Consider the following 144,179-nt stretch of genomic DNA (forward strand, 5'->3'; position numbering starts at 1 on the left):
AAAAGACAAAGCAGCCAGCAGTTCTCCAGCTAGCTTTTTTCCAATTACATCTGTGTGTGTTCATCATGCACGGTTTGATTTAATAAAACACTTAATAGAAAAATGTGACAGACTGAAAATGATCTGTTTTAGGCTTCAAATCATTTGGATGATATCCTTGGAAAGGAAAAAAATCTACGATATAAAAGCCTTACATTGCACAGACTAACAAGCCATAAAATTAAATAAGGTCTGAGATTGGCAATGATTGGTTTCTAATTAAGCAATTGGGTTGGAATGAAAACCTGTAGCCACTGCGGCTCACCAGGACCGACATTGCCTACCCCTGGTCTAGGACAATGTCCGATTTCATCACTATAATTGCGTAAGAGATTGGCTTGATAACCATCCAAGGTGTCACCATATTCACCCTTCCTCAACCCAACTGAGGTGTTTTCTTCAGCATGGAGCTGGAGGGTCTATCAGCAATGACATCTGGTCATGCAGTCAGTACTAGAACAACAACAACAATTTTTATTTATATAGATTTTCATACAATGTAGCTCAAAATGCTTTATAAGATGTAAAAAAAGTAAGCTAACATATAAAACATAAAAAACAAGATTAGGCAATAATATTACACAGTATGTAACAAAGAAAAAGGTAAGGTTGGATGGTCAGGAGGATGTAAAAAAACAAAAAAATAAAACTCCAGTTAGGCTGGAGTAAAAAACAAAATCTGCAGCCCCCACTGGGCATTCTGTCTAACACAGATGGTCTAAATCAGTCTTCATGGTTTAAAGGCTTCACATGGAAGAATTTGATGATGATGATCATGTGGATATCTGGGGCGTCCACCATTCAATCCATAAATGCGATGTGATGATGCAGATCGTCACCACAGAAAAACAGGAAAAGACAACAGAGAATAGTACAGAATTTCAGAACCTAGAGGAAAATGATAATTCAATGCCAATTCAATGTCAATATAGACTAATACGGATACAACTAAAATGTAGCTACGAAAAAGAGATTCTGATTAATATGTGATTTAATATTTAGCTCATAGTCAATAGTTACCCCTAAATTCTTTGCCTCCGATTTGACTTTTAAGCCTAAGGGTTCAAATTTATTTCTAATACCCTCACTATGTCCAGTTTTGCCAATAACTATGGTTTCCGATTTCTCCTTATTTAGTTTGAGAAAGTTACTGCTCATCTGTAAGACACAGTATCAGAGAGCCAAAAGCGTCAGGATCATCAGGCACTATTGATAAATACAGCTGTTTGTCATCTGTATAACTGTGGTAGATCACATTGTGCTTTGAGATAATCTGACCTAATGGAAGCATTATGATCGAAAAGAGCAGTGGACCCAGAATAGATACTTGTGGTACACCACTTAAAAATATCATGGGCCCTACAAAGACCTCAGGCAGAAGGTGGCATGGTTCTACCTAATTTTCAGTTTTATTACTGGGCAGCAAACATACAAGTCATAAAAACCTGGACACAAATAAATGAACATACACAGGCCTGGTCCGCAATAGAAATAAAATATTGTAGTACTTCTTTATACTCCCTGCTCTGCTCTCCAATAAATGCAAGTTATCGCAAATATACTAATAACCCAATTGTGCTTTACTCACTTAGAATATGGAACCAAATTAGAAAGCATTTTAAGATGGAAAATCTTTTATCGGTGGCACCTCTGCAAGAAAACCACCTCTTTCAACCCTCGCAAACATATCCAGTTTTTAATACCTGGAAAGGTTTTGGGATTAAAATGCTCAGAGATCTTTATATAGACAACATATTTGCATCTTTTGAACAATTACGTTCAAAATTCAACCTCCCAGCTACACATTTCTTTCACTATCTTCAAATTAGAAATTTTGTTAAACAGAAATTGCCCGATTTTCCCCACCTCGCACCCTCCACAATGCTGGAAAAAATACTGCTCAATACCGAGGAATTAAACACTATTTCCGCATTATATAAAATCCTATTAGAGTCCCTACCTTTCAAAGATCCAAGAGGACATTGGGAAGAAGATTTCTTAATCAATATATCAGAAAAGGAGTGGAAGGTAGCAAAGCAGAGAATTCACTCGAGCTCCATATGCGCAAAGCATAGAATTATTCAACTAAAAATTATGTATCGAGCTCATCTGTCTCGCTTAAAACTGTCCAAAATGTTTCCAGGGCAAGATCCAACCTGCGAACGCTGCAACCAAGCTCCTGCCTCACTGGGTCACATGTTCTGGGTCTGCACCAAATTAACATCATTTTGGACAAATATTTTTAAGTGCCTTTCAGACAGCCCTGGGGTCACAATCCCTCCTAACCCATTAACAGCTGTGTTTGGTGTTCTTCCAGATGGACTTGAAGTGGAAAAGGACAAGCAAACGGTGATTGCATTTACTACACTTTTGGCACGGAGACTTATTCTGTTAAATTGGAAGAATCCTAATTCTCCTCTTATAAGTCAGTGGGAAACTGATGTTTTATATTATTTGAAATTGGAAAAAATCAAATTCTCAGTTAGAGGATCTGTACAAACTTTTTTCAAAACCTGGCAGGATCTGATCAATATTATTTTAGAATAAGAGAAATAACTATTACCACATTTAATTCCCTTCTCCATCTCTTATTTACATATATATTTATTTCTCCCTTTCCTTTGCTTATTGTTGTCTTATTAAAAAGCCCTAAGCAATTCTCCTTTAGCTAAGCTCTCCTTCTCAGGGGTGGGGTTTGATTTGTCTTTAATTTGTTTGGTTATAAATTGATCTATTTGTATGGAATGATTACAATAAAAATTAATAAAAAAAAAAAACCCAACTATATCATGGGTCTCCAAAGTATAATCACCACAAGTAACAAAGAGTTTTCTACCTGTTAAGTAAGACTGAAACTAATTTAATCTGTTGCCAGAGAGGCCCACCTATTGACTAATGCAATTTATCTGAATACTGTTGTCAATGGTGTCAAATGATGCACTCAAGTTAAAGAGAACAAGAACAGGTATACGGCCTCTGTCTGCATTTACCCACAAGTCATTTACTATTTTAACCTACACAGTTTCTGTACTGTGATTTGTTCTAAAACCTGACTGAAATTTGTCAAGAACAGAATGTTTATTCAAGTAATCATTTAGCTGCATAATGGCTGCCTTTTCTAGAATTTTACTTAAAAAAGGTGGGTTAGATAGATAGTTGTCTAAAACTGTCAAAAACAGAGGAGTCGAGATTATTTTTCTAGAGCAGGGGTTTGACAACTTCAGTTTTAGAACAGGGAAGACCCCCATATCTAAAGATGAGTTTACTATGTCAAGTATGCTATTATTCAGCACAACAAAGACTTCTTTGAAAAACTCTGTTGGAATTGGGTCATGGGCGCAGGTTGAGGGTTTCAGTTGAGAAATTATTCTATGTAGTTCGGGTAGATCTATTCTGGTGAAATAATTTAACTTGCTTAAATTGGAGTACTGGAATTCAATCGGATTAACTTCGGGGGATGAACTATATTATTTCTAATTTTGTGTTTCAAAAATATAGCGAAAGCCTCTCAACTTTCACTAGTAGTTTTTAGGAGGCATCCCATTGAGTGAGCTGGGTTTAGAAGCAAAGAGTGCCTGCTGTGAGGACATAACACCTGATGCTTGTCGTGGGTGGGTACGGCTTGCAAAAAGATTTTTCTCCCTGTGCACAGAAAGAAAAAAGATAAGCTGTGATGTCAATCCACATATAAGGCTTGAAGCAGATGAGAGAATGGATGCTCCCTGAGGTGGTCCACTCATACTGTTTTACAGTATTACGTACTACAGGCTGCTGTCTGTGGAGTAGTAATTTGATTTTATCTGTTACATTAATGTGCCATACAATTTCAGTTGTGTTCTGTAATACATGTAATGTTATTTTTCAGTATTGAGCAATATTTGGGTTGTGATTATGTTTATTTCCTGTATTGAGTTCATGTTTTTTTTTAATTTGGTCAATAAATGTAAGTATACACAATAAATATGTTCTCATGTGTCATAATATTTTATTGCTTTCACCTTTGTTACAAATACTACTATTATTGTTTTAATGAACAGAAAGAGTGTAATGTGGTAGAAGTGTCTGAAAATGATGAAAGGAATCTTACCATTTGGTGAGGGTGTTGAAATGATGGATCAAATTTGTGCATTTTAATGCATTTTCATGAATGTAGTAAATGTTTGTTTTTGGGCCTACTGCAAAGTTGTGCTTCTGTTTTGATTAATGCATTAACTGTTTTGTGAAATGCTTTAACAGTTGTGAGACTGACGTTTCTAATGTTGTAATGGGTCAAATCGATTGTGAAAAACTGTAAACAGTTGTGATTAAAACAGAGTGCCTGCTTAGGTGAACAGTTCACTCAAAACTTGTCTTATCATTTCAAGCATAATGCTGTACTTGTTCTACTAGAAGCACATTATACATACAACAAGATGAGGACTATAAATGATGGACAAAGAAAACAAATCCAGGCTAAGAACTATAGTTCCACTGGCACGAAATGGGTGCTTTCCATTGTCATACCGCTTCAAAGGAGAAAAAAAAGGCAACTCCATTGGCGCTCATTTTAAATGTTTCACAGCAGGGTGTCATTCCCTTCGGTCTTTGCTCTAAGCTGTGGTTTGGTGCTACAGTTGACGTCCTTGCAGGAAGCAGAGGTAGATAGCACAGTGATATTGCCACAAGTGGAAAAGGCTAGAATTTTAACAATTGGTGAAGGACATTGCAAGTAATTGGTTAGATGTGATTTTTCAAGCATGATTTCAGAGCCTGTTTAATGGCTGAAGACAGGTAATGTTTGCAGAATCTGAGATTTAACAAGTTTTTCAATTAAACCAGAGAGCTCACAAACAGTTAATTTTTGGTAACTTGCATGTGATTGCTAATAAATAATGAAAGCTAAAATTACATTCAGCTGCACTATATCAATAATATAATTTAGCTTATAGAGAGATCTATCAAGCACTTTTAAGCTACTGTGCTAGTTTTGAAATCAAATACGCTATGATTTTCAGAAAAGAAAAAATTACAGTTATAAAAAAACATTTTTGTTTCTAAGGTATAGTTTATTGATAGGTATAAGAATACATAACGTGACACATAACATTTCCTTAGAGATTAAGGATTGTAATTAAAAAAAGAAATAAAAAGCCAGCAATTCAAATATCCACCATAACACAAAACAGCCAATTACATTTTTACAATTTTTATATAAATATTTAATGTATTATATGGCTCTGCTAGAGTTAGTCTTTTTCTCCATCTTTATTTAAAGTCAACACCATCAGAGAAGAATGTTTTTCAGATCAATTCACTAACTAGTGTAAAAATCTTAAAACATTTTATACTTAAGCACTATATTTAAAAATAGAATGTATAGACATTTTTTTAATGTAATTAGATTGGTGTGTCATCTGAACCAATTATTCATTGTCAGTATATTTCTATGAAGAGTAAGCTTTCCTTTACCATATTATATCCTTCAACAAGATTATCTACAGTATTATATAATTGGTCACAGTGAAACAAACGCCAATCTTCAATTTAAAAGCTTTCAGTATATGGTCACCCAAGGATGTTAACAATAGAGCTGCCAAGGAAGAGGAAAAGAGGAAGGCCTAAGAGAAGGTTTATGGTTGTGATTAGAGAGGACATGCAGGTGATGGGTGTAACAGAACAAGATGCAGAGGACAGAAAAATATGGAAGAAGATGATCTGCTGTGGCAACTCCTAACGGAAGTAGCTGAAAGAAGAAGAAGTAGTTTTCTTGGATTTAATAATGTGGGAATCCAGATACCCCATATTCAGTAGTGGAAACCCACCACTGCTTTCAAGTTCAACTTCAGTCCCTTACTTGAGACTATGGTAACTGTTTCACAACACCACGAACAGACAACAAATACAAAGTTAGATTATATATTTACTGTATATAAGAAACATGCATCTGGTAGACACCTGCAATTGTTAGTATGAGTAACTGTTGAGTAGACTTATGACCTGTGGTTAAACACCTTCCCTGAATCTACTGCTGCAAGTGCTAATGGTCTTGTGCAGGTTTCTAAAAAAAAGAAATTTGGCATTAATGTTGTTGCCATTGAGCAGAAAGGGTGAGGATTTATATTCTCTTGTCACCAAAATGTACATTAAAGGTAGATTATCATTGGTAGGTCCACGGTGTTTAGCATGTGCACTTCTCAGAATTACAAAGGTAATAGTAGTGTAGTGTTGCAAGGTCCATGGTTTTCTCGTTCCAAGTACATTATATATGTAAAACACACAGTTTTTAGTTTCTACTTGAAAAGAATTTATCTGTTGCCATATAAAATATAGATCTAAGACATTAATAATTTGATGCAACATGATTAATGCCTTACAAAGTGATTGCATTTTGAGGTGTAAGTTATTAACTATGATTTCTAAAAGTGACATACCTTTCTTTTGTGGTTTTTGTCCAGTATCACAGCTAATTGCTGTAGGAATTCATGCATAATCAATTGATCAATGCCATATGTACAAAATAATCAGCAAGGTCTTTTATTTTTAACACGACACTATTTTAATTTGGCATAATTTTACTAAAATTTAGTAGAATTATAAGTATTTCAGTCTAGTAAAATTATACAATAATAAGGAATATAGTCGATCTTCCAAATTTGCAAATTTAACATTTGTGGTCTTGGTTATTCACAAGTTAGTCATGAACACTTAAATGAGAATATTTTTGGAGCTTGCCGAAAGATTTCTGAAACTTGCAGATGACATATTGTCCAAAAATATATAAACAATTCTGAAAATAATTTGTATAAAATCATATAATATACTGTCTTTAAATGTTCTACCCTCTGCCACAAGTGCCCTGCCTGAGTTGACAGTCAGATAAACTCCTTTTCAATGACCATACAGACAAGAGTTTCCAATTTGCTTTCTTTACTGAAGCCAATTGTAATAGGGTAAAAATACAACTAAATTGTAAACACAATAATGTGAGAAATCCTTACATACAAACTCATACAATAAACTTAATGGCAGAATTACTTATTCTTTACAAATGTATAAAAAATAAATAACATTCAAATGAATGGCAAACATTATCTGTGCATACTCTGGCAAAGCTGGTAAGAATGTCTGTAAAAGGTACTTTTTTAATGCAGTGAAAACTCCGATAACAACGGTAAGTTTCTAGAACTTTTTACCATAAAAATACTTCACTAAAGTCAAGTCAAAGTCAAAGCAAACTTTATTGTCATCTCAACCATATACAAGAATACAGACAGACGAAATTGCGAAGCTCATGGTCCACTGTGTAACCACATGAAGTGCAAATAAAAAATTTTAATTAAGTTACAATTACAATTAAAATTTAAATTTAAAATTTAAATTAAGATTTTAAATTAAAATAGAAACAAAACAAGACATTATGCAAAGACAACAAAGAAGTAGCAGCAATATTGACATGTAGTAAGCAATATGAACATTGATGCAATGTATGGTATTATGCAATCTAGATAAATAAATATAGTCAATAAATATGTAATATAATAAATAAATAATAAATATAGATAATACAGAAAGTATCAGTGTATGATAATAGTTGTTTAAGATGTGTAAACAATGACAAGTCAGAATGCTTCACAGCTGAAGGATATCAAAGCATGTCAAAGTGCAGTGTGCAAAATACTTAAAGGTCAGTATGAGATTTTCAGTTTTTTCAATTCTTTTCTACTGATAACTTTAAATACTTAACAGACTCATAAATATGCATTAATACAAAGAAATAAACATCTATAAAAACATTTCTACGAACTGACAAGTGAGAAAAACGTGCTTTCCATTTGTTTCTACTCCCTGAGGCTCAGCTTGATGACATCAATGCTCTAAGACAGGCTGTTTCCCTAAGTAGAAAAAATGTTGAACTTCACCACTAGATGGTGCTAATCTTAAATTTTTCTTATTTCAAATCTTAACCAGGACAGCACAATAATTGGTTTTAATAAGTTTTAAATATGAACACATAACTCCAGTTCTTAAATCCTTACACTGGCTCCCGGTTAAGCTTAGGGCAGATTTCAAAATCCTCCTTTTAACGTACTGTATAAAGCATTAAATGGCCAAGGTCCGGCTTACTTGTCTGAACTTATCATGACTTACAAACCAGAGTGCACATTAAGATCTCAAGATGCCGGTCTGCTTACGATTCCAAGGATTAATAAAATAACAGTGGGAGGTCGAGCTTTTAGCTACAGGGCCCCTAAACTGTGGAATGGTCTGCCTGCTACTATAAGAGATGCCCCTTCGGTCTCAGCTTTTAAATCCCAGCTGAAGACTCACTACTTCAGTTTAGCATATCCTGACTAGAGCTGCTGATTAACTGTACAGACTGCATCTCTGTTCTTAGTCATTAGCACTAAAACATAAGTAACATGGTCATTATAATTTGTTACTAACCCTCATCTATTCTGTTTTTCTTCTCTGTACTCAAATGTGGCACTTGGTGCCACGGCCCACGTGCCAAGTTGTTTTGCCTGTCTAAGGTAAAGTCATCCCTGATGGAGGATTGCAAGAATCGTGGGGTAGAGGGGTCCTTTCATCGGATTGGCTGGCCCAGTGCTGTTTCAGTTGTGGAATGGCCAAATGGGGGAGGCAGCTTGATGGCATCTTGTTCTCCAGGACTCTAAACAAATCCAAATCATATTATATGGTATCATCTACTGTTAAATTCTGCTCTGTACTTGTAAAATTTTTATTTTTATACTGTATTGAGGATTTGTTCTGTTATGTGTATTGTATTGTATTGACCCCCTTCTTTTTGATACCCACTGCTTGCCCAATTTACCTGGAAAGGGGTCTCTTTTTGAACTGCCTTTCCCAATGTTTCTTCCATATTTTCCCTACAAGGGTTTTTTTGGGAGTTTTTCCTTGTCTTCTTAGATAGTTAAGGCTGGGGGGGCTATCAAGAGGCAGGGCCTGTTAAAGCCCATTGTGGCACTCCTTGTGTGATTTTGGGCTATACAAAAAAAATTGTATTGTATTGTATAATAAATATTAGTGTTTTCTAATATTTGTTAGTGTAAGTGCATACTATATTAAGTTATTTTGTTGAAAAAGAACTGGGATTTACACTATCTTCCACTTTTAATGCTTGCTTACTTATTTAGCAGTTCCAGACAGCTCCTCCCAGCTGGTTCACATGCTGCACTCTCACTTGCATTCTTTCTTGCTGGCTCTTTATCTCACTCACCTTTACCAGAAACCTGCATAGCCATCCTTCTTGCCTTTTGCTTTTCTTGTGCTCACTTACTTCTCTATTTCCTTTCTTTTGATTTCTTTTTTACCTTCCTCTTTCCTTTTTATCCATGTGGCCTACCCAAGCTTATGTTTAATTAATAAATTAAAGCACAAAAATATCCCACTATGAGACACGTCACCACAGTTAGGGGGACCCAAATCTAATTTGTGAATTTTCACATTCGGGGGGGTCTTCCACCCTTAACTCTCACGAAAGTAAATGTGTGACTGTACAATAAGTGACAAAAACAAACAAAGACTGTGCACTCATTTCACCAGTGATTGCTACGTTAGTAGTGGCAAGAGACATTCCAGAGTATCTGGAGACAGTTTTGGTATTAAACAGGCAAGAATGAGAAAAGACTATGCAAAGCTGCTGTCATTCAATTTCAATTCAATTAATTTTGTAAAGTGCTCTTCACTGTGTGCAGGTGCAGATCGCTGTGACAAGTTATCAGGAACAATGCAAGTATTGATTTAACAAATTACTAAGTATCAAATTAGTACACATAAAAACAAAGATTTGTTAAAACACACAGAAAACAAAGTAGAAACTATGTCATGATATGGCTTTACTTTTGAAATTTTTTATAGTTTTCTCTTGGCCTCTAAATAATATTTGAGACTAGCTATTATGTTTATTTTTTGAACAAGTATAATATAATGCTTTTGTGGTGCTGTTTTATTTTTGTTGTGGGTGCTGGCATTTTATTATCTTTGCTGTCTTTTTTGCCAGGCAGTTGCTGGGTATTGTCAACCAGAAGTGTGTGTCACATGACATCTTGGGGTCAAAGACATAAATTAAAGATCAGGGTCAGAGACTTCCTAGTTTGTCCAAGTGTGTGGATATTCAAAGAAATCTCATCATTCTACTTTTGTGATTAATTAAAAAGCTCTTTGGTTACAAGTGCTGTTCTGTCCCTGATGATGATTTATGTCTTTTGTTTTGGCTTCTGTTACATGTACTTATTTGACATTGGAACCGTTCTGTTACTTTGATTCCTGTTACACATCCTAGGCTTTGATATCTAGATTACTGACTACCTGATGTAACACACGTATGCATGGGAAGCAGTCTAAGGGTTTAGGTGGGATTAAGACGCAGAGTCTGGGGTTGATTGATTTCACTAATGCCTCTTCTCCCTCTTCCACAGACCTCCATATGAAAAGCCCGCCTAAAACTTCTCCCACTTCCGGCAGCAGTTCACACCCCCCCTACTGAGCCCATTTCCACCTGAGGACCCATCTCTTCCTGCCCTCCAGCTATAAAACCCAATCATTCCTCTCCTTTAGTCAGTCTTTGTTAAGACTCAGTCTTGGATGATCACTTGTTTGATTTTCTTTTTGCTTGAAACCTACAGTATACGGAGTGGAATCCCCAAATCTTTTTCTTGCTTTTGTCTCTCATTTACACTGGTTTATATCTTAAATTGCTTTTCAACTGCATTCTGAAGCCATCTTGTACAGCCGAGACAGAGAATGAACTGAGCTATTAAATACCTTGAGCACGTTAATCCCGGCCAATACCCCCAGGCTGCCAGATGGAGCCCTCCCTGCAACATGGAGGTGCCCCGAATTCAAGCAGGGTCTCATGGACATTGGAGTTTTAATGCACAGCCCTGCTGGATACCATGGGGGCTGCCAGGAGTCGCTGCAGGGAGGCCCAGGGATTTATATTTTCCGTATAGCCCGGAAGTATTTCCAAGTCACGGGAATGGAAGAAATGATATACTTCTGGGCTGAAGAAAGAGAAGTTTTTACCTGACCCAGAAGTGCTGGATAATCACAAGGACTGAGGGCTCAGAAGCACTTCTGGGTCGAGGACTATAAAGGACTGTGGGAAATCCCAGACGTCGAGCTGAGATGGGAGGCAGGGTGGCTAAGCGTCTGGGAGTGGAGGATTGTGATTTGATTATAGAGAATTGTATTGTTTATTGAGTATTGTGGAGTGGAGGGTGCTTTGTGCACATTATTATTATTACTAAAGTCATTCTGGACTTTTATCTGATGTCTGGTCCGAGGGTTCAAGGGAGCGAGAGCACCCCTATCTGTTACACTTGTAAGGTGCAAAAATGTCAAAAGAACATATATAGGGTTCCATGCCGATTAAGTATTTTTCAGTGTGAAATAATCTCATCAATTTGAAAAGGAAACTGCATTGAGCAAGCTAAGTTCTATTATTTCTGCACCCTCCTATTAGCTTGCATTGACTATAGAGTTTGAAGTCTTCATCTCCAAAATGCTAAACAGATATAATGAATAAACTTAACACAACTAAAATATTCCCATGCACTTATGAACATTATGACTACTCAATAGAAACTGAGTTGACAGCTCATCAATAAACTAAAATAAAAAAGTATTAAATCACCACTATTATGGAGAAGTTCAAAAACTTTTCCTATGAAGACCACAGCCAGACACCTTATTGCATATGTGGCCTCACAAGTGTACAGGAAAAACTAATTTGAATAAGGAATTTCAGGAAATTGATAAAGTAGGTGGATAAATTTTATAGATGTAATCTCTTTATATACATCCTCCCATCTATCTTTATCTTTGTTTTTATACCTGGTGGTGAATGATAATGAGTTCACTAGATCTCTCAAGCATTTGTATTTTTTACACATTCTAGCTGTAAATTCTCCATTGTGTAATTATGCCTAATTTTCTTCTTTGTCCCTGCATGTAAAATTTTACTTTTAATTTACATTAATCTTCTTTGCCCGATTAAGAGTTTTGTCACATCCTTGAATTGATTTCCCTATCTGCAGGGCATTTGTCAAGCTGCCTTCGCCATAGGTCTGTGTACAATATCTGGCAACCTTAGCAGTTTTATTTTTAATCTTCCAAACACTAAAGGGTGGCTGTGTCTGTCCTTCCTGAATTTCAGTTGTCTGTCATCTCCTAATGCATGGTAATTCATGCAATACGTAACATACAAGGCTTTAGAAAGAGAAAGAACAATAAATTAAAAATTTACAATAGTACAAAGATTAGCTTCTTATTGTAATCTATCTATCTGAATTAGTTATTTAAATTTGTTTATATTCTGATTTAATTATGATATGATTGTTGACTCTTTTATGTACGAATTGAATATAAATTTATTTTTTTGGGTATCTAATTTTTAAAATGGATACATAAAAGGGCAAATGCTTGGCTACATTTTTGACTTTTATATAATGGAAATCAACTTATTCATGAGTTAAACTTGCACGTACCAGAACCTAATTAACAGTATGACCACTCTGTCATTTCAACCACATTAATACTCCAGATCAAAATAATGTACTGAGAGTCCCTGGTCTTCAATTCACTTTACTCTGAACAATTTTATAAAAGTTAATATTTTGCCCTACATCAAGGTAAAACAATATTGGATATCATAATCTTAATTGCAAACAGACTGTTACTCTTCACTGTCATTAAATGCCTTTGATGTTATCACACACCTTAATTAGTTGAGTGTTTACACTTCCAAGAGATAGTGGGAAGCAAATTAAGAAAGCGTGCTGAGAGTTAATCAAGGAGGGGTACATGTTCGATTTAACTGACATGATTTCTAGGGCATGCTGGTCCCATCTCACCTATGGAAACTGTAAACAGAAATAAAAAGCCAATATTTAAAAACTAAAAAAAAGTAATGTTAAGAGTTTAGTTTTAATTCTGACTTAGTATATGTTCAGTGCAGACATTCCTGTGAATATTACAGTATGAAATGTTTTATGAAAGTTTTGTCTGTACACTTTTGTCTGGTTTATACAATACATTGCCTACTGTGTAGTGCAGTGTTGGGGTATGTCAATCAGTGGTCAGCCATATCATTTCCTTGTCTTCTTCGTCACCTCAGAGTCATTTTAAAAGGGGTTATTTTTTTGGTTTGTAAAGTAACTTGTTGCATACTGTATCTCTTTTTCTGATTGTCTGCTAGTGATCTGTACTTTCTTGTTGAATGCTAACCATTTTGATATATTGAGCTGCTTTACTTTATTTTATAATATCTAGTTGAAAATAACCCCCAAATGCCATTGACTTCATCTATGTTAGCGATTTTACAAAAAAATAACCTTTTAGGTAACCAGGCATACATATTAGTGGCTGTGTTCTGTAAACACTGTGTGACCGACTATTGATACTATTCTATATACAGTATTATCTGGTTTTACTTTAATTGCAAAAACTCTGGGTGGGCAAGAAGACAATGTTAACTGTATGAAGACTGGTTAGCTATCATGTGCTGCACCAGACCATAGACTTTGCCATTCCCCTCATCACACATCACATACATTTACATTTTTTTTTGCTTGGACCATTTTACATTTCATCTCTTGGATCTGACCAAGTCGTATTTGGTTTGTTCGGTCACATGCTCCATGCTTGTAATCTGTCTATAAAAACATCTATTACTTTTCATTATTTTTTTGTTAGATTCTTGATTTAGCCTTTGCATCTTTAGCTGGGTTGCTAGTCACATATTTTCCCCCTTATGTTTTTCAAATTCTCCTATATGCAACAATGCTAGCAGCTCTTGTCTCCTAGAATATACTGTAAGTTAGGAGACATTCATCAACCACAAGAGGAGGTGAAAGCCAAGTCGAGATTTAGTAGCATGGCATACAGTCTGATGCCATATCTTTAGATGTGCTTCATTCCATGTCTTTCACCAGTTCTCCTGTATGCAGTATTATTATGGTCTTGTCTCCTGCCTTCACTCTGCCCAAGGCTCACCTCTTACTTAAGCTACCTGATAAGAGCAGATACTGTGCCATCATATGAGTATGTTTTTAAACTGCCATTGAGCGACACTTCACATTGCTGGTGGTTATGTGGAGAACAGTTTTACAGAGTACAGACTATTTACAGATATAGTATTTTGTTCATGCCGAAAAATTCAGTTATATTGGAAATGTTTTCATGCAGCCATTTACCATTTAATCTAATTTAATATACCGTTTGAATTTTTTTCTTTGAGCCTAACAGATTTCAATATTCATTGCACAAACATTTATTTGTCAATTTTTAAACTGCTAGTAAAAAAGCAATAACACAAAAAGGAGTCTCCAATATTTGAACAATGGATTGGAACAAACAGATTTACACAATGGAAAAAATTACTTTTTTCATTTAGGTTGCGGTCAGGAAGGTTTTAACAAATGGGTTAAATATAGTTCTTTATCAAGATAAATTTTACTGGGAGAATTAATATGCTTTGATACTAATTACTTGTATGCGCAAATGTTTGTCTTTCATTGTGTATTGTAAAATAATTGTTTGTTTACCTATAATCTTTCATATAATGGCATAATGTAAATACTTGGGTGGAGTGGTGGCTCTGAGGCTAAGGATCTGCGCTGGTATCCCAAGGGTTGCCGGTTCGAATCCCCGTCCCTGCCAAAAGAGATCCTACTCTGCTGGGCCCTTGAGCAAGGTCCTTAACCTTCAATTGCTCCAGAGGCGCTGTACAATGGCTGACCCTGTGCTCTGACCCCAAGGGGTATGTGAAAACTAACAAATTCCTAATACAAGAAATTGTATAAGGCGAAATAAAGAACCAATAGTCTTCTCCACTGCTAGTAACCACAGAAACTTAGACGAAATGTTGGGGTGCCAACAGGGTCACCCATTTACTTATTTTATACACAAAATAATAAAGGCAATGGCGCAAAACAGAACAGAAATCAATAAAACCATCAGCTATTTGTATGTTTCCTACTTGTCACACTTGCCAACGAACTTCCTTCCAGTAGGTGGGTGTCTTCCTAGTCTTCCAAGCCACCATGTTCTGGGAGTGCACTCTTTTAATATCTCCTGGACCGGAAGGGTTGGGGTCAATGGGCAGCTTCTCTGGGTCGTGGGTAAAAAAGGAGCAAAAGTGGTTAGCGATCGTGCCACCTAGAGTTCAAATAGTAGTGCTCTTCTTTGATGAGCCGGGAAGTGACCCTCTGACACACATGTGTGACAATATATGTGAAAATTACAATGCTTATACAACTGTGTGGTGTTTTTGAAATATTGCAGAATGTCTGCAAAGTTAGGCATTATTAAATACAAAGTGAAAAAACAGCTGTTGAACAATTGAAGTTAAGTATTTTTATTTACTAATATAATTTATACTTTTTGCCATTTAAAGAAATACTCCACCCAAAAATAATGTTATTTTTAATCTGCCACATAACCCATGATGTTTGTAGTGATGGCTGAGGAAAATCTTTAATCTCATGGTTTCATAACAAATGGAGAAATAAAACTTTATATGATATAATAGAAGATGGTAGTGACTACTGCTGTACAGTGGCAAATGATATGAGAAACTGTCCATGTTAAAAAAAAACCTTACTTCATTCATGTTGTATAATTCATATGGCAAATATCCAGTCATGTACTCAAAATGTGCTAAACGCTTGCATTTTTGCTAACATATCACTAAACAGATACCTCCGGAAAAATCACCACACATCATAAATATGTAACTAAAGCCACATGGGATTGACTTTTGGATTGAAGACTGGACCCTTGAGCATCAAATAAGGGAGGGAGGTGGACCTTCAATTCAAAAAGGCTTGTATTACAGTATAACATACTGTATATTTTTTCTCTCTATTCTATTTGAAAACAAGATTGTTTTACTACAAACTACAAACTATATTCCTTTAATGTTATTGATTTTTTATCTTGCTTTTGACTACATCCCTGCCAAATGGGCAGTTTTCTGTTTAACATCTATGGATTTATACCTTTTGCCTTTTTTACTGATAACATTCTCACTTGCACATCCTAAATATGAAGATTTTTTGAGATCTGTCATCTGCTCCTATTTTTCACCATGACCGCTCATTCAGTGCCTACTAGAGTCACCAAGATAATTCAACGATAAACTTTGCTATCATATAAAGGAGGTGATCTACAGTTTATAAGTGGGTACAGTATGTAGCAACTGCATCGTAGTGAGCCTCATAAAATTACATGACCAGTGTACATACCAACTACATAAATATACATCACTGTAAATATGGTACTGCACTTGGGAAAAGAACTAAGGAACTGTATTCAATAAGTAATATAAAAACATCCATCTGTGCATATTCCTGTCTTTTTTCAGCTCATAAACTCAAACTTGGAAGCAATAAAAGCAATAATAATTCAAATCAGAATGTGCAAGTTCACACACACCTAAGCACATTTAGCCCTGTCCAATGGAGACCAATATTATTTACCCGAAAGGATGTATTTGTATTGTGGAAGAAAGCTGAACTCAGCTGAACAGAAGTATTCTGCTACAGAAGTAACAAAAGGATGGTTAAATACAATGTCTTATAATTACTGGAAGTCACAGAACTAAGATATAATCTGTTTAGAGATTTCATTGTAACCGTAAAGTTAAGTAATACATTTTAACTAACATTATTATTTAAATTGTTATATTAATGAGTGTTATTTAATATTTAAAACAATAATTAAAGAAAATATTAACAACTAAAAATGATGATCTTGGCAGCAGATGTTAGCTACCAAGTATATACTATACATAGTGGTTTTCTTAGAATAACTCTTAAAATGTTATGCATACTCAGAAAAACATGAAATACCTAATGAACAGCTCATGATAAGATTAAACCATTCCTCATGGAAGAGTGCCTTTTCCACCTATTTGCTAATTAATACTTATAGTTTTTCCCATATGAGATCTTTGATTTAATTGCTTTTAGAATAGTCTTCTCAATAGCTATTAACAACCCTATGTTACCTGTTATTTTTAAATATTTTTAGTTTAATATGTCAGAGTTGTACAGATCATGAAGAATGCTTAATTTTCAGTAATGTGGCCCAATATGCTTCCATCAAGTTTGTTTTATGATAAACATTAATTGCTGTACTGTGAACAAAAAATGACCAACTAGTCTCTGGAGTCACACTTCTTCAACACATTATCACTTGCTTCCAATCTATTATCACTTTCACAGTGAGGAATTTAAGTTTAATTGCACCTCAGTCTGCAAGTACACTTGTGTAACCAAGTAATACATTTATATTTGTTATAACTTACATATGTTAATATTTAGTCTAAGGGAGGATATGGTCTTCAGCTGTATTGAACTCTCCTAATCTAAACGGTTCCACTTTAATACTGATATCATGTTTATTTAGATTAGCATAATTTGTTTAACTTTTATCTCTTTTAAAGTTTTTTGTCCTGGATCTTTAAAAAGTATTTCAGGTTTAGGACTACAGTGGAAAAGTAGGGTCTGTAGTTAGAGGTACAGGAAGATGGCCTCAGGAATGTCAGAGAACATTACTTACACTGGATGTAGTTTTGGAGATTACTCTTATTATTGTACTTAGCCACAATTAGAAACTCCTTCAATAAGATCTCAAGCCAGAGATGTAGGCAGATGGCCCCAGGAATAACGGAAAGCATTCCTTATGCTGGATGTAGTTTTGAAGATAACCACTATTGTTGTATTTAATCAGGATTAGAAGCTCCTTCCATCCAGTCTATCATTGGACCAAAAAGTCACGTGATGGTGACAATGGTTCAACTGGAAGGAGGAAGATAAGACAAACTAAGAAGGTGAAAAGGTGTATATGGTGATGAAGGAGGGCTTAATGTATTTAAGATTTGGACAAGTGCATTAGTTACCCTGTCAGATAGACAGAGATGCAAAGAATATGTTTAGCTAAGCCACTAGAATAGTCAGGGTTTGGTTTAGGATGTTTATTTGTTATTTTTCCCCTCTTTGTATTTACTACCTCCTGTGTTGTTATGTGTATTGTATTAATTAAAAATCATTTTTATAATTCCTTGTTGCTTTTTCTAGGTTTGGGAAAGTTTAAAAAGTACCCTATGAGGGCCACTAGATAGATCCTATAGCTAGGGTGCATTGTTCATTATAACTGCAATTCAACGAAGTATGAGACACAGTTTCTCATTTTAAATACTTACTGATCATAGTCATAGAGAGTGGCAGCATGTTCCATGTCGGTAAGAATTTCACTGTACTGTCCACACGAAACAGTAAATTTAATCTTGAACTTGAATTGGAATGTAAACAAAATTATTGGCTGCAGAGTACGCGTGCCTATACTCTGTCCATTGTTTTTTTTTGTACTTGCCTTATAAGAAAGTCGTGACACAAAGCCATATTCTTTATATTAGAAAGAGAGAACCCTGCTTTTTTCGTCTGTTTCATTTATGAAGCTAATGTTTAGTTGATGGATGTAATGTATGAAATAGGGAATGTTTGTCAGATGGAATTTCTCATTGTTACACTTGACCTTAGCAGCTGAAACATTGCAATAAAGAGATGGACTGCTGAGGAACCTTAACTCTGTCTCCTTTAAATCTTAGCAAAAATCTTGACTTCAGTATATATTTAACTTGCTACAAAGGAGAGAAGCTTGTGTAAATATTGGTATCCTTCATTGCAGTTGGATGATTGTGGTTAGGTTGTTAATGAGGAGTGATCTGAAATACAATGTGCTCCTTAGACACAGGGTCATGTCATGACAGCTGGTGAACTTGGTATTAAATATAGATTAAGTCAATGCTCTGATTTGAAGAAAAAATAAATTAATACTTTGGACTTAACTCGAGGTACGAGTTAAGTCATATCTTATTGAGCCTGTCAAAGGGAGAAATATGAGAGAACTCATTTTTGAGTATGTTACCATTATAGACACAGCCAGCTTGCTAGCAAGCTTTGCTGTTGCATCTCATATAACTACTATAGTGCTGTCATCTAGTGAATAGCAATAGAATTTTATATTTTTTGGTGAGATTCATGTGCAGAAGATAGTGCTGTAATTAGTCTGTAGTTGTGTCATCACAAAAAACATATAAAGCTACTGATGTTTTGAAACTAGATTTGTTGCACGATGAATATTTTGATGAAACTGACTGTGATCAAGATAGTGACAATCAATTGGATGATGTGGAATCTGTAGGCACATGGTATGCCCCAAATCATCACAAGGCATCCGACTTGTCACGACCGTCCACACAGCACTACATGGACATTCTGTTGCACATTGAGCAAAAAACATTACCAACCACCAAATATGTTGGGAGTAAAAAACATGGAAAGCGCAAAGAAATGCATTATACTTAAAGTACATGTTCTTCTAAGCCTGCACACTGTGAGGTGCCATGCTTCTTGGACTTTCATTCAAATGGAGAATTTTAGTCATGTTACTAGTGAAAATAATGTAATTAACAGTTTCTTTACATTTTGGACATGTGACGGATAGCCGGGGCCCATGTCTGGCCGGGACGCCCCTTCACCACATCTACCAGGGAGACAAGGGTGGGAAGCCCATTATCTCCCCCTGGACGCTAGATGGTAGCCTCCCTGGGTTGCAGCAGTGCCTTGGACTCCCCCAGGGCTTCATGGGGGTTGGAGTTCTGTGCAGCTCTGTGGGGTTCCGCAGGCACTGCCAGGGGGTGCTGTAACAGGAGCAGCTGGCCCCTTTTGGGCACTGGTTTTGCCTTACCCAGAAGTGCAGCTGGATGTCGATAATCAACCACCTGGAGCACTTCTGGGTACCCAGTAAAAGGGAGCCAGCGACCACCACTTGGCGGCCAGAGTCGGGAGGAGGAGGACTAAGCTTGTGGAGGAGTGGTGGTGGAAGAGAGAGAAATGTGCTTTTGTGTGTTACTTGTGCTTGGGACTGTGTTGTGTCTGTGGGTACGAGGAAGGCGTAGCCCACAGATGAAGAAAATAAAAAGTATTTGTTTTATTTTACACGTGCCTCCCGTGTCTAATCTGTGTTGGGTCAGGCGCTATATAGCGTCATTCTTACAGACAATTAATTTTGAAAATAAATTATTGCTTTGTAATACATTTTTTTACACTTTTTATACGAGTTTTTATAGTGTTCATTATTTAATATATACAGCATGCATAGGCCTGTACTGCAGCATCCTCATAATAAATGGTCCAGCAGTCAATGGAGTGCATTGGCTTTAGACATAGAAAGAGGACATGAAAGAAGCTTAGGCTATCTAAAATAAGATAAATAGCACATCTAATAGAATATCTAATGTAATGTTCTTTCCACTTTTAAGTTAGCCAAGTTATGGAATTTATTTTTCAAGGTTAACCTTATTATTGTCTTAACCTACCTCAGGTAAAGTATATAAGAAACAAAAAATAGTTTATAGCACATAAAAAGAGGGTCCAGAACAGCTATTACACAAGTTTGAAAAGCAAAGGAATGATTTGTTATTCCAGAATAAGAAGGAAAGAGTCATTAGTGCCAGGTAAAATCTCCATAGTATTTCTTACTGTGCCTTATGGCATGGAGTCATACAGGTGCCAGATATTTTGAAGCACACCCAAACAGTATGGTGTAGTTGCTCCTTTTAAAAAAACAGTTTGATCTGTCTTGGCATATCTCCTACATGCCTTGTCATAAACATGGCAGGGTGTTGATATCATGCTGGCGTTCCTTGTGCATGGCTCAGTTGTATGGTTGGGCATTGGCCCTTTGAAATGTGTCTTCAAGCAGACCTTTCAAGAGTCTTCAAAATGTTTATTGATGAGTGACCACACTTCCACAGCGTATTGTTGTGTAATAACATTCATGTTCCAGGTTGCACTGTAGTCATTACTTATTTATTGTGTAAATCTGATATGTGTGAATTTCCTCTTGGGATTAATAAAGTATCTATCTATCTATCTATCTATCTATCTATCTATCTATCTATCTATCTATCTATCTATCTATCTATCTATCTATCTATCTATCTATCTCATAGTCATCAGTCCCTAGGGAGAAGTAGAACTCATAATGAAAGATGACCTAAGACCAATCCAAGCTATGGTAAGAGCTTAAAGGCAAACACTGCAATAGAAGCCATGAAGGTAGTTACATCCATATAATTAATATAAGATGTAATTTTATGAACTGACCACTTGGCATCACAGACACTGATGACACCTATGACTCGTTGATTTGTTTTAATAGGTCATCCAAACATTCTTGCTGTTCAGTTGTGAACTGAGGTCATCACAATTATCTCACTTTTGTGGAGAGCCCAATGTATGGATCCTTTAGTGGCAGTCATAGGATAATTGACACACAAACTTTATTATTTATATATCTAGATTTGCTACTCTCCTATTGCTGTTTGCATATTTATTTAGTCTATGGTAATGACACTTTTTGTCATAAATGTTAAAACATTGTTTCAAATTTATTTAGCAGCATTCATAATATATAAATATTTCCCACTTGATTTCTCTTTTTTCTTTCAAAATATTAACTATGCAGTCTGGTTCTTGATCCAACTAATTAATTAAAAAGTCTTCTTCTTCTTCTTGCTGGCATTTAGGGGTCACCACAGCAGGTCACCCATTTCCACCTATCCTGGTCTTTTACATCATTTTCTTTCACACGACTGGCTTCATGTCCTCCCTTATTACACCCATAAACGTCCTCTTTGGACTTTCGCTTCTCCTCTTGCCTGGCGGTTCCATCCTCAACATTCTTTTCTCTCCTCGGCACTTGCCCAAACCATCTCAATCTAACCTCTCTCATTTGGTCACCAAACTGTCGTACCTGTGTTGTCCCTCTTAAAAATTTCTAATCCTGTTTGCCCTAGTGAAAATCGTAGCATCTTTTACTCTGCCACTTCCATCTCTGCCTCCTGTCTTTTTGTCAGTGCCACCATCTCCAAACCATGCAACATAGCTGTTCTCACTACCATATTATAGAACTTCCCTTTCACTCTTGCAGTCTATCACAAATCACTCCTGTCACTCTTCTCAACCCAGTTCACACTGCCTGCACTCTCTTCTTTACCTCTCTGCCACACTCTCTATTGCTTTAGACCAAGGCTTCCCAAACTTTTTTCAGCCGCAGACCCCTTTACCAAAAACTTTTAAAACCGTCGACCCCCTAATTACATGTAATGGTTTTTCATATCCGCACTTGCTTTGATATGTTCGATAAGACAATGAACAGACATGTTTGTGCTACATGTATTTTCATGCATTCTTACGTGTGACTCTTTTAATGACACATTTTACCTTTTCGTTCGCAAATTTGGTATGTAATGTGCTTTTTTTAAATGATTTTACTTCTTAATTAGGTACCTATTGGAATAGATATTTTGAAGTAACAAACAAATAGCAGTAGTAAGGGGGTCTATTTTTGCTGTCGTTGACCCCCAAATTTTTTCATTGAAACTATCGACCCCTAGAAAGTTCAAATCGACCCCAGGGGGTCAATATCGACCACTTTGGGAACCCTTGCTTTAGACTGTTGACCCGAGGTATTTAAATTTGTCTACTTTCACAACCTCTGATTTTTTAACCAAATATTCCATAAGATTTTGTGACAAAAAAAGTTACTGCCAGGTTGGATAATATCCCATTAAACACCCATTAAAATTTGGAGTAATTCATTTTTTCCTGATTCATTCATTGTTACAAGAAAAAAAGAATCAAGGTATAAATCAATGGAAAACACTACCTCATTATTGTTATAGCTTTACACCCCAAGTATCTGCAATCCCTTAATATAGCAAATTACATTAGTGGCAAAAAGGCAACAAATTATCAATAGTAAAGATTTCACGGTTTCCACTAAATAATGTACCGCCTGGGAAAGCAATTTGTATTGTAATTGTGTTTCTACCTAGCAATTCACTGGACTTCGGCCCTTCCAGTTCTAAAAGTACAGCATAACCCTCATTACGATGATCCATCTCAGTCGGGGAATTAATACATGCCAATGGGCAAAGACAGGGGTGATTTGTCTCCTCAGTTACATGCGTTAACACTCATTGGAATCATGTGCATCCCTAGATTTCAGCTGGATTTGAGCCTATAAATGAGAAGAGGCAGGGAAAGAGAGAGAAATTAGTGAGGCATGACAGACTTTTCTCTATTAACTCCCCTACCATGTTTTTGCACTTCTACTTTAACATTTAAACAGGTGAATGTAACTGTTGAGTAAATCTACCTGACATGGAATATAAGATATGATTTAACCCATCTGCATTCATCTACTGATTAACACACTATTTGTAGAGTAGTATGGTTGAAGAAATTCACAGCTTCAAATGCACAATCTATATGCATACTGCCATCTTCTGGTGAAGTGTGTAGGTATCATTTAGGGTGTAGAATAAGCGATCAATTTGAGCACAGTATATAGGTAGCAGTATGTGTGTGTGTCTGTATGCATGAGGATATAGAGTAGAACAGTTAGATAGATGCTTTGTGAGAATACTGTTATAAAATGCAAGACATCAATATGAATTATCAGTAAAGAAATTTAAAAATTACCAATCAATAACCGAAGTATTTTTAGTAGTACAACAAAATGCTTTAATTTAACTTCATTCAGCTGTAACCTATTGTATATCTTTGTTTTCACACCATGGAAAAATTTCTGCAAATGCATTTGTCTAGGTATCTCAACGGAATTAACCATTCTTATCCTTGAAAGTGATGCATGAAAAAACAGATTCAACCCTTTAACCCAGTCCATCTATAAAGACAACTCTCCGATGCAGTTTGATGCAGCTAAGTGAAACACATTAAACCTGAATGTCTTTGCTGCCCTCTAGTGTATCACAATTTAATACACAATTTTAAAATCCCCAACAAGCTTTGTTACTATTCAGACCTTTATAACAGTCTAGCAATTTTTTTTCTCTTTGTTTTAAAAATACAAATTGTTTCTGTATGAGAGACAGCCCCAATGGAACAATTTATTTGTGCAGTAATTTTGCTAGAAAGGACAATTTTAGTTGAATTATGTATACATGACATATATCATGTCAATCCAAGTAACATTTTAAAGTATTGCCTTTACTTAAAGTAGGTGTGCACAGTGAGTTAAAGTTATGAGGTGAGAAATTCTTCACTACAAGAAAAGATCAGCTATGCAGGGTTGCTGGATATGGACATGCTGTATACAATTTGTCAAAGGTCCACAGACTCAGGAAAAATCGAAAAAACAAAAAAGATTCATTGCAAATAAAACGATTAACTAGTTTCACTGATAAAATAATTTTACACATTTCTTTAAGTAAGATTATATACAAGGTACACCAATCCTAAAAAATATTATACTTTGACTCCTTGCATACCTAAAATATAGAAAGTCGTGTGAGTTATCACCATGGGCGAAGAAACTTTCAGACTTGCACCTAAAAGGCAAAACACCCATACAAGGCATTCAGTGACAAAGTGTGCCATGCTGGTGTTATGATTTGAATATATTTTCTTTGTTATGTTAATACGCCCCCTGCTCGCTTCGGTCGCCTACCCCCGGCGTTGGGTATCCTGAAACACATTAGTCAAGCTCGTTCGTCTTGGAGCTGTGCCCGCTTTGCTTGCGGCATTTCAGACGCGCGTTGTAGGCGCCTGCGTACATTGATTTTATCCAGCCGGGCTCGTGTTTGTATATCCGTCAGTTGAGCTCGTTCGTTTTGAATCCGTGTCTGCTGTGCTTCTGCAGTTTCAGACACGCGTTGTAGGCGCCTGCGTTCATTGATCTTATCCAGGTGAGCTCGTGTTTGTATCGTTGAGCTGTATTGTGTTTGAATTTGGTGTAAAGCGTTCAGCGGTTTGTACAATCCCAAGCAGCACATTACTCCTAACTTCACTCCGCAGTAGTGCCACGCACAATATGGCGGTGACGCCTGCACCTTCTGTAGTAGTGCCACTCACAATATGGCGGTGACGCCTGCGCCTTTCGTACTATCTTTGTGGACCTGTGGGGCCGCCGTAGCCTCTTCCGTTTGAATCCGGGCTGCAGCGCAGAATCCTATTTTTGGCGTGGCTGTGTCGGTAGTCGTTAGCTATGGGCGCCTTGTTGCTTCATTTCTCATTCACGTCAGTTGAGCTGTTTCGTTTTTGGGCCGTGAGTCCTTCGTTCGCGGTGGATATGGCTTCGATTGCGGTTTATGAGACGTGCGCTGTACGCGCCTGCGCAGTACGTCTCATGGTCCCATCGCCGTGTACCTGCGTCCATGCCATCCGGTTTAGTTAGTAAACCTGCGTCCATGCCATCCGGTTTACCATTCTCGGTTAGTAATATGGATAGCAAATTTAATTCTGTTTTTCTTTTTATTACACTGTTTTGTGTCACAAAATTCATTTTTCTTATTACTTCTCCTGAATTGTTTCCTTTTATTGTAGCTAAAATTATTTTACATTTGCTCAATTCTTGCATGTTGGTATTTTATGCATATGCTACGGAGTGACAATTGGGGTCACACTAAGCATTTTGTCAAAGGTTAAGGGACATAAAGTTCAGTCCATTGGACTTCTGCATTATCCGAGTTTGCGTATATGAAAGAAATAATAAGCATGTACGATTAAAGTTTGAGTTTAAGATTTGTGCTTTTGTTTTCCAACTACAAGTTAGGATTTTACTTTTGGTGTTGACGCTAGGCTTTTAGATCTTTCAGGTTACAGTCTCCTTTTCAACTTCCATCTTCTCTGGGTCTATTTTCTTTTTGCCCTTGTGCCATACTGTTTTCATTTTAGGTGCAACAGGTGGCAACTTAAGGCGTTTGGCACAACTAATTTGTGAAGTTCCAGGTGGAGACAGGGGTCAGCAAACTCTGTTTGTGTGGAGATTAAAAGTCTTGCAGGCCCGTAGAAGTCACATGGTTCGTGTTATGAAGGTATGTGCTCTCACTTTAAAAAAGCAGACAGTAGGGGTTCAGCCTGGGAGTCCCAGCTCCATAAGAGCAAAGGAAGGTCCTGGAGTACTGAGAAAACAGGGATCATTTCTAGCTTGGTGTCCCTGGAGCAAAAAAAGTTGACCCATCTTCAACCTTGTAAGTTATTCTAGGGATTGAGTAGAAATGATCTTGGGACAGAATTTAAAGACAATCTCAGTTTGAAACTGGGGGAAGACTTTGGGGCAACAGCTTCAATGTGAAAGATGCAAGAGAGACCAGTGCCTGTATTTATCAAAAGTCTCAGAGCAGGAAACTGGTCCCAACTGGCTAAAAAATCTCAAAGTGACACAATAGCATTTTACCAATTTTCTTAATTTAGGAAACTACTTCTAACTTCACTAGGTTTAGGAGAGTTCATGAGCTCTCAGAGATTGGCACTCACATTGTGGAAAAGGTGGAGTGTTTTGAAAAAGCTGGACAGCAGTGAACTGGTAAGAGGATATTGATTTGATAGAGGTGGAATAAAATACATAACAAATCTTGTATGTCACGTGGTTATCTATACACAGAAGTCATGTATTGTCAGCCAAAATTGAAGTTTTGATAATGTTATGTTTTCTGGCTACACAGAATATGCACATTTGTTTTAGCAGTGACATAGATATGTCACAACCAACCATTTCTCAAATTTTGCACCAAACTTTTAATGCCCTTAAAACGTGTGAGGTAATACACAGAATACATTTCCCCACCACTCCACATGAGGTACTGATATAGCAAACTGCATTCATGCAAATCTCTGTTTTTTATGGAGTTGTTGGAGTGATTGGCAGCATGCAAATAAAGATCATTGCCCCAAGTGTGGATGAGCATGCATATGTGAATTGCAAGCAGTATCACAGTATTGACACACAGGTGGCCATGAATGCAAACTATATTGTAGTAGCCATGATATTACCCTGAAGATAACTGGGAATGGATGGGTGAAGGACACAAAGCAAATTATCACACAAGTAATCTGAGCTATGCATCCCACAAACCCATGGAACATTTGCATTACACTTTACAAGCTAGGGAATGTTCAATAAGGTAGATGGAGACTCCTAGCGCACTGGCTAAATAAAGCCAAACAGAAGATAAGGGGGGATTCACAGAGAGAGGCAAAAGATTGAGAACACTGGAATTATGAAAGTGCCTTCAGAAACAGCGTTAGAATAGTCAGTTTCAGTAAGTGTTAATTTGCGAGATGTTTCCCATGGCCATAACGGCGATTCTTATGAAAGTACGGACATGAATGATTTATTTCTAAATAAACATGCCTGTTATTGAGTGTTACTCTCACTCAACCTTTGTGTTTTTGTCTTTCCATCTTCGTGCCAGTTCCAGTATTTTTCTTGATGTTGATGGGGATTAGTAACAATTACATACATCTTAATGTAATATCCTACCTTATTATGTTTTCTTCTTCTCCTATTACTTTGAATATTATTATTTATTATTATTATTATTACTCCCCCCAGCCTTTCTAATGGTATGGTATGCATTGTTATTATTATTACCTTTGTGGTAAAGCCTTAGCATTATTAGCAGAAAACTACAAAACATTTTGTGGCTCAAGGTGCCATAAAATTATGACATTGCTCATTCTGAAATGTGAACTTCATTAACTGCTCCTCATGGTGTACTTTGGAGTAGGACATATTCATACCCTAGTCAGACTTCTAGTTTAATCCACAGGAGTAATCCTTGGACACTTGAAAACTATGAGCACTGGCCTTGGAGAGTCAAGGGTTACACAGGGATCAAGATTTAAAGGGGCAGCAGGTTATAACCTAGAAAATTCTAACATTATAAAATTAACTTAAAGCAACTGAGAATCAAAGCTAGCAATGAGATAGCAAGCACTCTTGCTTAGATGAAGTGCAAAAATCTAAAGAAAAAACTATCCATCCATCCATCCTCTTCCGCTTATCCGAGGTCAGGTCGCGGGGGCAGTAGCTTTAGCAGAGATGCCCAGACTTCCCTCTCCCTGGCCACTTCTTCTAGCTCTTTCAGGGGAATCCCAAAGGCGTTCCCAGGCCAGCCGAGAGACATAGTCCTTCCAGCGTGTCCTGGGTCTTCCCCTGGGCCTCCTCCCGGTTAGACGTGCCCGGAACACCTCACCAGGGAGGCGTCCAGGAGGCATCCTGATCAGATGCCCGAGCCACCTCATCTGACTCCTCTCGATGCAGAAAAAAAAAAAAAAAACACTTTTGCAAATTAAGATGTTGGTATTCATCATTAGATATACCTAACAATCTGCTTTACTTATCCTAAATTTAATAATACACCAACCTCTGTTGTGTTTTAAGACTTAACAATGAAAGAAAAACAATACTTGAATGAGAAAACACTACCTCAAACATGAGAAAGATGATCCAGAAAGCAGTATGTGATTAATAAATATATATTCACATAATGGCTATAATAAATGGGGCAGATATAATGCAAAGTATGTGGGAAATTGTTCTTAGACATTTTAAAAGAGAAAATAAAAAAAGACAAACGAAAAAAAATTGACATTAGCCCTGCCTCAGCAAAACATCTAATGAACCCAGTAAAGGCTAAACTAAGACTGCATAAATATCACCAACTGCTGGTCTAAAAACACTTCATTTTTACCTCATAGGAAACAGGTGGGATCATTATACTCATTGAGCCCATTAGGAGCAACTGTGTTAAATGTAAAGATCCAATAAGAGTCACACTGGAGAAGCAATTTGTTAATGTTACCACCACGGGCCGCTAATTGCACAATTTGAAGGACAGAAAATCAGAGTGAAGAGATACAATGTACAACTTTTCTAAAATAATTAGCAGTCGGAGACACCGCGGACTGAATTTAAAAAAAGAGAGTAAGGGCAACTGACAATGTGAACCACATTTTAGTATTGAATTCAAATAAATAATTTTTATAATGTCAACAAAATAGGCAAGTACGTATTAAAAAAACTTTGCTAGCAAATCTACCAGTTCCAAACCAATGATGTGACTTGGACTTCAATCATTACTTTATCTACCTGGATGAACAACTTTGTCTTTAATGTATCATCCTCATGAGAAAATGAGCAAGGGGCATTAAGAAAAAGCTACAAGGATGAACAATATATGTAAACACTTCAAAATAAATTTGCAGTGTGCAGTATTTCCTGAAAGGCAATAATAATTAATCACAATTTTAAAAATGCTGTCTAGTAACCATGTTTAACAAGTCTTGAGTGATATGTATGTATCAATACGCCTCCTCTTCATTCCAGCTGCCTAGCAAGAGAACTTGTTTCTGCTAAGAACATATGTGCTGAAGCTGAAAAATAATAGGCAAATAATAAATCTGCAATTAAATTCTTAGACTGAAATCTTGTGTAAAATAATGAGCTTCTCTCAGTGGACTCACAAATTAAAAGTATAAAATACAATTCTATGTGTACTTGAACATTAATATCAAGAAATGGTAACAACTGTGAGATATAAGTCTCAAATTGGGGTCTGGAGAATTCAGCTGTGAAAACTGTAATTGTTACCTGTTATGTACTTTGGGATTTCTTCAACCAAGTAAACTATTCTTACATCTATACAGTTTTATATACAGGTTGAGCATCCCTAACCCGAAATTCCAAAATACTAAATTTTTTGAGCATTTCCACACCATGGGCCTTTTTTTCATAAAATGTTACTTGGATTCAAGCGTTGAAAATATTCGTACACTAAAAAGTGGATGTGAATAACATATTTGCAGATTCAAAATAGATTTATTCTTTTAGAGCCGGATTAGAGGGAGTGGAGTCCCCCATGAAGCTTAGAGCGTCACAAAACCACTACACATGATCGATGATCCTGAACACTGTGAGGAATCAACACTCAGTCAACAATTATGGGGTTTCAAGTGGGGAGTGGGGTGGTAGCCACTGAAAACATCGAGTGTTGCAAAGCAACGAAACACAGCCAATGAGAATTATTCACCATAAAACAAAATAACACCTATGCAGAAGGACAAAAATGCCACATAGAACCATTAAAATTGCTTATGGTTAATAACGGTAGCTGCAGGTTCTCTAGGTGTCCTTATTGCAACATGAGTTTAGTAAAAATTACTTTTGCTCAGATTATGATAGGAAAACCAGACACTGCAGCAAATTGCATTTTTTATGTTGGCAAAAAGCATGCTATGTTTTATGTATGTACACCTACACCATAAAAAAAACTTAATGTTGTGCCCTGTTAGTTGGTTAATTACTTCCGGCACAGTGGGCACGATGGAACAAAGTTTGACTGAGATCTTCCTGACCTGTTGGCCAGTTCCCTGAGAACTGACCACACAGGCGAGAAAACAAAAAATTCTTCAGTGCAAATGCAAAGCATTCTTCTTCTTCTTCTTTCGGCTGCTCCTGTTAGGGGTTGCCACAGTGGATCATCTTCTTCCATATCTTTCTGTCCTCTGCATCTTGCTCTGTTACACCCATCACCTGCATGTCCTCTCTCACCACATCCATAAACCTTCCCTTAGGCCTTCCTTTGTTCCTGTTCCCTGGCAGCTCTATCCTTAACATCCTTCTCCCAATATACTCAGCATCTCTCCTCTGCACATGTCCAAACCAACACAATCTCGCCTCTCTGACTTTGTCTCCCAACCGTCCAACTTGAGCTGACACTCTAATGTACTCATTTTCCATCCTCATCACACCCAGTGCAAATTTTAGCATCTTTAACTCTGCTACCTCCAGCTCTGTCTCCTGCTTTCTAGTCAGTGCCACCATCTCCAACCCATATAGCTGGTCTAATTACCATCCTTTAGACCTTCCCTTTCACTCTTGCTGATACCCGTCTGTCACAAATTACTCCTGACACTCTTCTCCACCCATTCCACCCTGCCTGCACTCTCTTTTTCACCTCTCTTCCACAATCCCCATTACTCTGTACTGTTGATCCCAAGTATTTAAACTCATCCACCTTCGCCAACTCTACTCATTTCATCCTCACCATTCCACTGACCTCCCTCTCATTTACACCCATGTATTCTGTCTTGTTCCTATTGACCTTCATTCCTCTCCTCTCTAGAGCATATCTCCACCTCTCCAGGGTCTCCTCAACCTGCTCCCTACTATCGCTACAGATCACAATGTCATCAGCAAACATCATAGTCCACAGAGACTCCTGTCTAATCTCGTCTGTCAACCTGTCCATCACCATTGTAAATAACAAAGGGCTCAGAGCCGATCTCTGATGTAATCACACCTCCACCTTGAATGCATCTGTCACTCCTACCACAGACCTCACCACGGTCACACTTCCCTTGTACATATCCTGTACAACTCTTACGTACTTCTCTGCCACTCCTGACTTCCTCATCCAATACCACAACTCCTCTCGAGGCACCCTGTCATATGCTTTCTCAAATACAAAGCATTAGCTATCGTAATATCTGTGCTTTTTCAAATGCAAAGCATTAGCTATCTTAAAAGTCACCTAAAATAAAGTGTACATCATATTCATCACTTTTGAGGTTTAATATGTTTGTCACATAAATGCACATTATGTTAACATTATTTAAAACAAACACACAGATTTCCTCCTCATTCCTACTGCCTCTCTCTTGCTGTCCTCTCCCATTACACCTACTTCCCAGAAGCAGGCTTTTTATCTAAGCACAAAATACAACAAAACTGATTTTTTAAAAGACATTAAACCAGGTGTGACTGCACCATGCTGCCCCTCTTGTTTCACATACATCTCCTAAAAAGATCACTGATAAACATGTGTTAATGAAGTGTACAAAACAGTTTTAGTTTAAAGATACATCCAAGGATGCATCAGTGATGTGTCCTGAGGTCATCTGGTGTTTCAGGTCTTGCAAAACATCAGACACCCTCGCTCAGGTGACCCAGCCGGGGTTGATCAGGCCCAGGCTTGTGTCCCAGGAGCAAAAGCCCATGATTTAGACCTCCTGATCCAAAGCCACATGCAGCTCCTGTGATGCCAAACAGGGCATATACCTTGCATAAAGAGCAGCCAGGAAAGCCTCTACACCCCACCTCAATGGGCTCACAAGTATTCCAGCCACTCTTTTGGCACTGCTCCAGCAGCGCATGGTACTTGGACTGCTTTCGTTCGTTAGCCTCTTCAATGCGGTCTTCCCAAGGGACTGTCAACTCCACTATAAACACCTGCTTTGAAAAGACAGATGTTCACACCATGTCTGCCCTCGAAGAGGTTGGTGTAACATGATCTGGGAACTTGAACTGTCTGCCTAAGGCTACTCGTAGTTCCCAGTCCAACGCTGAGGTGAGCTGGCCGGCTGCTACTGAAGACTGAGGCTGAGGATGCTATCCTACCCAGACAAAGGTGATGCCCCTCTGGCTGAGGATGATTCTGTTGTTAGTAACGGCTCTAAAAATGGCCTCTGCCACTAACTCGAGCATCTGGTCGTGTTGCCAGGTGTAGCGGCCCTCACTGAGGGCCACTATGCAGTGACTGAGGATGTGCTCCAATGAGCCCTTTCCAGTGCAGAGAAGACATATCAGAGACTCAGTCTTGCCCCAGGTATGTAGATTTGCTGAGCTGGGGAGGACATCATACATGGCTTGAACCGTGAACTTGATGCACTGTGATTCGGCCTGCCACATGTCACACCAAGATAATTTCCTCCCACCTTGTCCATGCTCCCTGCTGCCGCATGCCCACCGTCCTGCTGGTTCGCTCCTCCTCCAGGACTACATAGAGCCTGTCCTTGCCATGAGCCTGGTCATACCGAGATTATAGGATCACTCCCACTCGCCCACCCTGTTGCCAAAACACCCACCAGAGGCTTGTGTTTCAGCCGAGACTCCGCTAGCTACAGACTATCCTCAGCTCTCTACATCCTACCTGTGTGTACCAAGATGTCTATTGATGCCACTCTAGAGTCCCTGGAGTCCCGATAGAGCAGTGCCTCTATTGTGCGCAACACTTTAAACTTCTTCAAGGCAGCTTATCGGGAGCTGGAGCTTATCATTTTTCCCACAGTGTGCTGCACTGCTTAATAGCATTCCCAAAGCCTACGAAATTTTTTGTTCTTCCCGACAAGCCTACTTTCCCAAAACAGACATGAGAAAAATTGTAGGTCCTTATCAATTCAACAACTGCCCACTGATCACCGCCCTTGTTTTGCAAATGTGTCAAATAGCAACACCGAACCTGCACTCACCCGTCCCCCATTCATCCAGCATAATGGCCTTCCTGACACCGTAACCCTCCGCATCACAGCCATAATTCTCTCACTTACAACTCAAGTATGCATTGAATATACAGTATGTATGAATTTTATAGCAAAAAGTTGTAAGGAATTATTTGAAATAGAGTACATACATTTCAAGGTTCACCGACAAAAGCACGATAGACATATGAGTGCCGACAAAACCGCGACGGACAAATGAGTGCCGACAAAATCGCTAACTGGTTTTCGACAAATACGCGCCGACAAAATCGCCACGACAAAATCGCGAGAGAGGCCAAGAGAGTGGGACGCGTACGTGCGCATTATGTACACATTATGTGCTAGGTTATAATGCAGTCAGAAGAAATCAATTGAATAATACTATCAAGACGTCTTGCTGCAATTCTTCCTACATATGCAGGGCGTGATCTTAAGGACTATCTGCGTGCCATGTCTCATAATATTGACTTCTAAAATAAACATTTTTATATATGCTTTAAACTAGTAATTCATGAACAAACCATCAGTCGTATACAAAGCGGAATTACCAGCAGTCAGGCAGCTAGCAAGTCTAAATACGCTCAACTATCAAGACGTCTTGCTGCATTTCTTCCTACATATCCAGGGCGTGATCTTAAGGACTATCTGCGTACCATGTATCATAATATTGACTTCTAAAATAAACATTATTATATATGCTTTAAACTAGTCATCGCGATTTTGTCGGCGCGATTTTGACGCCGCATTTTAATCGGCGCTATTTTGTCACCGCTCATATGTCTATCGCGCGAATGTCGGGTCACTCCGGCACTACATTTCAATTGTGTTCTGTTTCTGCAACAGTCAGTGTAAATGAAACAGACGCAGACTATTACTTATATGAAATTTATTTATCATATCAAATATAACTGCTGGAATTTGAATCACATATTTGACAATGGTATTTAATAAAGTAATAATAATACAGGGTGGCGCAGTGGGTAGCGCTGCTGCCTCGCAGTAAGGAGACCCGGGTTCGCTTCTTGCATCCTCCCTGTGTGGAGTTTGCATGTTCTCCCTGTGTCTGCGTGGGTTTCCTCCCACAGTGCAAATACATGCAGGTTGGGTGCATTGGCGATTTTAAATTGTCCCTAGTTTGTGCTTGGTGTGTGCTGTTCGTGCGTGAGTGCGTGCCCTGTTGTGGGCTGGTGCCCTGCCCGGGGTTTGTTTCCTGCCTTGCACCCTGTGTTGGCTGGGTTTGGCTCCAGCAGACCCCTGTGACCCTGTAGTTAGGATGTAGCGGGTTGGATAATGGATGAATGGATAATAATACATTTTATTTATCACCTCTCCCATGTGGACTTCACAGTCTGAAACCTTTCACAGCAATGTCATTTGAACGATTTTTTTTTAATTCAATTTTTTTTCTTGAGTAAAAGCACACTTACTTCATTATACCTTGTGTGAAAGTGTTCATTTTATATTCCAGGACATGCTTCTTGTAGGAAGTGATGATAAAGTTCCTTCGCAATGGGAGTCACGAACACTCGCTTTTTCTCTGTGTAACCCATGCGTGCTTTGTACAGTATGTATGTGTTCACTGTCACCAAGTCAAGTGAAATTGCTGTGAAGGGGTTCAGGCTGTGACTTTTTATGAAAGTCTTTATTTCTGATAGCAATTCAAGTGATACAAATGTAATGCAGCTGGCCAATTACGTAAAGCTTACGAGTTTGCATCCTAGGTCATCCTGGTGCGGAGTGCTTTAAGTAATTCATTTTTATTATTTCATAATTGTTGTTACTACATAATAAAAATACATTTTATTTGAGTCTGCTTATTTTTTTAGTACTAATATGACACTAATATGTCCAAAAAAAACCCACACCGGGCACAACAGAAAATAATCCTGTTGAATGTATGAGATGCTCTCAGATGCTGGTTGCCGTGTTCTACATGTCCTGGTGGAGTGTGGCATTGGCATCACCTGAAGGTGTTGCTGCGTTACAATGCCCAACCCAAAATTATTTCTACACATTGTGTAAAGTATTAATTTCAGATTGTATAAAATTGAAGACTTGTGTGTGTATGTGTATGTGTGTGTGTCTGTGTGTATGTGCGAGAGAGGCACAGACAGATTTGATGTAATTCAAGTGGTTACTGGAATATTAAATAAACATCTTCCCCTCCACACTACGAAGTGAGATGGATCTGAACTGCTTCAGCTTAGCTGAAATATCTTCCTTGGGTATCTAGACTCCTTCCGCCTTCCTCCACTGTTCTGCTACCATCCTCCTTCACCAAATCATTCGCAGCATCTTTCAGAAGATTCTGTGGAGGTTTGGGCAGTGCTTGTACACCTTATAGGGTACTCCACTGGGTCCTGGAGCAGGTGAGTTAGGTAGTGTTGAACTTGACCATTGGGTGTCAATGTTGTGCAGAAAAAGATCTAATTTTTTCTTGCAGCAAGCAAGACAACCACTGCGTTGCTGCCCTAAGCAGCTGCTTTGTGAAGCCAAAGTGGTCTGCTAAGAAAGCAGTTTGCTTCCTGGCTCTCTCTATCCTCTGTCTCCTGTGTCATTCTGCTCTACACAGGGTTTGAACTGTCTAGTCAGCATCTGAAGCTCTTGCCTTAGTTGATTGATTCTGGCTACATCCTCGTACATTCCTATGTTGCTGAACAACACATTAAATATGTTTAAAAAAAAACTTAATCTGTTGCAAGGGAAAGACCATTTGTTAAAACCAGATTATACTTTCAAAGATGTAATTGGGTTATTAGTAAAAGTGAAATATGCACTACTACAAGCTGTAAGTGGTGTCTGTTGTTTGCAGTTAATGATGAAGCAGTCAGAGTTAACGTGAGGTTGAAAGTATTGCCAGCCATGTTAAGAACTATAAACAGTGTGACATCACGCCCAGTATAAAGCAGGTGAACAGAACTCCCATTGAGTGAGTTGATAATGAAGATCTATAAGGAAAAGGAATGGGAATGATGTAAAAGGATGAAGAAATTATTGATGAAACGAAGAAGTGGCTGAGAGTGCAGAATTCAGACTGGTGGAAGAAGAGGATACATGCTGTTTGTTCCTGCCTGGTGCAAGGCTGTTGAAGTTGACTGAAATAACGCAGAATTAAAAGTGTAGAAAATCCATCTGGTTATGCAATGAACATGTTTAAACAGTCCTATAGTATATAATTAGCAAAACATTCTGGGCATTGAATGTTGAACATTGCAAACAGATAAACAGGAACCTCTTTATCCTGGTGTTGAAACTTGTGAATTTTGAGGTTTCACTGAAGTTTAAAAGCTGCAGCCCGAAGCATTCTTTTAAGTAATATTCCAAATTCAGTAAAATCTGAGCCACATCTATGTCTAATTATCGCCATCTGCTGGAAGATGTGAATGTCCCATCATAGCTTTCTTTTAATGACTTCTAAACACACTGTGTGAATGTGCCATACAGGCATTTGGTAAAAAAAAATCCAGATATTTCTCGTATTACCTACATATTTGCGTGTCATTTTCCCCAGGCTTTTTTTTTACAATTAGTTGAAACATGTTCTGACACTGTTCAGGCACATGACAGTATGTTTTTTCTTGTTGAAAGTACCTGAAACAGGTTTGTACTGTAGTCAAGATCACATCAACCTCTGGCCTTAAAGTGACTTATTTCTTTTCTGACTAGCTGAAGCCAGATTAATGGTAAAATCATTAATATAAAATGTATGTATGCAATAATTTTAAACACCACCAGTAAAATGTATTAGAATTATGACAGGTTAAAAGATTTTTTATTTGTATTAAATGCTCACAATAAACAGATGTATAGTGTTGCTTTTGGGTGGGAAACCACATTGTGACAAATTAGTATCCATTACTGCCTTGCTGCATGACAAAGGGCAAAAATTATGATGTCTTATAATGTAAAGTACATGTAAAAACAATTTAGAGCACTATTCACCATGACAAATACTGAACAAAATTAGAAATAGCTTATTAATTGTCATTTCTCATATTTGAATCCTACCTTAATCATATACAAACTATACATATATAAATATTATTAACCATTCAAGGACCTGATATATATTGTCACACATGTGCACATGGGGGACAGTTTAAGTTGATGCTCTACTCTAAATCTTTCTCCTTTTATTCCTCTGTAGACCAACAGAAAACTCCGCCTGTTAGAGATATCAGTTCTGTTTCTGTCCCTCTGAACATACTTCTTCCTGTCACCTGACTGTACATTGGCCGTTTTCCCTTTTGTACCTCAGTTTTGTTTTAGACTCTGTCTGTAAAGATATATTGCATTACTCCATCCTGATTGGCAAGTATACGAGGTAGCTACCCCAAACCTTTTTAATTTTTGCCATTGCCTGAAGGTTTGCTGTGTCTCCCAGCGCAGTCTTAAGGGCATGGAGGAAATTCCAGGAGACAGTTACTCTAGGAGAACTGGACAGGGCTATAGAAGGTCCTTAACCCATTAACAGGACCAGTATCTGCTCCTTTGGGCAAGGAGGAACAGGATGAGCACTGGAAGATCCATATAAAATGACCTCCAGCAGGCCACTGGTGTGAATGTCTCTGACAGACTTCATAAGGGTGGCCTGAGGGCCTGACATCCTCTAGTGGGCCTTGTGCTCACTGCCTGGCACCGTGGAGCTCGATTGGCATTTGCCATAGAATATCAGAATTGGCAGGTCCACCATTGGTGCCCTGTGCTTTTCACGATCAGAGCAGATTCACCCTGAGCACATGTGACAGACGTGAAAGGGTCTGGAGAAGCCATGGAGAACATTATGCTGCCTGTAACATCGTTCAGCGTGACCGGATTGGTGGCGGGTCAGTGATGGTCTGGGGAGGTATATCCATGGAGGGACACACAGACCTCTTCAGGCTAGACAACGGCACCTTGACTGCCATTAGGTATTGGGATGAAATCCTTGGACCCTTTGTCAGACCCTATGCTGGTATAGTGGGTCCTGGGTTCCTCCTGGTGTACGACAATGCCCGGCCTCATGTGGTGAGAGTATGCAGGTAGTTTCTGGAGGATGAAGGAATTGATACTATTGACTGGCCCCCACTCTCGCCTGGCCTAAATCCAATAGAACACCCCTGGGACATTATGTTTTGGTCCATCCGATGCCACCAGATTGCACCTCAGACTGTCCAGGAGTTCAGTGATGTCCTGGTCCAGATCTGGGAGGAGATCCCCCAGGACACCATCCGTCGTCTCATTAGGAGCATACCCCGACGTTGTCAGACATGTATACAAGCATGTGAGGGCCATACAAACTACTGAAGTACGATTTTGAGTTGCTGCAACTCATTTCCTTTAATATATGCATTTCCTTTAAAAATGTGGACATAAATTGTCATACCTGTGATGGAATGGCACCCTGGGTTTGTTTCTTGTCAGCAACAACTGAAAGAAGCTACAGTGGTGTTTTTTTTCTCTAATTTAATATTTTAAGTATACAAGTAGAGCTAGATTCAATCAGCAGACTGCTCTAGTAATCCATCAAAATGAACTGATTAAAGACACCTGATGAAATCTCTCTAAGTATCAATATAAACTGCCCAGAGAGATCTCCAGAATATTATCATTATTTAGTAGATTCATTTAACTATGTGAATAAATAATTATAAACTTAGAAAGACTTCATCTACCTATGAAAATGGTGACAATAGAGGTATGGTAAGGTGTGAAGTTAGGACAAATCTAAAAAATGTGGACAAGAGTTGGGATATAAGCTGGGGGAAGATTTAAAAAAAACAGACTTTGAAGAGTCATACACAGTTTATTATTTTAAGATTACTAATCTTAAAATTCTTAAGACGATGAATATATTACACTCGACAATACATTTTTTCAAAAGTATTGCTTCCTTACAAAATGTTTGATTATGGTAGACAGCTTCATGATCAACTTACATACTGTATAACAGCATCACTTAAGAAAGAAGAAGAAACATTAAATTAAAGGGATACTCTACCCATATTGTGAACATAGAATTGGATGATTTGACATGTGGTGGATGTGACATGATGTTTGCTGTTGTTCAATATTGGTCACCATGGGCTTCTCTTCTATCATAAACATTTTTATGTCCATTCTCCATGAAAATATGAGATAAAAATATTCTCTCAGCCATCACTTCAAACTACATAAGTAACATAAAAAAAAAACATTATTTTTTGGCAGAGTATTCCTTTAACTTTTATTGAATTTAATGTGTGTAATCTCTTAATGATGCCGACACTTTCATTAGTTCAATAGAGCTGGAAATGTTTAGCTGCTGATTTTCATTGGTACTCAGCATCTGATGCTTCTTGTTTTACTGCCCAACAATAATTGGACAGTGTTGATGGATTCCACTTGCCCTGATACCCCTTTCTATCATTGCAGAATCCTGGTGAAACCTTCTACCATGCTCCTCACTGAGTGCACTAAGTGTGAACACAATAAATAAATCTTTAGCAAAATGTTGCACTTCATGGTTTTGTATACTTGAGGCATGCTGTCAACCAGCTGGACATAGTTTGGCGTTTTGTAGTTACCAAGAAAATTTTTGGCAGCACCCTTGAATGCCTTCCATGCGAGTTCTTAAAGCCCAATTAGCAAATCTTCAAACTGCTTGTTAATGATGATATGTCCAATTTGGGGACCAAAAAAATGTCCTTCTTAATCATTGTATCAGTTATTTGTGGAAATGTTTATCTCCAAATACTAACTCCTTGTTTATCACATTCACATAAGTTTTCATCAGTTTAAGTTTTATATGAACAGGAGGTAAAAATATCTTTGTTGGGCTGATAAATGGTTTATATTCCACATTTCTGCACGAAACCATATGTTTATGGAGCAGCCAGGTCTTTTAATTAGACTCTTTAGCACGGCTGTCCCATTCTTAACTGAAGCAACCATACTTGTTATATCCTAGCGGCATTCCTGGTAGCAGTGCCACTACTTTTAGATCTCTACAGATGTTCCAGTTGTAGTTGTTGTACTGTATATGTATACTGATATAAGTGATATGTATATGTTCATTTTCAGCCCGTACTTGGAAAGGAGACCATTTAGGAAAATGTTTGGGTTGCTGCTGGGAGAGGAGTTGGTGAGGCCAGCATGGTGCACTTACCCTGTGGTCTGAATATGGATCACAATACCTCAGTACAGTGATGGGGACACTGTGTTGTAAAAATGACGCAGTCTTTTGGATGAGACATAAAACCAAGGTCTTGACTCTCTATGGTCATAAAAGATTCCTGGGCATCCTTCGTAAAGAGTAGGGTGTATCCTGATGTCCAGGCTAAATTGCCCTCCATGGCCTAGTCATTCTGGCTCCCTAATCATCCCCTGTTTCTAATTGGCTATCTTTCTCTCTCCACTTCACCACCTAATAGTTAATGTGTGGTCAGCATATTGGCACAAAAATGTCTGGTGGTTAAAGTGGCTTCCCTCTCATTATGAGAGGTTCTTTGAGTAGTGATAAAAGTGCTATACAAATGTAAATGACAAAAACACAAAAGTATTATGGCTCACCACTGAAAGAAAAGTCAGTCATTCCAACCTTTCGTAATAACACAAATTAGCCACAGCAAAACGTATAACTTTTAGCAAAATTAAATTTATCTGCTTTGGGTGGCTCAGGAGCTCCTTCCTCTCTTGGGTATAAGAATGAGATGTGGTGCTTCGGGCAAGGACAGGCACTGTGAATGATTAGTGACAGCACCTCCTATTTGTCTGTGATGGAATCTCTTACCTTAGCCAAGCCCTGAAGATGATCCCCATGCGCAAGGGCATAACAACTTATAATATGAGAAATCACAACAATAGGACATTGCCATAATATGGCATTTGATAGGGAAATTTAAAGCAGATATCTGAAAGTAGCAGGCCAGGACTTATAATATACACCCAAAAGTGTTCAGGAAGCATAATCTTCATTGTTCAGTATTAATTGAAGTACAGTTTTCCATTCACGATCTGTGATTGAAATTTCACTAATGTCTTTTTAAAAGGTGCTCCTGGAAAAAGGATGACCCTCAACTAATGGAACCTGTCAGAAACCAGTTACCCCATTTGTACCATTTTAAGCTCCAACATCAGCCCTGTACAAGCCTAAATTGGGGGCTGGCAGTTATGCGACAACTAAGAGGATTTTAACTAATTTGAGCTCACAGAACACAATGGTTCTATGCTCTACCGGATTACATTTAAAAATACACACCTGATTAAATTTCACTTGGTATTTAGCAAAACTGCACTGTGCTATAAAACCATATCATTGTCTGGATCTTTTATCTATCAGGAAGAAAACAAACAAGTTAAAAATGAGGAAAAAACCAGTCTGATCAGTTTAGCGCAAGTAAATGACGAATACAAGTGTACAAATAAGCCCTACCCAGTAGGTACTTAACTGCGTAATGCTGTGTATGAAAGACCATCAATATGTTAAAAAAACTGTTATGTCATCATGGCAGTTTACTGATGAGTGGCCAAAGGTTATCTTTCATAAGAAAAAGTAAGAAAATATTCTCTCTTTATAATGTGCTCTTTATAAGAAATACTATTAAGCTGATTGTTTCTATTTATTTTTAAAACTAAATTATTTTAAAAAATGTTATTCTGTTCTAATCACTAAAACAGAATGATCTCATGAATGAGGCTGGAACCTCCCTAGAACATTGTGGTATTGAGGAACAGTGAATGATAGGACAGATAAAATAATAGGCTATGGATTGGGATTATAATCAAGGATTTTAAGACCCACTAGGTCCAGGTAGAACCACAAAAGATAATGGATTCACCAGACCCTGGTTTTGAAAACAATGGGATCCTTCTTGCTATCCTATGGATATATGCATACCTGAGGTTTCAGAGCTTAGGGTGCTAACAGTTTATTTAGAGGGCTCATACAGCATTCCGTGGGCAAGTCCCTCTTATTATTATTCAATATAATGAGAAGTACTGGTGTATTGCAAGTTAAGAGAGGAAGGCATGCAATTCAATATATTCTACAATTGTTGTTACCTATTTAAACAAAAGGAAAATGAAAATCCAGCTGTGCAGACTGGCAGAAACAGCCTTACCTACCTTTATTTACTCGTTGCAGACTCCTCGTTTGAGGCTAGTGCGACTTTTGTGTCAATAAGGCCCTTGCATATCAGCCAAGATGATTTTTTTGTGTCTGCGCTGCTATAAAGAAAAAGCAGATTAAATAGGGCTTTTTGTCATTTTTCTGAATTACAGTGTGGCATTTGATGACTGGGCGTCTATCCATTTTCAGACTACTGGTGAAATTGTGGGCCATGAAGGGAGTTCCACTGCAGGCATGTTAAAGCGGTAAAGCTCCAGGGCTAAGCTGAAGGATTGCTAGTGTCGCTAGACCAACATCCATATGGTATAATGTGTTCCAATATAATGGAGAGAACCCCGGAGTTAATGATTCCTTGTATGTAAATGTAGATGAAAGACAGTGGAGGAAGACGGGAAATACAGTAGTCATCTCTCAAGTATTGCCTGTTAGCCTATATATATATATATATATATATATATATATATATATATATATATATATATATATATATATATATATATATACAGTAAATATACATATATATATATATATACAGTAAATATATATATATATATATATATATATATATTGTGGACGGTAGAGGCGCTGTTGCCCCATTAAACCCACCAGACAGACGTCCAGGACACACGTTAAAAGCACTAAGAAGATTCATTAATAATAATTCTTCAATAAGGTGCACAAAGCACCGCACACTCCACAATTCTTCCAATAATAATACACAATAATCAATAATCACAATCCTCCTCTCCACCCAGCAGCTCCGTCACTCTACCACCCAACTCCGACTCTCCTTGCTGGGATTCCCAAAGTCCTTTTGTAGTGCATGACCCGAAAGTGTTCCTTGTCCCGGTCAAACGCCACATCATCCTTGTCAAGTGTCCTGGAAGTACTGCTGGCTTCCATCCTCTTGACTCTGAATTTAGTTAGTGTAACAAGAATAGTCCTCAGGTTCTTGATTAGCTCCCCCTGGTGGCACCTATGGCATCCAACAGGGCTGAAGAAACGGACTCCATGTCCCATGTTGCCCTGAGGGAATCCGGGAAACCATTTCCGTCCAGGGGAGCTGCCATCTAGCGTCCTGGGAGATGTAGTGTCCTGAAAAGGCTACTTTTCTTTCTTTTCTCTGTTGAGGGACGTCCCGGCCAGGCTGAAATGCCTGCCATCCATCCTGCTCCCTTTATAATGAACAGGTCACCTATGTTGTAAGAGGATGGCCCCAGATAATATCTAGACATACCAGACTGGGCTTTCCCCTGAAGAAAGCAGCCATTAAAACATTGAGCATGTATTCTCAAATAGAAATGGGAAGAAGAGAAGCGAGTGGAAGGAAAAAAGGCAGAAGGAGCAAGTCAGATGAGTCAAAATAAGATAATGTTCAGCTGGCAAAGGGATCAGACACCCTACCTAACAAACAGGACTCAAACTCTTGTTTAGGTAGGACCAAAAGAGGTATATAAATTTGTTTATGTTTCCCCATTTGTTTTGTTGTCTCCCCCACTCCACACTCTTATCTATTATTGTTATTATTTTGATATTAGTATTATTTTAATAGTAATAATATCACAATCATAAAAAAAAAATTAATTTTGAATTTTTTGTTTTGCATTCATGAACAAAATGAAAAAATATGTTTTCATCATATCACATTTTAATACAAAATTGAAAATAAAAGCAATGTTAATAAATTAGAGTTTATTAATGTATCCAATCCAATATTGTTCTATATCATGTTAACATGAAAATATTTAGTCAATCTAATTTTTAAACATTTACTGTATGTATATAAATCAGCAATACATATTCATTGATGTCCATATAACTTCTATGTTTTTATCATTTCTTATTTTTTTTATATCCAAAAATTTTTTTTGGTTCCGCCGATGTGTTTGTATTTTTTTTGGTGCATCCCTACGAATTATTTAGCAGTAGCCCACCGTCATACTAATATCCCAATGTCCCTGGTACCTTCTCACCAGGTCCTGTATAAACTGATGGAATCTTTCAACTTGGTCTTCACTCACTGCTCCAAGATTTTCAGAGAAAAATTCGAAATGGAATTCCAAAAAGTGAACTTTGAGACTCACTTTGCAGCCTTAAACTTAACTAATACATTTTTCACATTTTTTTTATAATTTGAATCATTATTGTTACTGTAAAACGTAGAAATTACATGTATTTCTTTCAATGATTCCCAAGCCTCTTGTTTCAGGTTGTCCATTGCAACATCTAATTTAATTAACAGACATAAAGGAAGAGCCCTCCTCAACCTAAGGGCATAAGTGCATCCATAAGCCACTCAAGCAGAAACTGAAACTTGCCAACTAAAAAACAGTTTGCCTTAGGTGCATGAGAGGACATATACGTTATACCACACTGTCTTGTAAATGCAAACAGTAACATTGAAGACCTTAGCCATCCTGATCAGTCGCTTTTTTCCCCTCCATTTTGGCAAACTAATGCTGCTCCCCAGCCACTCATACTGACAGCTGCATGAGTCTTCTTTATATTAATCTTCTGATATTACATTTAATGACAGATTTGCATTCACTATATTTGTATTCATTGTTTGTGTTACTGTATATACTATTGTCACTAGTGTATGGGAGAAATGCCAAGTAAGAATTTTGTTGTACTGTATACCCATAACAATAAATTAGAACTTAAAGTAGAATTTAGATCTACGAATATTTTATAGTGATTAATGTGATGAAGGGGATTTTTACTAATGAGAATGTCAGAAAGTCATAAACAGTGCATTGCACTAACCCTGCAACAGAATCTCAAAGCTCCAGTCAATCATCTCAATGAAGACATCTTAACTGGGTTTCTTAATAAATAGGGTCTCTGGAGCAGTTGAAAATACCAAAAATGGAATTGATGGCAAGGGCGAAGGGAAAGGAGAGTGGTGTTTGAGGAAGAGTAAAATTAAGGGAAGAGATGTATACTGTATGTTGCCTTATATGAAAAAGAGTATATAAAGTAGCAAAGGAGTATATGTGAAAAAGTATAGTAAAATGAGATCTTACATTTTCTTCAAAATTAATGAAATAAAATTAAAAACATGGAGAAGAGTAAATGAGGCTAAAGAGAATTGCTGTATTTTTGATGTAATCTTTAATTAATCTGAATAAGAATTAACACAGTCAACATGCTGATGGTGTTCAAAATAAATAATATTCATATTACCGGGCAATGTGTGACACCAACTAAGATAAGTAGAACAAGTGAAGTAACATTGGTTAATAAAGGATGGGTTACATGTTGCAAGTAAGGGACTTCTAAATTAAACTATTAGAATAGAGACTAAAATAACTGAAATAACTACCCATCCATCCAGCCCAAACACTCAGTCTCTCGAGAGCCCTGATCAGAGCCTCCATTGACTCCGTGAAGATCACAGCATCATCAGCAAAGTCAAGATCCATGAATCTTTCTTCACCCACAGATGCCCCACAGCTGCTGGACACCATGACCTTGCCCAACACCCAGTCCATACAAGCATTGAACAGAGTAGAATCAAGAACACACCCATGATGAACCCCAGAATCAACATGGAAAAACACAGAGGTTCTACCTCCACTGTGCACAGCACTCACAGTACCAGTGTACAGGCCCGCTCATGATATCCAGCAACCTTGAGGGTATCCCGCGAACTCTCAGGATGTCTCATATGGGAGCTCAATCAATTGAGTCGAACGCTTTACGGAAATCGACAAAGGCTGCAAAGAAACTCTACCAATATTTGTGTTTGCGCTCCATGAGAACCCTCAGTGCCAGGATGCGGTCGATGGTAGACTTCTTAGGCGTAAGACCACACTGTTCTGGTCGCTGGTAGGTGAGCAAGCGATCATGGATCCTATTCAGGACGACCCTAGCAAGGACCTTACTCAGCACCGAGAGCAGTTTTCAGAATTCTTGCAGCATAGATATGCAGGTCCTGTTGGGTTGGAATTAAAACAAACATTTCTGTAAAGTACCTATATTTTATTGTTATATAAATGTACAGTGCCCTAAAAAAGTATGTGCCCCCTTGGAAGCTTTCACCTTCTGTTGTTACACAACATTGAAACACTTAATTTGGCTTTTTTGACATTGATCAATAAAAAAAGACTCTTTAATGTCAAAGTGAACACAGATCTCTGCAAAGTGGCCTAAATTAATGACAGATATACAACACAAAATACTTGATCACAGTATTCCTCACCTTCAAGTCAGTATTTAGTAGATGACCCCTTGCCCGCTATTCCAGCCTTCAGTCTTTGTGCACAGGTCTCTATCAGCTTTGCATATCTGCCATTTTTCCCAGTTCTCACTTGCAAACTACCTAAGATTTGTCAGGCTACATGGAGCTCATGATTGAAAAGTCCAGCTACATATTCTCAACTGCACTGAGACCTGGACTGACTTGCCTACTCCAAGACATTGACATTGTTGGTTCTAAGCTTTGTATTGTTGTTTTGAACTTCAGCAGGTTAAAGAAATTTCACTATTGCCCAAACAAATCTCAGTACGGTGTGTTGTTCATCAATGGTGCCATCCTGCAGAGGAGCACCAGTTGTTCATTTGACCTTAGTTTCAACTAGACTAACGGCAGAGCACAGCACTGTGCTTGCTCGAACTACCCATAAGCCATCGCAATTGCATTGTATTTTGTCAGTGTCAGTTCATTGCGATTACTGTGTAATTTTCAAAATTAATTTTACTTTTTGATGTACCCTCATATAAGTGTATATTTTTCAGTTGTTTGGCTTTAATGCATCCAGATTCTGAATCTGTCATTTATTTTATGTTTTTTTTGTAATAAAAAAGGTCATTTTTATTACAATCTTGTTTACCCATATTTATGTGACACTGTCAACTGTGATCACATGACCACCTTTTTTGACTCATATGACTTCATGAGGTTTTTCAGTAAATAGGGTGGCACTTGGTCCTTGGTAATCCCTCAGTGAATAAAAAAATACTTTTATCCTCTTTAATGCTAGTTAGTTAGTTTCTAATTCAAGTATAAAAAGTGCTCAGATTGTTTCTTTGGTTTTGTCAGTTTCTGACTCTGTTTTGCCTCTTGATTCTGGTTGTCTAATCTCAGCTTGTCTCTGGTATTTTCCTGTTATTACTATTATTATTATTATTTGCCTTTTGCTTTGCACCATGATTTCTTGCTTTCATTTCATATCCTGGTCAACTCTCTCTTGCCCTAATAGTAAGAAAGTTGGTTGAATTCCTTCAGTGAAATAACACTAGGACCAATTTGAGAACAAAAGCAGGGGAGTCAGTTAAAGTTAAAAAAAGTGGCCTTGCATTGTCAGCAAAAAAGTCTATGATTTTAACTTTCAGAAAATATCAGACCAACTGTGATAGGATGAAGATGTGTTTTTAATTATTTAATGATTTTCGTGCCTGTTTTTTTAACTTTAACATGAAAGCAGGCAGCATCCAGCCTAGTGAAATGATTACAGTGCAGCGCACCAGCTAGCAGATACCAGCTACAGCACGCTGTAACATAAAGGGGAACATGTTAGTGCATTGTTTGAAGAAAAATACGCAGTGCGGGCAATCACAGGTGGGCGATGTAATGGGTTGATGAAAAAGGCAGCATCGGTCTGGTTGGCTATATTTTACAGAGCTTGAATGAATGCCCAGAGAATTGGTAATGCTCACGTCAGCTGAGCAGGGTAGCTGATGGAAGGGAGAGAGAGAGCGAGAGCAGAGAGCTAGATGGATGAAGGCAGTATTAGATGGGCAAGGCAACTTGGAAACTGAGAGGACACCGTTATGGCAAGGATTCGGACATGTGACAGGCTGTGTCGGGGAATGAGGCTGACACAGCAGTAACATCAGCAGATGGATAGGACACCTTACGGAAACCCAGGAGTCTGTGTATAGTGCATTTCTGATCTGATTTTTAGGTAAAGGATGTGAACGGCCGCAATTTTAATGCAGAACGTTGTCCTGACATTGACAGATCAAGTGCAAAAAAGGACGTAATGGTTTTACCTTTTTGTTTTGGACTTTTTAACTTTATTTGGAATCTTTATTTGCCATGCAAGACAAATGACATTAGATTTTATTGGCACAGATTTAATGAATTTATTTATTGATCAATTTATGGGGTTATTTTTTGAGCTGTTATTGCGCACTTGTTTTACTTTAATTCTCTGTTATTAATAAACTGCTTTGATTCTGATTTTAAAATATTCTTTGTCTGCCTCACTTGTCATTGGTTCATGGTTCATCCTAGTTATGACTCTTGATGTCCTATGCAGGAAGACACCAGGCTGTGGGTTCCTTGGGCATCTCACTAACCAGCTGAGAGCTTTTACAAAAGGCTAAACTAAAAATGATGGTGATGCACCATTTTTTGGAATAATATAGACATGGCAACTGAAAGGAAACACAGACAATTATCCTTTTATTAAGGCGGATATATAAGTAGCATTAAATTTTAATGTAAAATACATTTGTAAGGTATACTGAAACCATTCAGGTCGATGTGTAAAAATGTTTGAAATAAGAACCAACACCTACAACTCTAGTTCTCATCTGGCAAATTAGTCACTTTCTTCCTGCAAGAGACAGATGGGAGGGAACAGTTTCTTCATGTGACAGGGTACCCTATGGTCTTGTGCTGAAATGATGGTAGAGGGGAATTTGAGAATGACCAATAGAGTAGCATCAATGCAGGTGATATACAAGGTGTTGATTGCGAATGGAAGCTAAGATCTTAGCTGAAGATCTTCAATTCCACATCACCATCCTTGCCATCATTGTTGACAATTATGTTCCATGAAGTTCAAGTGGTCCAAATGAGCCTCTTCCAAGAGATTTGTTGTGCTATTTGTTTTTATAAACAGAGTAAATCAACAATTCCTGAAGGGCCATCAAATGTCCCAATGCTACTCTAGCGTTTTAAAAAGCGTGGGCATGTATTAAGAATGCCAGCCGGGAACTTTCAATGGAAGATATAATTACTAATCTATGTATAATAAATCTCTCTGTGTTAGTCTCAGAGAGGATGGAAATTCTTCAGGAGTTGCTGAAGGGTGTTGTTTACAACAGGAAAGTCAAGTCAGTCTTGCTTAGCTTGTTACCACCACTAACCTCAGCAGAATAAGTGAACAGCAAATCTAATGAGAATCACAAGACCAATAAACACTCTTATCGGGTTCCCAACCTTCTGCTATGCGTTATCTGCCTCATAAACATTCTGTGGATTCAAGCTATTTTCTTTTTGTCATTTACAGTTGACACTTGTACAGATTCGTTTACTATACTTTAGACATGTCCTGGACCTTCCCTAATAATGCAGAGTGATGAAAAAAAGTGATGACTTGGTTTAAATTGTTGATACAATGCTCAGTTTTCATTGATGGGTACATTTGATAATTTATTTAATCTGTTTCAACAGTAATTTTCTCCTGACAAATTTCTTGACATCTTCCTTCTTACTACTGACTTAATTATATACTGTTACATACACTCATTCATTCATCTTGTAATGCTAATTTATGTATTAGGTGCTCTGTGATAGCACCTATGATAAAAAAGAGCTAAATTAAATAAATACAGATTAGTAATAACATGTGAAAGTTCACAGACAAGAAGAAAACGTTTTCTTGATTGTTTAATTGTCTACGGTAGCCTAAGCACTAACACTGCTTGTTTCTTCATTTAAAAATGGTTGCGTACAGCATACGCTAGTTGCATCCTTCAGGCTGCATTAAGGATGTATTTAATGTCATATTTTAAATTTTCACACATCTGAACACATAATAAAATAATCTAATCTCAGTCTATTTATATATTTTTTGCATTGTTTTCAACCTGAACATCATTTAGATTATTAACAAGATAGCAGAAATACAACAATGCAATCGGATAATTAAAGAAGTTAATTTTTTTAACTCTCCAGATGACTAAAGTTGAATTTGAAATGTAAATATATTAGTTGTGTGAACAAAAGGTTGTCATATTGTCTTCTTCAGTTAGAACAAGTTTAAGCAAACATAAGCAAACCATACCAGGATATGACCATCCAGAAAATAGAAACTGGTGTTTGATGATGCAAAGCGTGACAAATCATACAAAATGTATAAACAACATAAAAGTATTTAGTATACGCAACCACAGTCTTGTGTGAATTTTTAATGAGCCGCAGCAATGTGCTACGAACATATCACCTTGCTGCTACCTCAATAGCCTCTTGGGTTCTATAACATAACCACTCATTTACCTATTTCTTTGGAAATAGAAAACGAAAGTCTCACTATTTTAGGCATAAATAAAGGTTTATATAGTTAAACCTTTCATATTAAGATCTGTGTATGCCTTTCCATTTTGTACTCTGCTTGTTCAGGTTAGGGTTATGGTGCATTGTCAAAAAATAACAGGGTGGAGATATGGGGATGGCATAAGTGTGGAAGATTTGATTGTGATTTAGAGATGGTAGGTTCTGCCCTTTGTTATACCAACAGTTAGAGAATTTACTTGGGGTTTGTTTTTTACAGAAAGGAGAATATGTGCTGCTATAGTCTCTTGCTGTATCTGCATCAGCCATAGCCCACTGGTGGCCACTAAAATGACCTCAGAGTCTAGGAGGCCAATCTTTTTTTTCTGTGCTCAGTATATTACCTTTTGTCTGATGCAATATTCCATCTTGTACAGCGAGCGTATGCCTTTCTCAATGTAAGTGGGTAGGCAAATGAATCCCTTTCTTTTTTATCAGCTATTAACTTTCACTTTCTTCTCAAGTGGCTTAGTGTAAATTTGAGGATTTAAACATTAAGACTGGCCTACATTTTATATTTATAATCTCTTCTTGGTAGAGAATCTATAAGTATGCTCATACCAAAGCATGCTGTGTACTCTATATACTATGTGGCCATTAGTGGGCATTGCATTACCCTAATCCCCAGACACAACTGTACAGACACATCTCCTGAGTTTAAATAAAAGGTTTATAAATAAAGCTACCTTACAGAAAGGTTTTGAAAGTAACATAAACACAAGTATTCCTCTCTTTTTTCTTTTTCCTCTCCTTCCACTCCTCCAGGTGAGCTTCAAATGTCTTCCACCTGATTCCAACTTGCCTGGATAAAGCTGGACCAGGTAGTACTTCCAGTGCTAGGGCATAGCCCATTGGAAGCACTTCTGGGTTGAGTGGAAGCCCAGGGATCACAAATCACCACAGCACCCTCTGGCAGCACCTCTGGAACCCAACAAGGCTGCCCTATGGGACTATAGTTTCCAGCATTCCTTGTGGGTATCCATAATGGTAGGACTGCCCAGGGTTTGCTGTCATCTAACATCTTGGATGAAGCATTTTCCTCTGCCATATTTTCTCTCCCTGTCTGTCCAATACACTGGCCTCCCAGCAGGGTATTATTCCTTGGTCCACCACTGTCGGGATGCCAGCATGCCCAAATCTGTACTGGCATCTTCTGCAACTTTCCTAGCCACTCTTTGCTGTCCACTGGCCATCTGGACCTTCTGGCCAGGTAAGGGAAGGGAATCTATCCAGCCATCCATCACAGCTGTAAGTGGATCTTGGGGATTCTGAGTAAGAGACTAGATGTCTTTATTGTTTTGCTAACAAAATAGAAATGTATGTTCATGCTTGTTCTTGCTTTACTTTAAAAAGAAATAGAATAGAAAATATTCCTTGATGTACATCAGCAGGGACAATGGGAATGGGTCACAAGCTTTATATTTCTTGGAATCACCTTTATTAATGTAGGCACTGAATGGTTTGATTATTATCAAGCAGGCTCATCAGCCTGATAAAAGCCTGGATTTCTCCAGCTATGCTCATCAACTTGTGTAGTGGAGTCCGTCTTTACTGGTAACATTACATTTGATATGGTATCTGTTCAACTGAGGACTGCAAAGCACCCTGGGTTTTTTGGTCCAACTAACACCGCACATACTGATTGCTATAACATAAATAAATATATAGGAAGCCCATTATTTTATTGTATTATATTTTATTTTTTGTGCTTGGTGTTTTGCCTACTAAAGTATGCAAATTATTAGTTTGACATCTTTAGCAGTTCAATGCTAAATACATCACCTACTCTTTCTTAACTGTACCATAACATATTAAAACCCTGCTATAACACATTCTCTACATCCTTCCTTGAAAAAAAGCAACTGTTTCTGACAGATCTACAAAAATAATAAAGATAATAAAAATAGGTGCCATAATAAAAGTCATTAAATTTAAACTAATATTTTAGCAGCACGGTCCTAAAAGAACTAAAAGAAGAAGGAGTGTGTAGATGGGTGGAGAATTGACTTAAACATAGGAAGCAGAGGGTGGATGCTGCGAGGGGGTCAGTGCTAGGGCCGCTGCTATTTTTTATATACTGTATATACTGTACATTATTTGGATAGGAATGTAAAGAAAAAGCTGGTTAAGTTTTGTGTTGTACAACTGGGGCCCTTGTCCAGCCGGGATACCTCCATGCTGGAAGGACAGGGGAAGGGAGCATATCCAGAGCATTACCTCCCCCGGAGCATTAGGTTGCAGCACCCCGGGTTGTAGCGGGGCCTCAGACCCCCGCTGGGCTCCATGGGAGTTGAAGTATGATACAGCCCTATTTGGTTCCGTGGGTGCCGCCAGGGGGTGCAGCAGCTGCTGCTGAGCCCTTATGGGCAGTTCTTCTGCCACATCCGGAAGTGCTGTTGGAAGTGGGTCAACGAGCACCTGGAGCACTTCCAGGTGCTTTACTGCCACTACTCGGGGAGCCAGAATTAGACAAAGCTTGCCTGGAGTAGTGGAGGAAAGAGAAAGAGAAAAAGAAAGAAGAGATTTGTATTGTGCTGTGCTGTGAGCTGTGCTGTACACGTGGGAAACAGGGAAGGTGTTTCCGCCAAGAAAAAGTAAGAAGAATAAAAAGTGTGTGTGTGCTTAAGTTGTGTCCTGCGTCTGTCTGTGTCGGGCTTGGGCGGCAGGAGCGCCCCCTACAAGATATAGTTTGCAGATGATACCAAACTAGTTGGATTGGCAGATAATCTGGAATCCATTGAATCATTACGGAGGGACCAGGACAGCATACAGGCTAGAGCAGATTTGTGGCAGATGAAATGTAATGTAAGTAAATGTGAATTATTACATGTAGGAAATAAAAATGTTAAGTTTGTATGCACAATTAGAGGTCTGAAAATGTAATGTATACTACATGAAAGGGATTTAGGAGTTGTAGTGGACTCATCATCAATTTTTAGTGTTCAGTGTTCAGAATCCATTAAGAAGGCTAACAGAATGGTAGGTTTTATAGCATGAAGCCCAAAGAGTTTACAGTGCATCCAGAAAGTATTCACAGCGCATCACTTTTTCCACCTTTTGTTATGTTACAGCCTTATTCCAAAATGGATTAAATTCATTTTTTTCCTCGGAATTCTATGCACAACACCCCATAATGACAATGTGAAAAAAGTTTACTTGAGATTTTTGCAAATTTATTAAAAATTAAAAAACTGAGAAATCCCATGTACATAAGTATTCACAGCCTTTGCTCAGTACTTTGTCGATGCACCTTTGGCAGCAATTACAGCCTCAAGTCTTTTTGAATATGCTGCCACAAGCTTGGCACACCTATCCTTGGCCAGTTTTGCCCATTTCTCTTTGCAGCACCTCTCAAGCTCCATCAGGTTGAATGGGAAGTGTCAGTGCACAGCCATTTTAAGATCTCTCCAGAGATGTTCAATCGGATTCAACAAACAGCCTTTATTTTTGTACCACTTAAAATAATGTAGCACAATTAATGTATTTAATCTGATCTTTCCTGAATTTTGAAATAAAACAGAATGTTCATACAAAAAATATATGCCAGTTGTACCCTGCAGGGTGTGTAACAAATCCCGAAACCTCAGGCACAAATCCTGGGTTAAAATTAGTCTTTTATTAGTCACTTCTTTAACAAGGCAGCAAGTACAATATTCTATCTTTGATGTTTCTTTACTTCCTTTCTTCTGTTCCCTTTTTTTTTGTTTTCTTTTCCACCACCACCTCCACCCCTGGTGATGTTCTTTCTCCTCCACTCCTGACTCTGAATCACACAGGTGAGGCAGTGTACTCCCTGTCAAGCTGAAACTCAGGAGTACTTCCAGCATGTCAGCACTGTATCCAGAAACCACTTCTAGGTAAGGACAGCCTCCTCCCAGCAGCATCCCCTAGCAGCACCCATGGACCCCAATAAGACTGTCTTCCACAACTACAACTCCCATGCAGCCTGCAGATGTCCAAATGGGATGCCACCACCCAGTGTACTGGGGAAACCCATGGCCCCCAGGAGGCAGTCTCCCTTTGTCCTTTCATTATGTTGGAATCCCTATCTGCAAAGGGAACATTATCCATTTAAGTCGGGATGCCAGCCAATTCATGTCCTCCTTTACAATACTCACTAGTATATGTACCACTTTTTAGAATGTCTAAATTGATCGTACTGAAAAATAAATTGTTTCTTCACATATTTTGGATCTGAAATGTCTTTTAAGAGTTTTAAATTTAAAAGGTTTCGTAATGAGTAGAATTGGAAGAGATAATTTATCACCTCAAAGAAGCAGAATCCATATCTGCAAAAAATCCTTCTTCTGAAATAAGAAAAATAGAAATCTTTTTTATACATATGCAACTGAAAGTATTCTGACCTTCTGTGTCAATATGAGGTATGGTATTACCTGTCAAGCGCAGGACGCAACTAGGGAGAATGATGTATACTGCCTTTACCCCTCAGTGGATTAATTCCATTCTGTCATTGTAAAACTTTAAAGATTCAGTCTGACTTGCTGCAACATACCTATTGTTTTGTTACAAGAGATGCCCACACCCTAATCTTACAGTCTCTGTAATGGATGTTCCTTCCCTGGCAATGATATGGTCTAGCTCACTCACGAGAGAAAAAATATGACAGCCAAAGGTACTGAGTAAACTGTAGAACTGCAAACACTGCCAAATATCAGTAGCTGGGTAAAGGCTTTCAAATGTGTCACCTGAGGAAAATGTAGAATCCCATCCAAGGCATACAAGTGCATGCTATTACGAGTCATAATTTTTTTTTATCTGAATAAGATTTGTTTCAAGGTTATTATGACATTTTGAAAGGTTTTGGAAGCTCAGGAATAAAAACTACTTTATGATACGTGACTCATTTTCTCCCTTTGTGGATCTTCAGCTACAAATATGCAAAACGTATTACAGACTTTGCTTCTATTCGTACAACCTTCGGGCAAGAAGCCCTCCAATGTATTAAACGATGGGAAACTTCGGCAATCCGAAAAGCACACAGGTATGAAAAACTTTTCTTTCTCCATAGTTGTATCAGGCATGATGTGAACTCCGAAATGCTTACAATTTAAACCACCGACGAACACTCTGAAGATGGCAGTCATCATGCAACAATTCACAAATTTGGTTTTATACAAACGTATCACTGAAACACACCACCAAGCAACCAGTTACAGATCAGAAACTATGAGGCAACAATCCAAACTTCTCACAACATGCAGACAGACGATTACAGAGGAATGGGCCAAACAGATCCAGGACACAGCTTCCAAAAACCGTATTTCTAAGTGAAATACACTCAACAAAAAATGGAATAAACTCACTGGAAATATACATACTAACGAACCGCAATCCAGAGTATAGGCTACAATTTCTCCAAAAGACAGCTCTCCGCCAAAGAACAAAATATTCTCGCTAGAGGAATGAAATTCAACCACAAAGACACATCCAACATGAACTTCCTAGGTTCCCTGGAACACATCTTATTAACCGAGAAAATACCAGCAAACAACGCACAAGAAATAAGGTGCACCATTGCCAGCCACTTACATACAAGACATCCGACCAAACATATTTCGACAAAAGAACAGAAAGCTCTATGATCGCTACAGAATGATAAAAGCATCATTATCACACCAGTCGACAAAGGACTAGACAAGGAACAATATACTAAAGCAATGGAAGAAATGCTTTCTGACACCAACACTTATCAACAGCTGAATAACGACCCAACTAAGACCACGCTTAACAGAATAAACACCACTCTGATCAAACTCCGAAATAACAACAGCCTAGACGCACAGAATTATTATAAAATGAAATCCAGCAATGCTAACTGCTCTGAATTTTACGGACTCCCAAAAATACATAAAACGCCACTGAAATTCAGACCAGTGGTCAGCCATGTTTTAGCGTGAATTCTACACATGACATTTTACTTGAGGCTCCTGATTTTTACTTCACTTCATTGAAGTTTTAAGTCTCCTAATCTCTTTTTGTCAGTTTTTTTTTTTTTTTATTTTTGTAGCAGGGAAGTTTGGGTTTAAAAAACAAGTGAACTTTTCCTACATTGTGATCCAGCTGAACTGCTAGCTTTTTGCTGTGGCAATTAAAAGATTTTTTTTTCTTCTGCCTCTTCTCTTCATGGCAGAACACATGCAGTTTGTCAGGTTGTCTGTGAGTGAGATTCATCTGCCTGGTGTTCCTCAACGTATATATGCACTCCACCAAACATTCATCAATCTTCTCTTAATACAAATTACTTTTCTCAGTAAGACTGACTAATATACTTTTTATTGACTTTCTGTTGGAAAAATCCTTGAATGGTGTTGCAGGTCCCCCATCAGCCCTGGATATTTTTAGTTGCTTTAGGTCCTGTCAGGCAGTATCTTTGCTTTGTGCCACAGTTACTTAACATTAAATTTGAACATTAAATCATCTTTAACCCACACTTCCTCCCTTCTTCTTGTGTTTGGTTAAAAGCTTACATCTATCAATACCATGATAAGCAAGTGTAGAAATTACTAATAAAAGTGGTATTAACAAAACTGTAAATGACAGTCTTAAGCCCTTGTCACATTAGATGACTTTACCACCACTGATATTCAGTCAACATACATGTTTCCACTTTCTGACACCATTATTTGCAAGTGTAACAACCTTTCTGTCTCTAATGCCTGAAAAAAATCTCAGAATACATTTGTCATTAAACAGTTAAACAGAATGAGTAAACTGATATTATACATATTGGGGTGTGCTTCTCTTTCAATTTAAGGCGTTATTAATTTTCAATAGACATTGTCATTTCATAAACAAGTTATTCCACAACATGGATTCACACTTTTAAAATGCTCCTGTTTTATTGAAAACTCCATTTACTGTAATTGAGTAAGAAATAATAAAACCTTAAAGGTGTTTGTTGTGGCAGTAATAAGAACTTAAGTATTTTATTCATTAAGCTTCAAAAACTCATCCAGCTATTACTTTAATTTAAACAACAAATCAACCCAACAGTGGATAATGTATGAGATGGACTGGTATAAAAGTAGAAATGTGTTCCCTTACCCAGCAGGAAGCCCAATAGGATGGAAGGGCAAGGGGGGACAGCCTGGCAAGACCGTGAGCTCCTCTGACACAATAGATGCAGCCACCAATGGTGACGCTACCAGTGGAGTCCAATACAGCAGCGTTGTCATGTTCCATGGGTAGCCAACAAGGGGTCCTGCAGGGACATGTGATCCCTACTTTCTGGGACTTGACCAGGAAGTACTTCCATCTGGCTATGCCCTGGCAATAGAAGTAATTCCGGATCCAAGATAAAAGGAACCGCCTTGCCACACCCGGGCAAGTCGGAGTCGGGAGGAAGGAGGACAACGCTGTCTGGAGGTGTGGGGGAGGAAGGAAAAGATGAATAAAAGAGGAATTGTGTGTTTTGAGAGTCAAGGTATTATTGATAATAAATCATTTATTTGAACCCAGAACTTGTGTTTGTGTAGTGGTGTCTGAAATTTGAAAGGCTGCAGCACCCCCTACTGGTCACACTGGACATTGACCTATAATTTTTATAATCTTCAATATTGAATGCAGTGTTCTGGAAAGCAGTAACATTTTTTTTTACATTTTAATAATTTTATTTTATCAATTTTATTTATTTTTTTTTAACTTCACATGGAACAAAACCAAAATACTATCCATCTATTTTCCAACCCGCTGAATCCGAACACAGGGTCATGGGGGTCTGCTGGAGCCAATCCCAGCCAACACAGGGCACAAGGCAGGAACCAATCCCGGGCAGTGTGTCAACCCACCGCAGGACACACACAAACACACTAAGCACACACTAGGGCCAATTTAGAGTCGCCAATCCACCAAACCTGCATGTCTTTGGACTGTGGGAGGAGACCGGAGTGCCTGGTGAAAACCCATGCAGACACGGGGAGAACATGCAAACTCCATGCAGGGAGGACCCAGGAAGCGAACCCAGGTCCCCAAGTCTCCCAACTGTGAGGCAGCAGCGCTACCCACTGCGCTACAATGCCGCCCATTATGAAATCTATAAACTAAACTGAAGAAGTTTCAATCTACAATGAAGGTGATTTTTGAAAAAATAAAATTAAAGAATTCATTGCATAAGTTAGCTTTAAACTTGATGAATTCACTATTAACAGGATATAGTTATTTGTTAGTTATAGGAAAAAAGATACTGGTTCAGAAACATGTGTATGGGACCTTCTTTAACCTTTTAGATTGGATTATACTTTATTTGTTCCCAAGAAAGTAAAAAAAAAAAAAAAAATCAAACACCCACCAAACACTCATAAAAACCTCTGGCTTGGATAACAGAGAACTGTTGCTGTCAATAAGAGGCTTTTAGGTGGCACTAAGATTATGTCAGACCAACTTGAATTGTGCTACATGTTTATATTTAATTTCATGAATCCTTGGATAGGGCAACCCAGCCACAGGGGATGCACAAACCAGTGTGTTTCTTCGTGCCGGTCCCAAGCCCGGATAAATGGGGGGGTAGGGGGGGGTTATGTCAGGAAGGGCATCTGGTGTAAAATTTTGCCAAATCAATATGCGGACGACAATACAAATTTCCATACCGGTATTGGTCGAGCCCCGGGTTAACAACGACCGTCACCAATACTGTTAGCCAACAGGGTGCTGGCGGAAATTGGGCTACTGTTGGCTGAAGAAGAAGAAGGTGAAGAAGAGGGGGGAGGCACATCTGGAGGCAGGAGGAAAGGAGGAAAGTAAACAGAGTGGAACTGAGGGTAGGAACATTGAATGTTGGCAGTATGACTGGTAAGGGGAGAGAGTTAGCAGATATGATGGAGAGAAGAAAGGATGTATTGTGCGTGCAAGAGACTAAATGGAAGGGGAGTAAGGCCAGGTGGATTGGAGATGGATTCAAATTGTTCTACCATGGTGTAGATGGGAGGAGAAATGGGATAGGAGTTATTCTGAAAGAACAGTATGTCAAGAGTGTTTTGGAGGTGAAAAGAGTGTCAGGCAGAGTAATGATTATGAAGCTGGAAATTGTAGGTGTGATGATAAATGTTGTTAGTGCATATGCACCACAAGTTGGGTGTGCAATGGGTGAGAAAGAAGATTTTTGGAGTGAGTTGGATGAAGTGATGAACAGTGTACTCAAGGGACAGAAAGGGGTGATTGGAGTGGACTTCAATCGGCATGTTGGTGAAGGGAACAGTGGAGACGAGAAGGTGATGGGTAGGTATAGTGTCAAGGAGAAGAATGAAGGTCAGAGGATAGTGGATTTTGCCAAAACGATGGACATGGCTGTGGTGAATACATATTTTAAGAAGAGGGAGGAACATAGGCTTACATACAAGAGTGGAGGAAGATGCACACAGGTAGGTTATATCCTATGCAGAAGAGTTGATCTGAAGGAGATTGAAGACTGCAAAGTGGTGGTAGGGGAAAGTGTAGTTAAGCAGCATAGGATGATGGTCTGTAGGATGACGTTGGAGATCCAAAAGAGGAAGAGAGTGAGGGCAGAGCCAAGGATCAAATGGTAGAAGTTGAAAAAGGAAGACCGCAAGATTGAGTTTATGGAGGAGGTGAGACAGGCACTGGGTGGCAGTGAAGAGTTACCAGACAGCTGGGAAACTAAAGCAGATGTAGTAAGGGTGACAGAAAGAAGGGTGCTTGGTGTGACATCTGGAAAGAGGAAGGAGGAAAAGGAAACCTGGTGGTGGAATGAGGAAATGCAGGAGAGTATACAGAGGAAGAGGATGGCAAAGAAGAAGTGGGATAGTCAGGGAGATGCAGAAAGTAAACAAGAGTACAAGGAAATAAGGCGCAAGGTGAAGAGAGAGGTGGCGAAGCCTAAAGAAAAGGCATATGATGAGTTGTATGAGAGGTTGGACACTAAGGAGGGAGAAAAGGACCTGTACTGATTGGCTAGACAGTGGGACCGAGCTGGGAAAGATGTGTAGCATGGTTAGGGTGATAAAGAATAAAGATAGAAATGTACTTACAAGCGAGAAGAGTGTGTTGTGCAGATGAAAAGAGTACTTTGAGAGGCTGATGAATGAAGAGAATGAGAGAGAGAGAGGTTGGATTATGTGGAGATAGTGAATCAGGAAGTGCAACGGATTAGCAAGGAGGAAGTAAGGACAGCTTTGAAGAGGATGAAAAATGGAAAGGCTGTTGGTCCAGATGACATACCTGTGGAAGCATGGAGGTGTTTAGGAGAGATGGCATTGGAGTTTTTAACCAGATTGTTTAATGGAATCTTGGAAAGTGAGAGGATGCCTCAGTAGTGGAGAAGAAGTGTACTGGTGCCGATATTTAAGAATAAGGGGGATGTGCAGGATTGCTGTAACTACAGGTGAATAAAACTGATGAGCCACTGCATGAAGTTATGGGAAAAGAGGAGTGGAAGCTAGGTTAAGAAGTGAGGTAATGATTAGTGAGCAGCAGTATGGTTTCATGCCAAGAAAGAGCATCACAGATGCAATGTTTGCTCTGAGGATGTTGATGGAGAAGTATAGAGAAGGCCAGAAGGAGTTGCATCGCGTCTTTGTGGACCTTGAGAAAGCATATGACAGGTTGCCTTGAGAGGAGCTGTGGTATTGTATGAGGAAATTGGGAGTGGCAGAGAAGTACGTAAGAGATGTACAGGATATGTATGAGGGAAGTGTGACAGTGGTGAGGTCTGCGGTAGGAGCGACAGTTGCATTGAAGTTGGAGGTGGGATTACATCAGGGATCAGCTCTGAGCCTTTTCTTATTTGCAATGTTGATGGACAGGTTGATAGACGAGATTAGACAGGAGACCCCACTATGATATTTGCTGATGACATTGAGATCTGTAGTGATAGTAGGGAGCAGGTTGAGGAGACCCTAGAGAATTGGAGATATGCTCTAGAGAGGATAGGAATGAAGGTCAGTAGGAACAAGACCAAATACATGTGTGTAAATGAGAGGGAGGTCAGTGGAATGATGAGGATGCAGGAAGTAGAGTTGGCGAAGGTGGATGAGTTTAAATACTTGGCATCAACAGTACAGAGTAATGGGGATTGTGGAAGAGAGGTGAAAAAGAGAGTGCAGGCAGGGTGGAACGGGTGGAGAAGAGAGTCAGGAGTAATCTGTGACAGATGGGTATCAGCAAGAGTGAAAGGAAGGTCTACAGGACGGTAGTGAGACCAGCTATGTTATATGAGTTGGAGACGGTGGCACTGAGCAGAAAGCAGGAGACAGAGCTGGAGGTAACAGAGTTAAAGATGCTAAGATTTGGACTGGGTGTGACGAGGATGGATAGGATTAGAAATGAGTACATTAGAGGGTCAGCTCAAGTTGGATGGTTGGGAGACAAAGTCAGAGAGGCAAGATTGCTTTGGTTTGGACATGTGCAGAGGAGAAATGCTGGGAGCCCTTTGGGAGAAGGATGCTAAGGATAGAGCTGCCAGGGAAAAGGAAAACAGGAAGGCCTAAGCGAAGGTTTAGGGATGTGGTGAGAGAGGACATGCAGGTGATGGGTGTAACAGAACAAGATGCAGAGGACAGAAAGATATGGAAGAAGATGATCCGCTGTGGCGACCCTAACGGGAACAGCTGAAAGAAGAAGAACAAAAACAATCCTTGGATAGGGTAGGTCCAGCTTGTACTGTCCATGAATGGAACATATCTAATAGAAACAGGATTCTTTGTTTGAAGTCACCAGCATTTACTATGATTCATCAACATGATACTGGTACAGAGTTAATCATTTCTGTTACTGAGTCGGCCAGGATGGCGTAACTAAAAATATCCTGGGCAGTAACGTGAACAAATTCAGTCTGCATTTCAATGTCTGGGGCGGCACAGTGGCACAGTGGGTAGCGCTGCTGCCTCACAGTTGAGAGATCTGGGGACCTGGGTTCGCTTCCCGGGTCCTCCCTGTGTGGAGTTTGCATGTTCTCCCCGTGTCTGCGTGGGTTTCCTCTGGGCGCTCCGGTTTCCTCCCACAGTCCAAAGACATGCAGGTTAGGTGGATTGGCGATTCTAAATTGGCCCTAGTGTGTGCTTGGTGTTTGTGTGTGTCCTGCAGTGGGTTGGCACCCTGCCCAGGATTGGTTCCTGCCTTGTGCCCTGTGTTCGCTGGGATTGGCTCCAGCAGACCCCCGTGACCCTGTGTTCAGATTCAGCGGGTTGGAAAATGGATGGATGGATGGATTTCAATGTCTAGATCGCACATTTTGATTTTAATTGTACAGTGCTTATTCACGTAAATTTCCTTCCTGAGTTTTCCACACGGACCAACAAAACTTTCCCAGCATTAAAATGGCTCCCAAAGGAGCAGCAGGCAGATCTCAGGTGATAGGCTTGTCGTGTTAAATAGGAGTGCAGTATATTCTGGGAAAGGCAAATCATGATTTAGAGTATGTTAGATAGATAGATAGATAGATAGATAGATAGATAGATAGATAGATAGATAGATAGATAGATAGATAGATAGATAGATAGATAGTTTTTTGCAGAAACTATTTAAATAAACACACACACTTTGGTCTCAACACACATTGGAATTAGTATAAAGCAAGTAACTTTTAAAGAAAGTAAACTTCTGACTTGGCTTTCACCGTCACAGTGAGGCATTATGCAGACATATTGCTGTTGGTATGAAGGAGTCCCAGTCACATTTCTTGACACACTTATGATGAATAATTTATTGGTTTAAAGTCCTCAGTGTTGGTGTGTCTGAGAGAGGTTGTGAAGCATTGTTCATAATGGCACTCAGTTTTTGCAGCCAAACAGACATCCTTTATTGGTATGGCCTGAAGTAACGCTGGGATGTCAGCATGCTGGAGTTCGACAGTTAAAGTGAGTGACATGCCTTCTCACTCACGTTAAACTGCCAGCAACATTTCTACCGTTGGCACATTTTCATACCACCACTGCAGCTGTTTGCTCCTGAAGCCTTCTCACCTATCCTGCAGGTAGTTTTTATAACTAAACTATACATCAATGAAACTGATATAGTTAGTTGTTACATTGTCTCACAATGTCCTGTGATACAGCCTATCACAGGGACACTCTTGTGAAGTCCTCTGTTAGTGGTAAACTGGGCTGAAGTAAAGGTTTGGAAGTAAAGACAGTCCCTGTCAGCAAGCAACCTGCCATTAGATGTCCCTAGGGTTGATAATGTGTGGCACAATAACAACCAGTGAGGAAGGTAGGAGATTACATGTAACAATTGTATAGCTGGGTTTGACATTTTTTCCCCCATTAGGAAAAGAACCTAAGAAGCTAGTTGGTACCTTTTGTGTTAGGTGCATGTCATAGGGGATCTGATAACATGATAACAGCCTGTATGACAGTTTCCTTGTAGTACACAGGGGCATTAATAGTCAACTTTGTTTTCCTGCTTAGATGTTCTGACACCCAGCTGGTTTCACCAGGATGCACAAAGACAAAATAAAAAATCAGATATTTAAAAGAACAAAAGTACTTACTGTTACTGTAAGTAAGTTACCTTACTATGAAACTACAGTAGCTCCTGTACAGATGATGAGGTATTTTCATTTTATATTATTCTACTAAACAAACAATTTATTAGAAAAATCAAAATGATAACATTTAAATTTTTGCATTAAATTTTATGAGTGGAATGGGGAGCAGGGCATGGAAAACGTATAATAAATTATTTGAAATAGTGAATAGTAAATATGAAGGTGAAAAGCAGAAGAGCAGATAAAATCCAGTTAAAGTATGTATAAAATAAAAACACAGTGACACGTTCAAGAAATAACCAGCCAAAGTACAAATCTTGGGGCACCGGGCATTTTTAAATCACTTAAGAACAAAATCGAGTTAACCAGTATGACATCTCAGAAATAAAAACACAGGGAGGCATAGGGTTACAACAAACCTCAAAATGTAAGATAGATAGATATTTCTGTACTTGTAGATATTTAATCTTAAATTTCCCAGGGCGATGCATGCAGGACAACCACTATGCTCTACTTAGTGCAGTTTATCACTAAGCCACATACACATACACACACAGAACACAGAAATTCCTCTGAGGCACTGCCCATGTCAAATTTTGAACCAAGGATCTTGTAGATGTAAAGCTGCAGCCCTAAGCACTGTGTCACCCTATTTCCATGTCTTTCACTGAGATTTGTGCAGTGTGATCTTTTACACTTAGAAGAACAAAGTATTATCTCATTAGTTTTACTGAAAATGTCATATATGCAATTGACTGTAAGCAGCAAAAACAGGAGTAGCTGTGTGTTCAATTCCTGGTAAGCTCTGTATTAAAACAGCTCTAAGAGTTTGCAATGCTCACATGCTTGTACCTGCATTTGTTTTCTTTGTACCATACTCTTTTAGATTCCATACTCTGTAGTTAAAATGTCAAATCCCTAAATAATGTTACCCTAGTTTTATAATGTTGAGATATTCTTATAAAAAGATACCAATAGATTACAAAGCAGATGGACAGAGGCAACATGAACACATTGTTTATGGTAATATTTACAGAGGGGCAGCACGGTGGCACAGTGGTAGTGCTGCTGCCTCGCAGTAATGAGACATGGATTCGCTTCCCAGGTCCTCCCTGTGTGGAGTTTGCATGTTCTCCCTGTGTCTGCATGGGTTTCCTCCAGGTGCTCTGGTTTTCTCCCACCATCCAAAGACATGATGGTTAGGTGCATTGGCGATCCTAAATTGTCCCTAGTGTGTGCTTGGTATGTGGGTGTGTGTGTGCCCAGCGGTGGGCTGGCGCCCTTCCCAGGATTTGTTCCTGCCTTGCACCCTGTGCTGGCTGGGTTTGGCTCCAGCAGACCCCCGTGACTCTGTGTTAGGATATAGCAGGTTGGACAATGACTGACTAACTGAATATTTACAGGCAGTTTAAAGTCCAGTGCTTTAGCCACTATACCACATTGCTACTTTGCCTAAATGTTCTCCTGCTGTTCTGGGACCCTTCTCCTTTGAGGACATTTCCTTTAAGAAAAGCATGAGTAAAAGTACTGCGGTGGGTTGGCACCCTGCCCAGGATTGGTTCCCTGCCTTGTGCCCTGTGTTGGCTGGGATTGGCTCCAGCAGACCCCCGTGACCCTGTGTTCGGATTCAGCGGGTTGGAAAATGGATGGATGGATGGATGAGTAAAAGTAGACAGTAAGCAGATTCCTCACCAGATTTAAGAACAGTGTTGTGTGGATTTGTTATGTAACAAGGACAATAGCAAATTACTTCTAATAAGATGCTCAGTAACTACTTCATTTAACTAAAAATTGTTTAATGCAATTGTTCTTTGTTTTACATTCACTTTTCCAGATATACAGAGCTCATATAGCATAGTTTCTAGTCAGAACAAGCTAACTCTACAAAAAATGCTAGTAAAATATTGTATATGCCTGGACATTTTAAAGAGGGTGAAAATCCATTCCATCCATCCATTTTCCAACCCGCTGAATCCGAGCACAGGGTCACGGGGGTCTGCTGGAGTCAATCCCAGCCAACACAGGGCACAAGGCAGGAACCAATCCCGGGCAGGGTGGCAACCCACCGCAGGACACACACACACACCAAGCACACACTAGGGCCAATTTAGAATCGCCAATCCACCTAACCTGCATGTCTTTGGACTGTGGGAGGAAACCGGAGCGCCTGGAGGAAACCCACGCAGACACGGGGTGAACATGCAAACTGCACGCAGGGGGGACCCGGGAAGCAAACCCAGGTCCCCAGGTCTCCCAACCGCGAGGCAGCAGCGCTACCCACTGCGCCACCGTGCTGCCCGTGGGTGAAAATATAAATGATAAATAACTAAATTCTTTGGGATTTCTGATTTATTACAAATATAAAAAGTTTATTTTCATTCTTTTTATTTTACATGTCTGAATTATAAACTAAAACTAGGAATTGTCTTAAAACTGAAAAGGGTATATTTCTGATACTTTTTTTTATCAGCGGGGTCCTATGCACACAGTAGGTAATTGTTCGGCATTTAAATAAAGAACAGAAAACAAAATAAATGAGGCCCTCAGCTACTTTCTCTTTTCTTTCTATATCACAACAAATTTACTGGTTTGACTTTGTAATCCAAGTTTATAGAATCTAACTAACTAACTGAATATAACACATTTAACCTGTGAAATTGTGCCACACAACAGCCTAGTTCTCATAGCATATTAACCCCTGCTTGATCAGCACTACTGTGACACATATATATATATATATATATATATATATATATATATATATGTAGCTTGTAAGTTCTATGTATGATTATGTGAGTTTCCCCTAGGGACCACATATTTTTCCCACAGTTCATATACAGTACATGCTGTTACATCAACTGGAGACTCTATGATGGTTCCTGCCTTGAATTCTTTGCTTCTGGGATAAGGTTAATCTTTTTGGATGTGTGTAAAAAGAATAATTGCCGATAGATGATTATCTTTATCATGCTTAATTATCCGTTATAGTACATCACACCCTTATGAAGGTGTGCTCTGAGATATCACATACTTTTAAAGTGAAATCACCGACTGAAAAATATTGTATGAATACTGAGGCAAAAAAATGAAGCTTGTCAGGAAATTCCAGGTGGGATTGTTTAAGTAGGAAACTTTTTTTTTCTAAGACACATGTAACCTAATTCTAAAATGCTCTAAATATGGACAGTGTTTCACATTTTTTTCTTAGGCAATCGTGTAATGGTTAGTTGAAATAAAAATACGTACTTTCTTGGCTGCCTGGAAAATTCAGCTTACTGCTTTCTGATAAAGTAAAAATGCAATAGCATACATCTACACTCAGGTATGCTGATCCTTGCTCCCACTTAACCTTTTCATGACGTCATGGTGAAATCTATGCAGCTGGACTTTATGGCGTAGCTTATTTGGAGCTGAAAGCGTATGACCTTTAATTTCAACAACAACAAAAACAGCATTCATTTCTATAGCACATTTTATACAAATAATGTAGCTTAATGTGCTTTACAAATTTTAGAAAAAATTACATGAAAAGAAAAACAAATAAGATTAGGCTATAATATTAAAGATTAAGTATCAAAGAAAGAAATAAAAAACAAAGAATCTAAACGATCTTAAAAACTGAGAATATCAGGCAGAGGAGTAGCGTCCGTATTTACAATGTGATGCAAGTCTCTAAAGATAAGTCCAGTGATATGATCAGATGGCCGAGAGGACAGAAAAAAAAAACTCCAATTAAGGTGGAGAAAAAAACAAAATCTGCAGGGCAAGGCAAGTTACAAGGCCAAAACATAACCCAATGCCAAAACCTAACCCACTGGGCATTCTACATAACATACATTTTCTTAATTCATTCCTCTTTGTTTTCAGGCTTCATATGAGAGGATTCAATGCTAGTGTGTTTCGTGGACAGCTGGGGCACCCAACTTCATTCCATCATCTAAGAGGGCTGCATGGCACCTTGATCAGGTGGCGGTGGTGTAGATTGCCATCACAGAACTGTAGAGCAGTGAAAGAAGAGATTAATATAGATTGCAGATCCCTGAATAATGTGACAATTCTATGCCTATAGAGTCTATGGGGAATGCAACAAAATATAGCTATGAGAAAGCCAAATTAAAATAATGGGTTTTGTTCCACAGTATTAGCCTGGCGAATTTCAATTGGTAACTTATTCCAGATTTTAGGTGCATAACAGCAAAACGCTGCCTCACCACTTCTCTTAACTTGGCTCTTGGAATTATAAGCAAACAATCATTAGAAGATCTAAGATTATGACTTGGAGTGTAGGAGGACAGGCATTCCAAAATATAGGATGGAGCAAGATTATTTACGGCTTTATAAATTATTAATAGTATTTTAATGTCAGTTCTGAATGACACGGGTAACTAATGCAATCATGGTAAAACTGGTGAGATGTACACAAGTTTTCTTTTTCTAGTTAAGATTCTGACTACTGCATTCTGAACTAATTGCAGCCGATTGAGGTCTTTCTTAGGTAGTCCTTTTAGGAGTGCATTACAGTAATCTAGTCGACTGAAAACAAAAGCGTGCAATAATTTTTCAGCATCTTGTAAAGTTATAAGAGACTAACTTTTGCTTAAGTGAGAAAATGCAGTCCTGGTAATCCAGTTAATATGCATTGTAAAAAATAATTATTAAGAAATAAAAATAATTTGAACAATTATATGCAGTAAGCAATGGCACAGCTACCATTCTGTCAGTCAGTCAGTCAGTCATTCTCCAACTCGCTATATCCTAACACAGGGTCACGGGGGTCCGCTGGAGCCAATTCCAGCCAGCACAGGGCGCAAGGCAGGAACAAACCCCGGGCAGGGGGCCAGCCTACCACAGCAGCTACCATTCTCTCACATTAAATACTGTATATACAATAACCAAACACTAGTTTTCCATATGCATAAACAGTGCAAAATACAAAAAATAAATGATAGTAAAAAGCAAAAATATCTAATTCCCTCTCATCACTTCAAAAATTTAGATGCTCATGACACATAAACACAAAATCAACAAGAATCATTGCATAATCTACAGAAAAATTGCAAGGCATAACAAAGAATACAAATTGGAAAGCATTTTTCATATATAAAAAACATTCATAATCCAATTCAGGGTTGTGGGTGGGCAGACACTATTCCAGTAGTACTTGGCACAAAGCAGGATCCAGCTCTGGATAGGGTATTTGTTAATTTGAGAGCCCACTCACCCACACAACTCACCAACTATGGAAAAACCTAGTATTTTACATCTTTCGAGTTTCCGGCAAATTGAGAAAATGATGTCGCCCTTATAATTAACAATCTCTAGATTTCATTTTTCCTGAGCTTCACATACACACTATTATTTTTTCACAAATCAGTAACACCTGCCATTTAAATCACTCAGTCACAGCATTTAAATCAGTGTTCTTCCCCAGCACCATGTGTAAGGCTGCATTTTGAAATCACAGTGTTAGTTACATACCTTCAGTTTTAATAGCATTTCATAGATTAGATTTTCTGTTTGTTTCAATGGATCTACTATAAATTGTTATGGCCGATAAAAATAAGCATGTGCTGTTGGAATTTTGACAAAAAATAGACATTTTTAAATGTTTATGAAACAGCAAAAGTGTTTCAAAGTGCACAAAATAAAGCGTGATGCTGGCAAAATTGAAAAACCAGTCAAAAATGGAAACAACTAACGGTAATGTTATTCTGTATTAATGTTAATGTTGTTCTGTATTGTAATTTTCTTTTTCAATTCTCTTATGTTTTGTTAATGTATTGTTATGTGCAGGCAGCTGGTGATGTGCTGTGGAGGAGCAGAAAGGGTGGAATCCTGTAATTGACGGGACTGGGTGAAGGGTTTCTGTTCTGTAAGGGGCGGACATGCTTCATAGGAGTTGAGTGACAGGAGACGTTAGGAAAAAAAGGAAGGTGCGTGGAAGGAAGTTTGGAGTAAGGAGTCAGGAGAAAATAAGCAGGAGTGCTTGTGGTATACAGAAGGACAGAACATGAGTGGCAGGACATAAACTGATTGGTAGGGTAAGCTTTCTTTTATTGTTTTGGTGGTGCGCTCTGTAACCCAGATAATGTAGTATAAGACAGGGCACCATTTGTTATGGAATGAAGACTCTAAGTAAAACATAGAAAACTCCAGTACCTCTGAGTTGTGTTTGCTTATTATGCTGATCGTTACAATATATAAATGAATTCTTCTTCTTCTTCTTTCAGCTGCTCCTGTTAGGGTTCACCACAGCGGATCATCTTTTTCCATATCTTCCTGTCCTCTACATCTTGCTCTGTTACACCCACCACCTGCATGTCCTTTCTCACCACATCTATAAACGTTTTCTTAGGCTTTCCTCTTTCTCTCTTGCATTATCAACATCTTTTTCCCAATATACCAAGTATCTCTCCTCTGCATATGTCCAAACCAATGCAATCTTACCTCTCTGACTTTGTCTCCCAACTGTCCCACCTGAGCTGACCCTCTAATGTACTCATTTCTAATCCTATCCATCCTTGTCACACCCAGTGCAAATCTTAGCATCTTTAACTCTGCCACCTCCAGCTCTGTCTCCTGCTTTCTGGTCAGTTCCACCGTCTCCAACGCAGATAACATAGCTGGTCTCACTACCATCCTGTAGACCTTTCCTTTTCACTCTTGCTGATATCCGTCTGTCACAAATCACTCCTGACACTCTTCTCCACCCATTCCACCCTGCCTGCACTCTCTTTTTCACCTCTCTTCCACAATTCCCATTACTCTATACTATTGATCCGAAGTATTTAAACTCATCCACCTTCGCCAACTCTACTCCCTGCATCTTCACCATTCCACTGACTCTCCCTCTCATTCACACACATGTATTCTGTACAATATTATATAAATTAATTAATTTTGTTAATATTTCACTGAAGTACTTGTTTAATTCATTTACAACTGGTTGCCTTTTCTTGATAATTTATTTTTTGGAATATCTGAAACTCCTCGTCCATCCATTTTCTTTCCTGCTTATCTGGGGAAGGGTCACTGGGAAGCTGGAGCCAATCCCAGGAACCATCGGGCACAAGGCAGTAACAATTCCCAGACAAGGGGCATCCCATCACATGGTGAATGAACACAGACACATACTAGGGCTACTTTAACATATGCCAAACCACTTACACTGAATACCTTTGGACTTTGTCAGGAAACTGGAGAACCCAGACGAAACACATGCAAACACGGGGAGAACATGAAAACTCCACACAGGGAGTATCTGGGAAATGAACCCCAGTCTCCTTACTGTGAGGCAGCAGCACAACCACGGTACTACCTCATTGCCTGAAGCTCCTTATATTGTCTTTTACTTCTGTTATGTTGGAGAAATGATTAAAAAGAAATAACTGTTTGGTTTAGCTTCCATAGCTATTCTGTTGTCAGTTTCCTTTTTAATCCTTTTTTTGGTTCTCTAGTTGCAGTTTCTGCCATTTTTCTAACTCTGTTTGTCCATACACACACAACAACTAGAGACAGGATTCAGCAGCACTAAACACTGCACCACTATTCCACCTCAGAATCACTCTGCTCTCTAATTTACCAATAGAGTAATCAGCTTAGTCTTAAGTTTTTAAAAAATATCATTACTTTTTAGGTTTAAGGTTTCCATTGACAATTAACAAATGTACTATACTGTACATTACGATCTGGTAAAATGTCCCATATTTTGAATAACAATTTCACAATGTTATTGTTTGATTTTTATATCCCTAGTATATACTTCCTTTTATCATAAAACTGGAAGATAATTTACATTTAAGTAACAATGGCATTTACATAACTGAAACACAGGAAGAACTAAAGTTCTACATTTTCATTACTTTTTTCATAAAATACAGGAGGAAGCTAGCATATACTCAGATTAACTTGAATGCCTTTAAATATTGGGTCAATGAACACATGGCTAGTGCATATAAAGTAGTCAGACATTAAAAACTAGGAAGTTCAGAGTGGGCATTTTACTATTTAAATAAATCACTGGGAAAAAGGTTTTGCCAAAATAAGTGAACAAATAATAATTGTCAGTTTTTAAATGTGGTGTCATTTCAAATAATTGTTTTAAGCTGTATCCTGCAGACTTGTATTGAAAGTAGCCTTCATTTTAATTGAAGCAGAATAAAATACACCTTACCTCACTGTTTTTGACATAGAAGGAAAAAATATTAATAGGTCAGATGGTAATGCTGAAGTGTGTAACATTTGCTTGTGTGGGGAAAAAAAGACTAATCTCACTCTGAGTGCCTCATCAGTCACTGTCTACACCTTCTGCAGATGGTGGCAAGATGAGTATGTCATTGCTGTATTGCAGGGACTGACACAAACATGTATAGTCATTCCATATCAAGCTTTTAATGTTCCTTTTTTATAATTTTTTATTCTTTCATGTCCATTCACTAAAGCTGTTTTCAGGTTTTATTAAAATATGCTTTGACGGTTAACTCTTCAGCAATATTTAGATGTTATTTTACAATATTTTATTTCAGAGGATTTATCAATAGGGGGACTGTTTCTGACAGAGAGTCCATCCATCCATCCATTATCCAACCCGCTATATCCCAACCACAGGGTCACGGGGGTCTGCTGGAGTCAGTCCCAGCCAACACAGGGCACAAGGCAGGAAACAAACCCCGGGCAAGGCGCCAGACCACCGGAGGGTGACAAAGAGTCTGATGTACTTTTTTAAGAAAATTATGATAAACAACATTTTTAATAAACCTTGAGTGACAAACACTAAAGACTAAAACTTTCTAAGATATTTAGTAATGAATAATTCCATTATGTTTTGTGTAGTAATTTACTGTGTGGTTTTTCAGACAAGTTGTCAGGTTTTGAAGAGACTGTCATCCTGAAACCAGATCTGGTGTTACATGTTCACCTTGTGCCCTATTATTGTAAAACAAAACTGAGCTGCTCTGAAGGAAGCTGGAACTATTCATTCCTTTGCTTCAAGATGTTTATGGAACACACCTGAGTAATCACAAATGCATGTGATGCCAATTGTTCCCAACATTATGGTCCACTGAAATAGGGGGTTCACGTATAAAAAGTGTTGTAATTTCTACGTGGTGTGACCAAAATGTATGCAAATTCCCCTAACTTAAAGTCTGCACTGTGTGCTTTAATCACATCTGAATGGTATTATTTATAATTCCAAGCTGTGGAGCAGAGAGGTAAATCAAGGGAAAATGCATCTTTGTCCCAAACATTATGAAGGGCACTGTATCTGAGCACACTGGGACTAATCCAAGGGAACACTGGAAAGGGTTCTACAAAAGGCTACAGAGGGCATCTGTTTGTTTCTTTTCTTTATGATTCTGATGTTGCTGACCGAGAAGATCTATGAAATTGAATTTGACTCCGCCTACCTCCCTGACCCTGGCCCCTCCCACATCTGACTTCCTTTAAAAGGACAGAACTATAGGCAGTATATGTCTGGTGACCAGGGAGAAAAGAGTATTCTAAGATTACTTTGAGGCAAAAGGCAACACCACATCATTCTTGTGCTTCTTTCTTTCCTCCTTACCCCCAACATCAATGGCAATAAATGTCATTTTCCCATCTGGATTCCAACCATTTTTTACTTAAAAAAAAAAAAAAATATATATATATATATATATATATATATATAATATAGGTTTGTCAATGAGCGGCATAGTGGTGTGGCAGGCTAGTACTCCCATTTTATATCCCCAAACAAAATCTGTTTATGACCTGGCCTAATTACTATCTCTCTGGAGTTTGTCTAATCTGCTTGTTTTCATGTAGGTCTTCTTCAAGCATAATGCTTTTTTGCCAAATTGTGAAGACAAATATCACAAGTTAATTGGTCAGCTGGGTAAGTATAAGTGAGTACGGTTGTATAATGATCAGGCATCCCACGATCCTGCAATGATAAAGTATTTTTTTAGAAAATGAATGGAGGACTAGATGGGGATAGTTATGCAGGAATTGCTGATGTAATTTCAATTTAGTGTACTTAATGGAAGCATGGCAGTGAACTTCAGATTGACCATCTGTCTATATTCAAATGTCAAAGTGTAGTATGTATTAAGTGAATACCTAATACCAAGTTTGAATCATAACTAAAAGTCTTAATGAAAAATTATTTATTTATTAAATTTATGCCTAATATGTTATTTTAATATTGTTTTACTTCCTAAGAATCTCAAAGCGTAAGAAAACTCCAAACATCTTTCAAACCTGCAGTTGGAGCTAATCCCACAAAACATCAGCCACAAGACAGGAGCAATCCTCCATGTACATCATTGTCAATTCACCTAACTGGCATGTCTCTGGAATACAGTAATCCCTCCTCCATCACAGGGGTTGCGTTCCAGAGCCACCCGCGAAATAAGAAAATCCGCGAAGTAGAAATCATATGTTTATATGGTTATTTTTATATTGTCATGCTTGGGTCACAGATTTGCACAGAAACACAGGAGGTTGTAGAGAGACAGGAACGTTATTCAAACACTGCAAACAAATATTTGTCTCTTTTTCAAAAGTTTAAACTGTGCTCCATGATAAGACAGAGATGACAGTTCCGTCTCACAATTAAAAGAATGCAAACATATCTTCCTGTTCAAAGGAGTTTGCGTCAGGAGCAGATGTCAGAGAGATAAAGAAAAGCAAACAAATCAATAGCTGTTTGGCTTTTAAGTATGCGAACCACCGCGGCACAAAGCTGTTGAAGGCGGCAGCTCACACCTCCTCGTCAGGAGCAGAGAGAGAGAGAGAGAGAGAGAGAGAGAGACAGATAAAAACAAAGTCAAAAATCAATACGTGCCCTTTGAGCTTTGAAGTATGCGAAGCACCGTGCAGCATACTTAAAAGCTTCACACAGAAGGTAGCAACGTGAAGATAATCTTTCAGCATTTTTAGACGAGTGTCAGTTATCGTCTAGGTGTGCAAACAGCCCCCCTACTCACACCCACTACGTCAGGATCACAGATAGTCAGCGCAAGAGAGAGAAAGAAAAGTAAGTTGGGTAGCTTCTCAGCCATCTGCCAATAGCGTCCCTTGTATGAAATCAACTGGGCAAACCAACTGAGGAAACATGTACCAGAAATTAAAAGACCCATTGTCCGCAGAAATCCGCGAACCAGCAAAAAATCCGCGATATATATTTAAATATGCTTACATATAAAATCCGCGATAGAGTGAAGCCGCGAAAGGCGAAGCGCGATATAGCGAGGGATCACTGTATGAGAGGTTTGTGGAGCACCCGGAGGAAACCCACAAGGACATGAGGATAACATGTAAGCTTCATGTAGGGAGTGTCCAGGGCATGAACCCTAGTATCCTTTTTGCAAGGCTGCAGCTCTACTGCTGTGCCACAATGTAAGAAAACTCTTCATATCCATTTAATATATTTAATATTAGAAGTCAACAAAGTCCATCCATCCATCCATCCATGGCTCACCACCTATGGGAGGGGCCAAGGAGGTCGGGTGCAGTGTGAGTTGGGTGGTGGCCGAAGGCGGGGACCTTGGCGGTCCGATCCTCGGCTACAGAAGCTGGCTCTTGGGACGTGGAATGTCACCTCTCTGAAGGGGAAGGAGCCTGAGCTTGTGCGCGAAGTTGAGAGGTTCCGGCTAGATATAGTCGGACTCACCTCGACGCACAGCTTGGACTCTGGAACCAATCTCCTTGAGAGGGGCTGGACTCTGTACCACTCTGGAGTTGCCCCCGGTGAGAGGCGCCGAGCGGGTGTGGGTATACTTATTGCCCCCAGACTTGGAGCCTGTACATTGGGGTTTACCCCGGTGGACGAGAGGGTAGCCTCCCTTCGCCTTCGGGTGGGGGGACGGGTCCTAACCGTTGTTTGTGCATATGCACCGAACAGCAGTTCGGAGTACCCACCCTTTTTGGAGTCCCTGGAGGGGGTGCTAGAGGGCATACCTTCTGGGGACTCCCTCGTTCTGCTGGGAGACTTCAATGCTCACATGGGCCATGACAGTGAGACCTGGAAGGGCGTGATTGGGAGGAATGGCCTCCCCGATCTGAACCCGAGTGGTGTTTTATTATTGGACTTCTGTGCTCGTCACGGATTGTCCATAACGAACACCATGTTCAAGCACAGGGGTGTTCATATGTGCACTTGGCACCAGGACACCCTAGGCCTCAGCTCGATGATCGACTTTGTGGTCGTGTTGTCAGACTTGCGGCCACATGTCTTGGACACTCGGGTGAAGAGAGGGGCGGAGCTGTCAACTGATCACCACCTGGTGGTGAGTTGGCTTTGATGGTGGGGGAGGATGCCGGTCAGGCGTGGTAGGCCCAAATGTGTTGTGAGGGTCTGCTGGGAACGTCTGGCAGAGCCCCCTGTCAGAAGTAGCTTCAACTCCCACCTCCGGCAGAACTTCGACCACATCCTGAGGGAGGTGGGGGACATTGAGTCCGAATGGGCCATGTTCCGTGCCTCTATTGTTGAGGCAGCTGACCGGAGCTGTGGCCGTAAGGTGGTCGGTGCCTGTTGTGGCGGCAATCCCCGAACCCGTTGGTGGACACCGGCGGTGAAGGATGCCGTCAAGCTGAAGAAGGAGTCGTACAGGACCCTTTTGTCCTGTGGGACCCTGGAGGCAGCTGATAGGCACCGGCAGGCCAAGCAGAATGCGGCTTTGGTGGTTGCTGAGGCAAAAACTCGGGTGTGGGAGGAGTTTGGGGAGGCCATGGAGAACGACTTTCGGACGGCTTCAAGGAGATTCTGGTCCACCATCCGGCGTCTCAGGAAGGGGAAGCAGTACAGTGTCAACACTGTATATGGTGGGGATGGTGCGCTGCTGACCTCGACTCGGGACGTTGTGGGTCGGTGGGGGGAGTACTTCGAAGACCTCCTCAATCCCATTAACATGCCTTCCAATGAGGAAGCAGAGCCTGGGGACTCAGAGGTGGGCTCCCCCATCTCTGGGACTGAGGTCACCGAGGTGGTCAAAAAATTCCTTGGTGGCAGGGCCCCGGGGGTGGATGAGATACGCCCGGAGTTCCTCAAGGCTCTGGATGTTGTAGGACTGTCTTGATTGACACGCCTCTGCAACATCGCATGGACATCAGGGACAGTGCCTCTGGATTGGCAGACCGGGGTGGTGGTCCCCCTCTTTAAGAAGGGGGATCGGAGGGTGTGTTCCAACTACAGAGGGATCACACTCCTCAGCCTCCCTGGAAAAGTCTATTCAGGGGTCCTGGAGAGGAGGGTCCGTCGGATAGTCGAGCCTCGGATTCAGGAGGAACAGTGTGGTTTTCGTCCTGGTCGCGGAACAGTGGACCAGCTCTATACCCTTAGCAGGGTCCTGGAGGGTGCATGGGAGTTTGCCCAACCAGTCTACATGTGTTTTGTGGACTTGGAAAAGGCATTCGACCGTGTCCCTTGGGGAATCCTGTGGGGGGTACTCCGAGAGTATGGGGTACCGGCCCCCCTGATAAGGGCTGTTCGGTCCCTGTACGATCGGCGCCAGAGCTTGGTCCGCATTGCCGGCAGTAAGTCGAACCCGTTTCCAGTGAGAGTTGGACTCCGCCAGGGCTGCCCTTTGTCACCGATTCTGTTCATAACTTTTATGAACAAAATTTCTAGGCGCAGCCAGGGCGTTGATTGGGTCCGGTTTGGTGGGCTCAGGATTGGGTCACTGCTTTTTGCAGATGATGTTGTCCTGTTTGCTTCATCAGGCCGTGATCTTCAGCTCTCTCTGGATCGGTTCGCAGCCGAGTGTGAAGCGGCTGGGATGAGAATCAGCACCTCCAAATCCGAGACCATGGTCCTCAGCCGGAAAAGGGTGGAGTGCCCTCTCAGGGTTGGTAGCGAGATCCTGTCCCAAGTGGAGGAGTTCAAGTATCTCGGGGTCTTGTTCACGAGTGAGGGAAGAATGGAGCGTGAGATCGACAGGCGGATCGGTGCGGCATCCGCAGTAATGCGGGCGCTGCATCAGTCTGTCGTGGTGAAAAAGGAGCTGAGCCACAAGGCGAAGCTCTCAATTTACCAGTCGATCTATGTTCCTACCCTCACCTATGGTCATGAGCTATGGGTAGTGACCGAAAGAACGAGATTGCGAATACAAGCGGCTGAAATGAGTTTCCTCCGCAGGTTGTCTGGGCTCTCCCTTAAAGATAGGGTGAGAAACTCAGTCATCTGGGAGGGGCTCAGAGTAGAGCCGCTGCTCCTCTGCATCGAGAGGAGTCAGATGAGGTGGCTCGGGCATCTGATCAGGATGCCTCCTGGACGCCTCCCTGGTGAGGTGTTCTGGGCACGTCTAACCGGGAGGAGGCCCCGGGGAAGACCCAGGACACGCTGGAGGGACTATGTGTCTTGACTGGCCTGGGAACGCCTTGGGATTCTCCCGGAAGAGCTAGAAGAAAAGGCCGGGGAGAGGGAAGTCTGGGCATCTCTGCTCAAGCTGCTGCCCCCGCGACCCGAACTCGGATAAGCGGGAGACAATGGATGGATGGATGGAGTCAACAAAGCAGAAACAATGCACACTTCTTACAGACAAATAATGACATTCTAAATAAAGATCATTTCTGCAACTGTTTCTAATTTTGGAACTATGTTTTCAAGCAGGAAAAAAACAAATTCAAAACAAAGGGTAGGAAAATTGTAAACTGACACATATGTACTCTTTATACTTGATAGCCTAGATCAGGTGTGATAGGTGTCACACTTACAGGTAATCTAACTTAGACACCATTAAAATATCTGACTACGCCACCCAGTTTTATTAAGAGACTGGGAACTCTTGAAATTTACCGATAATAGCACACAGGTTTCTATAAATTGGGCAGTGAGTAAACACACAATGAAATACACAACAGTAATTACGGAAAAGCAACAGTAACTTCTATTACACAAGACAATATAAAGTACATTAAAAAGATAAATGAACATAAAAAAAAAATCTAACAATATCAGGAATGAAATTCCTTTTTTTAAAAGGTAAGCACACAGTCCATTCCCTAAAAGTCCATTAACTCTTTCAGGGCCGATGTCGACTTTTGTCAAAATTCAGGGGTAAACTGTGACAAAACTCATTCTTATGTTTTAGTTCAACTCTCTTTGTTAGAAGGAAAGTTACATAGCTTTGTTGATTTGACTTAGATTCCCTACGCGTGCGTGAGTAGCGAAGAGCAAACAACCTCTAAAATGGCATCGACATCTAGAGAGAGACCAAAGCAAACGTGCAAAGCAAAATATTCTATGGATGTTTTATGTAATTTCGTTGAATTGGACTCTGACTTGTCGGACTCTGAGTTTGATGCAATTGATCTGGAGATGGATATCGAAAACGAAAGTGAGGTACCGGCATCATCTGAGCGGTCCTCAGCTGATTGTGGTGCTGAACACGTTCGTGCAGCTGATGCGCCTACAGCAGCGCTCGCCTGGGAGTACCATTTTGTACTATGATGACAAGAGGTACAAACCATATTGCGTCACTCTGCGACCGCCACCCACCTGCTATGTGAGGACAGCCAGGCTGCTGGCCCACAGTGCATTCCTGCTGACCATCAAGGCGCCCCTGCACAGCCACTGCTGCCAGAGATGCCAAACAGGCGCCAACAGCAGCCACAGCACATAGCAACAGACGTTTTATGTTGACTTATGTGTGAAACCATTGCTTTGCGTGCTTTTCAGAAAACTGAGTTTTTTGGAAAAAATATTCAGCCCTCAAAGAGTTAAAAACATGAAGTGGAGGATACAACCTTTAGTGGTGCAGAGTCCAGTATGCGCACTGTGTTACCCCAACAATTAATCGTCCAACTGTCCACGGATGGAGTTTGTTCACCGCACACTCGTTTCCCAACAGAAGTTTTGTCAAATTGTTGAATCTCTGTCAGCGTCTCTTCGTTGTTCCTTTTTTTCCACTCTGTGCTCCTTGTGTTGCTGTGACCTAGGCACGCCTCATTTCTCGTCTGCCAGCTTGGCTTGGTCCTTTCATGTGGCTTTCCTCTTTCGCTGGACCCACAACCAGCGTCTCTTTATGGAGCTGTCTCTTCCTCCCTGGAAGTAAGTGTTGCCGTCCTTGTGCCTCACGTCGTGCCAACCACATTCCCTCATTTGCCTACGAGACCCTGTGCTCTGTCCGAGTGTCTTGGCAGTGTTCTCAGTGGACCATCCCTATCTCCCTGCCTTCTCCTGCCCAGAAGTTTAAATCTCCTTCAGTCCCTGCCTAGATTAACAGGACAATGGATTAAACAATGGCACATCCAAATTTCCTGGGTTTAACAAATATTGTAAACACAAGTTAACAAAATGTATTGTTAGCAACTATCAATGAGTACACATATGCTGATTAGAAACCAAAATTCTCAAACATGTTACTTTCCAAGTGAGGTAAATACAAACATTTTCCAAGGAAGGAGCAGTTCTTTTATCACAATTTTGTATTGTTTGTATATTTGACCAGTTAAAACTTCAAAGCGGTGATTCTTGTGCAAGACAGCAAATACCGATATCTTGTAGACAACCATGACAATAATCAGTAATGGGATTACCCAGGAAATTTGCCTTTTAACTTTTCACCCCAGTTCCAACAATGGGTGCATATTGCCTCTTCATCTTCTGTGTTTTAAATGTAATATGTACATGTTCCTTTGCCTAAGAGAGAAATGGAACCACCCAGTGTACAAAAAATGTCCCCCTCTGACACAGAGGTGTCAAACTCCAGGCCTGGAGGGCCGCAGTAGCTGCAGGGTTTCATTTTAACCCTTTTCCTAATCAGTGACCAGCTTTCACTGTTAATTAACTCCTTTTCACTTCATTTTAATAGCCCTGTTTTTAAGGATTAAGTCCTCTGAATTGATTTGTTTCTTCATTAAATGACAGGCAAACAGAAATGAGATGTGAAATGAGCCGACAGATGACCAGCTAAATTGAAACATCAAACTCCAGCCAATTTCACTCCAACTAGTTTCTTAATAAGAACTCAATTCTTTCCGTTAATTAAACTCATTATTTAATTCCATGGCTTGTTGCTGTTCTCATTTTGTCATAGCAGACATTCCCAAAACTGTTGATTTTCTGTTTTTTCTAAGACCACCGTCAAAATGTTTTGGTGGCCTGAGAGATCAACCTTATCGAGACCTTCACCTTTCCTTATTTTATTGTGTGATGGGCACAGGTGAGCTGGTCATGTGGCGACTTGTTTTGTGTCTCTTTATTATTATTAAGGAAAAAGTAACAACAAATGGGCCTGAGTCAAGTTAATTAAAACTAAGGCAAAAGAAGTTAATTAGCAGCAAAAACTAGACTCTAATGAAGAAGATGGCTAGACCGAAAACCTGCAGCCACTGTGGCCCTTCAGGACCGGAGTTCGGCACCCGTGGCCTAGGTGATTAAGCATGCTATTCTGTTAATGCTTTCACTTTTATTACTCAAAAGGAATTATAACGAAACACTGTAGCCTTTGTTACATTCTTACTTTGGCACATATTCCATACAACCTACCATTTTTATTCATTGTTTCCTATACTTCTGTGATTATATTTGAGCACTACTATTTTTAAAGAAATTCAGACTGCAGGGGTGCACAAAGAGGAATGTGCTGTGCAATAAAATAATATACAATATACAATAAAATGATTATTTGTTCCCTTGGAAATACATTACCATTTCACAAAAATGGATCAGGATATCTGTATTTAATGTGTATAGAAAGCACAAAAAGTTAAAAACATTGCAGTGAGTATACACATTGAAATTACAGCTGCAAAAGTCAAAACATTTTGAGTAATGAAAATACTTTTGAGTACATGCAAGTGCACATGTTTGTGTTGACAAAGACAAGCCACATGCGTCTAAAAGGCAAGCATCACTTCATTATAATGTATCCTGTAAACATATTATAGTTTTCTTATAACATTTTTCTCATTTTGAGTACAGCAGTGTATGCATTTGTACAGCAGCATCTATCAACCTGGTGCAATCTTAAACTGCCTACTGTCAGATAGAGAGCTTTTTGGCAGAAATTAAAGGTGTAATTTAAGAAATAAATTTGGCTCTGCGACAATGTGTTTGCCTTAAGGTTTTTTCATAAGTACTTAATTTGCAGCAGTTGTTTAGAACTGTTAGAACAATTTCCCACATAGTCTATTTTGTTTTTGTTGATGTGAACACACCAATCGCATTCTGGTGTGGAGCAAAACAACCTCACTAAAACCCTATAGATATAGTGGTCTCAGGGCTGTGCCAAGCTGACCCTGGAGCAGTTCACATCTGTGATCTGACACAAGACACAGTGTAACTACAGGCAATGCTGTGCATTATGGGTAAAATGTGTGCAAGCTGTGGTAGTCACACTACACCATTGCAACATAATGAATGAACTTGGAATCGTAAGGAGGTACAATGCTGCCTCGATATTTTGGCTGAAAAACATATACTTTACGCTTGCAACTCAAAAAAACACAAAAAACTGTATGTTAAAATTGTTATTGACTCAATAAAAGGGATTTGATTTCCCCTGAGCATAAAAGTGAAAAAAGATATACACATACATACTAATGTAACACAATTTGCATAAAACATCTTGTGCAATTACCAGTCAAACAGAGTTAAGTCTAGCACCTGATTCAGGGCCACTACTTCTATATCTCTCTTGCGATCAAGTCGCACACACACACATTAAAAAGAGGTCTAAATGTGCTAATAATCAAGTTGATCAAACCACATACAGAGATGGGAAGAAATGAATGTTAGTGTCCTTACAATTACTGAAGGCGCAGGAACTTCAATACTGTGCAGTAAATGTTAATTCCAAAATGCGCATAATTAGCAAATATTTACAAGCCTAAAGGCACTTTAAGATAAGCTTACATAAGGTTACATTCGTATAGTGGGTTACTGGACAGTAAACACACAAAATCATATAATAAAATGAAACTCACCTGATACATCTACTACTTAAATATTGAAGCACATCACTTTAGATAGATAGATAGATAGATAGATAGATAGATAGATAGATAGATAGATAGATAGATAGATAGATAGATAGATAGATAGATAGATAGATAGATAGATAGATAGATAGATACTTTATTAATCCCAAGGGAAATTCACATACTCCAGCAGAAGCATATTGATAAAAAATATTAAATTAAAGAATGATAAAAATGCAGATATAACAGACAATAATCTTGTATAGTGTTAATGTTTACCCCCCCGGGTGGAATTGAAGAGTCGCATAGTGTGGGGGGGGGGGACGATCTCCTCAGTCTGTCAGTGGAGCAGGACAGTGACAGCAGTCTGTCGCTGAAGCTGCTCCTCTGTCTGGAGATGATCCTTTTCAGTGGATGCAGTGGATTCTCCATAATTGATAGGAGCCTGCTCAGCACCCGTCGCTCTGCCATGGATGTCCAACTGTCCAGTTCCATGCCTACAATAGAGCTGCCTTTCTCACCAGTTTGTCCAGGCATGAGGCGTCCCTCTTCTTTATGCTGCCTCCCCAGCACACCAACACGTAGAAGAAGGCGCTCGCCACAACCGTCTGATAGAACATCTGCAGCATCTTATTGCAGATTATTTGAAAGACACCAACCTTCTAAGGAAGTATAGTCGGCTCTGTCCTCTCATCAGTATTGGCAGTCCAGTCCAATTTATCATCCAGCTGCATTCCCAGGTATTTACAGGTCTGCACCCTCTGCACACATTCACCTCTGATGATCATGGGGTCTGTGAGGGGCCTGGTCCTCCTAAAATCCACCATCTATATAAATGTAATGAATTATTATTATTATCAGCTCCTTGGTTTTGCTGATGTTCAGTTGTAGGTGGTTTGAGCCGTACCATTTAACAAAGTCCTTGATTAGGTTCCTATACTCCTACTTCTGCCCACTCCTGATGCAGCCCACGATAGCAGTGTTGTCAGCGAACTTTTGCACGTGGCAGGACTCCCATCTCTGTCAGCTTGTTACTAAGGAGCAGAGGTTGGATGGTGTTGAAGGGGCTAGAGAAGTCCAGAAACATAATTCTTACAGCATCACTGCCTCTGTCCAAGTGGGAGATGGATCGGTGTAGCATGTAGATGATGGCATCCTCTGCTCCCACCTTCTCCTGGTATGCGAACTGCAGAGGGTCGAGGGTGTGGTGAACTTGTGGCCTCAGGTGGTGAAGCAGCAGCCACTCCATGGTCTTCATCACATGTGACGTCAGAGCGACATGCCGAAAGTCATTCAGCTCACTAGGACGTGATACCTTTGGGACTGGGGACTGGGTTGTTCATTTGGTTTGCTCTTTCCACGTCTCTCTCGAGGGTGGCACCCCGCTTCGAGCTGCAGCCAGTGATGATCTTCATCCCATCCCACAATTCCTTCATGCTGTTATTCTGCAACTTTTGCTCCAGTTTTCTTCTGTACTGTTCCTTCGCCGCCCTGAGCTGGACTAGGAGTTCCTTCTGCACGCACTTGAGCTCATGCTGATCACCACCTTTAAAAGCCCTTTTCTTCTGGTTCAAAAGGCCTTTGATTTCACATGTAATCCATGGCTTGTTGTTAGCATAGCAGCGTACTGTTCTTACTGGAACTACAATGTCCATACAGAAGTTGATGTAGTCAGTAGTGCAGTCAACAACCTCCTCAATGTTCTCACTATATGACCCCTGCAGGATATCCCAGTCCGTATATGCCCTAAGCAGAGCTGGCTATCTTCAGTATGGTTGCTAAGAGAACTCATGTCCTATTTGTAGCATTTGAATTAACATGTAATTTTATGTACTGTTCTAGTTATCAGGCATTCTGCTTCCAGAAGTGTGTCAGTTAAGCACAGTAGTTCATATTGCAAATGTAGCTGTGCACATGTGAACCCCTCGTAATAATTTTACCTAGGAAAAAACTATCCCCTGTAGAAGTCCACAGGATACCCACAGGGTGTTTATTTATTTTCTGATTTTACTTGAAAGTTTGCTGTACAAAACGCAATCAAACTAATTGGAGACTGAAACAAAGTAATGAATCATCTCCTGACTCAGAACAAAGGAAGCACCTGTAACTGAAAAATGCTACTGGCAAAATCTCTTCTGATAAAGGGGAAATGGTTTGTGCTACATTTTCAGTTGAATGAAACAAATCACAGCAATTTAGCGTTGCCTCTTTGCAGCTCTCAAGGTGTATACTGTAGCTTCTTCTGTTTTCCTTAACGTGAATTTATTACCCATATACTTTATATATAATGATAAAAATGAATATAAAATGTACATATAATGTGTGGGCCAAAACTTTTGTTTTTTTATGCAACTTACTGTTTGCAACTCCAAGAAATCTAACTCAGATTTCCAAGGCATTCTGTGTGCTGCACATACATTATACACTACCAGTAAAAAGTTTTAGAACACCCCCATTTTTCCCAGTTTTCATTGAAATTTAAGCATAAATAACTGCCAGAGGTTAAAAAAATTACCAAAAACTGAAAAGTAATGTAATCTTCAGTTATACAAAAAAGCCTTTTTCAAGGAACAAGTAATGGCTTAACAACTTGCAGCATTTCTGTACTAATGGAAGTTAATTAAGCCTTAAAAGTTAATTACAACAATTCTAACTGGTGTCCCAACTTTTGATGACTACTTACAAACCCTCTGTATAAAAGCAGTGTTGGAAGAAACTATGTTGCTACACTCTCTGAAGCATTATTTTGATAACTTTGCGCTGTATATTGCTGAGATGAAGATGAGAAAAAGGCAGTTAACAAAGGCAGACAGAACATTGTAACTCTTAAAAGTGTAACTCTTTCCTTCATAGAAATTGAAAGAAGCCAAGGTGTCAGTGAGTAGAGTTAAACCAGTGTGTCAGTGAGTATAGTTTCCTCAACCATCTAAAGGAACTTGGAAATTGGAGAATACGCTTGACAGGAATAGATCTGGTAGGCCCAAAAGCACAAAAGAAACAGAAGACGAGTTTGTGGGATAAGCTTGTGAGAAGCGTTGAACATTTAGTTTAGTTAATTTTCAGCATGAATGCATTAGTTTTGAGAAGGGAATTCCAAAATAAAATTCCAAGGTAAAGTTACAAAAAAAATAACTTTCCTTCCGGATTGGCTTGTTTAGCAGAAACCTGTTGTGGATGCACTCGTGCTTGCACTATGCTTGCTCTGACCACAAAAACTCACTGGAGAGTAAACTAGTGTATGCAAAAAATTGTACAGTATATGGTGAATAAAAGATTACAAATCACTAAAAATAATATATACAATGATCACCTCATTTTCTGTGTCATACCCTTTCCCTTTATCTTCCATGATTAACAAAACAATGTTTTACTCATTATTTTATCATCCTAGACAGTCCTCCCTTTTTGTATGTGTAACTTTTTAAAATTATATAAGGTTTTCTTTATTGCCATTAGTTTCTGTTAAACTGATTATAAGGGAAAAAAATGCCATGGGAGACTGAGCAATTCAATAGGGAAAATTAAAAAGTTACAGGGAATAGATGGGGAACAAGAAGTGCAATAAATGGTTTAGACGACATCAGTCATTCTGAATTCACAGAAGGATAGTGTATAGTTTATGCAAGAACTCAATGGAAGCTTTGACTTTAAGAACCTTAATGATCAAAAACATTGTAGTTCAGTTACATTCTACAAAATACACTAAATTTGATGGTTTCCTTGTTGAGTTGCATCTTCATTACTAATATTGATTTTGTCTTAAAAGCCACTGAAGCATGATCTGTCTTGTGAGAGTGTTTTATCAGCAAATAATGAAAGAGGATCTTCTGTTTACAAAGCAGATCTAATGAAAGTCTCTTCTGAAATAAAATGTACTCCATCCAATCATTCACTGTTTCTTTTCTGTAATGGTACATGTTATATGTAAAGTAGTATTCCAAATATTGTTTATTTAAGAGTTTAAATACATATTTACTTTACTACATATGAGTCATTTATATTTGCAATTTTACATACCAGGAAATGTGATTTATAGTGATAGTGACTCTGTAAGCAATAAACCATCTAATATATAATAAAACACTAAAATCTGTGTGTCTGGTACCTCTGAGCAATCTGAATGGTCAGTTTGGCTTTGCTGTGATTGGTCTGCTTGGCTTTGGTGATGCAACAGAAGAGAATGTGTGAGAGTGTGACACACAAGGAGGAGAAATGACATGGGATACATGCAGTGATTCACCTTAACACCCTTGAACCTGGCAAACAATAAAGCAGACAGAAGGTGATCAAGGTGCCTCAAAAATAATGACAAGAGTCTGAGAAGCAGGCTTCACCGGAGCGCATTCGACAGAGGAAGCACTGGTAAAATAAGTTTCCTACACATGCGTACACCGAGGAAAGGAGCTGAAGATACACTTATGGCGAGATATTTTTAAATTGTTTTATTACCTGTTGTGGGATATGGCCGGCCTTTCATCCCGGCCAGTACCCCCAGGGCGCCAGGTGGAGCCCTGCATGCAACATAGAGGTGCCCCGAGTTCCAGCAGGGCATCATGGACAGTGGAGTTTTTCATCACAGCCCTGCTGGATACCATGGGGGCCTCCAGGGGATGCTACAGGAAGGCCCAGAGACTTTGGTTTCACCTATAACCCGGAAGTACGTCTTAGTCACGGCGACAGAGGGAATGACGTACTTCCGGGATAAAGAAGAGTTTTTACCTGACCCGGAAGTGCTGGATAATCACATGGACTGAGGGCTCAGAAGCACTTCCAGGTCAAGGACTATAAAGGACTGTGAGAGATCCCAGACGGATGAGCTGAGTCGGGAGGAAGGGTGGCAATGCGTCTGGGAGTGGAGGATTGTGATTATTGTATTGAGTATTGTATTGATTTATGAGAATAGTGGAGTGGAGGGTGCTTTGTGCACATTATTGTCCAAATAAAAACAATTGTTGGACTTTTATCTGGTGTCTGATCAGAGGGTTCAAGGGAGTGATAGCGCCCTCAATCGGTCACACTGTGTTTGACAGGTAGCATGGCTAGTAAGTAATAAAGCACTGATTGAAGTTATCACAAAAAATTAAACTGGGTTTAGTTAAAGTAAAAATGAAAAGTAAAGCAAAACATTCACTTCACAAGTAGCTTAAGCCACAGAACCAATTAAACACAGCAACTCATCGTATATATTATGACGCCTCTGTGGTTAACTACATAATGAATGGTTACTGCAGGTCCTTTTTCTTTTTGAGGATAGTAATTATTACGGCAAAAAGGGACCAGTTTTCTGAGGAAGCATTAAACAGATCTGTTGTTCCTTATTAGAGGCATTATTAAAGTGCCACCGTTAGACAACTATATAACTAGTCTTCATCAGAATTTTGGAGGTATGCAGGGTCAGACCTACAGATGGTCTTGAAAGCCAACACCAGCATTTTGAATGTAGTAAAGAACACAAATGGTTGCAGTGGAAGGAGATATGGAAGATTTTAAGATACGGCTGGTGAGTTTTTTTCCTATGGGAGCCACCATTTTTGTTGATGTTTTCTATGCAATTTACAGAAAAGACAATCGGGAGTGTGTGATGTATGTCAACATCAAACACAAATGTATAGAGGTCAGTATGTGAATTCCCCCAGTAGTCTGAGGTTTCAGATTCCACTAAAGACAGGATTTTATTAGTATATTCTGATTACAAATTCTTCATCTGTCCTTCACTCAATATCTTTTTGATTTGGCTCTAGTTACATATCTCCTTTTGGCTATGAAATCCCACACTATATCCTGACTACGATCTTTGACTCACATCCACATTTTCATGTTTTTGATTTATGATGTCTTATTTTGAGTTCATGACTTCTTCGATTCCTTTTTCATTTAAAACTGCTACTACCCTTTACAGGCAATAGAAAGGGGTGTAATGTGCACACAAGATGTATTAGAATATATAAAGCTAATGCATCTCATGGTAATAACCAAAAATGCAGACAGAATAAATCTTCCCCAGAACCAATTAGAGTAGTCCAGGCTTGAGATAATTAGCTATGTTGATTTTGTGAGCAAGTGTGAGCAAACAACCCCTCAGCTTTACCCCTGGTGCTTCTAACTTAGAAATGTGGATTCCTGATACAGACACTTCAAGAAATAATAGGCATAATCCTGTGCTCATCTTGTCTTGCTGACCATTTTAGGGACATATTTTGGGATCATATCCTCAGCACCTCTTACCTTTTCAAAGAAGCCCAGCTCTGTTTTTTTGACATCCTATTAGTTTAATTTTTTAAACCACTTCTTACATCTGTACGTTTGTCTTTGCACATTGTTTCATTGCATTTTTGACACATTGGTTGGTCAGTGATCCTGTTTCCTTTATTTTTGTAAGTCTGTTACCATTTCAATGTTTGTTCAGCTCTGTGGTATTAATGCTCATTTAGAAAGTAGTTAAATAGGAAGATGTCCACAATGACTGTGGAAGTCAGGGTGTGAACCAAATTCTTGAGAGCTAACCTTATTTTACAGTTGTTAGCCCCCCTAATCTTCTAGCTAGTGGTATGTTTTGTTATGTCATGTACATTTTCTTTGTCTACTTTGATACCTTTCACATGGCCATTGTGATAGCCCCTTGTAATTTTGTACTCTGTGAGGTGCTAGGCTAGTAACATCACTTCGTTAGAGGAACACCGAATCAAGAAGCTGATTAAGAAGGCAGGTTCAGCTATGGGACTTACTCTCAACCTTCTGGAGGTAGCAGTGGAGGGTAGTAAGAAACTAAACTTATAGCGATTATGAACAATGCTGCACATCTCTCTGACATGCAATCACATAATGAATTATTCAGCAGAATAATTCAGTCATGTGATTCCTTTTTTGCAGTTTATTTATTCGCTAAAAATTCTGGAAGTAATTAAAATGTATTCATTTTGCACATTTTGAGCAAGCGACTAGACATCAGATATGTTGATTATGTGGCAAAGTAACATGAGATTTTTTTTTCTGTTTTTCAAATCATTTACTATTGTACAAAACTGACTATCATTGCGTTCTACTATGCCATAAACTTCTTTCTCTCCATTCGCCATGAAAACATGAAATTACACTACAAATTACTTGTTGGTAAGTAACATATAAAAAAAAAAATTTTGTGTTGAGTATTCCTTTAAGTATAGTTTAGGGTCACATGGAGGTATCCTGTGACAGGTATCCTGTGACAGGATCACAGGATATATACTTACACAAACTGGGAGTAAAACTGGAGAACCCAGTGGAAAATCCACACAAACATAGGGAAAATATACTAACTCGGACAAAGTTAGAAGACCAATACAAATAGCATAAGGACACTCAGAACTCCTAAATTCATGACATCCAGCGTGTAGGAGCATAAAGACTAATTTGAGACAGAATGGAATAATACAACCTATCACAAAGGTCAAGTAGTTCACACAAATTTAAAAACTTAATCTTTTACAGCCAAGGCAGGGGTTTTCTTTCATTTTAGTTTTATTTCTTTTTAGTCATTTAGGTGTGTATTTGAGAGGAGTTTGTTGTTTACCATAATATTTATTTTTTATTTATTTATTGAGTGTCTGGAAAAAGGACAAATAAAGTGTTATGTGTTAATCTAGCTATTATTTCTTAGACCCCTAAAACACACTCTTATCTCATGAAAATTAACCCTCCTGTGATTGTGAAGGGTGGAAGTGAGCATGGGCAAATAGTGAACTGACTTGAGGACAGAGTGGCCCAGGAGAGACTCTGTAGAACAAATAAGAAGTGATCTAGAGGAGTGATATTGTGGCTTAATGTCAGCAGGACAGTGAGTTAAGAACTATTCCAATCCAGATAGATTCATTATAACTGATCCCTGCCAATTTATACAAACAATGTGGAATACACAGTGAAAATGTTCTCTTCTCTGTAACTGAAACAAACAAGAATTCATTAAAGTACATTGTATAATTTTATATAATAGAAAACACAAATTAGGTGACCTGGATTACCTCAGATATGGCTGTTAAGAAAACATTTTTGCAAATTTCATATTTTAATCAGTTTATTTAAAGGTAGCTTAATATGCAATAGTCATATGCTATTTCAGAATTTACATTACTTATATATGTGTGTGCATGTGTGTGTGTGTGTTTTTTTTTTTTCAATTTTTCTCTGGGTTGTTGTATGTAATGTTGGTGACTTTGACAGCCTCCTTTTCACTGGGTGTGTCCTACAAATTCAGATATAAAAAGGCACAGGATTTCTAAATAGATCACACTGTTGGACAGGTGGAAGTTGCTGTTACTACAAACAAAATGGGTGCCAATGTGATGTATCTTGGAATAATGGCATTGGTTCTGATTCTTTTGGCAGAGCCAGTCTACATGCAGGGTAAGCCATTCTTTAAATTTCTTTATGATGAACGTATTCAGGTTCATTTAAAACATAGACACACTTTACACATAAATGATAATTATACTACTAAGGGATTGTTAAGTACTACAGTATAACAGGTTAACAAAGCATACTTTAAAAATAATATTCCTGAATTAAGTTGTGTATTGATATTTCTGTCTAGCTTAAATATGTTTGATCTAAGGCTAAAAATGGTAATTTAACATAAATTTAACATAAATCTGTTTCAGTGCAGTAAGGTGTATTATAATTTTGATCAGTTATGTTTTCATTTTTTTTTCTTCTCAAAAGACATAAAACAATTGAATTAACATAGAATTAAAATGAAATAAGTACAATTTGTTTTATCTCTTAAAAATGAAGACATGTTAAATATGGCATGCTTTATTTAGTAATTTATTCAAAATGTAACAATCCCCCCGTATGATGTTTAAAATGCAATTATAGTTAGAAAAGAGAATTGAAAGGGGATTATTTAGAACATAACAGAAAACAATATGCTAATACATACAGAACACAATGACTATCTTTCTCAAAATGATCATTTAAAACATTTTAGAAAATGTAAAAAAAAAAAAAAAAAAAGAAAGGATAACATTAATTTCAACAAATCATACAGATTCATTTTCATAGCTTCACTATAGGAGTGCAGTACTCAGAACAAATCAGGGCATGCTGTCTCCCTCTTCTGGAGTTATGTTTATTATGTGGACTAATACGATAAAAGAATACCATATCAGATAAAAAGTGCTTGGAATAACTAAAGCCTTTATTTTCTGTGATGGAGTTATCAATTGTGATTAAATTATAAAATGTGTGTTAATGCACTGTTAGGCATTTTCCCTATCTTTAAAAAGGTATATACTATTTTAGATGCAGCATTTCTTGAATAATCTACAGACAGACCTTTGTCTGTTTTTATACAACACAAGAAACACTAGTCAATAAACTACATTTTAACATTCTAGTAAACATAATTATTATACTGATAGTTCTTTCAGATTAAATCAGCTTTATAGATATTAATGTGCAGTGTATTAAGCATTAAATGTTAATGCATTAATAATATATGCATTAACTGAAATAACCAAAATTAATAAGCACAAATATGAGCGTCAGTGCCTGATGGTTATGCCGTTAAAAAATATTAATGGCAGCTCAATGCATTCTCGTATAGTGTATTTTCAGAGTGCTCTACACATTTTTTTTGTTCTTTATTTTGCCTTATACAATTTCTTGTATTAAGATTTTGTTAGTTTTCACTTGGGGGTCAGAGCGCAGGGTCAGCCATTGTACAGCGCCCCTGGAGCAATTACAGGTTAAGGGTCTTGCTCAAGGGCCCAGCAGAGAAGGATCTCTTTTGGCAGTGACGGGGATTTGAACCGGCAACCTTCTGGATACCAGCACAGATCCTTAGCCTCAGAGACACCACTCCGCCCCAAATTTATATATAATATATATAAATTTATATATATATATACTGTGTATATACTGTATATATATATATATATATATATATATATATATATATATATATATATATATATATATATATATGGTTGAAATAGTTTACTGTCAAATAATGCAAAGAGTACGCGACACGTGTTTCGCCCTAATTCTGGGCTCATCAGGCGTACACACTCTACTGCACTCCCTCTATCTCAAATTCATAGGCTTTTTAAATGATAAAGCACCTAAACATTAATAAGTAATTGTAAAGGATAAATAAATTAACCTAAGGTAAACTATCAAAGAGGTGGGAAAAAAATAGAATTCTTGTCCACGCAAATGTCAGAGAAACCTTTCTTTCCTGAGCTAACAGGTCATCTGGCTCCTCACTGAGAATTCTCCTATGTAATACTGCATAGACGAGTTTAGCTTAATGAGTTTCATTGAATTTGACAGATGTCTGACTTTAGGTCTCTTATTAATGGTGAGTCTTCTATTTCTAACATTATGTGTATTAATATGATTAAAATGGTAATGATTCAGTAACCTAACAATGAAATGGTCTTCTATATGACAATAAATTTTGTAATATATTAAGATTATTCTATATTAGATTTTTTTATTACAAATAATCCAAACAATAACAGGAAATCTAAACAATGTATATATGGGCCATATAATATATCGTATATATATATAGTCTGTGTATGTAAGCAGGTATTCAGTAACGAAAACAAAATCCTAAATGTTCAAGTATTAGTAATACATTTCCTAACTTAGTTATATTTATCTGAGCTACTTGATAATTTTTTATATATCTTTCCTGAAAGTATAGCTTATTTTGCTGAATAATTGTTTTCATTTAAGTGCCTTATTAATTTCTTGAGTAGAATGGAGCCAAAACATACTTCTTTCAAAAAAGCTTGTGTGTTTTATGCTTGTAAAGGAAATGTGCACAAGAAAGTTTTGATTCGTTTTGCCCATCAACAAGTTTTTAAACTGTTTGGTTTGTTTTTCGGTCAAGCATTAATGAGTTCTTAGGCTGTATGTGACTATTTTAGGTATAGCAAGAAACCTTTTTGTTATGTTTTAACCAATCATTTTTTTTCCTTTTCTTTCACTTTACTCCACCACAGGGACTTCACAATCCTCTGCAAATGCTTCAAATGTCTCCTTTCCTACCCAGCCCACAGCATCATCTACAACCATTTTAAATTCAACAATGACTAGCACTGCTTCTTCAACCATAACATCATCTTCAACTTCCATAGGAAATATAGCAGTCCAAAACTCAATTTCTGCAACTTCAATGTCAATGTCAACTAGTACAGAAAATGCAACAACAAACAGCTCCACTTCTGCAACTTCAATGTCAATGTCAACTAGTACAGGAAATGCAACAACAAACAGCTCCACTTCTTCAACTTCACCATCTTCAATTAGCACAAGTACAAACAAAAACAACTCAACGTATTCAACATCTTCTGCAATTAGTGCACAAAATACAACTACAAATAAATCAAATTCTTCATCTTCACCGAGCACAGGACATACAACAAGCAACAGTTCTATGTCCTCAAGTTCAACATTATCTTCAGTTAGCCCAAATAGTGCAATAAGTAGCAACAGCTCTACTCCCCAGAATGGAACATCATCTTCAGTTAACACAGTATCTGTCTCTTCCACCACTAAGTCTACCACCAAAAATTCTGCCAGTCTGATATCCTGTTCAATTTATAAGACTGCACAACTTCTTCTAATTGCTGTGTTTCTTAATCAGGCATTGATGTTCTAATAAATATCAAAATTCAACTTCTTTAAAGTTGTAAAACAACCAAAAAAATTGATCTTTCATATGTGTATATACTAAATAAATATATAAATCAAATTGTATGTCAAATTAAGACTTAATAGTTTGCAGGCATGTACATGATTGGTACATATGTGCTTTATGAGGTATAGTTTATTCTAAATGTACAGATTGCCTGGAATGGGTGTTGAAAACTGAAAGGCAATTGCACCATTCTCAGTGGTCCAAATGAGCCAACTTTACTGGTAACTGGGATACTGAGTCTAAAACCAGAACAATGGAAAGGTCAGCAAGAAAAGCTCATGTGTCTAACACTATAAAAGGCATGCTCTGTTTTATTTTTTATAAATTGATTTTCATGCATGTATTTAAGTGTGTCAAAAATCTGTGCAATTATATGCAAACTATGAAAACAATTTGCTACAAGTTCCAAAAATTCTTTAAAATTAGAAAAAAAATAACAGATAATAAATGTTGGTATTGTAAGGCTGAACCCATCCAGTCAAGTACCGGTAATTGTAATTCTGAACTTTTTGTTGGATGAAAAGCATGCAGTATCTACTTCTCCAATTTGTCAATGAAATATTGCTCTTAAAATGTAGGGATAAGGCATATTGTTGAGTTTGGCTCCTTGATTTCAGTATAACAGATAAAACAATAAAAATATCTCACACTCCATGATCTTATTTGCTCTTTAGTTATTGTAAATGCTTCGATTCTGTGGTCTTTTTGACTGTTTTGATGTGTCAACTATCCTTCGTTAAAATGCAATTATAGGTAATAACTTTAATTATACAGGATAAGAAATGAAGTACTCATTTTTTAACACTTATGAAATATAATAACAAAATTTGCTTCTGAAATGACACCATTAATTTTTGAGTATACCCAAACAGTGCAAGTGCAACTGACTTTAAAATACTTGCATTAGAGTCAAAAACTCTGAAAGTGAGTTATACATGCAAGAACTAAAACAAATAATTTTATTATGTCCTCATTAATATACTGAATGGCTGATGCCAGACACCAAAAAAGAGAAGAAGACATTAGTAAAGACTACACTCTTAAAAGTAAGTTGCCAGTGTGGTTCTTCAGGAGATGCCATAGGAGAACCATTTTGGTTCACAAAAGACACAACCATAGAAAGGTTCTGGAAAGAATTTACATCCTATTTAGATCCATAGTAAATAACCATAAAGAGGTGGTAACATATTTGTGAAAAAACCATGGATCATCCCTTTAAAAAAGACTCTTGCTGCATACAATAAGATAAGCTAAGTCCAGGTTTTCTCAATCTATAAGATAGATAGATAGATAGATAGATAGATAGATAGATAGATAGATAGATAGATAGATAGATAGATAGATAGATAGATAGATAGATAGATAGATAGATAGATAGATAGATAGATAGATGTCGCTCTGCCACGGATATCAAACTGTCAAGCTCCATGCCTACAATAGAGCCTGCCTTCCTCACCAGTTTGTCCAGGCATGAGGCGTCTCTCTTCTTTATGCTGCCCCCCCAGCATACCACCGCATAGAAGAGGGCGCTCGCCACAACCGTCTGGTAGAACATCTGCAGCATCTTATTGCAGATGTTGAAGGACGCCAGCCTTCTAAGGAAGTATAGTCAGCTCTGTCCTCTCTTGCACAGAGGATCAGTATTGGCAGTCCAGTCCAATTTATCATCCAGCTGCACTCCCAGGTATTTATAGGTCTGCACCCTCTGCATACACTCACCTCTGATGATCACAGGGTCTATGAGGGGCCTGGGCCTCCTAAAATCCACCATCAGCTCTTTGGTTTTGCTGGTGTTCAGTTGTAGGTGGTTTGAGTCGCACCATTTAACAAAGTCCTTGATTAGGTTCCTATACTCCTCCTCCTGCCCACTCCTGATGCAGCCCACGATGGCAGTGTCTTCAGCGAACTTTTGCACGTGGCAGGACTCCAAATTGTATTGGAGGTCCGATGTATATAGGCTGAACAGGACCGGAGAAAGTACAGTCCCCTGCGGCGCTCCTGTGTTGCTGACCACAATGTCAGACCTGCAGTTCCTGAGACACACATACTGGGGTCTGTCTGTAAGATAGTCCATGATCCATGCCACCAGGTATGAATCTACTCCCATCTCTGTCAGCTTGACCCTAAGGAGCAGAGGTTGGATGGTGTTGAAGGTGCTAGAGAAAACCAGAAACATAATTCTTACAGCACCACTGCCTCTGTCCAAGTGGGAGAGGAATCGGTGTAGCATGTAGATGATGGCATCCTCCGCTCCCACCTTCTCCTGGTATGCGAACTGCAGAGGGTCGAGGTCATGGCGGACCTGTGGCCTCAGGTGTTGAAGCAGCAGCTGCTCCATGGTCTTCATCACATGTGATGTCACAGCAACAGGCTGGAAGTCATTCAGCTCACTAGGACGTGATACCTTTGGGTCTGGGGTGATGCAAGATGTTTTCCAAAGCCTCGGGACTCTTCCCTGTTCCAGGCTGAGGTTGAAGATGCGCTGTAGAGGACTCCCCAGCTCCAACGCACAGGCCTTCAGCAGTCGTGGCGATATTCCATCTGGACCCGCTGCTTTGCTGGCACAAAGTCTCCTCAGCTCTCTGCTCACCTGGGCTGCTGTAATTGTGGGTTGGGGTAAACTCTCACCTATGCTGGTATCAGCAGAAGGATGGGTGGAGGGTGCAGTACTCTGAGGTGAGAGTGGGTTAGGGTGGTCAAAATAAAAAAAATATAAGTGTTCTGCTAGGTAGCCTACCAAACATTAAAGATTTCTGTTTTGTTCTACATATTAGGAATTTTTCAAAGCAAAAAGAACTAACATCATATGCAAAGAACCTTTCCCAGAAAGAAATGGTGCTTTGCCAAGCAATAGATCTACATGAGACCACACAATCTAGTAAAGAACCATAAAATGCCATAAAAGGACCATTATTTTAAGAGTGTATGTAATATCTGTTAAATAAATCTTATGGAACATTTGCCCACAGATTGTTGAAAGTGTACTGTTGGTGTAACTTGTCTTTAAATGAATATATGATATGTTCACTATTAAATTCTTATTAAACATGATTGCTGTAAATGCAAAAAAACATAATTCAAGTCATGGCAATATTGTACTTTCATGTACTTGAATTCACTGAAGAAACTTTAACAAAGGGATTGCTCTAGATGATTCCTGCCTTGTAGCCAGCATTGTCAATAAGACCCACAAACACAGGCTCTACTGGGCAGTAGGCCTTCAGCCTTCATAGGCTTGATCCCCACTATAGAGGCCAGCTTCTTGGCCTAGTAAGCCTGCAGAGAAAAAGTGTCTAATTGTCTTACAAAACTTAACAAAGCCCCCCACCAGAAGGAAAAACCATCATAAACTTACAGTTTGTAAAAGGCAGAGAAAGGATCTTTAAAATTGAAAATAATAAAAATCGACAAACAAGCTCAAAAGAGCAAAAATGAGGCAAAAGGAATTGCCCAAAGGCAAAACCTGAAGAAAACAAGTCTCAATACACAAATGTAAAATTCATAATCCTTAAAGAGAGCAAAGTCAGCAAAACCAGAGAATACAAAGATCAAGGCAATATTTAGCCTAGCCACTTCAAATAACAAAATCAAAACAATCCATTGCTGAGTACTCCTTGGCCTTCTCCTAATAAAGGTAGAGGGAGGTAACAGCAGCGATGATGTCATAGTGGCCCAGAATCTTGAAGCTCCGCTAATGAAACACATGAAATACCAGGACAGTACAGATTTAACAAAATAACAGAAATGACATAAAAATATAACAAATAATCATTCAATATTAACAAAAACCACAAGAAAACACATAAATGCACATTGATATACAATACAATTAACTATTGCAATTAACTGTTAATGGATATACTTTTAATCTCTAAAACTGTATAATTTACATTTCATTGGGAGATCCACTATTCTTAATGTACATGTATAATTTAGTTTAAATCTATTGAAACTAGATAAAGGAAGAAATGGGAGCACAGTGTCTTAGGAAAGGCCAGATTAATGCATAGATAATAATTTCAACATTTCAACATAATTTCATCTTTTATTTTATATTGCATTACTTAACTATTACATGGCCTAATATGCATGACTGCAACATCTTTAAATAAGAACATATAAAAACTGACACAGCACTAAAGATAACAAAAAGAATACCCATATATACTGAAAAATTAGAAGTAAGAGCAGTCACCTATTGCTTGCTTTTTAATATAAATAACACAGGTTAAATAACTGAATTAGTGCACATACCTCATAGCAGAACATAATTATGTTTTTGCAATAACAACATTTTATTTTCTAAATTGTATACATACTAGATGCCTAATTCAGTGTTCCTCATTGGATGTATAAATGGAAAACTGTCAACCAGAATAGTATGGAAAAGTATATCTATCTGTCTATCTATCTATTTATATATTTTAAGTGGTTAAGAAAAAGATTTTAACAGATTGTTTTAAGGAATGGTGTGAAGTGATACACACAATGATAAATTCCAAAATATAAAAATGAGTCCCATATTTGACTCTCATAGAATGGAAAAAGAACATTATGCTGGAGGCAGATTTGACAATGATTCATATTAAGTGCTTCACAATTTTTGACTAGTTCTCAACCAGTCAGTGTACACAAGTAATTAAAAAAGCAAATAGTATAGGAGAGATAACTATGCTTTGTGGCGAACATGTCAAGACAGTTTAAGCTTAGGTGACAGAGGGGAACATTTTGGTGTTGGAGGGGAACATTTTTTTGTACATTGAGTGGTTTAAACAAAGAAACGTAAATATTATATTTTAAAGCTAGTAGATGAATGGGCAATAGGCAGCCATTGTTGGGAATGGGGTGATAAGTGGAAAGGCAAATTTCCTGAGTAATTGTGTTACAGATTATTGTTGCTGACTATCTATAGGACATAGATATTTACCTGCTTTGATCCTGTTGTTTAAACAACTGAAAATAAGGTTATTGTTGATGGTTGTCTACAGGATGTAGATATCTACCTGCTTTGATTCTGTTACAGGTTATTGTTTATGGCAGTCTACAGGATGTAGATATTTACCTGCTTTGATTCTGTTGCTTACACAATGAAAATATGTTTACAGTACTGCTGATCAAAGCGCTATTGGTATGTACCATTGTTTGATAAATCATCTTGTTAATCTAGGCAGAGACTGAAGCAGATACAGTATATACTTCTGGGCAGTGGGTGATGTGGAGATGGCATAGAGTTAGGAACAGTCCACTGAGAATGCTGTCAAGACCACTCAGATGGGGCATAGGGGCTCATTGGCAGATGAGGGCACGTGGCTTGCAAGACGTGAGGCACATGGACAGTGACACCTACGTCCAGGGAGGAAGAGACAATTCCACCAGAGAGATACTGGTTGTAGGTCCAGAAAGAGAGGGAAGACTCATGAAAAGACTGAGCGAAACTGGCAGACAAGAAGCGATGTGTGCTTAGGTCGTCATAGCAACCCAGAAGTGCAGACGTGTACATGATTGGTCCACGAGGAACAGACACTGACAGGGATTCAACAATTTTGGCAAAACTTCTTTTGGGAAAACAAGCATCCAGCGAACAGAGTGTATCCATGGATAATTGGACGATTAATTGTTGTGGTAACACAGTGTGCAAATTGGACTCTGAACCACTAAAGGTTGTATCCTGCACTTTTATGTCTTTCATGTACTTTTTGAGTGTTGCCTGTGTATTTTCTTTTTTAAAAGAAGGCTTTCATTCCTAATATTTTTAGATTCTTATGTTCTTTTATCTTCTTGGTGTACTTTATGTTGTCTTGTGTAATACAAGTTACCGCTGCTTTTCCTGAAATTGCTGCCATTTCTTTCATCGTGTGTTTACTTACCGCCCAATTTAAAGAAATCTTTATCTGTAAATCTCAAGAGTTCCAAGTCTCTTAATATAACTGGGTGGCGTAGTCGGATATTTCAACTATGTTTAAATTAGATTATTTACAAGTGTGACCAGACACCCGTCACATTAAGTCTTAAAGCTTTTGAAGCCATATCTGGAATACTATAAGCTGGTTAGGTCTTCATATTACAAAATGACATAACAGTGCCATAATTAAGAAATAAATATTTGCAGCTTTAGGCAACCATAGATGGCCAGGTATGAGTCTTGCAAAATTATAAAGGGAGTAAGAAAGATGGGTGTTAATTGTTATTTGAAAATTTGTGTTTCATCAAGCACAGATAAATGATGGTTTAAGGTGATTTTTACACTAATGTTGGAAAATATCTGAAGATATACAGGAAATTAGGAAGGCTGAATAAATTACCAAGCAGTGCAGTTGAAAACAGCACCATAGAGACTTTTATCATTACAAATGCAGAACATTTTGGAAACTTCAAATAATAAAAAAACAACAAAATAGTTTATACAGAATGTATACATGCACGTTTATGTATTGTGAAGGATTACTTGGGGCAAAAGAGTCATCCAGCTGCAGGTACACAGGGATTCTAAGGAAATGTTATGCTGTAATTGTAATTGTAATAAATGTAATTATGTGGAGCATCAGTACAAATACAAATCAGGACAGTTATGCAGATAACTGGCATCTGACCCTCTCCTGAGAGAGAGTATGGATTCATACTTAAGGGGTATGTGTAATGCCTGGGTTGCCTTCAGTTGGAATAATATCTTTGTACCTAGGATGGTGATAAGCAAAAACTGAGACAGACTAGGGTGAATGAGGGCACACAACAACAACAGATGGTGCAAATCAAAAGGGCTTAGTGCTTTTATTTACAACAGTGTTCAAAGAACAATGTGGCACAGTTGAATAAATAAAAAAATAATCCATGATAAAAACCATACAGTTTTTTGATGTGCAATAAATACAGTGGAATCCAACAGGAGGTATCACCTGGGAGCACAGCCTGTCACATTACCTGTCTATTACCTCCATTACTCACCACAAATATGGACTGTATTGCTCCCATTTCCTACAGCCAAACACTGCACTAATTGCAGCTCCACTGGTGGAGTGCAGCTTCCCGAGAGCTTTGTCCTCCCACTGTATGCTGCCATGCTTTGGATTCTCCTGTCTCCATGAAAAGTCTCAGCAGCCAATCTCCATTCTCGGCTGCTCTCCTTTTTTTGCTCAACAAACTTAAACCTGCTGCTCCCCAGAACCTCTACACCTGCCATCGGCACTGCTTACTTCAAACTGCTTGACAGCACCAAGCCTCTCCTCTTCACAAATACCTCCTCAGTGTCCTCCTTACAGGTGACCACCAACTCATTCTTCTTTCTCCTACTATCCTGCTCAGGCTCCTTTTAACCTATTTTGGGTGCAGGTGATCTCTGGCTAATGAGCCACAGAATAAAAGGAGAAAACCGACTGGAGAGATTCCACATTCACATGCAAAAGCAAACAGCCAGTTAGTTTCCTAACTGGCTGTTCTGGGGCCACCCAGCTTTGCATTCACATGCACCTATACCCACCGCGATGAGTGCATTATTTTAAGTCTAAAAATGTTCACTGTCATGGGCCTATATCTCACTTCACTACAGTGGCAACACCTCCTGTTTGGTAGCTTGCAGTACATGTTCACACAAAGGAAGAATTGGGACCACTTAGCTTGTTTAAAAAGCAGCATAGTAACAAACTTCAAGCCTGGTTTAAATACACAGAGGTAATGGGCCACCAGAGCACCTAGTATTTCAGGGAAGCAGACAATGAGTTCTAGCCTGGTGCCTGGTGGGTCTGGCAAAGTCAGCAATCATCAGTGTTCTTAAGTTAACATGATGGGGGAAAATATTTTTCAAATGCAGCATCCAGTCAGAAAAAACTATGACTGGTAATGCAAAAACACTTCACAGCTTGAGAGTATGTTTTTATCTACTCATTATTTGCACAGGAGGAGTGCTGCAGCAAATTATCTGACGTAGTATTTTTCCAAAAAAACTATTTACACTGAGAAGCCCCAATGACAGCAAAAGAAACAGATCTTTTCTCTTTCCAAAGGTACCCATAAAAGAGGGCAAATGATCATACCATGGGTAGGTTCATGGAGGGTAAGAAGAGTTGTATGTGTAGAATTTTCAAGAGGATAAACATATTGTCGAGTGCGATGTCAGTTTCGGCTCATCCCACCTCCCGTTTCCAATGATGCGTAGAGTCTATAAATGAACATAATAAAACACAGCTGGGGGTGTGCGCAATGGACTGTATGTGTCTCTCAAAGACACATGGAGCATCAATATCCAGAGTAGTTAAAACATCGAACAGAATAATTGAGCATTGTTTTTGCATAATTTCCAAAAGAAGTGGCTTCAAGGCTACCAAAATGCACTATCAGCGAGTTCTTGTAGGCTGTCTCCTACAGTGATAAATACCTTGCTCATTTTGAGACTACACAGAAAGCAGTTCAGAAGAGTTTCCTCAGTAAGTAAACTTACTAAACTATTACTCTGTGTAATTCATATTTAGTTTTGTTTTGAATGGTTGTAGATCGTTGTTACTCAGAATTATTATATGTAATGTTATATTGACAATGGCATCATCAAGCAGCCATAATGTGCATTTCATAATGCGTAATATGTATATATTACATATAATGTGTATGTATTGTATATTACAATGCATATCTCTTCATCTCCATTTATTAGTGTTGCACAAAATTGTCTACACAAAAGCGTTTATATTTTTTACATAAAACTGTTTCGTGGTTATATATGTGTGTGTATGTATATATGTGAGTAATACTGTTTTTATTCATATGTGTAAGTGTATAATCAAAACTGGTTTTATTTATATATATATATATGTGTGTGTGTGTGTGTGTGTGTGTGTCTGGATAGTTTTCACTGTACTGTCTTAGTGCCACTACTGGTACATGGAACTATACTTTTTTTGTTTATTCTGCTAGTCAGGGGTCCCCAACTCCAGTCCTGGAGGATCACAGTGGCTGCAGGTTTTCATTCTAACATTTTTCTTAATTAGTGACCCTTTTTGCTGCTAATTAACTTCTTTTGAATTAATTTTAATTGACTTACTCTTGAAGAATCAGTCTCGTTAATTGTTTCATTTTTGTAAATTAGCAGCCAAACAATAATGAGATACAAAAACATGACAAGCAAACTGTGACCATCATACAATATCAAAAAATAAAGGTAAAACCCAATAACTACTTTCTCCTAACATTGTTAATACTATTAACCCACTCTTGCATTTTTGCTGATGCATTAAAATTAGCAAACTGTGAGACCTATGCTAAATAAATCATTATTGAACAGTTTATTCTCTCAGTTCCTTAATGTCCATGAAAAATACAGCAGCCACAAAATATCATTCTCACTTTCAAAATAAAAAATGAATCGCAAAGTTTCAGTCTGCATTTTATCCAAACTTAATATATGCTGTTAATGATATTCTTACTTTTCGCAGTGTAAGAGACTATACTTCCATTACGCACAGCTTTTGACTGTATTGACCACTTCTTTCCATTACAAAGGTTTGAGAATTATATTCAGCTGTCAGGCACTGTTTCTTTTATGGCTTCTGTGAAACTTGTCAAAAGGTTTTTAATATGTACAGAAATGTTCATAATTTTCCATAATTACTGTCAGAAAGTAGATAACATTCCCCTCAAAGCTTGGTACTGGAATCATTGCTGAATTCTCTCTGCATGATTCAATTTCTAGATATAATTTAAAAGCATAATGTTCATTTTTGCTCGTGACAACACATCAATAAAGCATGACATTGTTTCTGCAGGTGTCTCTTTAATGAATTTCTTCATTTATTAAAACACAAAAGTGAATGATCCTTAAACCAGTGGTTACGTTAATGAGAGGAAATGCTAGAGACTGCTGTAAGATGGTGTCATGTTTTACCTTAAAAGGCCCCACTATTAGCTTGTTGAATCAAAGTGAAACTTAGGCGTTATCTGCGACACATTTATATTTCAGCAGTCACATTTTTACATTATCGAAAACCTGCTTGTTATATATAAAAAATACTTGGTGTCATAGAAATTTTTTGAAATACCCGTGGAATCCAAATACAGCTTTCTTAGAGGTACATTAAATGAGTCCCGTTCAATATCATTGTCCTTTTGTTTTTTTTTTTTTGAATTAAGTGTTCCATTTTCAGGAATGTGTTATTTTTCATTTTACTTTATTGTTTCTTTATAATTATTATAGTGATACCAGTAACAGCACACTGCATGATAACGTGCAGTGAATATACTTGACTTGAGCATTTTTGACTTTTCATACTCTTTCTCTATACGTTTAGCATTCGTTTGCTCAGAGGTTGATGCGCTTGCAGCTTCCTGAGCGGCTCTTCTTTTCTCCACCCTAGCGGTCCGCTTCTTCTCTTCTTTCGTCGGCATCTTTTTGTGTTAAAACTGATTAAATCAGTGTTTGTGTTGCAATTTCTTGGTATGTTTTCCTTAATTTTTCACTTAAGCTGGCACTTAAGTCTTTAATCTGCCTAAACAATGATTTAAGATATGAAGAGGAAGGGGAAGTAACGGCGAAGGTGGTAGGGATGAGAATGGTGCCCATACACATGTGCCGCACAACCACCCTGCTGGTCACTGCCCAGAGTTGATTCCACAATAAAATAAAATAAAAATAAAAAGAGGAATAACCTTGGAGGTCAATCATCACCCTGAAAGCAGATAGCAGACGTCACGTAGTATGTACACCAAATTTCAGGTCAATAGTTCAAACGGTTTGCAAGGTACAGGTGATTTAAAATCCTGGACAGACAAACGGACAGCCACAGTAGCATGTTATATAAGAAGATTACCTTTGACACTATTTGAAAATGATTTCCATTGATGTTTCCATTTTGTTTCCATTTTGAAACCATTTCTTTTTGGTTAGCGATTTAGTGTAAATATTCAGTAGTTTTTTTCTCCATTTTTGCCCATTGCTATGCTGATAGAGTCATGCACATCTTCTGGTTGTAAAACTTGTACCAGTTGCCTGCCAGCCTTTCCACCTGCTGGAAGAACAAATAATAAAATTATCCCATCACAACTTGTATTTCACTCCCAATGGCCACGACAACCAGGAATTACCCAGCAGTCCTATCTATGACTACCACTGTTCCCTGAACGAACCCTGACCTAGACTGTGTTTCAGACAGATGTGATAAGGAATGACAATGTCTGTCATAATGTATACTACACATGAACCAGGGGTGCCAGTACTGAAAATGATTCAGTGACAGTTTATTAGACACAAAGGAATTGTACAAAATCTGATTTAAATCTAAATTAATTCCGAAGACATGAAGTTACTGGGGTGGGTTGGCACCCTGCCCGGGATTGGTTTCTGCCTTGTGCCCTGTGTTGGCTGGGATTGGCTCCAGCAGACCCCCGTGACCCTGTGTTCGGATTCAGCGGGTTGGAAAATGGATGGATGGATGGATGGACATGAAGTTAGAAAAATAATTCAAATCTATAATAAAACAAGTAAAGAAAGGTCAGATTAAATACTGTTAAAATGATATTTATAATTTATGCCACATATATTCTGGGAACCAGGTACAGGAGCTTTGTGGATGAATATATATAATAGCTCAATCACAATGAACAGAAATAAAGTGTGAAGAATCAACCCTATATTTTAGGATCGTCATTTATTCAGAATGAGCTGTATTAAATGTGAAAAAGATAGTTTTTTTTTTTTTTAAGAAGTTTTGTTTGAAAGGATTTTTAACGGAATTACCATACAGTTCATTTATTTTATTCCTTAATGATTCTTATCAGTTAATAACTCAGTAACACTTTAGTTTATGTACTGGAAAAACAAATCCATTACTCAATTACTCTTACAGTATGTAATAAGACCTTAACAATGGCTTCTCTTGGTCTTTATAACACTTCTTAAACATCAGTAGACATGTTATTCATCTCTGTGCAGTGGGTCATATTGACATGATGATAAAATTATTTGTTAATATGAAGGATTCACAGATCTTATACTAAATATGCAATATCAAGAAGCCTCCACAGACTACTCCAAACTGAAGTTGCAGAGATAAATAAGCACTTTACTAATGCTTTGTAAGTGTTGTAAAGACCCAAAGAAGTATTTGTTAAAGTCTTGTTACATCTTCTTCTTTCGGCTGCTCCTGTTAGGGGTTGTCACAGCGGATCATCTTCTTCCATATCTTCCTGTCCTCTACATTTTGCTCTGTCACACCCATCACCTGAATGTCTTCTTTCACCACACCTATAAACATTCTCTTAGGCCTTCCTCTTTTCCTCTTGCCTGGCACCTCTATTCTAAGCATCCTCTTACCAATATACCCAGGATCTTTCCTCTGCATATGTCCAAACCAACGCAATCTTACCTCTCTGATTTTGTCTCTCAACCATCCAACCTGAGCCAACCCTCTAATGTACTCATTGTCACACCCAATGCAAATCCTAGCACTTTAACTCTGCCACCTCCAGCTCTGTCTCCTGCTTTTTTGTCAGTGCCATCGTCTCCAACCCATATAACATAGTTGGTCTCACTACCATTTTGTAGACCTTCCCTTTCAATTTGCTGATAACCGTCTGTCACAAATTATTCCTGACACTCTTCTCCACCCATTCCACCCCATTGCTAAGGTTTTGTTACATAAGGGTAAATATGTAACAGATGCATTTTTGCAGTACCTAAAGTTTTACCAGTAATTGCAATGTAGATAGTATTCAACATATAAGAACTCTGCACAAAATTGTGGGTACCTGCCCATATTAGTCACAAGAAATAAATAGTTTATAATGGATCTTTCATTGTGAATGGCATGGTGACACAGTTTTTAGTTTTGTAGGCTCATGGTTTCAGGAGACTGTGCTTAAAATATTTATCTGGTAACAGCATGCATGTGCTATTGTAATTTTTTGTGTCCCATAAACATATACCGAATTAAACACAGTTTAAAAAAGAATGGATCTGTCAGTCATCTTTGTGTGAAAATGACTGCAAGACAGTTGACCTGTTGATCAGACAAACCACTGCAGTTTAGTACTACCTAAGAATCATTAAATCCCAGTTTCTCAGGTTTCCTCAGATCATATTTTTTGTTCACTAAAAGACAAAAATGTATTTACAGTAAATAAGATAATCTTAATTTTGCAGCTACAGAAGTTTGATGTTGTGACACATGTTGTGTGGTTTTAATTACATTATGGGAATCTTATTAATTGTACATGCTAAACCTGGCTGTTACCATTTTGTGCTCGTATAGCATTCTGCCCTGATGTGACCTGATTCTGAAAACACCCACAATCCACATGTATCCAGTTTTTTGACATCACATACAGGCTGCTTTTTTCTGTTTTACTGAATTCTTTTTCTGTTTCAGTCATCCATATTCAATCTGAGTTTAAACTGGCAGATCTGATTTTGGCTCAAGAAAAGGCATAATTACATCCAGTGGCTTCATTTATTCTAAAACACTCACAGATGACAAACCAATCAATAATAAGTCTCTCTGCTGCCACCTAATGGTATAGTGTGCTTCAGTGTTGTCACCAGTGTTAAGAACTTATATTGGTGCCCCAGGGGTTACTTGCTGCATGATATTGGGACATTAGTGTCCAACTTTGATGATGGCCTATTTTCAGTAGCAATGATATCACAGATGACGTGCATGCCCACTGGACATCTTACAGCTTGATTCTTGTTCTGTCCTGCCAGATCCCCTTTTATAAAAAGCTAAATCTACTTGTTTCAACCCCATTAGCTCCCTGGTGTATGTCTTTCAGTACCATTAAAGGATAAAGGAGTGTGCAAATGTCTCCTTTTGCATTATAGTGGTCAGTTGTAAGGTTCACTTGTACGTGTTTGTCAGGCTAAATATTCACAATATACTACATTTCTGTTCAAATTATTACATTTTTGATCTTCTTTATTATAAACACTGCAAATAAATGCAGCTATGCTAAGTGCACAGAGTTGCATCTTCCCAATGTAATTTTTCAGACAACTAATTTAATTTTTTTCAAGTGATTAATTTGATTTGTCATTGAGAACTTCTGCTGCTGCTCAATATTAAAAAATGTAACTATGTTTATTTTTTCTTAGTTTGCTTATAATAATAATAATAATAATAATAATACATTTTATTTATATAGCATCTTTCCCATGCTCAAGGCACTTCACAGAGTTTAAGAAAGAACGGCAATGTATACAGTATATAGTATTGTACTAAACCAGATAAATAAATAAAGACGTGTAAAATAGTAAATTCAGAGAGCCTAACAGACAACATAATTGATGGTCTCGCACACACATTTACAGGTTACGTGAGCATCTTGACATAAAGGTAAACTGAGAGAAGGGTAGTAAAGTCAAGTAGAGCTAAAAGCCTTCCTGAACAGATGAGTTTTGAGTTGTTTTTTAAAAGAATTCATGGAGTCAGCTGATCTAATTAATTTTGGTAGGTAATTCCAGAGTCTGGGCGCTATACAGCTGAAGGCCCTGTCACCCATGGAGTATAGATTAGTGTGTGGTACAACAAGATTACCAGAATCAGAGGACCTTAGTGGGCAGACAGGCACATAGTGATGGAGAAGGTCACTGATGTAGTTTGGTGCAAGGTCGTTTAAGGTTATTAGTAGAATTTTATATTCAATTCTGTAAGACACAGGGAGCCAGTGAAGGCAAAGCAGGATGGGTGTGATGTGCTCACTGTTGCTGGTTCGAGTAAGAACTCTTGCAGCCGTGTTTTGAATAAGGTGGAGGTGTGATATAAGCTTAGAAGGGGCACCTGCCTGTAGGGAATTACAATAATCGATGCGAGATGTGATTACAGCATCGACAAATATCTCAGCATTAGACTAGGAGAGGAAGGAGCGAACACAGGATATGTTACGGAGGTGAAAGTAAGAAAGTTTCTTAATGTGATTTATGTGGGTGGAATAAGAAAGGGAGGAATCAAAAATGACACCAAAATTCTTCACAGTAGAGGCAGTTCTGATGAGATAACCGCCAAGATTGACTGGGAAGGAGCTCATTTTTTTAAGTTGCATTTTAGTCCCGATTTGCAGGAGTTCAGTTTTGTTGCAATTTAATTTTAAAGAGTTCTGCTCCATCCAGGTTTTAATTTCACTGAGGCAGGTTGTGAGCTAAGAAAGCTCTAATGAAGTTCCACTTTTAACATTGAAATAAAGTTGAGTATCATCTGCATAAAAATGATAACCCAGTCCAACGCTACAAATAATATGGCCAAGGGGAAGGATAAATACAGAAAAGCAGAGGGCCAAGGACAGAGCCCTGAGGAACTCCTTGTATGACTGGCGCTGTGCTGGACCTGCTGTTGCCAAGACTAACAAACTCTTGCCTATCAGTCAGATAGGACTTGAACCACTGGAGGGCAGAGCCAGAGATACCCAGCATGTTCTCCATTCTAGACAGTAGAATGTCATGTCTGACAGTGTCAAATGCTGCACTGAGGTCTAACAGAATTAATATGCTGGTTTGTCCAGAGTCTGCTGCCATAAGCAAATCATTGGTTACCCATAGCAGAACAGTTTCACAGCTGTGCTGCGCCCTAAAACCAGACTGAAAGGGTTCCATCAAATTATTAGAAGTTAAGTAGTTGGTGAGGTGGGACGCTACAACACCCTCAAGAACTTTTGACAGAAAAGGTAAGTGGGAAATAGGCCGAAAATTGTTAAGATTGTCAGCATCAAGACCAGACTTTTTTAACATTGGGGTTACAGAAGCGGTTTTAAAAGTGAGCAGCACAAAGCCAGTGTCAAGGGATGAGTTTATTATTGTTGTAACAGTTGGGATTATGGCATGAAAGCAGGATTTAAGTAGTGTGCTGGGGATGGGGTCTAGTATACAAGTAGTTGGCCTCATCTTACAAAGCAGGTTATTAACAAACGCAGATGTGACTGGTGAGAACTTAGAGAAGGAGCTGGATGGAGTGGGAAAACAAGGAAAGATATAAACAGATGATGTATTTATGTTAGTTGAATTATTTAGATCTTTAATTTTGTTACGGAAAAAGTGGAGGAATTTCTCACAGACTTCAGTAGAAGACGTAGTTGGGCCAGATGAGGGTTGGAGTAGTTTATTAACTACAGAGAACAAAACCCTTGGGTTATCGTGGCCACTTTTTATTATTCTGCCATAATGGGTGTTCTTGGCAGCAGTTACTGCTTCTCTGTAGGCTCTTTGGTGGTCAGAGAAAGCCTGGATATGAACAGTGAGGCCAGTCTTACGTGACATTCTCTCAAGGCGTCAGCCAGCTGCTTTCATAGATCGCAATTCTGAATTATACCAAGGAGCTGAACGTTTAAAGGAAACCTCCTTATGTTTTAAAGGAGCTGTTTTATCTAATGCTGAATAAAGGGCTGTGTTATAGTTGTCAACAAGACTATTTAGTGTTGATGGAATGGGTGAAGACAGTAAAAGATCAGAAATGGATCCAGCAAGAACAGATGGACAGATATTTTTAAGGTTTCTGTAAGAAATTTGTCATTTACAGGTAAGAGGAGGGATAGGTAATGAGACAGTGAAAAGCACTGCTTTATGGTCAGAGAGTCCCAAATAAGTGCTGTAAGTGTTGGACACAGATAGTCCAGATGTAAGGGTACGATCAAAGTGGAGCATATGATATTATTTATCTGGACTTTCAGAAAGCATTTGATAAGGTGTGACATGAGAGGTTGGGCATCAAATTAAAAGAAGTGGGAGTTCAGGGTGATGTTTTTAGATGGGTGCAGAATTGGCTCAGACACAGGAAGCAGAGGGTGATGGTGCGAGGAACCTCATCAGAACTGGCCTATGTTAAGCATGGTGTTCCACAGGGGTCAGTGCTAGGGCCACTGCTATCTATACTAATTAATAAAAGGCAAAGCCTTCACTGACTCACTGACTGACTGACTGACTGACTGACTCACTCACTCATCACTAATTCTCCAACTTCCTGTGTAGGTGGAAGGCTGAAATTTGGCAGGCTCATTCCTTACAGCTTACTTACAAAAGTTAGGCAGGTTTCATTTCGAAATTCTACGTGTAATGGTCATAACTGGAACCTGTTTTTGTCCATATACTCTAATGGAGGAGGCGGAGTCACGTATCGCGTCATCACGCCTCCTACGTAATCACGTGAACTAAAAACAAGGAAGAGATTTACAGCACGAGTCAAACACGGGAACGAAGGTAAATGACGTTAATTTTTGAGTGTCTTTTAATACTGTGTAAGCATACATATTAACACATGTGCAATTAAACGTGTGCATTTACGGGGTGATTTCTCAGGCTTAAAAGCTCGCCTTTTATTAAAAAGGTAAATGCAAACTGTTTTCATTCTGAAGGGCACAAACCACGTTAGATTTCAGACGTTAAACGCGCAAAAATGTCGGTACACCAGATAAATAAGCGCAACATATTATCAGTTGTATTGTATGCTTACAATACATATAGAAATGTGTTAATCATTAAATAATATTATGGGATGGTGTTTTTCGACTCACGCCTTGATTTAAACGATTGCATTTCTTGGTGGGTTTGCATAGCTTATTGTCAATATCTTTACACCTCTTTTTAAGACTTAATTTAAAAAGGTTTTCTTTTCTTCTTAATTAAAATTTAAAAGCAATACTTCACCGCTGCGAAGCCCCTCTAGCGCTGACGTCCGAGGTTCGATTACTGTAAGCGAGTGCAGTGAGTGTGTACGCCTGATGAGCCAAAAATAAGGGGGAAAGACGTGTCGCGTACTCTTTGCATTATTTGACAGTAAACTATTTTCAACCATTCTATGATCTGCTTCTCACAACTGAAGGCACCGTGGCTGATGTTACCTCACTTGCTGGCCAACCATAAGCATTACCTGGTAGGTAACCAGCCACTCACTTCACTCCCTTACGGGAATCGAACCTCGGACGTCAGCGCTACAGGCGAAGCTCCTAAAATTGTGCCACGGCGTGTGGTTCGTTTATTTGACAACATGTAGATCGGGGTAATTACATTCACGGCATTCGTAGTCTGATTCACAATCTGATTGTTTGGGTGGTTACCTACCAGGTAACGCTTATAGTTGGCCAGCAAGTCAGCTCGAAGTGATCACTCGAGTGAAGGCAGCTTCACAAAAAAACAGATCCTTAACAAACTGTTATTGGTATATTTTCCCTCAATTTAAAAAGGTTTTCTTTTCTTCTTAATAAAAATTTAAAAGTGGTACTTCGCCAGTGCGAAGCGCGTGGATTTGACCGACTGACACATACAGACGTATTCATGAGTGCAGGTACTTCGGAAAGAAAGCACCGTGTAAACCTAAAGTTTAAATTAAGTTCATAGACCTACAAAAGGTTGCCATTGATTTGAGGCAAGATTGCTTTTCTCCTGTACAACTATACGTTGCATTCTCCAAGAGTGTGCTCGCACGGCTTCGGATATAGATATATATATATATATATATATATATATATATATATATATGTATGTCTATATATAAATATGCAAGCTTATAAGTACTGCCTTACTTCTCTTTAAGAAAGGAAGATGTAATGATACTTGATTTAAACGATTCCATGTCTTCCTGGGTTTGCTTAGCTTATTGTCAATATCTTTACACATTTTTTTAAGACTTATTGACTGAAACGGGCTTTCACGAAAAAAGTTAGGGCTTTGCTACAGGATACACCCTCCACAAGTTAAGCAAGTAAAAATAAAATATATATTTCTGTTTTATTTAAACCTTTTAAGTTCGTATGCATAGCCCCATTTGGTAGTAATATTTAATCTCCTTAAAGAAAAAGAACATATGCATTTTACTTTTTTTGTATCTCTTTAGTAATGTTTTAGTGTAAAAGGATAACCAGTATTTAAACCTTTTATGTTATTTTATAAATTTATTTTACACAATGTTGAAAAATTAATAAGAAAGCTACATATTTTGGCAGCTGCTGCTTTAATTTTCAATGAAATGAAAAAAGCTCTCCAAGAGAAAACGTCAATGAAGAAGAAACAGTTTGCACTATCTAAAAAGGAGAAACCCTCATTTATAAAGGTTTGCTGCAGATGACGTAACTGAAAATAATAGTTCCTATGTGTATAATACATATTTATCTATTTTACTTATGCCTTTATTCCAGCAACTTGCAACATCTGAGGTACAATTTGTTACATTACTTTTGTTTTTTGCAGCACAGGCAGGTGAAGTGACTTCCTCAGGGTCACACAGTGGTGTCAGTACCAGGATTTGAACTGAGAAACTCCGGGTTTACTGAAATATTACTGAAGAAAGAAAAAAAACGAAAACGGGCAAATGGGCAAATATATATATATCCATCCATCCATCCATTCTCTTCCGCTTATCCGAGGTCGGGTTGCGGGGGCAGCAGCTTGAGCAGAGATGCCCAGACTTAACCTCTCCCCGGCCACTTCTTCTAGCTCTTCCGGGAGAATCCTGAGGCGTTCCCAGGCCAGCCGGGAGACATAGTCCCTCCAGCGTGTCCTGGGTCTTCCCCGGGGCCTCCTCCCGGTTGGACGTGCCCGGAACACCTCCCCAGGGAGGCGTCCAGGAGGCATCCTGATCAGATGCCCGAGCCACCTCATCTGACTCCTCTCGATGCGGAGGAGCAGCGGCTCTACTCTGAGCCCCTCCTGGATGACTGAGCTTCTCACCCTATCTTTAAGGGAGAGCCCAGACACCCTGCGGAGGAAACTCATTTCAGCCGCTTGTATTCGCGATCTCGTTGTTTCGGTCACTACCTATAGCTCATGACCATAGGTGAGGGTAGGAACATAGATCGACCGGTAAATTGAGAGCTTTGCCTTATGGCTCAGCTCCTTTTTCACCACGACAGACCGATGCAGAGCCCGCATCACTGCGGACACCGCACCGATCCGCCTGTCGATCTCACGCTCCATTCTTCCCTCACTCGTGAACAAGACCCCGAGATACTTGAACTCTTCCACTTGAGGCAGGATCTCGCTCCCAACCCTGAGAGGGTACTCCACCCTTCTCCGGCTGAGGACCATGGTCTCGGATTTGGAGGTGCTGATTCCCATCCCAGCCGCTTCACACTCAGCTGCGAACCGATCCAGAGAGAGCTGAAGATCACGGCCTGATGAAGCAAACAGGACAACATCATCTGCAAAAAGCAGTGACCCAATCCTGAGTCCACCAAACCGGACCCCCTCAACACCCTGGCTGCGCCTAGAAATTCTGTCCATAAAAGTTATGAACAGAATCGGTGACAAAGGGCAGCCCTGGCGGAGTCCAACTCTCACTGGAAACAAGTTCGACTTACTGCCGGCAATGCGGACCAAGCTCTGACACCGGTTGTACAGGGACCGAACCGCCCTTATCAAGGGGTCCGGTACTCCATACTCCCGGAGCACCCCCCACAGGATCCCCCGAGGAACACGGTCGAACGCCTTTTCCAAGTCCACAAAACACATGTAGACTGGTTGGGCGAACTCCCATGCACCCTCCAGGACTCTGCTAAGGGTGTAGAGCTGGTCCACTGTTCCGCGACCAGGACAAAAACCACACTGTTCCTCCTGAATCCGAGGTTCGACTATCCGACAGACCCTCCTCTCCAGAACCCCCGAATAGACTTTTCCAGGGAGGCTGAGGAGTGTGATCCCTCTGTAGTTGGAACACACCCTCCGGACCCCTTCTTAAAGAGGGGGACCACCACCCCGGTCTGCCAATCCAGAGGCACTGTCCCTGATGTCCATGCGATGTTGTAGAGACGTGTCAACCAAGACAGCCCTACAACATCCAGAGCCTTGAGGAACTCCGGGCGTATCTCATCCACCCCTGGGGCCCTGCCACCAAGGAGTTTTTTGACCACCTCAGTGACCTCAGTCCCAGAGATGGGGAAACCCACCTCCGAGTCCCCAGGCTCTGCTTCCTCATTGGAAGGCATGTTATTGGGATTGAGGAGGTCTTCGAAGTACTCCCCCCACCGACTCACAACGTCCCAAGTCGAGGTCAGCAGCGCACCATCACCACCATATACAGTGTTGACACTGCACTGCTTCCCCCTCCTGAGACGCCGGACGGTGGACCAGAATCTCCTCGAAGCCGTCCGAAAGTCGTTCTCCATGGCCTCCCCAAACTCCTCCCATGCCCGAGTTTTTGCCTCAGCAACCACCGAAGCTGCATTCCGCTTGGCCTGCCGGTACCTATTAGCTGCCTCCAGAGTTCCACAGGACAAAAGGGACCGGTAGGACTCCTTCTTCAGCTTGACGGCATCCTTCACCACCGGTGTCCACCAACGGGTTCGGGGATTGCCGCCACGACAGGCACCGACCACCTTACGGCCACAGCTCCGGTCAGCCGCCTCAACAATAGAGGCACGGAACATGGCCCATTCGGACTCAATGTCCCCCACCTCCCTCGGGACATGGTCGAAGTTCTGCCGGAGGTGGGAGTTGAAGCTACTTCTGACAGGGGGCTCTGCCAGACGTTCCCAGCAGACCCTCACAACACGTTTGGGCCTACCAGGCCTGACCGGCATCCTCCCCCACCATCGAAGCCAACTCACCACCAGGTGGTGATCAGTTGATAGCTCCGCCCCTCTCTTCACCCGAGTGTCCAAGATATGTGGCCGCAAGTCCGACGACACGACCACAAAGTCGATCATCGAACTGAGGCCTAGGGTGTCCTGGTGCCAAGTGCACATATGAACACCCCTATGCTTGAACATGGTGTTTGTTATGGACAATCTGTGACGAGCACAGAAGTCCAATAACAAAACACCACTCGGGTTCTGATCGGGGGGGCCATTCCTCCCAATCACGCCCTTCCAGGTCTCACTGTCATTGCCCACGTGAGCATTGAAGTCCCCCAGCAGTACGAGGGAGTCCCCAGAAGGTATGCCCTCTAGCACACCCTCTAGGGACTCCAAAAAGGGTGGGTACTCTGAACTGCTGTTCGGTGCATACGCACAAACAACAGTTAGGACCCGTCCCCCCACCCAAAGGCGGAGGGAGGCTACCCTCTCGCCTACCGGGGTAAACCCCAATGTACAGGCTCCAAGTCGGGGCGCAATAAGTATACCCACACCCGCTCGGCACCTCTCACTGGGGGCAACTCCAGAGTGGTAGAGAGTCCAGCCCCTCTCAAGGAGATTGGTTCCAGAGTCCAAGCTGTGCGTTGAGGTGAGCCCGACTATATCTAGCCGGAACCTCTCAACCTCACGCACAAGCTCAGGCTCCTTCCCCTTCAGAGAGGTGACATTCCACGTCCCAAGAGCCAGCTTCTGTAGCCGAGGATCGGACCGCCAAGGTCCCCGCCTTCGGCCACCACCCAACTCACACTGCACCTGACCTCCTTGGCCCCTCCCATAGGTGGTGAGCCCATGGGAAGGGGGACCCACGTTGCCTCTTCGGGCTGTGCCCGGCCGAGCCCCATGGGTGCAAGCCCGGCCACCAGGCGCTCGCCAACGAGCCCCACCTCCAGGCCTGGCTCCAGAGGGGGGCCCCGGTGACCCGCGTCCGGGCGAGGTAAAACACCGTCCAAATTTTTTATTCGTCATAGGAGGTCTGTTGAACCGCACTTTGTCTCATCCCGCACCTAGGACCAGTTTGCCTTGGGTGGCCCTACCAGGGGCATAAAGCCCCGGACAACAGAGCTCCTAGGATCATTGGGACACGCAAACCCCTCTACCACGATAAGGTGGCGGTTCGAGGAGGGGTATATATATATATATATATATATATATATATATGTGATTGTATGTATGTATGTATGTCTATATTTATATGTATATATATATATATGTAGATATGTAAATTTGTATATGTATATATATATGTATATGTGGATGTGTATATGTATATATATGTATATGTAGATATGTGTATATGCAGATATGTATATATATGTATATATGTTTATGTATATATATGGTTACATAACCTCTTTAACACACTACTTCTCCGCTGCGAAGTGCGGGTATTTTGCTAGTTTTTAATATATATAAATGATTTAGATAGGAATATAAGTAACAAGCTGGTTAAATTTGCAGATGATACCAAGATAGGTGGATTAGCAGATAATTTGGAATCCGTTATATCATTACAGAAGGACTTGGATAGCATACAGGCTTGGGCAGATTTGTGGCAGATGAAATTTAATGTCAGTAAATGTAAAGTATTACACATAGGAAATAAAAATGTTAGGTTGAATACACAATGGGCGGTTCAGAAAATCGATAGTACACCTTATGAGAAGGATTTAGGAGTCATAGTGGACTCTAAGCTATCGACTTCCCGACAGTGTTCAGAAGCCACTAAGAAGGCTAACAGAATGTTAGGTTATATAGCACGATGTGTGGAGTACAAGTCCAAGGAGGTTCTGCTCAACCTGTATAATGCACTGGTGAGGCCTCATCTTGAGTACTGTGTGCAGTTTTGGTCTCCAGACTACAAAAAAGGCATAGCAGCACTAGAAAAGGTCCAGAGAAGAGTGACTAGGCTGATTCCAGGGCTACAGGGGTTGAATTATGAGGAAAGATTAAAAGAGCTGAACCTATACAGTTTAAGCAAAAGAAGATTAAGAGGTGACATGATTGAAGTGTTTAAAATTATGAAGGGAATTAGTACTGTGGATCGAGACTGTTATTTTAAAATGAGTTCATCAAGAACACGGGGACACAGTTGGAAACTTGTTATGGGTAAATTTCGCACAAACATTAGGAAGTTTTTCTTTACACAAATAACAATAGACACTTGGAATAAGCTACCAAGTAGGGTGGTAGACAGTAAGACGTTGGGGACTTTCAAAACTCAACTTGATGTTTTTTTGGAAGAAATAAGTGGATAGGACTGGCGAGCTTTGTTGGGCTGAATGGCTTGTTCTCATCTAGAGTGTTCTAATGTGCAGATCAGATCCAATATATGGCCACCAGAGTGGGTGATATGGATGTTGAAATCACCAAGAAGAATGACTTTCTGGGAAAAGGAACTTAAGTGGGTTAATAGTTCAGTCAGATCAGATAAGAAGGATATATTGTATTTTGGAAGATGATAAAGAACAATGAGTAAGATGGGACCTGATTCTGTTATTAGTTTAAGAGCCAGACATTCGAAAGACAATGGACAATCAATTGGGATTCTTTTGATGTTTAACTCGACTCTGACAATTACTGCAAGTCCTCCGCCTTGTCTTGAGCTACGAGGCTTTGTGAGGAAAGTGTAGCCAGGTGGTGTCACCTCTGTGAGAGATGTAAATTCATTTGGTTTTTGCCAAGTCTCTGTTAAACACAGCATATCAAGTTTGGTGTCAGTGATGAATTCTTACAGCACCAATGCTTTGCCATTAAGAGATCTCAAATTAAAGAATGCAATATTAGTAAATGAGGTTTCTTTTTACACAGAGTCGTGGCCGGAGTTTATTTTCACATGCTGTAAATTTGGCACGCTGACACTTCTATTTCCAGGGCCATATGTAGGACGGTGTATTCCTGAGCAAATGCTGCCTGTGATCTTTTCATTCGTTGCCCGGCAGTGGCGGTGACCTGACCCGTGATGTACATATTTTGGGCGCTGCAAAATACCGCTGTCTGTTAGGATATTTCAGTCAGACTATTTGCTCTGAAGGAGTTTGTCGTAAGAGTATTTTAGCATGATACTGAGCAATACTTTTCTGATAGCAGTGGAGAAGAAGTGGTGAGACGGGCAGGCGCGGTAGCGCAGATGAGCGGCGTTAGCAAAGCAGCAGAAAGCATAGCAGGAGGAGGTAGCAGGAATTGGAGGTTCCAACATACAGCCAAAAACAAGTAACGCTGGGTATTACAGGCGTGATCACCCCAGAGCCACAAGCCAGGTGGTGTGAACATCAGATCAGTTCTTAGTCATAAAGCACACTAAAATGAATCGAGAGCAGACCAGCATAGCAACTATAATCAAAGAGACAGATCATTCCAGGCTCCTTGATCGCCAAGGTACAAAGAAATGTTTGTAGGTTTCGTCCTGTGATGCACAGATTCAGTTGTTCCCAGTCAAAGTAGAGTCCATAGAGTCCGTAAAAATTAATCCAAATCTATACAATTCGTGTCAGTTGCATCCACGAACTATATGTACAATAAAGAAATAAAACAAGCGTAAAAAAGTGCAGGATTAAGGTGAATTTTACGAAAAGTGTTGTTAACAGGGAGGAGCAGCAACAGCATGCGTGTGCCAGGATCCTCTCCTGATTAGATCAGCATATGGCAGTATCCTCTGAGATTATATTGTATTCTTCAGTCATACTCGTACATATGTTTTCTCATAAGGCACAAATTCTGTAATTTATGCTTTTGAGAATGTGGTCAAGTAAAATACTGTATGTGATGATTTACATTTATTGACACACAATAAACACAGTGATATGCTGTTTTATTAACTGCCTGAATCTGGGTGAGATACTCTCTATAGACAAGTGAAACCTACCTTTTAAGAGCACAATTTAAATTGCCTTGCCTAGGCAGAAAAAATATGCTGTTACCTTTAAAATATTTAGGAATTACCTTCATAAGATGAAAGAAATAATGTATAATATTGTGTACCCTCCATTTCTAAAAAGATTATTCAATTCAATAGGTCCTGGATTTACTGTACACCACAAACGATAGGAGAGTGGTTGCATTTTCCAACAGAATTTTGTCAAGAAGAGCATTTAGAGAAAGTGAATCGGAAAATCAGTTACCCCTGCCTTATTTTGATGTTTTCTGAACCCTCAACACAATTTTTAAAAAACCTGTTAGGATAAAATGAAAGTAAAATGTAGATGTTTAGCTGAAAATGCGTAGGACAATAATAAACATTTTGTGACACCCTAGAGTAATAGTTAAACGCAGAAAGTAACCACAAAAATGTGAGTGTATTTGAATAGAGTATGAAATTTTTAATATATTATATTCTAGCAGTTGGTATATCTTTTAATATACTTGAAAGATAAATATTAATAAGTACTTCTGTTTGATGATAGTGTTTACTTATCTTCATGCATTTGCTCTGTTTAGTTACAGATGCACACCCAGGCACTGGGTGTTCCATTCCTCAGTAAGCAGGGCCTGTTTACAAGCCAGCTTTATATTGTATTGTGCATGCATAATTTTGTGTATATTTAAAAGCTAACACCTATTACCTGAAATGTAATAATTACCAGATACATTATCATTCAGTCTTTGTAAAGTTACAGGCTTGCACATATTAATTTGAGTCTAAATGCTTGTGTAACGTGTGTTGTTTGTTGTACACAATTTTTATTGCATTCTAAATATTCAGATGATTGAAAAATATTACTTTGGAGCTAAGGTTTAAACTACAAGATTTCAGGTCTCAAATCCTTCTGTTGATTAGATTTACAGTATTCAAGAGAAAAGCCCTCATTCTCCCTGAATCCCACTGAAGGGTAACAATGAACAAAGAAGCAGACAAAATTCATTGTCAGAGCTCTAGAAAAGCATCATAGAATCATACTGTAAGTACTAAAAAGAAGACAAAACCAAAGTTGTTGTCCACCAAAAAAGTTTATAAGTAAAGATTGCTAATTTTATCTTGGTATTTTTACATCTAAATAACAATAACAAAAGTTTGTTTCTTTTAGCCTTTTGATCTAAAGCAAGGATACCTGGACATAGTGACAGTTTTTGGCACAGGTGATATCGACAATTGCCTATGACAGTATTTTCTTGCAGGCGCATGCATCCCCCAAACCCCACCAGCACTTCTGTGGGGTAGTAATAGATTCAGCACAATTTTTATATTTTCCGAACAGTGCAATTCAAACTGCAAATTCAACATTTTTGTTGTACGACTGTGATGACAAAGTTAGCAAAAATGTGTTCAAGTTGTTATGCTCTTTCTCTGAAAAGTGCATGTGTGCATCTTCTTCCTTAATCACAAAAAATGCAAAAACTTCAGGTGAACAGTTTCGAAAGCAAAAACAGAAGAAGAGGAAAAGAATGCTAAAAATAAAAGTATTCTGTCATGCTATTGTAAGAGTTAAAATTTGAGCCCTGCTCCAGTGTGTACCTGGTATGTGTCTGAGCCTCATATCCTTCTGAGCTTATGCTTAAAAGCTGACGCTGTTATTTTTATTCACTATGATAAAATGTGTTTCCTGTTTTGTACCAAGCTGGATCATAATATATATATATATATAGGCCATTGTTCTTTTCTCTTCTTGAAATTCACACAACTCCTCAGCACAAAAATGAAAAACATACATTCAAAAAGTCACGTACATCCTAAACAAACAGGACTATCAATCAAATTGTATTCATCAAGGTAACCAATCATGTTAAAACTTTTCTGAATTTGTAATGAATTCCTTTTAAAGAAAAGTGACCTAATCAATGAATTGTATACATATAGCCTGAGGACATTTTTCCTTTGTAGCAATGTGCCTAACATGTGGCTAACATGTAATACACTTGTTACCTCTTTGAAGATTTAGATAAAGAATAACGATTGACGCGTTCTCCTGCCTGTGTTTTATTGCTTAAATCGGGGCATTCCAGTTCGGGGGTTGTCTGTGTGTATTAAATTTTCTTCCACACTATCTGTAATGAACATTTTATGTCCCTTTTTTAGAATAGTAGCTTGCCATTGAGTCAATATAGAGCTCAATTGTTACACTAGAGAGTTAGTTAGCATGCATGCATGAGCTAGGATCACACAAAATCTATATATTCAGCTGAACTTTCTCTTAAAGCATCCTCAGAACAGTATACTCTATAAATTGTTTTTTTTTATTTTTATTTTTATTTACATATGTGAGGATATGAATGTGGAGGCAGTCCTAAAGCAAAATAGTTCCACAATGCAGCATTTTTCTTAATAAGCTCAATGATGAGCTTATACAAGTAGGAAGTGATTTTTTTTCAATGTAGAGATAAAAGTTTGGAGTGCTCTCATCTTTACAAAATAGAATTTAATTTCTGCACAAATAGCAAATGTATACCAAAACTTTTTACTAAACAGGAACACTGCTGACACTAAGGCAAGCATAAAACACCAATAAGACCAAAATTTGGTTGCACAAAGATATCATATTACTATGTATACGAGAATTAGTTTTCAAGACAAAAGATGTCTTATCCAGGATTTCAACACTTTGTAAGGCTAAATAATTTAAAAAGAAATCCTCTCAATAGATCAATTTTTCATAATGTGAACACAATTTGAAATAATTTAAAAGGAACAAAATTTTAAACAACAAAAAATTACACCCATTGTTACTGAAATAACACCAATATATATGACAAACCCTAATGTGGAATTTTCTCCTCATTAAATATTCTTTAACTAGCCGAAGCCCGCCGTAGCATACGGCGGTGTAAGAATAGGAACGGAAAATGGTGAGAAAGGAATTCAGAAATCAAGAAGAAATAAATACTTCTTGAAAGACGCAGTTGTGAACAGGTGTTTTGGGGGAGACGACAGATAATGAGTCGATAGATCTACTTGTACTACAATATCAGGTCTGTGTTCTGGTCTTTGGGTATCAGACAGTGCAGGTAGAATTTCTGGCCAAGCAGGATTACATGTGAAAGTGATAAATAAATCAGGCTTTCTGAATTTACGTACTATGGCCATGGCATCCTGATAGTTTTGTTGCATGTAACTTGGACTTCCTGGAAATGCAGACGGTAATATGATCATTTTGCCTATACGTACGTTATTATTTTCAGTGTTTGCTTGCAGTGCGTCTGATAGTCATTTATATTGTTCCATGTGCAGATCTTGTTGATGTAATCTGAGATTGTTGAGATACGCGCCCTCTGTTTTAACATGCACATCTATGACATACTGTTGGAATAGTTTGTTGCTGGAGTGTAAAATACTAAATGTATTCCTCATTGCTAATGTGTACGCATCAAATTGGCATTGAGTAAGCCTTATTCGCTTGGCGGTTCTATTATCGGGAACATGTTGTAAATCTTTGTGCCAGCCAATGTCTCCGTAAGGGAATAAAAGTGGGTAAACCATAGGATCGCAATTCATATTGAGCGTGGAAATCTGTTTACAGGAGTTGCCAATGGGATAGATGCAAATGTCCCTTTCGGCAGGCGGTTCACCATCTTCTCCAACGAAAATCGCTGCAACATTGGTGTGACATGTCGGGGCATTGTATCGTCGTAAATCCTGCCTAGGGTTTTCCTTGAAAACCATTCATACAAATGCTGTTGGATTGAACTGAGTGATTTCATGCATGTGTTTGTATGACTTAACAAAGGGGTTGATGGTTCTGAGCATGGAATCTAGCTGGAGAAGTAAATTTTCACTGCATGCAGAGTTTGCTTTATTTTGTAAGCGTACTTCAGTAGCTTGCGCTGTGTCAAAAATATACAACTGTCCATATCCTGGAGAGGTAAAGTGTTAGTGTATAGTGGAGAGATTTGGTGATAAATTTGCCCGTGTATTTTAAAACAGTATGGCCCGTGGCCAGGAGGTTGAGTTATCTGTGCACCCAAGGAAGCAAACGCTAGAGAAGAGTTGTATTCTCGAATGTGTTCACGATAATTTTTAGCTTCTGATGTTTGCTGTGTAAGAAGCTGTTGTAAAGACACAGGTGGCTCCCGCAAAGGTGGTAAAGCTACTTTACCGTTGTGGCAGCACCTTGAGTACTTGTTGGATGTATTACACTCAGCAGGCCAGTATAGTGCATGACAGTGTTTGCACTGCTGGTCTGGAGTCCCAATGTTGTACTCTTGGACGGGAAGACAGGAATTAGGTGAAGAAGTACCTGTGGTAACGGGAAGAGGATTGTGTGTATGTCTGCTGAGACTGCGTTGGTTTGGAAACGTTGCTTTGCAGATGTTGCATTGCAAGAGTTGTGAATGAGTTTTGTTGTGTTTTGTCAGACAATCCTGTGTAGTGAACTTCTTATTGCATTTCTGGCACTCATATAGTTGTTGGGAAGAATGCCTTTTCTTGTGTTTAGCAAGTGAGGTTCACATTTGAAAAGTTTTGTTGCAGGAATCGCACTGGAAGAATGTGGGGAAGGGTTTGGAGGAGGACAAATAGGAATCGAGAAATGCTGTGTCGGCTGCGTGTGGGCGGGACTGGTTTTGAAGTGGAAGCAGGACGAACCAGAAGAGAAATATATATAAGAGATAACCCTATTTACCTACGCAATATTATTTTCAAGATTCACATTCAAAAGAATTGCCTTTTGATCATCTTTGGGGTTTTTTTTGGAGCAATGATGCTCTAGAAAACACAAGTATACACATGAGCAACACACATGGCAAGTAGTGGTGAGCAAGCAATTTGCTTGAAATTTAATTCTGGGATGTTGGAAACTATAGCTTTTCACAACCAGCAAAATTCATGCCACTGACACAGTAAGAAAGATGTTTTATTTTATATATAAAAACCTTTTCTCCACTTTATTTTCATCCAATCTGTAACCTTTTTCTCCATGTGCAAAACTGTAGCAAAATGGTTTTCTAGTATGACCACGATTGAATTAGCAAAACCACAATGGCACAGCTCAGTTTTGCCCCCATAATTTATATTATCCATAATCAAATATTTGAGCAGGTGCATGCCCATCACATGTATTTTTCTTTATTGCCACCATGCATTCCTGACCCCCTTAACACTCCCCAGATCAATAAATTGGCTAAAAGAAACACCAAAACATTGTTAGTCATGTCATATTTTCAACTCCCCCAACAGCTTGTTGGTATCTGGGCCCTTTTTCTGAATTTTATTTTTTGTCTAAAAGTGGTGTAAGACATAGCCAAACCTGTAGAGCAAGATCCTGTACCTTTACACCCAAAACTGCACTTTATAGTGACTTTCTCAATGCAAAATCATCTGTAAAGCGAATATACGCATCAAATTTATGAAGCTGTATGTGAACCTAAACTTACTTGTTTTACTGATCACTAGTGACAAGTTGACTAAACTGAGCTGTGAAAATAATCAAGAGTGTGATTGCACATTACATGCATCCAGCCCCACTTTGTTAAGCAATTTGCTGTTAGGTGTACATGGAATGACTTAGAAAGATGATTGGATATTAGTGCTAGAGGCACGTGTTTCAGGTTGGACAAAAATTCAGTTTTTTTAACCACAAAGATGAAAAAGAGCATTAAATAACTTATTTGTAATTTATATATTTTCTGAACACTATACTACAGTATATACAGTATATATTTTCAGTATAGTGAGTATACTGTATATATATATATGCATCTATATATATTTAAATACTATATAAATATTTAAATACTATATATACTATATATATATATATATATATATTTTTTTTTTTAAATTAAAAGGTCAAAAAGATGCAGATTCTTTTGCAGCAGCATTGGGTACAAGACGGAAACAATCATGGACAGAACATCAGTCTTCCACAGAATAAGCCCCAGATTCATTGTATATGTACAGCTTTGGGTATGTGGGAAGAACTTCTCTGTAAACTCAGGGAAATATTTCCATTCTCTGATGGAACACTGAACTGTGAGGCAGCGTCAAAATACATCATGTCAGTAAAAAATCAAGTTGTAACATCAGGATATTAACAAATTTTATCTTAATGCGTAGTAAACAGCAATTTGTTCTATAAATACAGACTTTTTCGCTTAAATAAGCTGAGGAATTTGCATTCATGGGAACAATGTGCAATCGTGCTTAGCAATGAGCATTGAGAAAATTATGACAAGCTGAAATGTATTTATTAACTTATTTCAGTTCAATTTATTCTTACAAAGTGCACTTCAATTAATAATCTCAGTTTGCTATAAATTAAAAATACAGTATAGATTAAACAGAAGCTAACCTGCAAAGAAAAAACAAAACATGTACTTAATACATAAAGACCACGCAATATACAGAAATATGTATTCATTTTAGCTTTCTTAAAATTTCAAAAAAATAAGAGACTATACTGTACTATCACTTACTATACTATAGTACATTATTCATAATATACATTCAAGACCTGATATTTTCATCAGCAACCCCAGTGCCATCAAAGGACTTTCAAAAAAAAGAAGGAAATTAAATGGGGGTGGCACAGTGGTAGTGCTGATGCCTCGCAGTTAGGAGACCCGGGTTCACTTCCCGTGTCCTCCCTGCGTGGAGTTTGCATGTTCTCCCCGTGTCTGCGTGGGTTTCCTCCCACAGTCCAAAGACATGCAGGTTAGGTGGATTGGCGATTCTAAATTGGCCCTAGTGTGTGCTTGGTGTGTGGGTGTGTTTGTGTGTGTCCTGCGGTGGGTTGGCACCCTGCCCGGGATTGGTTCCTGCCTTGTGCCCTGTGTTGGCTGGGATTGGCTCCAGCAGACCCCCGTGACCCTGTGTTTGGATTCAGCGGGTTGGAAAATGGATGGATGGAATTAAATGGGAAAGACTTAGTAAGACCCAATCAAAATATTAACTTATTTATTGAAAAGCAATACGAAAAATCTTTCCATAAATATGAGCAAACTAATCTTGTGCCTTTTAAACCTTGATTTAAATGCTGAGGTCAGTGGGGCCTCAACATGATTCTGAGGATATTTCACAAAGGCTATAGAGCTTAAACATTTTCAACTTGTGATTTTATTCATCCTTAATAATTATATTAAGGCTGTGAGTTAAGATATTTATGGATGTATATGTTTTTCTTTTTGATATCAAATGCATGAAATTCCATGGCAAGAGTTAGCCTTCTGCCTACAGGATGAGACAGAATAATTCTTGACCCAGAATATTCAGTTTTTTCCAAACTAAAATCCACCTTTTCATACATGTGACACTAACTACATTTACCTTCATCCATTTAAACAACACTCTCTCTTTTACTGTATATGATTTGCCACATCTAAGCACTACAAGACTATGTTTAAACACAGTGCAGCACCATTAGGAGGAAGAGTATCTTCACTGACATAGTTGACCAGCTCTCAACATTTGTTTGGTGATTGAGGCAGGGGTTGAGCAATAACCAATGAATAGTCCATACACAAGAAACACATTTCTTCTTTTATTAAATCTACTTAACCTAGTACAGGATTATGAAGGGCAGTGTGGGAACTGGGAGATAATCCTAGGTGTTGTACCACTTACCAATGCATAAAGTCACTCATATGGAGAGAGATTAGAATAGCCCATCAATGCTGCATATCTTTAGGGTGTGGGATAAAGACTGGAGTTCTTGGAGAAATCCCACATGGACATATAAAGACCAAGCACACAGACAGCTCCCTCCCAGATAATCAAGGCAGGAACTGGGAGAACTTCTTGCCCATTCTGCGGCAGTTGGGGGTGGGAGGGGAGGTGGGTTTGGATGGTATAGCTGCAGGCTGCTTGCTGCTGATGGAAAGGTGCGAAGGGATTTTAGGTGGACAGGAGTTTTTTCATAGGCTCTGGTAATTCTAGTGTTAAGAAGCACGTAGTGATTCACACACATAGAGCACATAGAAGAACAAATATACAGCATTTAAAATGCTACTTTAGTTATGATGGAATCTGAGAAACTCTACTAAATTGCACATTGATTTCAAGATTAAGGTTATCACATTCTACTTCAATGATATTCAGACGGTGGGCTATGACTCGCCTTTTCATGGCGACTTTGATATCTGACAACTTCTTTTTTATTTCAGGCACTGTGCGACATTCTGAACTTGACCTTTCGATCAGCTTCCTTTTGTTGTTTATACAACTGCTTAAACCAACAAATAGTACGTTTTTCATTACCTCCACTTAGCATTCGCTGAAATTCTTCTTTTTCCCCGTGCTTTTGCCATTGTCATTTCACAGAACGGGGTACATAAGGGAATATTTATATTGATTTGCATATTCAAAGAGGCGTAATTTTTGGAGGAGACGTGGTGGGGCAGCAGGCGCATGCACAAGCGTTACATTTCACGCTGACCGGGATTTATGTAGCAGAAGTGAGTGGAAGTTGGCTTACGCATGGTTTTGTCCATCTGAATTTTAACTTTTGTCCATACACCATGTTTCAGTGTGAATTCTACGCACAGCATTATGCATGAGGCCCCTGGTCATGTTTCCTCCTATAGAGACCTTCAGCTAAAACCCTTTGGCAAAAACCAAGAATGAGCTTTAGCATTCCCATCTTTGGGCAAAGGTGGCAGTTGGGTTTCTCCACCAGGCTTCTGCAGTGCAGATTGGATGGGCTCAGAAGCACATCATAAATTGCCGAGATCAAGAACTTCACACAGTATTGCTGTTCCCGCCACAAGTCCTTCCATATGATATTTCTCTTTGTTGCCTGCTCCCATTTTGTCCAGGCCCCTTGCTGTTTTAACATGACTGGTACTTTTCTCCTTGATAGCTATTCTAAACTTGCTCTTAATCAGGATATGCCTTTCCTTTCCTCAGAGCTATCCGCCCAGCATAGTCAGTAAATATAAGCTCAATTAATAAAACAAACCAATCAGTCAGGTTACAACATTAAACAAAAGAAACACCAAAAGTAAAAAGCAGAAAAACTTTCAAAGTGTAATTGCAATATTGTTTAAACAGTGCCATTCAGTTTAAATAAAAACACCTGATACAATGAAACTCCATACTACCATCAGTACTATTGTTTTTAGTCTTTCTCAGTAACAAAATAGAAACACAAGCTGAGGATAAGACAATGAATTTTTCACCATTAAGTTGAGTCAGATATGACAGGTTTCATGGATAAACATTGAGATGATCTTATCACACTCAGGTGATTCCCATTGTACCCATTCATTTTTATGGCATCGATTTTTTAATAATATGAACAAAGTATAAACATGACTTTGTAGTAAGATAATATATAAGTATACCAAATAACAAAAGCAAATGGTTCCTGTCATCTTCTTCTCCCACCCACATTCCAAGCCCTATGAAATAAAACCAGGAACAATGGCGACACTATCTCACCACACTGTCACACGTTACAAAGGTGTTAATCAGTAAAGTACCAAAATCACATTTTTGGGTAGACTCACCAGATACCTTGTAAACTCTTAATTCACTATAACTCCTGGTCAATCAAATTATAGAAAGGGGAAAGTCAATTCCTTAAAAAGTGATTCATTCAGGAGATAGCCATCAGAAAGCAAGGAAAAACTTAACAGCTACTATGCCAAAGAGGTGAACTTACTTTGGTGAGTGGAAAGAGAGTAAGACTATAGAGGTCTAGGAGAATACTATATGAATTTGTGATAAAAGAAGTATTGCAAAAGACATCAAAGAAAAAAAATAAAGACTGAAAAGCCAACACAAGAAGATAAACCTAGTATATGTGCGTAAACGTGCCAGGAATACGGAAGTAGTACAGGTGGATGAGAGGAACAGGACAAAATTGAGTTAGCTATAGTTTAAGAGGGGTGAGATAAAGCATATGCATGTGTTTAATTTAAATAAACTGATGAAAAGAATGTCTAGCAATGAAGGGATGATAGGGTGTTTCCAGAACCCATTGTGAGAGGAGGGAAAGAGTATTATATCAGGACTTGTGTAATGGAAGGACTTGCTTAACAAGGGACAAAGAAACTGGATGAGGATGGCTGGGTAGAAGTGATGTAAGAGAAAGCTTGTAGACTCTTTGAGCAGAATGCAGTTGCAAATAGGTAAAAGGGGAAGAAGTACCTAAGCAAGACTGAATATTTTAAATGGTTCAAGGCCATGGTTCAGCTACTAAACAGCTTACCAAATTAGATTATGCCAAGTCACATTAGGGCAGACAGAATACTAGAGCAAAGAAATATCAACAAAGTGCGATTTATTAAATGTACGAAATAGAGGTTCCATTATTTTCCCTTATAATTGATTAGGGGATGCAAATGTAATAAGCTTGTAATAAGCTAATCACATCATCTTTTATGACTGATCTTCCCACCCCAAAATTGCACAATGTTAACATAATGATATCATGTCCTCTACAGTTTTTGAGTAATATTATTATTATAATTATTATTGATAATAATAATAATAATGTTGTAACCTGACTGATTGGTTTATTATTATTATTGATAATAATAATAATAATACTTTTTATTTATATAGCATAAGGCAGTGTCACACTACATGGCCTTGATTTGGACAGATTACACATATAATGAATGCAGTTATCTGGGTCCTGCATAAGAATGTCAGATTATGTGACTAGAATTTGTGGGGTATGACCGATTACAAAAATCCATCATGACTTTTCAGCACAGTTTCAAATTCCTTATTGCACTGTTAAAGTATTCAAATGCCAAATAGTATGGGGTAAAGCAGAAGAAGAAGTTGTTGAAAACCATACACATTTTGGAGAAAATCATATTTGTTTGGTCATGGATCTAATGTTCTGTGTCCACACCCTTGTTTGGGACATCCAGTAGTTCATAGACTGAGGGAGAAACAGTGAGACAATGAAAGTCACTGACCACTGTACAGGTGGTAAAAAAAAATTTAATTAATTTTTCCTATGCCAACACTGGTGCATTAAAAGTGTGTAGGTTTTCTTTCATAGTCTAGAAATTAGTAGCACAGTCAGTGGTGTAGCTAGGGGCGGGCAGAGGGGGCGGTCCGCCCCAGGCGGCACTTTTTTGGGGGCGGCATTATTGGCCAAAAGGCTCAGAACACTTCATGTGTAAGCAGCAGGGTTCAGAAAAATATCACTCATGAATGAATTCTCTGATTTTCATCCACAAATGCTTCAAAAATCATTTTCAGACGGTCCTTCTGTGACGGCATCAGACACGGCAGTTGAAATTTATGAGGCAATAACAAAAATAAACAGAAACATTAGATAGATAGATAGATAGATAGATAGATAGATAGATAGATAGATAGATAGATAGATAGATAGATAGATAGATAGATAGATAGATAGATAGATAGATAGATAGACACTTTATTAATCCCAAGGGGAAATTCACAAATTCATTACACTGATAATAATTTCTATGAAGACAAACAACTAATTCACAATGCATAATTTTGTTTCGTTAACAATCCGAATGCGTTCTTGCTCATCCCCACTTGTACACTTGTATACTTGTACACCACACCGGTTCTGGTTTTCGCAGCGTAATTATATTAAACTAATAATCAGAACACGGCTTATCAGTGTGTCTATACTATATTCTTGTCTAGTTGATGCTTATAAATAATTATATGTGAAAAAAATTGCTGTTTCTCTATATATAAATAAATCTATGCAAAATGTATCTTAATTTTTCTCTATATGTCATTTTAATTTTCTATTTAAATAGGTTAACATATTCAGATACGTTGGAGGGTGGCAAATTGAAGCCCCGCCCCGAGTGGCGCGAACTCGAGCTACGCCACTGAGCACAGTAATTTAAATTTAACTTAAAGAAGATAATAAATAGAATCACCAAGAAAAAATCAAAATGTTCAAAAAGTAAAAACAAAACAAAAAACTCTCAGAATTCAAAAAGACATCAATTCAGCCCTGAATCTCACCCAACAGCACACAGTTCATGGAGGTCATCACAGAAGGCACTGTTGTGGTGAATCTTCCTCTCCACCTTACTTGCTCTAGGAATTCTCCTCCCTGTTATGCTTTCTATCTCTGTGCCCTTTCAATTATCCAGCCCTGAATGTCGACAACCCACTCCACTCTTTAAAATACTTGGAGCTGGCTAAGCAACTTTCTACCATCCTCATTGCTCTAGTGCTCATGAGACCAAGGCTTTTGAATTGTTCTGTAGAGTATTTCAGGAAGCCTTAGGGTATTTTGTACTGTACTTCATTTTACCCTTTTGTACCTAAAGGGAATGTAAAATTCAATTCAGTTCAGTTTATTTTTGGTATAGCACTCTTCACTGAGTGTAGGCACAGAGCACTGTGACAAGTTCTAAGGTAAAATGCCTGTGTACATTTTACAAATTACTAATTACATAAGGAATACACATAAGGACACAGATCTGTATAAACACACAGGAAAGCAAAGTAGTTTGAACCCCAACAGTATCTGCCTCCTAATTAACTGTTAAACTATAGACTATGGCCAGATGACAACAGAGGAGAGGAAAACAAAAACTCCATTCAGCAGGATCCCTGGAGAAAATAAACATTTTTGGGGGTCCATGGTCAATTATAATTGACGAAGTCAGACATAGTCACAGCCCTGGAGGGCTGCCCAGGACAAGGCATTCTACAGTAGTCTCTGATTTGCCATCCAATCTGATGGCATCCAGTGATTACAAAGCTCCTAGTATCACAAATGAGTTTTCCATGGGCAGGGGAACAGGTTGGCAGTAGAGCAGTGGTGCCAAGTGCCACAACAAGATACCGAGAAGAGAAAAACAATAGAGTAGGGTTTGTAAATTGGTTATATTTTCATACAAATGAGTAACAAAAAGAGATGCAATATACACAGCTATTCAGCAGTTCTAATCAGGAAATTCTACACTGAAGTGGTGAGTCTGCATTTAAACCTGAAAACCAGAATATCAGAGTGGTGCCAGTGCTCAGCTAAAAGCTGCTAAATCAGTATACGTTCTCTGACCTGCCTGTTGCCATCAGTGAAGTTCAAGGAAAGAAACTTGCCATCACAGCAAATTCCCAGTATCATATTCCTATTCTGCTGACCCTGGGAAATTTCCTTTAGGATACATTTTACATAAACCTGGGTTATCACTCCTCTATGCCCCTGTTGGCATTTGGATTGATTCTTCATTCACAATTTTTTTTTTCTCATTTGGCCAAACTTTGGACATTCCATTATCTCATGCTATCTTTGTATTTCTTATCTTGTAGCCATTTGTGAAACTGACCCTTTCATAGTTTGCATATTACTAAATAATTCATCTTAGAGTCAATAAAGTATCATGATGATGATATACTTTATTAATCCCCAAGGGGAAATTGTCTTTTCACATGACCTTTGGGGGTCAGAGTGTAGGGTCAGCCATTGTTATAAATAGTTTCGTAAAATTTATTGCATATTACTAAACAATTCATCATGGAGTTAATAAATTACAAATAATTTGGTAGTATTTATATTAGTGTTTTTATTTTTTTTTAAAGAATGCATTGTCTTATACTAGCAGTAACAAAAATATATCTATTTATGTTCATATTTTCCATTCTGCATTTATTACACATTTTATTTAAAATAAACCGATGGAAAGAAGAGTGTTACGGAGTCTATTTTGTATCACAGAAAAATATTAATTGATATACTTTGTGTACACAGAAGATGGCAGTGTTGCTTCACGGACCTCTCAATTCAGAGACACTGCCTGATAAAATGCAAAAAAGCTTTATATTCAAAAAATGTTTTTTATACTAATGTTTATTAGACAAAAATAAAATTTGTAGTTTATGCAATTGCATTAGAATTATCTATTTCTTTTGCTGAAAGACAAGCTTTGTTAGATTTTTAAATTTAAAGAGAAACATAGGATTGAATAGATCAGTACCCAAGTAGCAAAATAGTTGACTAAAGAATTATAATATATATTTTCATTTATTGTAATAAGCAAACTAATTTGTAAAACAGATGAAGGGATCTTTGTTTTTCATTGCTTACAGCAATACAAACTTATAAGAAGAGTGCTTTGGTATGAAATGTACATTAACAGTTAAAAAAACACTAAGTAATAGATAAATACAGTGCTACCCCATAGTAATATAATCCTAGCCTATCTCCCAAATTATGATTATGATAAACAGCATAGAAAAGATTTTATGTTGTACTACTGCTGTATTTTTCTCTTCTTGGATGTTAACCCCAGAAACTAAACAGCACCAAAGCTCTTCTTCACAATATTTCATAGAGTCAGTAAATAACACCTTTCACCTATTTTGGATATATGAAGTCAATGTGATTTTTACAGCATCCGGCTGTAGAAATCACACTATACCTATAAAACATTAACCTCACATAGAATTGGGAAAGATGAAGGGGGAGAGGAAGAAGAAGAAGAAGAAAGGAAGATAGAGTGAAACAGAAAGGAAATTGCAAATATTACAGATCTGCAATAAACATAATACATTCACAATATATTTTTAGAAGAGGTAAATTCATAAGCAGTACATTTTAATCACACTATACACTGACATTTAATTTCAGATTATTTATGACTTTTACTGATAATACAAAAGAATTTATATAACCTAAAAGATGCTGTAAACATCTTATTTTTGTATATGTCTTTGTAAACTTAAGCATCTTGTGCTAGCAGGAAACAAGAGCTTGTATCCCCTTCCTTTTACCATCTGAATCCTGAGCTTGTAGTTTGTTCTTCTGTTATTCTTCATCCTACATACATGTCCGAACACCGCCAGTTTCCTCACTTTGATCTTGGAATCTACTGTGACTACCCTGTTTGATCTCTTTATTGCTGATCATTGTGTCTCCAATTCCTCTAATTTCCAAAGCTAGAGCACAGCCCTTGTTACCACGGGTGATGACCGACCATTATTTTTTACATATTTTTCACAACAGTGGAGAAACCCCTTTTCCAACCCTCCTCCATTATCCGTGCTTGGATCTGACAACTAAACTTTCTACTAATACGTTTGACCGGCATAGTAACTGATTTTCCCTTCAATTAGGTTGACCTGCAGGAGGAGTTCTGGATTATGTGTAGTGATGTGTAATGAACAAACGAACTACTTCTTTTGTACTTGTCTTGGTCTCTGAATAACAAACTGGTGCAATGACATTAAAGAACGTATCTTTTTGAGGCATGTGCAGTGCGTGCTACATTTAATATTGCATTCCATGACTATCATCTTAACTTCACTTAAATGGCTGCTGTCTTCAGGAAATAGCCTATCAGTAAACTGTTTCAGCAAAACAGTCATGACGATAATTAGCCAATGACTGACATGGTAGATGACACCAAGCACCTCTCACTGATTGGTTCACTCTGACTGAGTGACTATGACCATCTCGGTACACTGACTGACTGAATGAACCAGTATGCCCCTACTGATCTGGAGAATCACCTTCATATGTGAGCTTACATGCTTTTCAGTTTTTTTTTTTAAAATGAAACAACTGTAGAATCACTGCAATTATCAAGACGTGATGGGTAAACAGCTTAGAAAAAAGTCCATGTAATTGATATTCAGTGATATCCACCAGGCCAACGCATTTATCAGGGCCAATTTTTATAAAACTTTTAAAGAATTACTCATTTTAATATTTACAAATGTTATATTCTGTGTCAAATGAACTTTATATTCTTTGTTGTTTGCTATTAAAATATTTTATGTGATTTTTTTAATAAGATGGAATTGATATGCAGCTTTATATTTCACAAAAAGTATTTGAATTTACCCTTATACATAATGGGAAGCCATGAAAGCAAAATTGTCATGTCAACATTATTTGGAGGTATAGGAACAATTTTTGTGGCGGCATTTTGAATTAATATCTTGCTGGAAACCGAATTATCAGAATAGTCGGTAATACTTTAGGTACTGCAAAAATACATCTATTTCTCATTTACTATTATGTAATAAGACCTAAACATACACTTATTTGGGACTCCATAACATTTAAAAAGCTTAAGTAAAGTGTTTATTCATATCTGCAGTATATCCTACTAACAAAACTTCACTTTTGAGAGGTTTGAGGTGGCTTATCTGAGACACATTTCTCTTGATTTACATATTTAGTATAAATATGTAATATATAACAAATAATATTATCATCATGTCAATATGCCACACTGTACAGAGAAGAAAGACCTATCTACTGATGTTTTATAAGTGTTATGAAAACCAAAAAAGCCTTTGTTAAGGTCTTGTTACATAAGAGTGAATGAATAATACAGTAGATGCATTTTGCAGTACCTAAATTAAATTATTACTGAGAAGTCTGAAATTATAGTGCTGCAGTGGCCATTTTTGTGTAAAAGAAATAAATGGGCTAGACTGTCCTTTCATTGTCCTGTATAGGGAGATCTTCCTAAAGCTGAAGGATTTCATACCTGAAAGAAGAAGGTCAGTGATGGAATTTGAGCAGTAAAGAGTAGTTACCTAACAAACATGACACCTAAATAGGAAGTGGATTAGGAAATAAAATAAAGCTTGTTCTTTCAGAATTTCAGTTGATGATTTAAATGAACTTTTTCAAGTGTATGAACTTTTATGCCAAAGTGAGGTAGTAGTCAGAATCACTATAATAATCACAATTCTGAGACACTGATATAAATTTAATGTGACTCTAATCCTCTAATTTCAGAACTGAAAAAAATTCACTTTACTGTTCAGTATCCATGTGCACTTGTTACTCTTTCATGGAGAAGAGTAATAAGGTAGTCAGAGCGTCACTATGCTGTAATTCATGCATTGAGTTTGTTAAATGTGCCTTTTTTACAGTAGTAGAGCAAAGTCTCTTCATAGACCTGATTAAAGTATCTCTGAAACTGCTGAATCCGTAACACACGTAATAAATTCCTAATTTAGTTAATTATTTTGGACACAAATCACAGTATATGACAATTAATTAAACTGAAATAGACTTAAAAAATCCAACTATGTTTGGCTTTTCAAGAAACATCTATAATTATTAAAATCCAGTATTATATTAGCATAAAGTCACCTTTACTAAAGTAGCAGGCAGCCTTGACAGCCATCTATTTACAATGTGTAATGAGGTCTTCTTTGTACATTTTTTTTAAACAGAATTAAATGTAATTGGAATCAAGGTTATTAAATTCTTTCAAATACAGGAGGTGATGCTTCACATTGAGGAAATATGTATTTGTGCAGATAAAATCTATCCATTTTTATATTTTACAAAGCTTTAGTTATGCAAGGTGTTTCAGTCATGACAATGGTAAATAACATATTTTTTTTGTTTTTATATGTTCTTTTAGCAACCTCCACACCGGAATCACGAGTTAAAAATGATGATGCTGTCGAATGAGATACAAGCAAGGTCAAGTAATACAAGAAAAGAAAAGGATTTGTAATTTTATGGTTATATACAGGAAGAACTAAACACATTTAACCCTGAGCATTCCTTTTTCAGTTCTTTTAAAACACATTTTCATCAATTAGATAATATTAAAGGATAAGGTCAGCTTTTTCCACGTCTTAGTTATTACTATAGTTATGGTATACATTAATTTGCCACATAAAATTGTGTTCTAATGCAAAACATTTTTAGTAGTTTAAAAAAATACGTAGGTGTTTAAAAATGGAGTTAAACATGAAAACAAAAGTCTTAAGACTTACTGAATATGTTGGTTTTCAAGCCTCAAAAGTTTTGAGTCAAGAAAACATGACTCACATGTTGCTGAGGTGTGTCTTGTGACAACAAAAGGAAACTGGAAATATTTGTTTTTCTTGACCTGTTGGGGTATTTTTCGTACGTCGCTTAAATCATCCAAGATCAGGTGCCTCATCTGGGATGAGTTAATGCCAGTGAAACTCATCCAGATAGGTCGGTTTTTCAAACGCAGCCGTGTAGTAGATTAATCTACCTGGATCTAATCATACGAGATGAATGCGCGCGCCCGCGTTGAGTGAAAAGCCCATATATATTGAGTCTAGAAAACATGATCAGCAAGTCTTTGATAGGCTGTAACAAAATGCCGAAAGAATGGGAGCAATTTTTTCACACGCGGCGCAAAACCTTTTATTCGAAGGACATGAAGAATTTCAAGATTTAATATGCACAAGGGGTAGCACTGCAAAAGCAGCCCAGACCACTAAAGACGGCTGGCAAAAAGTGGCTGACAAATTAAACGCTAAGTAGTGTGCATTGAACTTACTGAATGCAGCGTTTCATTTCCTATGTGTCAGATTAATTATTATTTAATATGTCATAATTCCAGATCAAACATGAGCACAAGGAGAACATGGGAACAGGTTAAAGTGAAGTACAAGAATATACTTCAAACTGGTAAATATTGGTATATAACTATTTAAAGAATTGTTGACATAAATAATCATATATAATATAAAAAACATTAATTTTAAAGTTAATAAGAAGGCAGACAAGCAAAAAACAGGTGGAGGTCCACGCGGTCCAGACCTAACCCCTGCAGATGAGTTGGCTCTCCAGCAAAATGCCCATCGCCCTTTTTCTGAGGGCATTCCAGGGGGAAGCTCCTCCTCAGAACCAGTGGCAGGATGCAGTGGTCACTTCATTTCAGGTAAAGGATGGTCATTGCATATATTTGTCCTCCATGTGTGCCATACGTATGTTCCATATAGCCCTCTTTTTTGTTGGGTCAGTTGCAGGGAATGTCATATCCCTTGAACCTGTGTCTGACCAGCGAGATATTGACGAAGGTGAAATATTTGATGAAGACACTGTGTCTGATTATTCATCAGGAGGAGAGGCACATTTTCCAAATAATGTTTGATCAAATTCCACTCTGATCAGTCCCATGTGCCCCAATCACATTTGGAAATCCTGGTAATGAGAATGTTAGGCTGATTGAGATTCTTCATGGAACTGTGGGTGTTTTAGCCTGTGTATTACCTACCTGCAATGGCATGAAACGCCTCTTTTATTGTCTGCACACGCAGGTGTCTAGGAAACACTATGAAAACCTGAAGGAAATATTTCAGAGCCAAATAGACTTTACGAATTGCCTGGCAAACTGCACTTTTAGTTAGATTTTCTGCATTGCCTACAGTATATAAAAAAGTGCCGCTTGTAAAAAACCTCAAAGCAATGCATACTGTCTGTGTTGTTGTGAGAGCCCGACTTCTCCTAGTTTGACTTCGAATATAAGGTGCTAAGAAATCTTTGAGGTACAATATTCCCCCTTGTGTAAAGCGATATCTTTCGAAAAGAATTTCCTCCGGGAGCAATAAAGGATCTTGCCGATCGTGCAAAACCCTCTCTATATGAAATTCTCTTCATATAATTTGCGCACCAATATCAATTGGTCGCTCATTCATGAACGGCGAAGCCATGACTGGATGACTTCCACGCACCGTCACTGATTACCTGTGTAAACTAATCCTTGTTTACGTAGAACAAACCTGCTCCGAGCAGGTTTGAGGATTAGGATGTGTTGCTATGACAACACTTCCAGCAAGAGTTTCGAAAAACCGACAGATCCAGGACCAGGCCAAATCATCAACAATTACATCCGGCTAAATGACTAATCCACATACGAAAAATACCCCCCTGGTTAAAGTCTTTGTGTTTTGGTTCTGGTTATTCTATAGGATTTTCTTGGTGAACAATTCCATTCTGACTACTTGTGCACCAAAAAGTTTATCATTTGCTTAAGAGTTTATTTCTCAGTGTTTGAGAAAAGGAGGCCTTTTTATTTTGTTCCTGAAGTAAATGTGCAGCTCCCAGTCAGCTTCATAAAACATCATACCAGCATAAAACTTGGAGCAGTCAGAAAAGAAAGCTGCCAGATCATTTGGAGAGGAAGGTGGGCTATGGATATTTGCATTAAGCATTTTCGAACCATTTCATGTTCTTTGTGACTGGCATATCAATCAAAAAACTTACTTTTTTTGGAATCTCCATCACCTAACTTAACTGCAAAATATTTAAGCTATCATTAAGAAGGGGTACCACATGTTTACATCTTAAGTCGTCCGAAGAAAAGTCTAGGTGTCTCCATTACTGCTATTGGTGTAAAGAAGAATCCAGGATCTCCAAGTACTAGAGAGAGTGAGAAAGACTGGTCAACTCATATTATTTGTGGTACATAGCTCTCAGCTTTCCAAGAAAGTATTATCAAAGACCTCAAACATCCCGTTCAGCTAATTTTAGATGTATTGTAATTTATTACATAATTTAATAAAGAGACCAGAAAATAGTGAATTACAGAAATCCAGAAATCTTTCAGGAACTCATCTCTTCTGAGCAGCAGCAAGCAGAAGCACAGAGCAACGGTGTCTCCCACACACACGTAGCAATTCACAAACACCAGAGTAAGTTCAAATGGAGTAAAGCCGATATCCAACAAGGAGAAATAACAGGCGGTGAGAAATCTAAGTCGATCACTCAGCGTGTTGTGGAAATTTAAAGCTGATGGGTCTCCTAGTGGTTCAGCTGAATGCAAAAAGTGGCAAAAGCACTGAAGGTACTGCATAAACAGAGAAGATGAACTCAGCGCTAAACATAAATTCCATCTGTTCTCTGCCCATTGAAGGCACGTTTATATGTTGTGTGTCCTGCAGCATGTACAGTTCAGGTTTTCTGGCCGACAATGTAGACAGCTTCACCTGCCAAAAGTGTTTAGTTAATTTAGAGTTATGCAAATTGGAGGATCGCATTAGGAACCTGATAGCATTTAGGCAAAATCGACTCAGTTTGTTTAGACAATTTGGCTACTTCTGAGTTGGATTCAGTCCCTCCAGGTCCCAGTGTAGTCAGCAGCATCAATTCAGCAACATGGTGAGTGGGTAACAGTAAGACAGAGGTCTAAGAAGCCAAAATTTAGTCCCTCTGCACCCAGGTCACTAATTCGGACCCAGAACAGATTCTCAGCACTCTGCAGCACACCTGTGGATCCAGACAACAAGAAAGTGGTCATAGTTGGTAATTCCATAATGCAGAATGTTAGAATTCAGACTATTTTAAATTTTAAACCAGCGGTTAATGTTAAATGCCTCCCGGGGCGAAGATCTCTGACATAGAGGCCCAATTGGACCATATTGCTGACGATGAAGTATCTACCTTATTGCTGCATGTCGGCAATATTGATATTTATTTACAGCAATCTGAGGTATTAAAGGGGAACTTCATCTCTCTATGCACCAAAGCTAAAGTAAAATCTCAATTTAATTTTATCTGGCCCCTTACTAAGATTATATAGTGGGGATGTGATTAATAGCAGATTGTGTTCCCTTCACTGCTGGCTAGAAACCTGGAGTACTAATAAAAGCATAGCCTTTGTGAACAATTAGGATGGTTTTTGGGAAAGGTCTGGATTTTTCAAAAGAGATGGTGTTCATCCTAACAGGAGGGGATCTTTTGTATTATCCCAAAATATGGCAGTAAAACTGCCTGGCTGACTAATTAGAGCACCATCCAGGCCGCAGTTGTGTGATCTTAAATCACAGGCTATTGTTTATCCTACCTGTTATTTACCTGAAGCTGTTACCCCTAATCCCTGTTGTGGGGTATCCAGTAAATTTAGTTTTGATGCAGACCTTAAATTACTTGATAACCAAAAAATTAAGTGTATAATTAGGCCAAGAGATAAAACCAGATTCCCCACAAGGGGCACCTGTAATAGAAACTTAGCTCAAATTAAAACAAAAAGTATATCATCAATTCAGAAAGAAGTATGCAGTTTTAAATGCTGCTTATTGAACATTCGCTCTCTTGGAAGTAAAGCTGTTTTGGTAAATGATATTATATTAAGCACAAAATCTCATCTGTGTCTTCTCACTGAAACCTAGCTTAGCAAATCTCACACTGTACCCCTAGCTGAGGTGTCACCAGATGGATACACATTCCTTCATAAATCCAGAGATTCTGGTTGAGGAGAAGGCCTTGGAATAATTCATTATGACAAAATGCAAATCGCTTCTAAAAATTTAGGTGACTTCACATCCTTTAAGGCATTCATTTTAAATATGAAAACAGATTCCAATACAATTGTCGTGCTAATCTACAGACCTCCAGGGCCATATTCATTGTTCATGACTGAATTTGGCAACCTTTTATCTGATTTGGCTATAAATTATGATCACATAGAGTTGATGGGGGATTTTTACTTTTAGCAAATGTTTCACTTATTTGTTAAACTCAGGATTTTGTCAGATTGTCAAATGTCCAACTCATAATCATAACCACACTTTAGATTTAATTATAACTTACAAAGTTGAAATTCAAAATTTAAATATCACTCTATTAAATGAAGTCATTTCTGATTACTACTTAATTACATTTGATTTGGTTCTGCCATTTCCAATGCACTCACAGATTAAAACAAAGACAGTAGACATCTAGATTGTAATTCTGCTTCAAAATTTATAGATACCTTGAGTAAGTCAAGTGTAATTTTGGAAAACAATTTAGATCAGCCAACATCACATTACAATATGATATTGAGAGATGCTCTGGATGCAGTGGGTCTCCTTACAATAAAAGTGATCAAAGCACATAGTAACTCTCCCTGGTTTAATGAGAACACTCAAGATCTTAAATTAGAAAGTCAAACCTGGAGTGCAGTTGTAGAACAACAAAGCTGCAGGTCTTTCAAATTGCATGGACAGAGAGTGTTAAAAATATAAAAAAAGTTCTCTTTAAAGCTTGCTCAGGCTACTATTTGTAAATAATAGATAACGATAATAATTATTCTTGGGTACTGTTCAGAACAGTGGCTAATTTAACAAATGGGAATTCAGATCTACAGAGCAAAATACCAACAGAAATTAGTAGTACAGACTTAATGATTTCTTTAATGAGAAAATTAAAAACATAAGATCCCAGATCTCAGAATCACAGTGCAAGCCACATACTAGCTTGGCAGACCCTGTCTCACATTCCATTCAACACTTTAGAGATTTTAATCCTGTAACAAAACAGGAAGTCTAGACTGTAATTTCTAAAATGAAACCTACTACTTGTTCCCTAGATCCAGTGCCAACAAAAGACAAAAGATGTTCTTGCAGCGCCTATTCTCAACATTATTAATAGGTCATTATTGCATGGCACAGTACCTGAGGCACTTAAAGTGTCAGTCATCAAACCGTTACTTAAAAAGCCAGATGTAGACCAACACATTTTTATTAAACATTGACCCACTTCAAATGTACCCTTTCTCTCTAACATACTTGAAAAAGTAGTCACCAATCAGCTTTAGTCACACCTTACGCATCACAATTTATTTGAGAAATTTCAGTCTGCCTTCTGCACTGGTCATAGTACAGAAACGGCACCAATGTGTGTTGTAATTGACATTCCGATATCCTTTGATGAAGGAAACTCCACTGTAATTATGTTTGCTAATCTTACATGCAGCGTTTGACACTATTGAAAATTCTCTTTTTACTGCTCAGGCTAGAAAATGTTGTTAGGCTTACAGGCACTGTCCTTGCATGATTTAGTTCTTATTTATCAAATCTATTCCAGTATGTACAGAAATGTGCTGATAGTACTCAATCACTATACACAGAAGTGAGATATGGCGTCCAACAGGGCTCAGTACTGGGACCTTTACTGTTTTCAATTTATATGCTTCCACTGGGATCTATCGTTAGAAAAAACATAATGTTAATTTTCACTCATATGAAGATGAAACCCAGTTATGCCTTTCATTTAGACCAAATTAAGTTTTTGCGATGTCGATGAATGAGAACTTCTTGTCTTTAAACACCGATAAAACAGAGATGTTAATTATTGGAGGGAATGATGCTGATCACAATGTTTTGTCATCATTTAACTCAGTTGGAATCACCATTAATTTTACTGAATCAGCCTGCAATCTAGGAGTTATCTTTGACTCTAGCAAGTCATTTAAAGCACACAGTGCAAAGTTGTCTAAATCATGTTTATTCTATCTTAAAAATGTTGGATAATTAAGGCATTTTCTAAATAAGCGGGATTCTGAGAAATTCATTTATGCATTTATTTTTAATAGTATTGACTACTGCAACTCGGTGTTCACTGGATCTTCAAACTGTTCTTTATATATCTTCCAGTTAGTCCAAAAATGCTGCTGCAAGAATTATTACAAGAACAAGAAAATATGAACACATAACTCCAGTTCTT

At 38.6% G+C, this 144,179-nt stretch overlaps 1 protein-coding gene and 1 long non-coding RNA gene across 3 annotated transcripts; one reads left to right on the forward strand and one right to left on the reverse strand.

Annotated features, from left to right (window-relative positions):
- Nucleotides 1-33,338: 33,338 nt before the first annotated feature.
- On the reverse strand, nt 33,339-33,531 carry LOC127529259 (uncharacterized). Its single transcript, XR_007935933.1, has 2 exons — nt 33,456-33,531; nt 33,339-33,418 (listed from the first exon to the last, which is right to left on the reverse strand). It is a non-coding gene; the product is annotated as an uncharacterized LOC127529259 (long non-coding RNA).
- An 8,098-nt stretch (nt 33,532-41,629) lies between these two features.
- LOC114658211 (uncharacterized) lies at nt 41,630-95,259 on the forward strand. Of its 2 annotated transcripts, none has more exons than XM_051932382.1 (2): nt 41,630-41,691; nt 93,908-95,259. In XM_051932382.1, exons 1-2 carry the CDS (start codon nt 41,658-41,660, stop codon nt 94,564-94,566), a joined length of 693 nt encoding a protein of 230 aa, XP_051788342.1. In that variant the 5' UTR covers nt 41,630-41,657; the 3' UTR covers nt 94,567-95,259. The 2 variants fall into 2 exon arrangements, with proteins under 2 accessions (XP_051788342.1, XP_028666160.1); XM_028810327.2 differs by lacking the exon at nt 41,630-41,691 and adding an exon at nt 91,165-91,298.
- The last annotated feature ends 48,920 nt before the right edge of the window (nt 95,260-144,179 follow it).

The sequence above is a fragment of the Erpetoichthys calabaricus genome, chromosome 9 (assembly GCF_900747795.2).
Source record: "Erpetoichthys calabaricus chromosome 9, fErpCal1.3, whole genome shotgun sequence".
Taxonomy (NCBI): domain Eukaryota; kingdom Metazoa; phylum Chordata; class Cladistia; order Polypteriformes; family Polypteridae; genus Erpetoichthys; species Erpetoichthys calabaricus.

What these genes read in the sequence shown, in the direction of transcription:
- LOC114658211 (XM_028810327.2), top strand. Translation starts at nt 91,223, where the DNA reads ATGGGTGCCAATGTGATGTATCTTGGAATAATGGCATTGGTTCTGATT. An exon ending in AGAGCCAGTCTACATGCAGG is followed by an intron (nt 91,299 to 93,907) that starts GTAAGCCATTCT and finishes ACTCCACCACAG; the next exon opens with GGACTTCACAATCCTCTGCA.